The 144,179-nt window shown below is 35.9% G+C and overlaps 2 protein-coding genes and 7 pseudogenes across 2 annotated transcripts; 5 read left to right on the forward strand and 4 right to left on the reverse strand.

The window, feature by feature from the left end:
• Positions 1-17,921: 17,921 nt before the first annotated feature.
• LOC147794781 (uncharacterized) lies at positions 17,922-27,375 on the forward strand. Its single transcript, XM_087123652.1, has 4 exons — positions 17,922-19,769; positions 20,538-20,699; positions 20,835-20,922; positions 26,912-27,375. Exons 1-4 carry the CDS (start codon positions 17,922-17,924, stop codon positions 27,373-27,375), a joined length of 2,562 nt encoding a protein of 853 aa, XP_086979778.1.
• Positions 27,376-29,051: 1,676 nt separating this feature from the next.
• LOC147794782 (uncharacterized) lies at positions 29,052-33,168 on the forward strand (annotated as a pseudogene).
• A 13,346-nt stretch (positions 33,169-46,514) lies between these two features.
• Positions 46,515-47,515, forward strand: LOC111805524 (uncharacterized; annotated as a pseudogene).
• A 17,801-nt stretch (positions 47,516-65,316) lies between these two features.
• Positions 65,317-65,757, reverse strand: LOC147794783 (uncharacterized). The gene has a single exon (XM_087123761.1). It carries the CDS (start codon positions 65,755-65,757, stop codon positions 65,317-65,319), a length of 441 nt encoding a protein of 146 aa, XP_086979887.1.
• Positions 65,758-83,743: 17,986 nt separating this feature from the next.
• LOC147794784 (uncharacterized) lies at positions 83,744-84,803 on the reverse strand (annotated as a pseudogene).
• An 84-nt stretch (positions 84,804-84,887) lies between these two features.
• Positions 84,888-86,427, reverse strand: LOC147794785 (uncharacterized; annotated as a pseudogene).
• Positions 86,428-89,517: 3,090 nt separating this feature from the next.
• LOC147794786 (uncharacterized) lies at positions 89,518-91,144 on the reverse strand (annotated as a pseudogene).
• Positions 91,145-95,410: 4,266 nt separating this feature from the next.
• Positions 95,411-97,645, forward strand: LOC147794787 (uncharacterized; annotated as a pseudogene).
• Positions 97,646-110,331: 12,686 nt separating this feature from the next.
• LOC111784335 (ubiquitin domain-containing protein 7SL RNA1-like) lies at positions 110,332-114,538 on the forward strand (annotated as a pseudogene).
• Positions 114,539-144,179: the final 29,641 nt, after the last annotated feature.

Raw genomic sequence — 144,179 nt, forward strand, 5'->3', positions numbered from 1 at the left:
AATACATATGACACGTGCAGAACTATAGGGCACGTGTCAACATCAAATATAACTATGCCGATAGTAAGGTCACTTACCTGGCTAGCTTAAGTCGTTGTCACAAATATATCTTTAATGAAAGTTTGATTCTGTCCTTTGAAATCCGAGTCAACCTATATGAGCCCATGACATCAGTTTCAGGTTTGAACTCTACCACATTATTTCTCTAATTTACATTGGTCAATTGTTAAAAGTCTTGAAATGTTATATATCTATAATTATATTTTTATTAAAAATCTTATTTTTCATGGTTATTGTTGTATAACAAAGTAGGCATAGATATTTCAAATTATTCTGGCCTTTATTACTCTCTATATTTACTCTCTGTATTTATTTTTTCCTCTATATTTAGTTTGAGGTTTTAAATTCCTTGATCTTCCTTTTTTTTTTTTTTTTTTGCCTTTTAATTTTGTTCTCATGTATTCCAAATTTCTAGTGGATCTATGTAACGACCCAAATTTTTTTACTTAATTTAAGATCGCTACTGTATACGTACCATAAACATTGAATGCGGAAGACTTCATTTAAATTCTATAAAACATAAACTTTAACTTAAAACACAGCCATGGACTTACGTGTTTCGAAAACATCTTTAAAACGACACAACAAAAGACCCGAAATAAAATAAATAAGCGTTTAAGTTTAAAACATCATATTTTATCCTAAGTCTAAGAAAATAAATACCAATATCCTATGCATGTGTCATGATCTCGAGTTGCGATGCCGTCGGTAGCCGTACAGGAATGCCTTGCCTTAACCTGAAAAATGTAGTAGCACATGGCTTGAGTATTTAAAGAAATACTTAGTAAGTGACCCCACTATTGGGTTAAATGCAACAATCACATGCAATGAAATGATGGGACCTATCTTTCGTTTCGTTTCGTTTCGTTTCGTTTTCCCTACGGTGCTGTCCTAACGGATAATCGTGGACGTGTACCATATACTCTACACCCGGCCCATACGTGCGAGTATGGGCTCACCAGCTAGTTCGCACACCGCTGGGCCACTTTCCTTATCTGGTGGGCATACTCTGGGAGCCCCTTATGCCGGGACCCGTTAGAACTAGTAACCGTCACGACAGCGCTATGCAAAGCATAACGATCGTTGTCCTGTCATTGGATGTACGCGTCCGTACCCTCATGATGGGATAGGGGTATCCCCCTGGATGCATTAACACACATAATGCATGAGGTCCCCACTACTTCTACAATTTCATTATCCTTTAATACAACCCCGCTAGCATTAAGTACATATCATATCATTTTTCATATCGTTTCAGATATCGTTCATCATTCATATCATATCGTTTCTCATTCTTCCGTTCTTAAATCATACATAATTCTAACGGGGTTATATTTCATGTCATATATCGTAATTTCATGTCATTCATATCATGTTGTATACACACAATTTAAGAGACCTAACATAACGTTCTATGCTTTTAACATAACATTTCATCATATACACATCATACCATGACATATTGCATCACAATGTATCATATCATAAACAAGTAACAACATAAACACTTCATAGTCATATCATTCTCTAACTTATCATAGTCTTAACGTTCTTATACCTATCACAGACATATCATTACTTGAACGTACCTTAGTCATATCATCACAAGAACTTAACCTAACACTATAGTTCTATCAATCTATCACAAACCTATCCCTTTCTACCCGTAACCTAACCGTATTCTTCCATCAATCTCTCTTATCCATATCACTCCGGTATGTAACCTAACCTTAACGTTTCGTGAACGTATTTTACTCCTATCGTTATATTTCGTTTTGTGCATTCTTTTTGTATCATATCTCAAACATATCCTTGAACACATCGTACAGTAACTATTATCATACAATTCACATATTATAACATATATATAACATATAGGAAACATATCGATCCACAGACAATTCACACATATCAATATATATGACACATGCAGAACCACAGGGCACGTGTCAACATCAAAATATAACCATATCGATAGTGTAAGGATTCGAATTTTTGTTTTATTTATTTTACATTTTATGCTAAGATTTTATTTTTGCTGCCAAAAAACGAAAAGATATTATGCTGCATTTATTGTCGCTGGAAAAGGTATGATTTCTAGCAAGGAAATTACTACCTTAATGGAAAAGTCATAAAGATCTTTTATATTCCCATATACAACTATCCTCCTTCATTGAAAACAACTTTTTCTCTCCAAACGTTTAGGGTTTTCGAGGGTGTCTGAGAGTACGGAAAAATCGAGAGGGTTAGCCAGGAAAAACGTGTGAGGTGGTTCGCTGGATTTTCTTCGGTGAGTGGCCGGAGGGAGAAGCGACCGAGGCTATCGGTGTTGAATATCGTTGCGCGTCGGTCGGAATAGGCGAAGGGTGTCGTCGCGTCGTTGGAATCGGGGTTGTGACGACTTCGTTGGCAGCGCAGCGATGATTAGGGTTTTTGCGAGATTTCGGGTAAGGAAGACGAAGGAAAATGGGTTGGGTTCACGTTTGGCCTCTGGACCAGCCCACGGAACGAACGCGGGCCCTGTGCGTTTCGGCCCAACGCGGACGCGCGCTGCAGCCTTGGTCTCGGCTCCACACGCGTGCTCTCGGCTCAGCTTGACGTGTACGGCGGCTCGGCTCCGTCAAAACCCGCAGCTCAGCTCCGTCAAATCCCGTAGCTCAGCTTGGCGGCTTAATTGGTCGGCTCGGCAGCTCGGCTTGGTGAATCGGTATCACTATAATATATCGATTCCAAGGTTTTTGGCCCTTCCGAAGTCGTTTCTGCCCATAGTTTTACCATCCGAGGTCAGTATGGCTCCTAAACGTTAAAGACAGATTAGGTCGAGGGTTTATTTTGATAAATAGCATGAGGTTTAGCTAGGGTACCTTATGAAAGGTTCTAAATTTTTATGTGGTTATCATAGGACATATTTAACTACGGGGATTAGCTCGTTGTGAGTGACTTCAACCAAGACCATCGAGGTAAGTGACCTTACTGTTGGAGTTAGCTTACTACGTGTTGTATGATGGTGCGTGCCCTGTGGCCCCTGCATGCACCATATTTTATGTGATATGATTATGTGATGTATAGATTGTGTTGACCGTAGATTGTGTATGTTATGTGATGTATGAACTTGTGTTGACTGTTGACTGTTTATGTTATGTCATGAATGAGATGTTAGTATTGTATGCCATGAATATGTTGGTTGATGCCATAGATACACGTAGAATATCGAGTCATGTCATGAGATGTTTATGCAACTGGAATGTTTATGTAATATGCCATGTAATGTAAGTCATGTGAGATGCCATGTGATGTAAGAAACGTAAATGCGATGTTAGCACTGCTTATGTAATGTCATGTTAAATATGTTAAGGGACCTCATGCATATATGTATGTCACGTGCATCGGGATTCTTCCCCTTTATGATACGAAAGAATGAAATACGATATTTATGTTCGCCGTGATATCAGCGGGCCCTTTTCTGTTCTGTGGTGTCCGGCTACGTGTAACACGTTGTGCCCGACCAAGTCATGCCTAGGGGGTACGTATAAGAGCTCGCCTGGTGGGTTCATGTACACGTACATGGGCCATGTGTGAAGGAGTACCACACATCCAACCCTACCCGGAATAGAAAAGCGCCCAAGGCTAAGAAAATTTTATGAAAAGTTAGGTCCCGCTCATATGTTGCATGTGTTTGCATTCCTAACCCCAACAGTGGGGTGACTTACTGAGTATTTCATAAAATACTCAAGCCACGTGCTACCTACATTTTTCAGGTAAAGGCAAGGCGCCAATGTACGGTTGACGGCGGAGCTAAGGCCACCATGGAAGTTGGAGACGGGATATTTTTAGGAGTTTACTTTTATTAGACTGTTTTAAGTTATAGGATTGAGTATCGTTTTATTTGGATTTATTTTGAATTCAGTATTGAAGGTTTATTTTCGGAGTTTAGGTTTTGTTTTGGATTCATGAATTTTTATGAAAGACTATTTCAAGGTTATTTATGATGAGCTTCCGCCTAATGAGATAAGTATGCATGGGTGACGTCACTAATTAGGTTAAAGAAAATTAGGGGCGTTACAGTTGGTATCAGAGCCCTAGGTTATAGATCTTGTAGACGGGCTTACAATGTAGGCCTAACGTACTTCCATGGTCCTCCAGCAAACGCGTCTCACCGTCAGGTACGCCTTTTTTTTTTTTTTTTTAAATAAAGCTTCTTAATTAATGATGTATGTAGTAGTGAATGTGTGTTTTGTGGTGAATGATATGATATACATGTTTCATATGTTGGCATGAGTTATGATATGTCATGTACTATCGGATGGTTATGATAATGCTATAGTTGTATGTATGCGTGACTTGCATGACTACGAATGTTAGAATAGAATGTATTAGATAAGTGTGCGACGTAGTGGTTACATGCACTGTTTAGATGCCACCTAGAACTCGAGGAGGAGGTCTTAGGGGACGACCCCCACTTAGGGGTAGAGGAAGAGGAAGGGGACGTAATAGGCGACGAGAGGATTCTGTAGAGCAGCCTATCCCGCACCAGCGGCACCTCAGGCCGCACCAGATCCTACAGCTGCCCTAGTAAATGCATTACAAACTGTGATTCAAAATCTGACTGCCAACCAGCAAGCGAATGCTTCTACATCAACTATGGAGGCTAGGTACTTGCAGGATTTCAAGAGGGGTGACCCTCGAACTTTTAAGGGGGCATCTGAAGATCCAACGGTGGCACAAATGTGGCTGAGGTCCATTGAGTCAGTATTTGTGTTGACCAACTACCCTGAGGCCCATAGGGTAGAGTGTGCTACGTTTATGCTGCGTGATGATGCAGAATTGTGGTGGCAGGCCACCCGCGATCTTATTAGTCCTAAGGGTGGTGCAATCTCGTGGGTGGAGTTCAAGGATGCCTTCTCTGAAGAATATTACCCAGAGGATGTCCAGTTGCGAAAGCAGTAGGAGTTTACCCAATTGAGTCAGAGGGGGCGTACTGTTACTACCTATGCCAGGGAATTTTCTAAGCTAAAGCGTTTTGCCCCAAAATTAGTGAACACAGACTACAAGACAGCCCGACGATTTGTGCTGGGGTTAGATATGAAGATTCGTAAAACTGTTGAGGCGATTGCACTTGCCACTTACGCTGTCGCCTTGAGAGCAGCTAAGTCTTTGGAAGGACTTGATAGTTCGCATGAAACCCCTTCATCGTCAGTGGGACAAAAAACGTCGTCACGAACATGAAAACGAATTAGATGGCAAGCCTAAGTGTAATAAGTGTGGGAAAAATCACTAGGGTAAATGTTTAGGTCACATTAGAGCCTGTTTTCGGTGTGGAAAGGAGGACCACGTGGCCAAGGATTGCTCGGGAGGCGGCACAAAGGATTCTAAAAGCTAGTAGGGGAAGTTACGTAATGGGAACAAGTGGATGAGATTAGAGAAAAGTATCCAGAGTTATTTCTTGCTAGGGAGACTTTCGAGGACGAAAGTTCTTTTTAGGAGGGGATAATGTAAGGATTCGAATTTTTGTTTTATTTATTTTACATTTTATGCTAAGATTTTATTTTTGCTGCCAAAAAACGAAAAGATATTATGCTGCATTTATTGTCGCTGGAAAAGGTATGATTTCTAGTAAGGAAATTACTACCTTAATGGAAAAGTAATAAAGATCTTTTATATTCCCATATACAACTATCCTCTTTCATTGAAAACAAGTTTTGCTCTCCAAACGTTTAGGGTTTTTGAGGGTGTCTGAGAGTACGGAAAAATCGAGAGGGTTAGCCAGGAAAAACGTGTGAGGTGGTTCGCTGGATTTTCTTCGGTGAGTGTCCGGAGGGAGAAGCGACCGAGGCTAACGGTGTTGAATATCGTTGCGCGTCGGTCGGAATAGGCGAAGGGTGTCGTCGCGTCGTCGGAATCAGGGTTGTGACGACGTCGTTGGCGGCGCAACGACGATTAGGGTTTTTGCGAGATTTCGGGTAAGGAAGACGAAGGAAAACGGGTTGGGTTCACGTTTGGCCTCTGGACCAGCCCACGGAACGAACGCGGGCCCTGTGCGTTTCGGCCCAACGCGGATGCGCGCTGCAGCCTTGGTCTCGGCTCCACACGCGTGCTCTCGGCTCAGCTTGACGTGTACGGCGGCTCGGCTCCGTCAAAACCCGCAGCTCGGCTCCGTCAAATCCCGTAGCTCAGCTTGGCGGCTTAATTGGTCGGCTCGGCAGCTCGGCTTGGTGAATCGGTATCACTATAATATATCGATTCCAAGGTTTTTGGCCCTTCCGAAGCCGTTTCTGCCCTTAGTTTTACCATCCGAGGTCAGTATGGCTCCTAAACGTTAAAGACAGATTAGGTCGAGGGTTTATTTTGATAAATAGCATGAGGTTTAGCTAGGGTACCTTATGAAAGGTTCTAAATTTTTATGTGGTTATCATAGGACATATTTAACTGCGGGGATTAGCTCGTTGTGAGTGACTTCAACCAAGACCATCGAGGTAAGTGACCTTACTGTTGGAGTTAGCTTACTACGTGTTGTATGATGGTGCGTGCCCTGTGGCCCCTGCATGCACCATATTTTATGTGATATGATTATGTGATGTATAGATTGTGTTGACCGTAGATTGTGTATGTTATGTGATGTATGAACTTGTGTTGACTGTTGACTGTTTATGTTATGTCATGAATGAGATGTTAGTATTGTATGCCATGAATATGTTGGTTGATGTCATAGATACACGTAGAATTATCGAGTCATGTCATGAGATGTTTATGCAACTTGAATGTTTATGTAATATGCCATGTAATGTAAGTAATGTGAGATGCCATGTGATGTAAGAAACGTAAATGCGATGTTAGCACTGCTTATGTAATGTCATGTTAAATATGTTAAGGGACCTCATGCATATATGTATGTCACGTGCATCGGGATTCTTCCTCTTTATGATACGAAAGAATGAAATACGATATTTATGTTCGCCGTGATATCATGCGGGCCCTTTTCTGTTCTGTGGTGTCCGGCTACGTGTAACACGTTGTGCCCGACCAAGTCATGCCCAGGGGGTACGTATAAGAGCTCGCCTGGTGGGTTCATGTACACGTACATGGGCCATGTGTGAAGGAGTACCACACATCCAACCCTACCCAGAATAGAAAAGCGCCCAAGGCTAAGAAAATTTTATGAAAAGTTAGGTCCCGCTCATATGTTGCATGTGTTTGCATTCCTAACCCCAACAGTGGGGTGACTTACTGAGTATTTCATAAAATACTCAAGCCACGTGCTACCTACATTTTTCAGGTAAAGGCAAGGCGCCAATGTACGGTTGACGGCGGAGCTAAGGCCACCATGGAAGTTGGAGACGGGATATTTTTAGGAGTTTACTTTTATTAGACTGTTTTAAGTTATAGGATTGAGTATCGTTTTATTTGGATTTATTTTGAATTCAGTATTGAAGGTTTATTTTCGGAGTTTAGGTTTTGTTTTGAATTCATGAATTTTTATGAAAGACTATTTCAAGGTTATTTATGATGAGCTTCCGCCTAATGAGATAAGTATGCATGGGTGACTCACTAATTAGGTTAAAGAAAATTAGGGGCGTTACAGATAGTAAGGTCACTTACTGTAACGCCCCTAATTTTCTTTAACCTAATTAGTGACGTCACCCATGCATACTTATCTCATTAAGCAGAAGCTCATCATAAATAACCTTGAAATAGTCTTTCATACAAATTCATGAATCCAAAACAAAACCTTAACTCTGAAAATAAACCTTCAATACTGAATTCAAAATAAATCCAAATAAAACGATACTCAATCCTATAACTTAAAACAGTCTAATAAAAGTAAACTCCTAAAAATATCCCGTCTCCAACTTCCATGGTGGCCTCAGCTCCGCCGTCAACCGTACATTGGAGCCTTGCCTTTACCTGAAAAATGTAGGTAGCACGTGGCTTGAGTATTTTATGAAATACTCAGTAAGTCACCCCACTGTTGAGGTTAGGAATGCAAACACATGCAACATATGAGTGGGACCTAACTTTTCATAAACTTTTCATAGCCTTGGGCGCTTTTCTATTTCGAGTAGGGTTGGATGTGTGGTACTCCTTCACACATGGCCCATGTACGTGTACATGAACCCACCAGGCGGGCTCTTATACGTACCCCCTGGGCCTGACTTGGTCGGGCACAAAGTGTTACACGTAGCCGGACACCACAGAACAGAAAAGGGCCCGCATGATATCATGGCGAACATAAATATCGTATTTCATTCTTTCGTATCATAAAGGGGAAGAATCCCGATGCACGTGACATACATATATGCATGAGGTCCCTTAACATATTTAACATGACATTACATAAGCAGTGCTAACATCGCATTTACGTTTCTTACATCACATGGCATCTCACATGACTTACATTACATGTCATATTACATAAACATTCCAGTTGCATAAACATCTCATGACATGACTCGATAATTCTACGTGTATCTGTGGCATCAATCAACATATTCATGACATACAATACTAACATCTCATTCATGACATAACATAAACAGTCAACAGTCAACACGAGTTCATACGTCACATAACATACACAATCTACGGTCAACAATCTATACATCACATAATCATATCACATAAAATATGGTGCATGCAGGGGCCACAGGGCACGCACCATCATACAACACGTAGAAAGCTAACTCCAACAGTAAGGTCACTTACCTCGATGGTCTTCGTTGAAGTCACTCACAACGAGCTAATCCCAGTGGTTAAATATGTCCTATGATAACCACATAAAAATTTAGAACCTTTCATAAGGTACCCTAGCTAAACCTCATGCTATTTATCAAAATAAACCCTCGACCTAATCTGTCTTTAACGTTTAGGAGCCATACTGACCTCGGATGGTAAAACTAAGGGCAGAAACGGCTTCGGAAGGGCCAAAAACCTTGGAATCGATATATTATAGTGATACCGATTAACCAAGCTGAGCTGCCGAGCCGACCAATTAAGCCGCCGAGCTGAGCTACGGGATTTGACGGAGCCGAGCCGCGGGTTTTGACGGAGCCGAGCCGCCGTACACGTCAAGCCGAGCCGAGAGCACGCGTGCGGAGCCAAGACCAAGGCTGCAACGCGCGTCCGCGTTTGGCCGAAACGCACAGGGCCCACGTTCGTTCCGTGGGCTGGTCTAGAGGCCAAACGTGAACCCGACCCGTCTTGCAGTTGCATACTATGGGATTTTTTTTTCTTATAACATGTGTTAAACTTGTTTGAAAATGACTCTTTTTTTATACTTTATTGGATATGTAAAAAGTTTGGAAGTATTGTATTCCTTGATATCTCTTGTTTATAATGTAAATGAAATGGGTGGTTGAAGTGGTCTTTTATTAATATGAGCACTAAACAAACCACTGACTTTGTTGAGATGATTTTTTTATCATGTCTGTTGACTTATAAGATGTGTGAAGCAATTATGGACAATTGACATTTTTTAAATGTAAGAATTGCATTATGTATTTGATATACTTTCTTGGTAGGAGCGCATTGAACAAGCCGAGGTTGAGACAAAAACTTCATCAAATAGTATTGTTGATGATGTCTTGAGTAAAGTTCTTAGACCAGATTGTGGGCATGTAAGAGGACTTAAATTTGGAGTGACTCGTTCTAAATTGTCTCTCTTGTCTCAACAAGAAAATAGATACATGATTCTTGCGAAAGAATATTTGAAGATGAGGGAAGAAATGATGGAAATGAAACTAATGTTCTCAAGTTTTATGAAGAAACAGGTACATTTTTTTAAAATTAAGTTATACAAACTTCACATTCATTCTATTGTGAGTTTATTTATTCCATATATATTTTTATTAAAATTTTCATAGATTGACCTAATCGAGGAAGCCTCCAATGGTATTGGAAGTATACCAAAATCAACAAACATCCATTCAAATTTGACAATACCTTCTTCTACCTTAAGTTGATTTTCTAATTTAACGAATAAAATTATTGATTTCATTATTACTAGCAAATTCTCAATGTTTTTATTTTTCTTCTGGTAGAGTATCAATAATAATACTCAAATTAAGTGCAAGTTACTAGATTGGCATGACTCAGGAGAGATTGTTGTAGAAGGACGATGGTCTTCTAATGATCCAGTTGCTCTTGTTCATCACATCCCTATTGGACCGCATGCTATTAGAGTATGAGTTGATATACCAAAGAAATGCAATACCTATTTGTGGCGGCCTACGTCAGAAATGACATGTATTGAAGTAGCTGTGGGTAGTACAGTTGCTTGGTCATCCGACAAAGTGATTATCGGTATGTAATTTTTGAAGTTTATTTATTTAAATTAATGAAATAATTTTTTCATTAGTTAATTAAAGTGTTCACATAATCATATATTCATATATATTTTGTATATTTATATAGGTGAATAAAGTGATGCATGCCTTATTCATGCCAATGTTGAATTTGAAGATGATACCTTATCTACATGATAAACTTGAAGCCAAACTTGGTGAATTTGTATTTTGTGAACTACTTTATGTTTTTTGTACTTGGGCAAAAACTTTATCTTGTGTAACGGATCGAAGAAAAAAAAAACGGAGTCACGGCAGGTCCGAAAACTCTGGCGAACGTTGGAGTTTTCGCTCCCACACGACCCACAAAGGGCAGCCAAAGTCTGGGTCACCAAGGAAACTCGATCCCGACCTTCAGCCAACCCAAGACACCTGCAAAGAAGCAAAAAAGATAAGGGAAAATAAAGAGGACAGTGAAAATCCGACGAAACTCCGGTGAGGCCAAACCCTACGAAATCGACGTCTAAACCTCCATAACAAAAGTAATCCCAGAGCCTTTTGCACACATCAGGGGTAGATTTAGACGAGTCCTACACGTTGTACACCGTCGGCAAGGGAGACGAAACGTCGGATTTTCGAACCCTTCATGATCCGGGAGTGTGAGACCTTTATGAACCAAACCAATACCAAAAACGGAATTAGGGGGAGAAAGAGACTCGGGAACGGAGGAAAAAACGTCGAAACGACGTTAACGAGGAGAGAGAGAGGTCATCGGAAAGAACCGCAGGCAACCGAGTGAAGGAGACGAAGTTTGACCCAAGGGCCGGATCTCGCGACCCGAACCGAGTCCAACAACCGTAAGTCAGCCCAACACCCGACGACTCCCGTGGCCCAGTCGCCTCAGCCCAAACCTGTAAGCCCAAGTACGGCCTAACCCACCAGCCACAACCTGAGAACAAAAACCCAACCGACCCGAGACCCACAAGCACAGTCCAACGCCCAACACGCACAGCCCAGCGCACCTACACGTCCTTCAGCCAGGCCAGCCCATAACCTGCGAGCGACCCGTCAACCCGCACCTCGATCCGAGACCGCTGCACACACGTCGCCCTCTGGTTGTGCCATGTGGCACGTTTGCAGCGCGACACCCCTCGGCTCCGACGGCTTGATCGACTCGGCGGCGGCTTCTCGGCTCCGGCGGCTTATTTGGCTCAAAAAACCTATTTTCGGCCCATTTGTCATCGTTCCGACCCTCCCAGACTTAGTTTCGGCCCCGTTGAAGGTAAAATAGATCATTTTAAGGTCGTATTTCACAAATTCAAGTTTGAAATTAATTATGTTTGTGAAATACTAACGAATGTGTCGAATGATACAATAGGAACCAACCACCAACGGGAGCGTAGAACGTTTACGAGGAGCTAGGAGCTTACGTTTATATTTTAGGGAGTACTTCGGCTAAGGCCTACCAAGTAAGTGGCTCACCCGTCGTAGGTTACGCGTTATTTGCTGTTTGTTTGCACATGCCCGTGGATTCGCACGTGTCATTAAATCGTATGATAGGTTGTGCTTAAGAATGTAATCATGTGAACGTGAATGTATGCTATGTATGCTGTTTAGTTTGATGTGTTATGTAATGCATGTGACGTTATGTTGTTCTTGAATGATTCCACATGATTGTATGGAATATTTGAATGTAAACAACATGAATTGTATGACATGAAATACGGTAAACTGCCTGGAAACATAACCCCGATAGAAATATGTATGATACGTAAATTGAAAATGAGAATGACATATAAGCATGGAACGTGACAAGGGGGGTTATGTTCATTAATGTTAAATGTAGAAGTAATGGGGACCTCATGCATTATGTGTGTTCATGCATTTGGGGGATACCCCTATCCCATCACGAGGGTACGGACGCATACATCCAATGGCAGGACAACGACCGTTATGCTTTGCATAACGCTGCCATGACGGTTACTAGTTCTAACGAGTTCTGGCATAAGGGGCTCCCAGAGTATGCCCACTGGATAAGGAAAGTGGCCCAGCGGTGTGCGAACTAGTTGGTGAGCCCATACTCGCACGTATGGGCTGTGTGTAGAGTATATGGTACACGTCCAAAGTTTACCCGTTAGGACAGCACCAAAAACGAAACGAAAAGATAGGTCCCATCATATCATTGCATGTGTTTGTTGCATAACCCCGATAGGGGGCCACTTACTGAGTATTCTAGTAATACTCAAGCCTCGTGCTACTTTACTTTTCAGATAAGGGCAAGGCACCCATGTGACATCGACGGCGGCATCATACACCCCGGGACCGTGGCACATGCATAGGGTAGTTGTTTTTCCATTTCGTAGTCTAGATTGAATTCGGTTTGCATCATTAGTATAGGTTAGCATAGGTTGAATTGTATTTGCATAACAAATCTTAGGGTAGAGTAAGACATTCATTTCAGTTTTGTTCTTTTTCCCTTATTTCAATAATGTTTTTTTTTTCTTTCTCTTGTAATCGTTTTCTATTTCACAAGGTAATAAAAGGCGAGTGTAAGTCGCATTTATGATCAGGGCCCATTTAATGTAAATTCTGCATGTCAAAGTATAGTAATGACCTTAGATTAAATAGGTAAAATTTATGGTCGTTACAGTTGGTATCAGAGCTCTAGGTTATAGATCTTGTAGACTAGCCTACAAAGTAGGCTTGACATGTTCCACGGTCCAATTACCGATGCCCCGTTGTTGTTAGGTACACCTTACGTAGTATGAGGGATGTATAATTTTTTTGATATATTTAATGTGGTTGGCTTTAAATGTTGAATGACATGATACTGTATGATTTTGTGTTGTGATGTGATCTGGTGTCAATGCATGTCTTTACGTCACGATATTTATGTTTTCTTTTATCTGAATTATATGGTAGAATGTAGGGAATGTTATAAATAAATCATAAACTTAGTTAGAACCCTTAATGCACGTATTGTCGGTTGATACCCCAGCAGGGGTAGACCTAGTTACGAAAATTAGAGTAAAAGACGGACAAGTGGTAATAGCTGGACAAACCATCCACGTAGACTTAAAAGTAGTGGATATGACGGATTTTGACGTCATACTAGGAATGGACTGGCTAGACGAAAACTTTGCTAGCATAGATTGCCATAAGAAAGAGGTGATATTCACACCTCCAAACGGACTTACCTTTAAGTTTAAAGGAACCTTCACAGGTACCACCCCAAAAATAATATCGATGATGAAAGCGAGACGCCTGGTACAACAAGGGGGGGTGGGCGTTTCCAGCATGTACAGTAAACACAAAAGGAAAGGAAAAACCAATAGATACAGTACCCATAGTAAACGAATTTATAGACGTCTTCCCGGAGGACCTCCCGGGAATCCCTCCATCGTGAGAGGTAGACTTTGGAATAGAACTGGAACCAGGAACGTGACCCATCTCTAAGGCCCCATACCACATGGCACCAGCAGAACTTAAATCACAACTGCAAGACCTATTAGATAAAGGCTTCATTCGACCTAGCAAATCCCCTTGGGGAGCGCCAGTGTTGTTTGTCAAAAAGAAAGACAGCTCTATGCGTCTATGCATTGATTATAGAGAACTAAACAAGAGGACGGTAAAGAAAAAAATACCCATTACCCCGCATCGAGGACCTATTTGACTAACTTCAAGAGGCGACAGTGTTTTCCAAAATAGATCTTCGATCAGGATACCATCAAATTAAGATTAAAAATGAAGAGATACCGAAAACAGCCTTTCGAACCAGATATGGCCACTATGAGTTTGTGGTAATGTCTTTTGGTCTCACTAATGCCCCAGCGGTATTCATGGAATTAATGAACCGAGTATTTAAGGAGTGCTTAGACTTGTTTGTGATCGTGTTCATAGACGACATCCTCATATACTCGAAAACGGACCTAGAACACCAAAAGCACATTCGCAAAGCCCTAACTATCTTAAGGGAGAACAAGTTGTATGCCAAATTCTCCAAGTGTGAATTTTGGCTACGACAGGTTTCGTTTTTGGGGCACGTAGTGTCTAAAGACGGAATTTTAGTAGATTCCAACAAGATAGAAGTTGTCACGAAATTTAAACGCCCAACTACGGTTACCGAGATACGAAGTTTCTTTGAATTGGCGGGTTACTATCGAAGGTTTGTTCAAGACTTTGCTAGAATAGCCACGCCTCTCACCCAATTGACAAAGAAAGGTGTACCCTTCGTTTGGAACGAGACTTGTGAGGCCAGCTTTCAAGAACTAAAAAAAAGACTAGTGTCTGCCCCAGTGCTCACGGTTCCAGAAAGTTCTGTAGGATACGTGATTTACAGTGATGCAACAGTGCAAGGTGGTTGCGTATGCATCACGCCAACTAAAGGATTGTGAGAAAAACTATCCTACACATGATTTGGAGATGGCGACAGTGGTGTTCGCGTTAAAAATTTGGCGACACTACCTGTATGCCGAAAAGACCCAAATTTATACGAACCATAAAAGCCTAAAATACTTGTTCACACAAAAAGAATTGAACATGAGACAACGTAGATGACTAGAGCTGGTAAAAGATTACGACATAGATATCCAGTACCACCATGGAAAAGCAAACGTAGTCGCTGATGCACTAAGTCGAAAAGCAGTACACTCGTCGGCCCTCATCACAAGGGAGCCACTAGTGTGAACTGATTTCGAATGAGCTGACATAGCGGTAGTAACCAAAGAGGTGGTAGCTCAAATAGCCTAACTGACAGTGCTTCCCACGCTCAGACAAAGGATCATAAACTCACAACCTGACGACCCAAGCCTAGGCAAAATCCTAAACTAATTGAAAGCAGGCCTAGTGGACGGTTTTTTTAAGTCAATAAATGATGAACTATTATGTCAAGGGCGTTTATGTGTCCCACCGGTCAGGGAAATAGAGAACGAAATCCTAACCGAGGCACACAACTCACCCTTCTTGATACATCCAGGTGGAACAAAGATGTATCAAGACTTGAAACAACACTTCTGGTAGCGAAGTATGAAAAAGGATATCGCGGAATACGTGAGTAAATGTCTGGTGTGCCAACAAGTAAAAGCTTCTAGGTAGAAAACTGCCAGGCTATTACAACCTCTAAGCATACCATAATGGAAATGGAAAACATTGCTATGGATTTCACCTGTTTTCAGCCCGGTTTCCACTGTTTCGACCCTCCCGGATCTGTTTTCGGCCCCGATTAAGGTATCCGAGGCCGTTTTAGAGCCGTATTTCACATTTATTAAATTATAGGTAAATTAATTGTGAAATACTAACGGAAAGTGGTGAACGGCGTGATAGGAAACAAACCCAGCGAAGTAGGAAGCAGCTCTCACGGAACGGGAGCTTACGTTTAGCTATTTAGGGAGTACTTCGGCCGAGGCCAACCAAGTAAGTGGCCTTACTATAGGATAGGCTAAATAAATTGTATGATGCTTGATGATATGTGCCAGTTTATACATATTTGGTTGAGTGACGCTTAATATGTTTGACGCACGTTGTGGCATTATGATGTGCATGATGATTGCATGATTTTACCTTAATATGATGATGTTTTCCATATTGAGCATGCTAGATGATGATGAGTGCCATATTGCGTCATGTCGTTAGATCGACGTAGGACACAACCCTAAGAGCATGAAAATGATATTAATATAAATATCCACGATATGCGTTACCTAGAGTAACAAAGAGATGAGACTAGAGGGTTGTGTCAAAAGAGACATTACGATGGATTTAGAGGGACCTCATGCATTTTGTATGTTCATAAGCATAGGGCTACTTCCCCTAGAGACGATGAGTGCGGACGCGCACCTTATGATGAGCGCGAATGTGCACAGGTGCGAAAGCACACAGATGAGGGTGTTCATGAGGCGCATGACACTATGGGGTTCCGCTGACCTCCGGACGTCGCTACAGATTAGCTTGACCAGAGGGTCCAGGGGGTGTGCGAGCGCCCTGGGGACTCACACTCGCACGTGTGAGTCGTGTGTAGGGAAGAACTACACATCCAATTTGTCCGAGACTGGAGGCCACCCCTAAGATGATTAGAGATAGGTCCCTATTCATGATTGCATGTGTTTGCATTAGCATGGCCCCTATAGTGGGGTCACTTACTGAGTATTTCTTTGAAATACTCAGGCCGTGTGCCATATTGTTTTTCAGGTAAAGGCAAGGCTCCCATGTACGGTTGACGGTGGCATCGTGATCAGAGACTGTGGCGCGTGCATAGGATAGTTGCATATTTAATTCCTAGTCTTGGTTAGGATAGGGCGTTTGCATTTCATTCATTTATATTAAATAATTTGTAATCATTTTATTTTATCGTTTTAAACTCCAGCACGATGTTTGAAACACGTAAGTCCGACAGTGTTTTCCAATGTTTTAATGTATTCTGAACTTTTAAATTTTTCCGCTAATAAAGATGAGCATGCTTAGATTTTTATTCTGCATTAGAGATGAGCATGAGACGTTAGTGGCGACTCTAGATATGTGGAAATTTAGGGTCGTTACAGTTGGTATCAGAGCTCTAGGTTTTAGATTCTGTAGACTAGCCTACGATGTAGGCTTGGCACGCTCCACGGTCCCAACGTCGACGCCCCGTCACCATCAGGTACGCCTTGCATAAGATAAGAAAAGAGAAATGTTTTAAAACTCGCATGCATTTTTTTTTTATGTTGACATTACTGAAATGGTTGTGATATTTCACGTATTTATTTAAGAGTATGATGTCATGTGTTGCATGCTGAGTAATTTTGTTAGTAGCATGATATGATGCTTAGTATGATGAATGTTTACTTCTTTGGCGTTACGATGTATTGTATAGTGTGCGTATTGTTATATATATATATGCATAGTATTAAGGCCTTAGACTTAAGCAACCTTATATTGGTTTATAGAACCATGCCCGGAGGACGAGGAAGAGGAAGAGGAAAACGAGGAAGGGGGCGACCCCGTCATAGAGAAGTAGGACGAGGTGTGGCGGTAGAGGGCCCACCTCAAGAAAGATCAGAGACTGGGCCGGTAACAGTTACGCCGCCCCCAATCTTACCTCCAGTTGAGCTACCTCCTCTAGCTCCACTACAAGCTGAGCCTCCACCACCAGTACAGCCTCCACCACAAGTAGAACCTCCACCCCAGCCTACCCTACCACTCCAAGTCGCACCTGAAGCTGCACCCTCAGTGGGTGGAGTAGATGCTAATACTAGGTTAATGTGTGACTCCATCCAAGCCCTAATTCAAACCTTGGTAACCAATCACCAAGCCAGTCTACAACAGGCCCAGGAATAAGCCCAAGCACAGGCCCAGGCACAGGCGTTGGCACTGGCACAGGTACAGGCACAGGAACAGGTATAGGCACAGGCACAGGCACAGGCACAGGCACAGGCACAGGCACAGGCCACTGCTCAGGCCAATGCCCCAGTAAACCCTCCACAACCTGTTAGATGTTCAAACTGGATAAGGGATTTCAAGAGATACGACCCTCGACCATTCACTGGTTCCCTAGTAGACCCCATAGAAGCCCAAATGTGGATTGCAGCGGTGGAAACCACCTTTGAGACTATGGAGTGCCCAGAGAACCAAAAGGTCGCCTGTGCAACCTTCGTCCTACAAAAGGACGCAGAGATATGGTGGAGAGATAACAAAACCCTCCTTAACCCAGAAGGGGGACCAATGAACTGGGAACGATTTAAGGAGGCCTTCCTTAAAGAATATGATCCTAAGTCAGAGCGACTTAAAAGGCAGCAGGAGTTCGCCCACCTGGTACAGGGAGGACTCACAGTAGAGAAGTACAACCGAGAGTTTAATAAACTCAAGAGATTTGCACCGTCCATGGTGGACACTGAGGAAAAGATGACAGAAAAATTTATATTGGGTTTGGAACCAAGAATCCGTCACATGTTGGAGGCGTTCAACCCAAAGACCTATGAGGAAGCCTTGAGAACTGCCAAGGCTTTAGAGAAACCAAAGGATGAGAAACGACGTGAAGAGCCAGTTATAATTGGGCAGAAGCGTCCTCATGAATCAGGAGGCTCTGACCGTCCACCACTAGCACGTAGGCACCGTTCCAATAACAGACCCGCTCCTAGATGGGATGAGCGACGCCCTCCCCGACATACTGATTGGAACCCCAGGAATCAAGATGGGGCCAGAGGGAGGAGAGAGGAAGGGTGCACTATCTGTGGAAGACTACACGGTGGGAGGTGCATGGCTGGCAGCCGAGCGTGTTCTAGATGTGGTCAAGAGGGGCACATCGCCGTGAACTGCACGGCCGGAAATGCTGCAGCACAAGCAAACCCGCCCAGAGTAGAGCGAATGGATCAACCAGCACCACCGCGAGCTCAAGCTAGGGCATACGCGTCAACCAGCAAGGACACTGGGAGGTCCGATGCCGTGGTGACAGGTACACTATCCATTTTAGGTCATTTCGCTTTTACCTTATTTGATTCTGGTTCCACGCATTCCTTTATTTCCATGCCTTTTGTTGTACAAGCAGGGTTCGAATTAGAACCCTTATTGCATGAAATGTTTGTAAGCACCCCTGCGGGGGTAGACTTAGTGTCTAGGGATAGAGTAAAGGATGGCCAAGTAATCATAGGGAACCAAACTTTAAGCGTTGACCTGATAGTGGTAAACATGACAGATTTCGACGTCATACTAGGCATGGATTGGTTAGCTGAAAATCAAGCTAGTATAGACTGTCGCAAAAAGGAAGTAAAATTTTCACCACCGACAGGACCTACCTTTAAATTTAAAGGCACAAATACCGGGATTACCCCCAAGGTAGTCTCGATGATGAAAGCAAAGAGGTTAGTCCAACAAGGTGGATGGGCTATATTAGCATGTGCTGTAGACGTGAGAGGAAAGGAAGAGACCCTAGTAAACGTGCCAATAGTAAACGAGTTCCCGGATGTATTTCTGGATGACCTGCCTGGTATACCCCCTTCCCGAGCGGTCGACTTCGTCATCGAACTCGAGTCGGGAACTGGGCCTATTTCCAAAGCACCCTATCGCATGGCGCCAGCAGAGTTGAAAGAACTCAAGGCGCAACTGCAAGACTTACTAGATAAAGGATTCATTCGACCTAGCGTGTCCCCCTGGGGTGCGCCAGTGTTGTTTGTTAAGAAGAAAGATGGATCGATGCGTCTGTGCATCGATTACAGAGAGCTAAACAAGAGAACCATAAAAAACAAATATCCTCTGCCTAGAATAGAAGACTTGTTTGATCAACTCAGAGAAGCAACAGTATTCTCTAAGATAGATCTTCGGTCCGGTTACCACCAAATTAGGATTAATGAAAAAGACGTACCAAAAACAGCGTTTAGGACAAGCTACGGTCACTACGAGTTTGTAGTGATGTCATTTGGCCTCACCAATGCCCCAGCTGTATTTATGGAGTTAATGAACCGGGTATTCAAAGAATGCCTAGACATGTTTGTGATTGTGTTCATTGACGACATCCTCATATACTCGAGAACCGACCTAGAGCACGAGGAACACCTCCGAAAAGTCCTAACCACCCTAAGAGAGCACAAGTTGTACGCCAAGTTCTCCAAATGCGAATTTTGGTTACGACAAGTCTCCTTCCTAGGACACGTGGTGTCAAAGGACGGAATATCTGTAGATCCCACCAAGGTTGAAGCAATCACAAAGTGGGAACGCCCAACTACGGTAACGGAAGTAAGGAGTTTCCTAGGATTGGCAGGATATTATCGAAGGTTCGTGCAGGACTTCGCTAAAATATCCTCGCCTTTAACAAAGTTAACAAAAAAAGGGGTGCCATTTAGATGGGATGATGCTTGTGAGGCAAGCTTCCAGAACCTAAAAGAGAGATTGGTAACCGCCGCAGTACTCATAGTACCCGAGAGCTCAGAAGGATATGTGATCTATAGTGATGCCTCCATGAAAGGACTGGGATGTGTGTTAATGCAACACGGCAAGGTTGTCGCATACGCATCTCGTCAACTTAAAGAATATGAAAAGAACTACCCTACCCATGACCTAGAGTTGGCCGCTGTAGTGTTCGCGCTGAAAATCTGGCGACATTACCTGTATGGCGAGAAAACCCAAATTTTTACCGACCACAAAAGTTTGAAATACTTCTTCACCCAGAAAGAGTTAAACATGAGGCAGAGAAGGTGGTTAGAATTGGTGAAGGATTATGACGTAGATATCCAGTACCACCCTGGGAAAGCAAATGTGGTTGCAGATGCCTTGAGTAGGAAGACGGTCCACTCGTCGGCCCTCATTACGAGGGAAGTAAGGGTACAAAGAGAGTTCGAGCGAGCCAACATAGCTGTAGCGACCGAGGGAGTCATAGCACAGCTGGCCCGACTCACGGTACAACCTACGCTTAGGCAGAGAATTATTGCCTCCCAACGAGAGGATCCTAACCTATAGAAAGTCCTAGGACAGCTAGACGAAAGTCCAGTAGATGGATTCTCCAAGTCATCAGATGAAGGACTATTGTATCAGGGACGCTTATGTGTTCCAGCAATAGAAGATTTAAGGAAGGAAATACTGATGGAAGCTCACAACTCACCATTTGCGATGCATCCAGGAGGTACTAAGATGTACCAAGATTTAAAACAACACTTTTGGTGGAAGAGCATGAAGAGGGATGTGGCCGGGTTTGTGAGCAAGTGCTTAGTTTGTCAACAAGTGAAAGCTCCAAGACAAAAGACGGCGGGATTGTTGCAGCCCCTAAGCATACCGGAGTGGAAGTGGGAAAACATAGCGATGGACTTCATAGTAGGTTTACCCAAAACGCCCAAGGGCTATACAGTGATTTGGGTAGTTGTCGATAGGTTGACCAAGTCGGCACACTTTCTACCTGGGAAGGTTACATATACAGTTGACAATTGGGCACAACTGTACGTGAAAGAAATAGTAAGACTACATGGACTCCCAGTGTCTATAGTGTCGGATCGGGATCCACGCTTTACGTCAGCGTTTTGGCGCGGACTTCAAAAAGCACTGGGTACCCGCCTCGACTTTAGTACCGCTTTTCACCCCCAAACAGATGGACAAACGGAGCGTTTAAACCAAATTCTAGAGGACATGCTACGCGCTTGCGTACTAGATTTTAAGGAAAGTTGGGATTCCAAACTACACCTAATGGAATTCTCGTATAACAACAGTTTCCAAGCAACTATTGGAATGGCACCGTTTGAGGCCCTGTACGGGAAACGGTGTAGGTCCCCACTGTGTTGGGACGAGGTAGGAGAGAAAGAATTAGTAGGACCCGAGTTGGTTCGACTCACCAATGAGGCTATCCAGAAAATTCGAGCGAGGATGCGTACCGCTCAAAGTAGACAGAAAAGCTACGCCAATGTAAGGCGTAAAAGCCTGGAGTTTGAGGTGGGGGACCCAGTATTCCTCAAGGTGGCACCTATGAAAGGTGTGTTAAGATTCGGACATAAGGGCAAGTTAAGTCCTAAATTCATTGGACCATTCGAGATCCTAGAGCGAGTTGGTCCGGTAGCGTATAAGTTAGCCTTATCTCCAGCCCTCTCAGGAGTACATGATGTATTTCATGTGTCGATGCTGAGGAAGTACATTACGGATCCTATCCACATAATAGACTACGAACCACTCCAACTTAATGAAGATCTGAGCTACGAGGAAAAACCAGTAAGAATCTTAGCTAGAGAGGTAAAAACCTTACGCAACAGGAGTATTGCGTTTGTTAAGGTACTGTGGCAGAATCACCACAGTGAGGAAGCCACGTGGGAGCGTGAGGACGAGATAAGAGAGAAATACCCCGAGTTGGTACAAGAGTTTGAGACTTTCGAGGACGAAAGTTCTTTTTAGGGGTAGATAATGTAACGACCCGGGAAAGAAAGAAAAAAAAAAATATATATATTAATAATAAATAAATAAATAAATGAAAACGAAAAAAAAAAAAAAAAGAAACTCAAGTCGCCGGAAAACCCGCGAGTTTTCCGGCGACCGCCGAGTTTCGCGGAACCCACGCGAAACAACGGCCACAGCACGCCCAACCTCAGCCCAGCATCTTCAGAACGCCTGCAAAGGGAGAAAAGAGAGAAAATTTCGAGAGAGAGAGAGAGAGTTCGGACAAACGTCGGCGAGTGTCCAGTTTCTCCGACGAGCCCTCAAACCACCCTTAAACCGACACCAAACGACCTGTTACTACCGTAAGAGAGATCCCTAACGAAAGCACAATAACTCAGGGTGCGTTTTCTGTTATTTCGTAAGCGTCGTCGTCAGTAACCGAGGTCGGAAAGTTAGGTTTCTTAATCGATTCTTAGATCTATGGCTTTTAGGAGCTTTTAGGCCGCAAAACTCCCAAAAAGGAAAGAAGAACGACGAACAAAGAGGAAAAGGGAAGGAAGAGGACCGAAATCGGCAACGGAAACGCCGCGGGAAGGAGAGAGAAAGCTCGCCGGAAAATCAGCCAAAGTCGGGTAAGGAAGACGAGATCCACGGATCCGGGTCAACCCGAACCAAGAACCCAGGAGAGCCAGCCCGTTCCTCCCTTGGCCTCTACCTTTGGCCCAACCCAACTACAGCGGCCCAAACCTCAAACCGGCCCAGAAGCTACGGTTCAGTTGAACCAACCCAGACTAGACCCACGGTCCAATTGAGCCGGCCTGCAAACCAAACACTTGCGGCCCAGCCCAGTAAGCCAAGGCCCAACGTTTAGCCTTGGCCCAGTAGCCTTCCACAGCCCGCGACCCGAACCATGACCTGAACCGGACTCCGACCCGCGCTTCGACCCGACACTACCGTCCGACGTGGCTTTCTCTGCTGCTGCCACGTGTCACACAGCGGCGCGGCAGTCCTCAGCTCGGCTCGGCGCAAACGGCTCGGGCTCCCTCCGGTGACGCTCCGGCGGCTCCAGCGGCTGTTCGGCTCGGCTCACCTGTTTTCAGCCCGGTTTCCACTGTTTCGACCCTCTCGGATCTGTTTTCGGCCCCGATTAAGGTATCCGAGGCCGTTTTAGAGCTGTATTTCACATTTATTAAATTATAGGTAAATTAATTGTGAAATACTAACGGAAAGTGGTGAACGGCGTGATAGGAAACAAACCCAGCGAAGTAGGAAGCAGCTCTCACGGAACGGGAGCTTACGTTTAGTATTTAGGGAGTACTTCGGCCGAGGCCAACCAAGTAAGTGGCCTTACTATAGGATAGGCTAAATAAATTGTATGATGCTTGATGATATGTGCCAGTTTATACATATTTGGTTGAGTGACGCTTAATATGTTTGACGCACGTTGTGGCATTATGATGTGCATGATGATTGCATGATTTTACCTTAATATGATGATGTTTTCCATATTGAGCATGCTAGATGATGATGAGTGCCATATTGCGTCATGTCGTTAGATCGACGTAGGACACAACCCTAAGAGCATGAAAATGATATTAATATAAATATCCACGATATGCGTTACCTAGAGTAACAAAGAGATGAGACTAGAGGGTTGTGTCAGAAGAGACATTACGATGGATTTAGAGGGACCTCATGCATTTTGTATGTTCATAAGCATAGGGCTACTTCCCCTAGAGACGATGAGTGCGGACGCGCACCTTATGATGAGCGCAAATGCGCACAGGTGCGAAAGCACACAGATGAGGGTGTTCATGAGTCGCATGACACTATGGGGTTCCGCTGACCTCCGGACGTTGCTACAGATTAGCTTGACCAGAGGGTCCAGGGGGTGTGCGAGCGCCCTGGGGACTCACACTCACACGTGTGAGTCGTGTGTAGGGAAGAACTACACATCCAATTTGTCCGAGACTGGAGGCCACCCCTAAGATGATTAGAGATAGGTCCCTATTCATGATTGCATGTGTTTGCATTAGCATGGCCCCTATAGTGGGGTCACTTACTGAGTATTTCTTTGAAATACTCAGGCCGTGTGCCATATTGTTTTTCAGGTAAAGGCAAGGCTCCCATGTACGGTTGACGGTGGCATCGTGATCAGAGACTGTGGCGCGTGCATAGGATAGTTGCATATTTAATTCCTAGTCTTGGTTAGGATAGGGCGTTTGCATTTCATTCATTTATATTAATTAATTTGTAATCATTTTATTTTATCGTTTTAAACTCCAGCACGATGTTTGAAACACGTAAGTCCGGCAGTGTTTTCCAATGTTTTAATGTATTCTGAACTTTTAAATTTTTCCGCTAATAAAGATGAGCATGCTTAGATTTTTATTCTGCATTAGAGATGAGCACGAGACGTTAGTGGCGACTCTAGATATGTGGAAATTTAGGGTCGTTACAATTATTTTAACTATTTTTTTATTTGTTTATTTGTTTATTTATTTTTGGCTATTACATAATGCTTCTTCTATTTTTTTCATCCAACCATGTTTTATTCCTTCCATGTGGATGCAACTTTGACAAGAACCTCTCCATTTTTATTCATAATAGGAAGTTCCTACGACATGGTAGATCGGTGACCTTTGAAAGAGGGGAAGAAGTCGTTTCTCTATTTATTTGATTTAATAATTATGTCAAAAATCAAATAAATAGAGAAAAGCCGGCTATCGGAATCGAGCCGATGACCATCGAATGCGATGCTCTAACCTCTGAGCTAAGCGGGCTCACATAACGGAAATGTTACATGCATAGTAATTTACTAAATTATTGGGATCTTAGCGGGAATATGAATATAGAATCTAATTCAATTTCAAATAAATATTGAATATTGGAATTGTTCTTATGACCCATATATGAATACTTTTTTCAATTCTTCAACCAAAGAGACGGAGTATTATCTCCACAAATTGGACATGCTATTTACCTTTTGTGGTGCATCCAACAAGATTTCCATATGCAAGAAAATCATTTATAGTCCATATGAGAATTGCTCTTAAATTGAAATATGTTTTACTTACAATATCATAAGCTTGTATTCCTTTTCATAGATGCTGTAAATCTTCCACAAGAGGTTGTAAGTAGACATAAATATCGTTTCCTGGTTGTCTAGGGCCAGAAATCAACAATGTTAACATTATATTTTCCTTTTTCATACATAACCAAGGACGCAAGTTATACGTAACAAGCATGACTGGCCAACAACTATATCGACTGCTCATGTTGAAGAATGGATTAAAACCATCTGTAGCAAGGCCTAACCTAAGATTACGAGAGTACATAGCAAACTCAGGCCACTTTTTATCAATCAACTCCCATGCAACAGAATCAACTGGATGTCGAATCTTTCCATCAATACTTTTATGTTGAGAATGCCATTGTAAACTTTCACCCACTTCATATATTTTAAACATTCGTTTAAGTCGCGGAATGATAGGAAAGTATCTTAATACTTTAGCAGGTATACCTTGCTTGATTGCATTCGTTTGTCTATCAACCTTCCACCTTGAAGTATTACATTGAGGACAACTTTCTAACTTTTCTTTTTCATTTCTAAATACACAACAATCGTTACATATGCATGGATTTTTTTGGTAGCCTAAGTCAAATTCCTTGAACAATTTTCGAACTTCATAAATAGATCTTGGAATGACATTATCAATTGGAAGCATGTGATACAAAAGTTCCAGAAGGCTTGTGAAACTAGCATCTACCAACCATTATATGTCTTAAGTTTATACAATGCCACAACTGCTGATATCTTTGTATATTTTGTACATCCAGTGTACAATGGAGTGTTTGCCTCTTGGATATTGTGAGAAATATTTTTGTCTTCCTCGATGTAAAAGAATCATTCTTGTCCTCCTCTTCAATATATGTGCTCTTATATAAGATGGTTGCTTCCAACATAAGAGCATCATCGACTTCTTTTTCAACATCATCCTCCTCACACACTTCTCCGTGATAATACCAAACATTATATGTAGGGTCCATTCCCTTAATGATTAGGTGTTCATATATGGTTTGGATATCATAATGTCTCATATTCCTACACTCTTTACATGGACATAGAAACTTTTTGGCATCCAGCTTCCTTTTCTTGTAGAAATTTCCATGCTCCTTCCATGTACTCATCGGTAGCACTATTAGACAAAGTCAATTTTGGTAAGTATGTGTCTTAAAAATAAAGTGTATTGAAACTTATATTCTCATACTGATTCAAATACAACCATCTTTGTTGAACATTTTGAAAGCTCGTATGCTTAATAGGATGATCAATTGGACCGTCGATAGCTTGGTTCACAATCACTATTTAAGAAAAGAAGATATCGATAACTCTGATATATTTGTGTTATCTTTAAAGTTGGAGCATAATATATATATATATATATATATATATCTAAACTTGAGTAAAGAGTAGTTGGGGGTTTTATAGAATTTGAAAGTGGGAACTCCTTTATTTGATGTAACTACTTGAGCCGGATGAAAAGAAACTTTCACGTCCGATTTTGAAAGGGGAGATCCTATAGTATCCTATCCAAATTTTTCTTTTGCTAGGCCCATAGCTAAAAAACCTACTTTCTTACGATTATGGGGTTCATTCGAATATGAAATCCAATCCTGGAAATACAGCATCCCACTTTTTTTTACTACCCAAGGCTTCGATACATTTTGAAATCGAGAAATTTCTACTGGAGCAGGTGCTATACGAGAACAATTAGCCGATCTGGATTTGCGACTTATTATAGATTATTCGTTGGTAGAATGGAAAGAATTAGGCGAAGAGGGACCTGCGGGTAATGAATGGGAAGATCGAAAAGTTGGAAGAAGAAAGAATTTTTTGGTTAGACGTATGGAATTAGCTAAGCATTTTATTCGAACAAATATAGAACCCGAATGGATGGTTTTATGTCTATTACCTGTTCTTCCTCCCGAGTTGAGACCGATCATTCAGATAGATGGGGGTAAACTAATGAGCTCGGATATTAATGAACTCTATAGAAGAGTTATCTATCGGAACAATACTCTTATTGATCTATTAACAACAAGTAGATCTACGCCAGGAGAATTAGTAATGTGTCAGGAGAAATTGGTACAAGAAGCCGTGGATACACTTCTTGATAATGGAATCTGCGGACAACCATATAAGACGAGAATAAGGTAACTTACATTATCTGTTCAACACCTTTAAACATTATCTATTCAACACCTTTAATTTCAATTAGTTCGCTAAACCTTAAACCACCCTTTGTTGGCACTTTGTCTAATGCATAAGAATGGACTAATCAAGAAAAAAAAAAAAATCCATAAGCAAGGCAAAATTAAAAGAACGAAAACAAATTAAGGTGCTCAAATTGAATTATTTTTCTAATTTCCATAATTATCTTGCAAGATTCATCTCATAATTATTTTATCCAAATTTTAATTCAAGTTTTATAATATATGATTCTCCTATAAAAATCACATATACTCTTAAAAGGTTGCTTATTCGAGTAACAATTTCACTCATATTTCACTAGAAAGCTACAAATATTTTCCTTACCAGAGCATATATATATATATATATATATATATATTTATTTTGTAGCAAAATAATATTTGTTCAGTAGGGTCATTGAAATGTTGATCATTGATGGAGTAATGTGTGTTTATGTGTTGCAAATATATATTAGTATTAGTATGTGTTTTTCCTTAAAATGTCGCTTACTCTCGTGATGTGGAGTGAAAAGTCATTGCAGTAACAAAAAATTTAAACAGCAAAAAAATTTCGATATGGAGTATGTGTTTATATACATGGAGTAGGGTCATTGCATTAGCAAAAAAATTCACTAATACACTCATACATCACTAGATTGAGAGGAAAAATTACTATAACACATTGCAGCAGCAAAAAAATCCACTCATACACTTATACATCACTACATTGAGAGGAAAAATTATAACACCTCAATCCCAATCCAAACCTCATAATACTAAACAAAATCTAAAAAAGAAGCAAGGTAGAGAGAGGGAGGGGGATGACAACTAAGATGGTATAAGATTTTAAACATCACTAGATTGAGAGGAAAAATTACTATAACACCTCAATCCCAATCCAAACATCATAATACTAAACAAAATCTAAAAAAGAAGCAAGGTAGAGAAGGAGGGGGATGACAACTAAGATGGCATAAGATTTTAAACTAACCTACCTGAGAACCAGTTCACTAATTGTCGAGATAGTGGGAGAGAGTGATTTTTGCAAGATTGTCGATGGGAGAGAGTTGCAATTCTCTTATTGATAGCAGATTTTATGGCTTCAATGGGCTGGCTTTTCCAATTTCTTTTCTTTCCCTCCTTTTTCTCTTTCCTACTTTATTTAAGTTTGAATTAGCTTTCAGTTTTCTCAGCTTTTCCCATTTTTTTCCTTTGGTTCTTTATAATTGCACTAAATAGAAAATGTTATCTTTAAACCCTATCAAAAGCCTTCATTCTACTGAGTATTATAAATAAGTCGACAAAATTGAATACTTTTACTGTACTTAAATATCTAAAATATCCTTTAGATTTAGATCATTTTGCAACTGTTTTTGGATGATATATATACAAAATAATGAACACCAGTTTAGCGTAATATATATCCCGAACAATGAACACAAATTTACACTAATCTAACTCAAAAAAGGACTAACCTAAAAAATAGAGTTCCTTACCAAAAAAAGGACTAACCTAAAAAATAGAGTTCCTGAGGGAAGTAAACACAATAGAGAATTGTCTCCGGAGGAAGCAAATTGTTCGAGGGAATGAATACTGAAATAAGATAAATGAATTGTTTGTACGATTCTGTTAAAGAATTGAGACATGAGTCATACTCGAGGTGGGATGGGATGTGACTCAGTTTGAAATAGAGAGGATAAAATGTAGAGCAAAACTATGGAATGCAAAAACCAATGATTAATAAAACTATCTAATTAATTTATATTAATAACTACATCTTCTAACAAAAAATGGATTGTTGTACGATTATTATAAAGAATTGAGACGTGGGTTAGACTCGAGATGGGGCGTGGCTCAGTTTGAAATGGAGGGGAATAAGATAGCAGAACAAAAGTTTGTAATGCAAAAACCAAAGATTAATAATACTATGTAATTAATTTATATTAATAATTACGTCTTCTGACCAGAAATAGATTGTTTGTACGATTTTGATAAAGAAATTAGACGTGGATCAAACTTGAGGTAGGGCGTGACTCAATTTGAAATGGAGGGAATTGAAGAGCAAAACTATAGAATACAAAAACTCAAAGATTAATAAAACTATGTAATTAATTTATAATAATAATTATATCTTTTGACAAGAAATGGATTGTTTTTACGATTTTGATAAGAATTGAGCCATGGGTCAGACTCGAGGTGGGGCGTGGCTCAGTTTGAAATGGAGGGGATTAAGATTGCATAACAAAAACAAATGATTAATAAAACTATGTAATTAATTTATATTAATAATTACATCTTTCTGATGAGAAATGAATTGTTTGTATGATTTTGATAAAGAACTAAGACGTGAGTGAGACTCAAGTGTGGCGTGACTCAGTTTAAAATGGGTGAAAATTGCATAACAAAACTCTGGAATGCAAAAATTCAATGACTATTAGACCTATCTAATTAATTTAGATTAATAATTACATCTTCTAACTAGAAATGGATTGTTTGTACAATTTTGATAAAGAATTGAGACGTAGGTCAGATTCGAGGTGGGGCGTGACTCAGTTTGAAATGGAGGGGATTAAGACGCCAGAACAAAAGTTGTGTAATGCAAAAACCAAATGATTAATAAAACTAGGTAATTAATTTATATTAATAATTATATCTTACGACAAGAAATGAATTGTTTGTATGATTCTGATAAAGACTCGAGATAGGGCATGACTTAATTTGAAATGGAGGGGATGAAGTCTTCGGATCAAAGCCATGCAAAAACCTAATAATTTATATAGTACATCTTCTAATGAGAAATAGATTGTTTGTACGATTCTGATAAAGCATAAAGATGTGGGCCAGACTCGAGGCGGGGCGTGACTCGGATTGAATTGGAGGGAATGAAGATAGTAGATCAAAACTCAACCATGCAAAAACTCAATGATTAATAAAATTATACAATTAATTTATATTAATAATTAGATCTTTTGACGAGAAATTGATTATTTATATGATTCTAATAAATAATTGAGACGTGGGTCAGAGTCGAGGTAGGGCATAACTCAGACTAAAATGGAGGGATGGAACTGCAGAGTAAAAGTCAGTAATGCAAAAACTCAATGATTAATAAAATTATATAATTAATTTATATTAATAATTACATTTTTTTACGAGAGATTGATTGTTTGTACAATTCTCATAAAGAATCGAGATGTGGGTCAGACTCGAGGTGGGTCGCAACTCAGATTGAAATGGAGGGATGAAGACTGCAGAGTAGAATTCTACCATGCAAAAATGATTAATAAAACTATATAATTAATTTATATTAATAATTAGATCTTCTGACAAGAAATTGATCATGAGTACGATTCTAATAAAGAATTTAGCGTGGGCCAGACTCGAAATAGGGCGTGACTCAGTTTGAATTGAAAGGAATGAATACTGCAAAGTCAGTCTCCAATGCGAAAACCCAATGATTAAAAAAAAATTATATAATTAACTTATATTAATAGAGAAATTGATTATTTGTACGATTTTCATAAAGAATTGAAACGTGGGTCAAACTTGAGGTAGAACGTAACTCAAATTAAAATGGAGGGGATGGAACTGAAGAGTAAAAGTCAGTAATGCAAAAACCCAATAATTAATAAAATTATATAATTAATTTATATTATTAATTACATCTTCTTACGAGAAATTGATGGTTTGTACAATTCTCATAAAGAATCAAGATGTGGGTCAAACTCGAGGTGGGTCGTAACTCAGATTGAAATGGAGGGGATGAAGACTGCAGAGCAAAACTCTACGATGTAAAAATGATTAATAAAACTATATAATTAATTTATATTAATAATTAGATCTTCTTGACAAGAAATTGATAATGTGTACTATTCTAATAAAGAACTTAAGGTGGGTCAGACTTGAGATAGGGCGTGACTCAATTTGAAATGAAAGGAATGAATACTGCATAGGAAAAGTCAGCAATGCAAAAACCCAATTATTAAAAAAAATTATATAATTAACTTATATTATTAATTACATCTTCGAAGAGAAATTGATTATTTGTAGGATTCTCATAAAGAATTAAGACGTGGGTCAAACTCGAGGTAGGGCTGGATCAAATGGCTAGCATAACCAAAATAGTTGAGCGGCTCACCTAAATTTATTTGTTTCATTGGTTGCGGCTTTCGAGTGCATTAGATTTGTTAAATTTTCTTTCTGAAATAATAATAAATTATTCCATTTGCAGAAATGAAACAAAAGATGACGAGAATCTTGAAGCTAGCGAACAACAGAGATCCAGGGAAAAAGCAAAGGAATGCCAAGGGACTTGAAGAAGGAAACGAAAGTTGTTGGTCTCGTTGGAGATCTATACAAAAATTACCAGAAGAATATGGTCATCTTCGAGATGAAATTGAGAGAATCATTAAATCTAGAATGGAAAAAAAAAAGAAAGACAATGAGAAGATGTCTCTTCTTCATCTTCAAGCTCCAGCTCCGACTCTGAGTTAGAATACTTTTCGTAAGAGGAAATGAGCAATGGTAGTTTCTATTATTTACATAATGAACAGTCGAGCAGCTTGGGTGCTCAAATTCAAGCTGATTAACTAGAAAAAAAAATTGAATAAAAGAATGAAGTCTTGGCTAAAGTTGATCCACTACATTGGAAACTAGAAAATGTAAGAAACCAAACTGGAAAACAGAAAAAACTAAGAGATATCCGAGAAAATGATTTTAATAGGAAATTTGAAAGAAGAATGGATGGAAAAGATTGAATTGCACAAAAGGTACTACATGAGAAAGAGAGAGTTCTTACCATGGATAAAGACTTGGAGACAAAAGTAGACACTCTACATTACAGTAGAAGGGAAATAGAAAAATAGAACATTCGGATGAGATCAAAAAATCAGTGGCTCAACAACACTAGAAATTTCGAGTTGGAGCTGACATTGACGTGTAAGGAGACATAAGCTTCTTCTTAGATAATCGTCTTAGTAGGGTAAGTCAAGAGTTTGAAACAAAAAATTGATGCATCGCAGGCTTGAGAGAACAAAATTAGGGCAAGATATGGAGCAATGTAAACAAAAATTTTTTCAGATGGAAAATTAAATTTATCTATTGAGAAAGAACCCTAAAGGAAAAGGACTAAATCATTATTGGAAGAAAGTAAGCAAGCGAAGAGCGGCTTATCAGACGTGGCTTTGAGCCTGATAAGCATAGAGAGGAAGATGGAAGATTAAGCAAAAGAGCTCCAACAGCTTGAAAGATAAAATTCGTCTATTGTCGCAAAGCAACTACACAACGAAAGCAGAAAAAAGTTTAGGGCGAAGAACAAAAGATACGAGCAAGAGGAGACAATTCAAATAAAAAAATCGAAATCATGAAGGTGAGCGGATGAAACTCAACAACATGAATGAATTTGGAATGGATAGAATAAACAGAAAAATTGTAGAAGATAGCACCAAGCTTCTAAACAGATATTAAGTATCACAAATAAGCTCACTCTCGCAAAATATTGAGTTAGAATGAGAAACAACGAGCTAAAACAACTAAAAACAAATTTAACTCGATTCATTGCACAAATGGAGGAAAAAGAAGAACAAAAGTTCATGCTTAGAGAAAAGGTATGAAATCTAGAAGCGAAAATAAGCAAAAAGGGAGGAGAGAACTCAACTTGATTCAAAGCCTAGGCCAATTGAAAAAGAAAATGATGAAAACGGAGAATAGTGAAGGAGAAGAAGAAGAACGTCCAAATTTGAAGAAGACAACCGAAAAGTGATTAGGGAAAAATGTCATAAACACAAAAACAATTTGATTCTCCCTCAATCAAAAAAAAAATATATATATATTTTTCTTTATTTCACTACATTAAATCACCCTTTTTAGAGTTATAGCATTTTCTAAAACCTGCTAGAAAAAAAATGAGAAAAAGATCGAACACAAAATAAAATAAAATAAAAAAGCTGATACAAAACAAAATAAAAAAAAAAGGAGAGCTATATATATATTTTTAAATGGTAAGCTTCTTAATTTACTCTCTTTTTTCTTCCCTTAGTTGTGCCCTTAAGGGGTGGAGGCTAGATTTATTTTTTCCTCTTAATTTCCTCTCTTCCCCTTGTGGTCCATTTTGCCATAATCTATGGAGCTATAACCCATGTATTTCATCTTTTTCTTCCTTTTGTAATATATTTTTGTCCGGCATCAGATGACAACTTCGTCTTTGCTCTATTCTCATGGTAATGTTGTTGATCTGATTTGGGCCAAAGGTAAAAGCTCATAATCAAAGTTTGCATTCACATGCGTGATTAATATATTGAGCAGAGTTCAATATTTGTGCCCTAAAGGAGGAATACACAATACCCTACATTTTAAAATGAGAATGAGTAGAATGGATTTGCATTGAAGTTTCTCATTTCTTAAACATTTCCATTGATACTTCTTCCTTTTTGTTCTAGGGTTTAGGTTTTTGTATGTTTTGAGGTTTGATTCTCTCTCTTTAGGCCCCTTCATTTTTTCAATTAATTTGGATATTCACAAAGGATGCTTTTGATTTCTAGCATTTTGATTAATTTAAGAGATTTAGTTAGATCACCGGTGTAATTCTCATAGAATTGTTGTTTATTTTCCTGGTAGAATTTGTTTCACTCATTGGCACTAACTTGGGAGCTAAGGCTCTGTTTTAACTTTGTGAGTAATACTTTAGTAGATCTTCCAATTTTGTGGGCATCTTTTTTTTCATGTTTGTTTCAATATATCAGCATATCATCCTTACAAATTGAAGCTCTAAAGCTATACTTTTGACAAATTTAAACACTTTGTTTCTTTAATTGGTCAAATTTGTCATCTTTCTTCCCTTCGTTTTCTGCTACTCGAGTGATACTGTAATATTATGGAAGAACAAGAGGATGAACTCAAACTATTGAATGTACTACTTCCTCCAATGAGGGGACCAAATTAAATTTGTACCAAATTAAATTTGTATTATTTCTTAATGAACCATTTCATTTTAAAATACTACTTCTAAATTTCAAGCATTTGGGGGAAAATTTGTTTGTATGATTAGATTGATTAATTGGAGTTTAAATATGCTTAACCTAGACAAACACATTGAACTAAACTCAGAATGCATGCATGATTAAAGCGATAACACTGAGGAGTGGAAGTACATGGTGCCCCCTAGAAAGCGTGTTGTTGGTGATTAGTATCAGAATGAAACTATACCTATTCATGAGGCTACAAAGCCTTCTATTTCCTTTCTTCCTTTTCTCCTTCTCATATTTGTTACCCTCATTGTTCGAGTAAGAAAAATCTGACATGTTCAATTTTTTGAGTTTATAGAGATGTTTAATAATTTTCATGTGACTATTCCTTTTGCAAATGCCTTCGTCTAGATACCAAGTCATTTTAAGTTCATGTAGAACATTCTTACAAACAAAAGAAAGTTTAGAGCTTATGAGATCGTGCACAATAAAGATTTTACTGTTTTCTATACTATTGTAATTTATTTTTCCATAGGGCTTTGTGTGACGAAATCTGATTAACTTAATGCCCTATTTTGTATATGATAAATTAGGGCTCAGGAAAGTAAAACTCGTTGGTATATCTCTACAGCTTGTAATCCGTTTGTATAGAGGCAACTCCGAGTTTAACTTGTGCCTACAAATGTGTTTTCAGCTAGAGGCATCGCCCAAATCTAGTAGGAAGGAGTTGGCAAGGAAGATGGATGATCCATTGGATGTTGTGAATCTTGCAAACAATTCACACAAAAATGATGAACCAAATAAAAGATATGGGAGGTTAGTGCTCCGGTGGTACTGTAATGACTTGAGTAATATTTTAGGAAGATTGATTATTCTTGGATAGACTTAATTGTTCCCGTGATTTGATGATGGTAGAATCTGAATTTTTGGTAAATCATCAATATTATGTGGATATTAGTTTTAAGCTTAACTTATGACTACTTCAAGGTATTTTTTTTAAGGGTGCCCAGCTCATAACAAATTTTGTTGGTTGGTCTATGAGGGAAGATGTGGCTTTTTACTCTTCATTATGAGATATGAATGTTAGCTTTGACATGCTTTTTTTAGTTCCATAAAACATCTAGGTAATGAAGAAGAAGAGAGTTTATCAAGATTTGAAGAAATGGGGAGAGGATTTAGAACCAGGGATAGAAATGCCTTTTAGTTTGTAATGTATGTTGCAAGTTTGTTTGCAACCCTATTTTTACTGGGATAGAAAAGTAATGAGGTTTACTTACCATCAATACTTCTACCCAATCTATTATAGGGGTGTGGTTAATTTTCATTCTTTTATTTTTTATTTTTTTATAGTCCATTACAGTGGAGAAATATCATTTTAAGAAACGATTATAATATCTACGTCAACTCCTATTTGTATTATATGAAAATGAATACTCAAGTAGGTGATCATGACAAAATGTGAAAATGTTTTCTTTAATAAGATTGTGGTTGAAGCTCTTTAAAATTTTCATTCTTTATTTTTTTTTCTCTTCCAATACTTGAACAACAACATTTGTTGCCTCATCAAAGGGATACTAGTAACTCTATAGTTGATTGTGAATGGTTTTTGGTAATCAACGTGATTCATTTATGTATTAGTATTATTTTGATTTTTATGTCTTGCTTTTGAAGGGTTGTTTATCCTCTTTCTTTAAAATGTGCAGTTTTGAAGGGGAAGAAAGGACCAAGACTTTGACTATAGTCTCATAAAGAAGAAGGAAAAATAAAGAAAGGAAAAGTTGTAAATGGTGTAAATTTTGTATTTTGTGAATTAATTTATTTTTTTTTATAATTACATTCTGCAAATGAATACTTTATCTTGGATCGTGTATCATTTAAATAATTTCTTGTATTTTATAATAATCCTACAACAAAAAAAAGTCTTTTTATAGCATTTGAATATTGCATTTTTTAAAATATGCCAAAAATATCTTTTATAGCATTTGATATTGCATGTATAGCGAATGAGATTTTTTTAAAAAGCTACATGTTCCTATTTATCTCTTATTTGAATTTTTTTATTCTATTGATTTTTTCTCTTTTTGTTTTCTTTTCTACCTTCGTGCATACTTTCCTTTTTATTTCCCCCTTTCTTCCCTTCATTTTTCTCGGATTCCTTCTTTTCTCTTTTCCATCTCTTTGATTTCTTCTTTTTCTTTTTCCTTTTATTTCTGATTCGTTCTTTTTTCCTCTACTCTCGACAGAAAGTTTAGACAAGATTGTAAATGATGAAACCTTAATCTATGACTTTCTCTTCTCTACTCTCCGACAGAAAGTTCAGACAAGATTGTAAATGATGATGACAGAAAGTTTCGAGTTCATGGTGGTTCAAAAAATTGAAGCCTTAAACCCTTTGCAGAAACCATTGGAAGAAGATGGCCCATTGTTATTGAAGGAACCATGGTAATTTATTCTCTCTTCAATAACAAGGGGCCATCTTCTTCATACAGTCTTATGACATGATTTTAAAGTTTTAATTTTTCGATAACACGTTCTGGCCTTTCTTATCAAATGTTCTATTTTCGCTGAACTCCTTTCTTTTGCCTAATATCTAGTTTTCATTCATTTCTTACTCCAACATTTCTCCCTTTTTTAATTTAATTTTTAGTTTATATTCCAACTCAAGCATTTGGAGAGGTTGATTTGGAGTGTGTGGTTTCTCTTTGATTATTTTTATTTGGTTGTTTGAGGTTTTGATTCTATTATTGATTACCTTAAAATTATGGTAAATGGTTCTACCAATTATTTGTGTTGGGTTGTTTTGGGTTTTAATTCTATTATTGTTGCCATTGAAATTATGGCAAACTGTAAAAACACCCGTAAAGAATTATATTTATTTCAAATTCAAAATTTGTTAGTGTCTCCTTGTTCTATTTTTTATCACTTCTTTTTTCATGCTCGAGATAAAAGCAAGAACACCTAATTTCCACTTGGCTATATATATGATGACATGATGACATGATGTCTAATTATTTTTATGCAATTAGTTAAATATTGAAATGTTCAAGTTATTAATATTTGGTAATCTTATTTTGTTTTCTTGCAGAAAATTTACAGTTAATAGAGTGGTTAATTATCGAGATAAAAAGATAATGTACTAAGCTTTCTTTATGTGTTGTATCTAGGTTGATGTTTTATGTTTTTCTCTTCTAGTTAGTAACAAATTGTTCCAATGTTTAGTTAACTTGCATACGAGTGTAGTTTAGGTAGGATGACAAAAGATTGTGATATATTAAGAGACTGAATTTTTTTATGACTTCATAAAATATTCTTTTCAATTTCATATACTCATTACATTTTTCTATGTAAAATCAATTTGGTTAACTAAGCTGGAATATCTTGTATGGCTAAGTGGTGGATGTGGAACTTTCATGCAGCAATCAAGAGAAAAATGTGTTGTGAATGTTTTTTTGACCAGGTGGATAATAAGTTTTAAAAATTGCATGAAACATGGATAATTTTAGTTTATATTTAGGGGCAAGAATTTGTACTAATTGAGATTTGGTTTTGATAATATAGCTTTTTCTTTTGAATTGACTTTTTCTTTTTTGGTAGTCTTCCCCATTATAACTCAATTTTTCCATCTTATTGAACTTTGCAAGTACCTATTGAACCATCTTTTTAAGTTGGAGAAGATATCAAGAGAGTAAGTTAAAATTTTGTACTTAATATTTTTTTCTAAATACCTTTACTTCTCAAAGTGTTGATCAACTATGTTAATTATTTTGAATGCTTTATTTGGTTTTTGGCATTTTTTGAGTTTTTGCTATCTGTATCAGCTCATTTTGTTTGCTTTTATTAATAGTGTAAAAACATTTTAGTTGGTGCTGATAAATGGTCGGACTTTTTTCCTTACTAGGTGAATAGGAACTAAGTAAAGGGGAAGAAAAATGTGGAATAACAAAGTTGTGACATGGCTTAACCCACTCAAAGATTGGTGACTTGCGAAAAAAGAGGTAGAGATGGCTTAACCGTTTACACTCAAAGATTAGTGACTTTACACTTAAAATGGCTCTCCCTTCTTTCGCTTCCTCAAACAACATGATCAAAATTCTCTAATCTCATCTAGCATACTAGTGCAAGGTATTGAAAAACATCTAATGTACCTTTAGTCATATCAACAACAAGAAGATGATCAAAGTCTAAAAGTTATTTTCTTGGTTGTAATGTTCTTGTAGAAATTCATGTTAAAAGATTGTATCTTTTTTTTTCCTTTTGATTGATTTCTTCTCATTTGAACTTGCTTAATTGGTGCATTTGGAATTGTATTTTACACCATTTAGTATTCTACCTTATTTAATTAACTCAATAACTGATGCCTTGTATGTTTGCTACATTGTTGGAGATGTTATATTCTTCCCTATGTTGGCTACCAATGAATTTAAAATCTCTTGTGCTTTGTTTTCAATTGTCCGTGCTTGTGGCTACTTTCGCTACTTGTGGTATAGTGAGCCCATTAAGTAAGGCTTGGTAATACTCAAAGGTATGATTAGTCTCTTTAAACATAAATATTGTCGATAGAAAGGCCATTGGAAGAAAGATTGTCCGATCTTAAAAGAGAGGGGTCGAAGTCCAATGTGGTTAGAGATGACGACACTGATACAGATGATGCCTTGACAATCTCCTTATCAGTCAGCCAAACCAGTGAATGGATTCTTGATTCTGAGTGCTCCTATCATATGTGTCCCAACAGAGAGATTTTTGGACTTCAAAGAGTTCATTGGTGGAGTTGTCTATATGGGCAATGATAGTACTTGCAAGATGATGGGAATCGACTCAGTACAAATCAAGATGTTTGACGGGGTTATACGAAAACTCAATGATGTGAGGTATGTCCTTGACTTGAAGAAAAATTTGATTTCCCTTGGCATTTTGGATGCGAATGGTTATCGTATCATTTTGAAAGGAGGGAATTTGAAAGTAGCTCGTGGAGCATATACTACCTCAACGGAACCACAATAATTGGGCATGCTGCTGTGGCAAGTTCGAAAGAACAAGACATATCGAAATTATGGCACATGAGACTTGGGCATGCTAGTGAGAAGGCGCTTTAGACATTGATGAAAGAAGGAGTCCTTAAGGGTGCCACAACTGGTAAAATTGATTTCCTGTGAACATTGTATATTTGGTAAACAAAAAATGTGAAAGTTTTGTACAACTATACATCAAACAAGGGGCATTTTGGATTATGTTCACACTGATGTATGGGGCCCCACGAAGAATGTCTCATGGGGAGGAAAGAGGTGGTTTGTCACCTTTATTGATAACTACTCGAGGAGAGTTTGGATGTATCCCATGAGGCACAGAAACGAGGTTCTCCAAATCTTCCTAGAGTGGAAGAAAATGGTAGAGAAGTAGACAGACAGGAAAATCAAAAAGTTGAGATCAGACAACTGTGGAGAATATACTTATGATCCATTTCTTAAAGTATGCCGAGATGAATGGATTGTTCGACACTTCACTGTTCCTGGTAAGCCACAACAAAATGGAGTTGCTGAGAGAATGAACCAAACATTAATAGGGAAGGTTCGATGCATTTTGTCTTAAGCAGGATTTAGTAAGGCATTTTGGGCTTAGGCTCTCAGTTATGTAGTTCACTTGGTGAATCGTTTACCTGTTTCTGGAAATGGTGGGAAAACTCCGCTTGAGGTATGGTCAGGTACTCCTGTTAGTGATTATGATAAATTGCATGTGTTTGGGTGTACTGCTTATTATCATGTGACAGACTCAAAGCTGGATCCTAGAGCAAAAAAAACCAAGTTTATGGGCTTTAGCAAAGGCGTGAAGAACTATAGGTTATGGTGTCCAAAAACAAGTAAGATTGTTAATAGTCGAGATGTGACATTCGATGAGTCTGGAATGTTTTTGTAGGAAATTGAAAATAATGACGAGGCATTGAAACAAGTGGAGAAGGTGGTATTCTCTCCTGATATGGTTGCTCCTACTGAAGAACCTATTATCAGGTAAATAATAACTCTGATATCTTAGAACAGGAGGAGCAAAGCCTTGTAAATGAAAGAATGGAGAAACCTAAGTCCATCGTCAGGAATAGACCACGAAGAGAAATTAAAAAACGTGCAAGGTTTGATGATATGATAGCATATGCTTTCCCTTTGATTGATGGAGTTCCCAATAACTACAAAGATGCTATCCAGAGCCCGGATAGATTGCACTGGCAAAAGGCTATGAATCAGGAGATAGCATCATTGTAGATAAATCAAACTTGGGATTTGGTACAACTTCCAAACGGTAAGAAGGAAATTGGTTATAAATGGGTTTTTGCAAAAGAAGAAGATTCTTCTGGTATACGTTATAAGGCTCAATTTGTGGCTAAAGGCTATGTACAAAAAGAAGATATTGATTACAATGAAATTTTCTCACCTGTGGTAAAACATTCTTCCATTCGAACTTTGTTGGCTTTGGTTGCTCAATTTGATCTTGAGCTTATACAACTCGATGTAAAAATTGCCTTTTTGCATGGGGATTTGGAAGAAGAAATATATATGGTGCAATCGGTTGGTTTTCGAGTAGTTGAACAGCAACATTTGGTATGCAAATTGAAGAAATCTTTGTATGGGCTGAAGCAATCTCCTTGCCAATGGTATAAAAAGTTTGATCATTTCATGGTAGAGCATATGTATAGTCATAGTCAATTTGATCATTGTGTGTATTATCGGTGTCTTGATGATGGATTCTTTATCTATGTTGATGATATGTTAATTGTTCCAAAGAGACAAGTGGAGATTGATAAGCTCAAAGATCAGCTTTCTAAAACATTTGAAATGAAAGACTTTGGCAATGCAAAGAAAATACTTGGAATTGAGATAGAGCGAGATCGAAAAAAAGGTACAGTCTGGTTGACTCAGTCTCAATATCTACGCAAGGTATTGACAAGATTTTGTAACGACCCGAAATTTTCTACTTAATTTAAGGTCGCTACTGTATACATACCATAAACATTGAATGCGGAAGACTTCATTTAAATTCCATAAAACATAACCTTTAACTTAAAAACACAGCTATGGACTTACGTGTTTCAAAAACATCTTTAAAACGACACAACCAAAGACCCGAAATAAAATAAATAAGCGTTTAAGTTTAAAACATCCTATTCTATCCTAAGTCTAAGAAAATAAATACCACTATCCTATGCATGTGCCATGATCTCGAGTTGCGATGCCGTCGTCAGCCGTATAGGAATGCCTTGCCTTAACCTGAAAAATGTAGTAGCACATGACCTGAGTATTTAAAGAAATACTCAGTAAGTGATCCCACTATTGGGGTTAAATGCAACAATCACATGCAATGAAATGATGGGACCTATCTTTCGTTTCGTTTCGTTTCATTTCGTTTCGTTTCGTTTCGTTTTCCCTACGGTGTAATCCTAACCGGTAATCGTGGACGTGTACCATATACTCTACACGCAGCCCATACGTGCGAGTATGGGCTCACCAGCTAGTTCGCACACCGCTGGGCCACTGTCCCTAGCCGGTGGGCATGCTCTGGGGGCCCACCGGGACCCGTTAAAACTAAAATCATACGGCAGCGCTATGCAGGGCATAACGATCGTTGTCCTGCCATTTGGATGTACGCGTCCGTACCCTCGTGATGGGATAGGGGTATCCCCCCAAATGCATGATCACACAATATGCATGAGGTCCCACTAGTCCTACAGTCATCATTTAATGAACATAACCACGTGTCACATTTTCATGCTTACATGTCATTCTCATTCTCATTTCGTTACATATCATACATATTCCTAGCGGGGTTATGTATCATGCAATTTACCGTATTTCATGTCATACAATTCATTCAGTTACATTTCAATACCCATACAGCAAGCCATAATCGTACAAGGGCCACACATCGTCACATGCATTCATATCACATCAACTAAGCAGCATAAATAACATACATTCACGTTCACATGATTCCGTACTTAAGCACATTAATCTAGCATACAATGTATCATGTCATAACCAAGTCATAACGTAAACACTTCTTAGTCATATCGTTCTCTAACTTACCATAGCCTTAACGTTCTTATACCTATCACAGACATATTATTACGTGACGTACCTTAGTATATCATCACCAGAACGTATCCTAACGCCATCGTTCTATCAATCTATCACAAACCTATCCCTTTCTACCCATAACCTAACCGTATTCTTTCATCAATCTCTCCTATCCATAGCACTTCGGTATGTAACCTAACCTTAATTTTCATGAACGTATCTTACTCCTATCGTTACATTTTGTTTTGTGCATCCTTCTCGTATCCTATCTCAAACATCTCCTAGAGCACATCGTACCATAATTATTATCATACAATCCACATATTATATAACATAACATAACATATAGGAAGCATATCGACTCACAGACAATTCACACATCAATATATATGACACGTACAGAACCACAGGGCACGTGTCAACATAAAAAATAATCAGGCCGATAGTAAGGTCACTTACCTGGCTAGCTTAAGTCGTTGTCACAAATATATCTTTAATGAAAGTTTGATTCCGTCCTTTGAAATCCGAGTCAACCTATTTGAGTTCATGACATCAGTTTCAAGTTTGAACTCTATAAAATTATTTCTCTAATTTAGATTGGCCATCGTAAAATTCTGATATTTCCGGTTAGACAAAATTTAAAGGAGCTCACTGCACTCTGATATTTCCTGTTTTACTGTTAAATCCTGTTCAACAAATCTTTCCTCAATCTTTCCTATTCTTCTGTAATTATTTTTAAGAAGGTATTATTCAATTTCGTTAATCTATTCTTACTTCCAAATCTTCCCTTTTTATTTTTATTATTATTTTTCTTTTTCAGTTAACAGTGTTCTGTATTTCTATCTCTATCTCATTTTTTTCTTATTTCCTTATATTCTTTTCCTATATTCATATAAAATTACAACCTAAATCATTGCAACAATTCAGTAGATCTAAAATATAATTGGTTTTGATTTCCTAAACTCATAGAGAATTCTTTTCATTTAATCTCTAATATAAAACTAAATAATTGTAACCAAATTAATATTATTTAATAAAATAAAAGGAAGATTTAATATAGTGACCTCTTCAAATGACATATCTCCTCCGGCGTAGCTAGTCTGCTTAAATCTTTTGTTTTCTTTTTCTATTTGTTTTTGTAGGATGGAAGAATTCCGGGTAAATCTGCATTGTTTTTACAGAAAAGAGATTCGTGATTTGTTGCCAGATTTATTTTTAGGGAAGGAGTGGTGAGAGATCGAAGGAAGGAGGAGGGATCCGTTACCAAATGTTTTTCTTCTTTTAATTTTTATTTATTTATTTATTATTTTATTATTTTAACTATTTTTTTTAATTATTTTTATTTGTTTATTTATTTAGTTTTGGGCTATTACAGATTTAGTTTGAATAATTCAACCAAACCCATTCGTACTCCACTTGCTCCTCATTTCAAGCTTAGTGCTTCATGTGTCCAAGTTCTGACGATGACAAGACGTATATGAAGAATATTCCTTATACAAATGCTATTGGTGCTTTGATGTATGCTATAGTATGTACTCGACTTGATCTTTCACACGCAGTAAGCATGGTGAGTTGTTATATGCATAATCCTAGTAAAAAGCATTGGCAGGCTGTCAAATGGATTCTTAGGTACATTCTTGGTACTACTGATGTTGGCTGTCAAATGGATTCTTAGGTACATTCTTGGTACTATTGATGTTGGCTGTCAAATGGATTCTTAGGTAAATTCTTGGTACGATTGATGTTGGTATTAAGTTTCAAAAACAAGAAATGTTTAATCTTGACAACCTTGTAGTTGGTTATGAGGATTTTGATTATGCTAGTGATTTGGATAAGCGACGATCTACTACGAGTTATTTATTTACTATGTCTGATGGACCTGTTTGTTGGCATTCAATATTGCAGTCTACTGTTGCACTGTCTACCACCGAAGCAGAGTATATGGCAGTAACGGAAGCTTTTAAAGAAGCTATTTGGATGCATGGTTTGATCAATGACTTGGGTATTTTGCTGGAACATATAGATGTGTTTTGTGATAGGCAGAGTGCTATTTGTTTGTCAAAAAATCAAGTCCATCATGCTCGTACTAAACATATTGATGTCTGTTTCACTTTATTCGAGAAATTATTAGTGAAGGGGACATTCGTTTATTAGAAATTGGAACTGCTGATATGTTGACAAAGGTGATCGCTCGTGAAGAGTTCTGGCATTGTTTGGATTTCATCAACGTTGAAAGAAAGGAGTAGTGCGTTGATGTGGTAGCAACCAACTCATTTATTAACTTGGAGATCTTATGACAAAGTGGAGATTGTTGTAAATTGTCATAAGATTTTGATTTGATTTGGTTATTTGGATTAGATTTGATTGGTTATTTGGATTAGATTTGATTTGGTTATTTGGATTAGATTTGATTTGGTTATTTGAATTAGATTTAGTCATACCAAATTTAGTTATATACCGAGATTTGGGAGAGTTTTGTGTGTCACATTGTATTTGTTAAGTGACATATTGGGGAGAGTCTTTGTAGTTTGATAGTGAGGTATTCACTTGTAAAACTTTGTTTATTAGTGATTGGTTGCTACCCGTGGTTGTAGGAGAACTTCTTCTCTCCGAACCACGTAAATATTTTGGTGTCTCTTTGTGTAATTTTGTTCATTGATTGTAGTCCTTGTTATGCGCCGAAAGCGGAACAAATGTACTCACAACACAAATGAACAGAATTACACAAAGAGACACCAAGATATTTACATGGTTCGGAGAGAAGAAGTTACCCTACATCCACGGGTAGCAACCAATCACTAATAAAACCAAGCCTTCCAAGTGAATACCTCACTGTCACACTATATAGACTCTCACCAATATGTCACTCAAGAAATACAATATGACATACAAAACATTCCCAAATCCCGATATCAAATTTCGAGATGACTAAATCTGGTATGACTAAATCTAATTCAAATAACTAAATCAAATCTAATCTAAATAACCAAATCAAATTTGATCCAAATAACCAAATCAAATCTAATCCAAATAACCAAATCAAATCGGATCCAAATAACCAAATCAAATCAAAACTTATGACAATTTACAACAATCTCCACCTTGTCATAAGATCTCCAAGTTGAACTGAGTTGGTTGCTACCACGTCAACACACTACTCCTTTCTTCCAACGTTGATGAAATCCAAACAATGCCAGAACTTTTCACGAGCGATCACCTTTGTCAACATATCAATAGGGTTATCAGCAGTTCCAATTTTAATAAACGAATGTCCCCTTCACTAATAATTTATCGAATAAAGTGAAAACGGACATCAATATGTTTAGTACGAACATGATGGACTTGATTTTTTGACAAATAAATAGCACTCTGGCTATCACAAAACACATCTATATGTTTCTGCAAAATACCCAAGTCATTGATCAAACCATGCATCCAAATAGCTTCTTTTGGAAGTTGTACCAAATCCCAAGTTTGATTTATCTCCAATGATGCAATCTCCTGATTCATACCCTCTTGCCAGTGCAATCTATCCGGGCTCTGGATAGAATCTTTGTAGTTGTTGGAAACTCCATCAATCAAAGGGAAAGCATATGCTATCGTATCATCAAATCTTGCAGGTTTTCGAATTTTTCTTCGTGGTCTATTCCTGGTGATGGACTTAGGTTCCTCCACTCTTTCATTTACAAGGCTTTGCTCCTCCTGTTCTAAGACATCAAAGTTATTATCTACCTGATCAATATGTTTTTCAGTAGGAGAACAATAGGAGCAACCATATCAGGAGAGAACACCACCTTCTCCACTTGTTTCTGGACACCATAACCTATAGCCCTTCATGCCTTTGTTTAGCCCATAAACTTGGCTTTTTTTGCTCCCTTCACCCCTTTGCTAAAGCCCATAAACTTGGCTTTTTTTGCTCTAGGATCCAACTTTGAGTCTCAAGCGGAGTTTTCCCACCATTTCTAGAAACAGGCAAACGATTCACCAAGTGAACAGTTGTGACACCCTTAAGGACTCCTCGGTTCACCAATGTCTGAAGCGCCTTCTCACCAGCATGCCCAAGTCTCATGTGTCATAATTTCGTTATGTCTTGTTCTTTTGAACTTCCCACAGCAGCATGCCCAATTATTGTGGTTCCGTTGAGGTAGTATATGCTACCTCTTCTAGTTCCTTTAATTGCCACCAAAGCTCCACGAGCTACTTTCAAATCCCTCCTTCCAAAATGATACGATAACCACTCGCATCCAAAGCGCCAAGGAAAATCAAAATTTTCTTCAAGTCAAGGACATACCTCACATCATTGAGTTTTTGTATAACCCCGTCAAACATCTTGATTTGTACTGAGCCGATTCTAATCATCTTGCAAGTACTATCATTGCCCATATAGACAGCTCAACCATATCCCAATCCCCAAACAAACCCTAATCTTCAATGGCCACGTCCTCTAAGACGACCGCGACGTCGAATTCTACGAAATCCTCCAGCACTCTCGCATTCAACTCCTCGTAGCTTTCGAATCCCAAAACAATTCCCAATCCCAATCGCAACCCCAAATCGACCCGAACCATTCAATCGGGCACCTCAAACAGAGGATCCACGAAATCAACTCTGTGGGCCCCATCAACGGGATCATGCTCCAACCCAACGCCTCCCCTACCGACTTACAGGATCAACGTTCCTTGCGTGACAGCGAGATGTCGGAGAATTCTGAGGTTGAGGTTTGTTTGCGGTCGTCGCCTACAGTTTTGACCACTGCGCCGGGATGACAACGCCGCCGTCGACGACGACGGCGGCTGTGATGGTGGCAACAAGTGGGTCGTCGAAGAACAAGTTGAAAGTAATGGTGCAACCGAAATTTGGGAACTCAAAGATACCAATGGAAGTGAGCCCAACGGATAACGTGAGAAAATTGAAGAAAGAGCTGCAAAAGCTACAGTAGAGACTGCATTTTCATCTTCCACCAGAGGGTTTCTTTTTCATTTATGACTGCGAGGTTATGGACGAAGACCGCTCCTTCCATTGGCATGGTGTGGCCCACGGCGATACCATTGAGATCTTCAATGGCAGCGTTTCTGGCGGATCTTAATTATCTCTGATACCACTTGTTGTGTGCCGAAAGCAGAACAAATGTACTCAGAATACCAATGAACGGAATTACACAAAGAGACACCAAGATATTTGCATGGTTCGAAGAGAAGAAGTTCCTACATCCACGGGTAGCAACCAATCACTACTAAAACCAAGCCTTCCAAGTGAATACCTCACTATCACACTATATAGACTCTCACCAATATGTCACTCAAGAAATATAGAAATACAATGTGACACATAAAATCTTCCCAAATCCCGATATCAAATTCCGATATGACTAAATCTAATCCAAATAACCAAATCAAATCTAATCCAAATAACCAAATCAAATCTGATCCAAATAACTAAATCAAATATGATCCAAATAACCAAATCAAATCAAAACTTATGACAATTTACAACAAAATAAGGTACTTCAAATTCATTTTCGTTTGGGTCCTTAACCAATCACCAATGAAAGCCTGACGCCGTCCTCAAGAATTGAGAATAACGTAATAAAGTTACGTATAAGCTTATCCTTGTAGCTATTACTTGTGCATTATTTAATACTGTGAAATGAACAACATGTTTTGTCTTTCAATTGCTTTATGTTGATACTCAATTCATTTTAATCTTGGTTTAATTTTCTTGCGTGGTAGATATGCTTTAATGCTTTTGATCTTAATGCTTTTGATCAAGCTATAGGCCTCGATGTTTTGGATCATCCTGTTCTAAATTTTATATACTACCTTGTAAATTCAGTTTTACCTATGATATTTCGCTTGTGGTTGTTTGTTTTACTGGAATCTTTTAGTCAATTGGGGTATTCTAATCAATATGATGAGTTTCCTGCAACTGAGTATTAGTGTTCTATGATGATGAATTCATTCAGTTTGCGTATTGGTGTTCTATGATGATGATGAATTTAGTTCAGTCTCATTTCATGTTTATGCTGATCGGGCCTTTAAATTATAATCTTCCCCTAGATGGATGATGTGAGTTATTCTTTGAATGGAATATGTTGTTCCTTAGTATTTTCTACTTCTTTTTGCTCGGAAAAATGTGGAATGTCATTTTCTTTCAAAGGTACGAGTTCTTACTTGTGCTTCCATGTCTACAGTTGGTTGAGATTTTACCTTCTTCTGTAGTCCTCTTCATTCTGAGAAAGCTGCCTCCCAAACGAGAATTACGCAGTACCATCCTATCCGCTGAAAGGGTCGAGAAAGAAAAAGAAATTATGGTCAAGGTTTCAACTAGTTGCATGCAAAAGGAAGTGAAGAAAGTGGAATGAAAAGGTACATGCTTTCTTTCTTATTACTTGGTATACTTTGGGGTACTTTAAATAATTATGCTGGATCAGCTTTGTGTAGATCGAACACGAGTTGTTGTTGTTGTTTATTTATCTTTCAGCAATATACTTAAAACTTGGTTTCTTATGTGCTCTCACATTTAACTCATAGTGACTTATCGATACAAAATTTTGTACTTCAATTATGTTTTTGTTTAGCATTTTAGGTGAAATGGCTTAACAAGCTATCAACAAAATGTGGTCATTTGTTGCCATTGTAAGTTTTTATGTCATGTTTGCTATGTTAAACTCTATGTAACAACCGGGAAAAATAAAATAAAATAATAATAATAATAATAAATAAATAAATAAATAACTAATAAAAATATTTAAAAAAAAAAAAAAAAAAACAAACAAACAGCATTTCCCCACCTCTCTCCACTAACCTCTTCATCCCTTCCCACAATTATCTCTCCTCAACCCATTCTTAGAAAAAAAAAAAAAAAAAAAAAAAAAAAAAAAATGGTCAGATTTGCTTGAGGGGAGATTTACTTGAAGATAGATCTGATCTAAGGTATATATTAAATCTTTATTTTCTTTTATCCAATTTTTCTTAGAAATCACAAGCAATTAGAGTAAGATCTTCATTGAATTATTACAATGGTCTACTTTGAGTTAGAAACTAAATGTCCATCATTTATACGATTCTAGTAAATCACTTCAGATTAGTAATATTAGATTAATTTTTTATCAGTAGCCAAATGAATAGGTTAAAGATAGAATGGCCAAGAAAACTTCTGAATAGTAAACACTAAGATAAGGAAAGATTTGGAAATAGAGATCCACTAGAAATTTGAAATAGATGAGAACACAATTAAAAGGCAAAGGATAAATATAGGGTAGTAAAGCCCATAATAACTTAAATAGCCTATCTACTCTCTTATAAACGTAACCATGAAAAATAAGATTTTTAATAAAAATATAATTATAGATATATAACATTTCAAGACTTTTAACAATGGACCAATGTAAATTAGAGAAATAATGTTGTAAAGTTCAAACCTGAAACTAATGTCATGGGCTCATATAGGTTGACTCAGTTTTCAAAGGACGGAATCAAACTTTCATTAAAGATATATTCGTGACGACTTAAGCTAGCCAGGTAAGTGACCTTACTATCGGCATGGTTATATTTGATGTTGACACGTGCTCTGTGGTTCTGCACGTGTCATATATATTGATATGTGTGAATTGTCTGTGGATCGATATGCTTCCTATATGTTATGTATATGTTATAATATGTGAATTGTATGATAATAATTATGGTACGATGTGTTCAAGGATATGTTTGAGATAGGATACAAGAATGATGCACAAAACGAAATGTAACGATAGGAATAAAATACGTTCATGAAACGTTAAGGTTAGGTTACATACCGGAGTGATATGGATAAGAGACATTGATGGAAGAATACGGTTAGGTTAATGGTAGAAAGGGATAGGTTTGTGATAGATTGATAGAACGATAGCGTTAGGATTGATAGAACGATAGCGTTAGGTTAAGTTCTTGTGATGATATGAGTAAGGTACGTTCACGTCATGATATGTCTGTGATAGGTATAAGAACGTTAAGGCTATGATAAGTTAGAGAGCGATATGACTACGAAGTGTTTACGTTATGACTTGTTTATGATAAGATACATTGTAATGCAATATGTCATGGTATGATGTGTATATCATGAAATGTTATGTTAAAAGCATAGAACGTTATGTTAGATCTCTTAAATTGTGTGTATACAGCATGATATGAATGACATGAAATTACGATAAATGGCATGAAATATAACCCCGTTAGAATTATGTATGCTTTGAGAACTGAAGAATGAGAAACAATATGATATGAATGATGAACGATATCTGAAACGATATGAAAAATGATATGATATGTTCATAATGCTAGCGGGGTTGTATTAAAGGATAATGAAAATGGAAAAGTTTTGGGACCTCATGCATTATGTGTGCTCATGCATTTGGGGGGATACTTCTATCCCATCACGAGGGTACGGACGCGTACATCTAATGGCAAGACAACAATCGTTATGCTTTGCATAGCGCTGCCGTGACAGTTACTAGTTATAGCGGGTGTCCGACCTAAGGGGCTCCCAGAGTATGCCCACCAGATAAGGAAAGTGGCCCAGCGGTGTGCGAACTAGCTAGTGAGTCCATACTTGCACGTATGAGCTGTGTGTAGAGTATATGGTACACGTCCAAAATTACCCGTTAGGACAGCACCGTAGGGAAAATGGAATGAAAGATAGGTCTCATCATCTCATTGCATGTGATTGTTGCATTTAACCCCAATAGTGGGGTCACTTACTGAGTATTTCTTTAAATACTCAAGCTCTGTGCTATTACATTTTTCAGGTTAAGGCAAGGCATTTCTGTACGGCTAACGACGGCATCGCAACTCGAGACCATGGCAGATGCATAGGATAGTGGTATTTATTTTCTTAGACTTAGGGTAGAATAGAATGTTTTTAACTTAAACTCTTATTCATTTTATTTTATCCTTTGTTGTGTCGTTTTAAAGATGTTTTCGAAACATGTTAGTCCATGGCTGTGTATTAAGATAAAGGTTATGTTTTATGGAATTTTAATGAAGTCTTCCGCATTCAATGTTTATGCTATGTATACAGTAGCGACCTTAAATTAACTAGAAAATTTCGAGTTATTACAGATCGTTATGCTTTACATAGCGCTGCCATGACGGTTACCAGTTCTAGTGGGTGTCCAACCTAAGGGGCTCCCAGAGTATGCCCACCGGATAAGAAAGGTGGCCCAGCGGTGTGCGAACTAGCTGGTGAGCCCATACTCGCACGTATGGGCTGTGTGTAGAGTATATGGTACACGTCCAAAATTACCCGTTAGGACAGAACCGTAGGAAAACGAACTGAAAGATAGGTTCTATCATCTCATTGCATGTGATTGTTGCATTTAACCCCAACAATGAATACTCAAGTCATGTGCTACTACATTTTTCAGGTTAAGGCAAGACATTCTTGTACGGCGGACGAGGGCATCGCAACTCGAGACCATGACACATGCATAGGATAGTGGTATTTATTTTCTTAGACCTAGGGGAGAATAGAATGTTTTTAACTTAAACTCTTATTCATTTTATTTAGTCTTTTGTAGTGTCGTTTTAAAGATGTTTTCGAAACACGCAAGTCCATGGCTGTGTTTTAAGATGTTATGTTTTATGGAATTTTAATGAAGTCTTCCGCATTCAATGTTTATGCTACGTATACAGTAGCGACCTTAAATTAAGTAGAAAATTTGGGGTCGTTACACTCTATTTACAAATATTCTCCTTGTGAAATCTCTTCTTAAATCATGGTATTAGCAACTTGACACATTTTTGTGTGGATGTGGCTTGTAAAATTCGTTTGTGAGTTTATCACACAACTTTCTGAATTTCCAATATCTGTAAATTGAATAATTTTAGTTGTTTTAGTACTTGAGAATATGGTAGTACGTTTAATTACTTTTTAACTGTTGATCATGATGCATTTTGACGACTCCTTGTGCTCTTTTGAGTTTACCGTCTGCCAATTATGTGTAATGATCATGTGAATATATCTTGGATTTATATCGTTATCTAATTATCTTTTGTATTATTGATTTTTTACTTAGTTATTCAACTAATAATGTACATTCAATTTAGGTGTGTCTAAAGATGAGGCCATGATAGCGGTCCCCAGACGTTGAAAATCATTGCAAGTAGCAGAGAATATTTTATCTTGTATCGTTTGAATAACTTTATAATGGAAATAGATTATGAAATCTCAATTATAAATGGAAGGCATGATATTTAATGTGTTATGAATATTTCACGTGTTAATTTAATTAAAAAAAATGAGAATTTGAATTAAATTTTATTAAATTAAATGCTATCCGATAACTATAATAATTATAAATGAATAAATAATTTTATTATAGCATAAATTTAAAGTTATAAATACTATAGTATAGCATTTAAAAAATGTTATTATAATTTAATGATAGTATAATATTTTAGCTTATTAAATATATTAATATAGCTTAAATAAAACGCTATAACAATGTATATAAGCTATAATTTCATACTCTATTATATCATTTATTATAGCTATAAAAAAAACGCTATAAAAAGTCTCAGACTTTTAATAACATTGATTGTCACGACGTACGAAAACGCTATAAAAAGTCTACGATAGCCGTTTTCGTAAGTTATGTATCTATTATTTGTTCTAGTAAGTAAATAAGTGGTGAAATTTCAATTATTAACGAAAACTTTTTTATTTTTAATATGTATAAATTTCAAATTTAGTTGAAAGTAATTTATATTAAAGATATATGGAGAAAAGAGATACCGAGCGATAATCAAGAGGTTTAACAAAATTTATATAAAATTATAAATGAGTAAATAATTTTATTATAGCATAATATTAAATCTATAAATACTAAATTATAGTATTTCAAATATACTATTAAGACTTAATGACAACATATTAGTTTAACTATATTAACATTTTAATGAAAAACGCTATTAAATATTTTCATAGCATCATATATGAGCTATATATTTATACTCTATTATAGCATTAATTATAGCTATACAAAAACGCTATTAAAAGTATGAGACTTTTAATAACATGAACTGCACGACATACAAAAAACGCTATAAAAAGTCTACGATAGCTTTTTTCGTAAGCTATCGTATCCATTATTTCTTGTAGTGTCTCCTCCAAATAATATTTGAGATTATTATAAATTATGTGTTTTAGACCATTATCATTTATTTCTCCTGACCGCCTTAAATGAATGCTACGTTTTGGAATTTATTGGAAAATAACTACAAAGAAGATTAAAAAATAAAAATAAAACCTAGAACCATCACATTGTTTTATAATTAGGATTAGCAATGATATTATTTTATAATTGGTATTAGCAATGATAATTCTTCAAACTTTTACAAGTAGTTAAAATCGTTTACCAATCTCTTCAAACAAAAATTTAGAAAAAAAAAATAATCGTTACTCACCTCACTTTAAAAAATAAGTCGGAACAATTATTAACATTTATTAGTTTTCTATATATTTTAATTTAGTTTCCCATATACTTTAATTTATTGATGCAATTTTATTTAATGTTTGATTTTATTTAGACAATTTTGGAAGGGGCTAATTAACCTGTATTCTCCATCCTTTTTAAAGGAAAACAAATAAAAAAAAATTAACTTCAGCTCACCCAAACTTACCTTTTTGTTTTTCTTGCATGAAATGAATTATCTACCTGTTTTTTTTTTTATTGATTATAAAAATATAAATATTTTTAACTATATAAATCTTAACCGTTTATTTATTTATTTATTTATTTATATTTATAATTCTCATAGTAGAAAACAGTTTTGGAAAGGTTTGTATAAGATGGAACATATGAATTTCGACCTAAATTTTATCAGGATGGTCACCATAATATCACTAAGAAGAAAGAGATGAAATATTTTCATGTTGTTGAAGAATCTGATGTAATCGTTTTAACTCGCTCGCTATATCCATTTTGTGTTCTTTTCTCTTCTCTTTGATGTATTTGTGCTTATATATATCTATAGCTCGATATTTTATGTATGTCCTAGATTTAACAAATAATCATTATAACAACTCTTGTGAATTTGCTCAAAAATCTTTTTTATTATTTAACATATAACCTTTTTTCATTGTATGGATAACAACATTTTTTTTACTTCCTACTAAAACTAAACTAAGAAAGTAAAAAAAAAAAAAAACTTTTTTTTTCTAATCTTGTATGTGGATACTGTAATCTTTGTAATATATATATACATGACCATGATTTGTATTACTTACCTTTCCATATCCTCCATCTCCCCCGTCCTTTCATTCTTAATAATCTAATATTTTTCTTTAATCATTATCATTTCTGAGTCAAAACAGTATATCAACTAAATTTAGTTTTAATATCGACATCCACCTATTCAATACCATAATATATTTCCTATCATGTTATTTCTTAAATTTAATGTTTAACCATAATATTTTATTTATTAATAAAGTTTTACCGTAATTACATTTGTAAAATTTTTTAGCTCATTAGTCATTCTTATACCACGTTTTTTTAGTTTAGAATTTCAATATCTATTTATTTTGAGTTTAGGTTTTTAATATTACTTTTATGTGTGTTGAACTCTCCCATTAATAAAATACATAAGTTATATTATATGAAAAAAAATGATGTATATGTTAAATTAAAAAATTTTGAGTGGATGAGTTTTAAGAGAAAAATATATGATTTTTTCCAATTTCCCTAGGATAACTAAATCTACAAGAGATTAAGGTACAGTTTGAAGTATACTTTTGTATTTATCCTTATAAACGATTTTGTAGAGCGATTCAAATAGAGCTGCTGTGATCTAGTTTAATTTAAAGAAAAAAAATATATAATTTTTTTATTAAAATGTAAAATAAATCTTAATATAAATATAAAAATACATGTATAATAAAAAAATAACTAATATTTACTACATATTCCTTGATTTCGAACTGGAGTAAAAATGTTATGTTGACGCCGATCAAAAATACATAAAATAATATTCTACTACGATTATTTTGTTTATGTATTATTTAGGTCTATATTTATTTAAGGCCTAACCTGATCTTACTAACAAAAAAAATATTTATAAACTGTCAATATTTAAATTTGAGCAAGTAAGTCATCTATCAAAATTTTAGGAAAAATATTATATATCCATTTCTATCCTAAAAGTTTAAATTATTTGTAATTTCTTCCAAAACTTTTAAAAAAAATTATAATATGTACACTATATTAAAAATTTTTAATTAAAAACTAATTGATATAAAGTCTACCTTTAATTTATATGACTTTAAATGAGAGAACGAATTTTTAAATATTATTAAATTACTATTCCACGAGTATATAACAAAATTTAGTTTTAATATCTGCATTCATCAATTCAATACCATAATATATTTCATATAAAAAAAAACATAGAAAAAGAACCTTACTCCTTAAATTTATTAAAATAATAATGTTTAACTATAATATTTTATTTATTAATAGAGTTTTGCTATACATACATTTTCATTAGTCATTTTTATACCACCTCCTTGTTATTGGTATTTGAGTTTATTTCAATATATACTTTCATATTTGCTAATTAAACTCTACCATTAATAAAATATATAAGTTATATTATATGAAAAAATGAATGAGTTATATGTTAAATTAAAAACATTTGAGTGAATGAGTTTTAAGAGAGATGTAACTCCCTAACATTTACCTATTTAAGCTAAGGTCATTACTATACCTTGGAATGCCGAATTACATTAAATGGACCCTGATTATAAATGCGACTTACACTCGCTTTTTATTACCTTGTGAAAGAGAAAACGAATACAAGGGAAAGAAAGGGAAAAAAAAACAATATTGAAAAAAAAAATATATTTTATTTATTAATAGAGTTTTTTTCCTTAGTCATTTTTATACCACCTCCTTGTTCTTGGTATTTGAGTTTATTTCAATATATACTGATTAAACTCTATCATTAATAAAAATATATAAGTTATATTATATGAAAAAATGAATGAGGTATATGTTAAATTAAAAAAATTTGAGTGAATGAGTTTTAAGAGAGATGTAACGCCCCTAATATTTACCTATTTAAGCTAAGGTCATTACTATACCTTGGAATGCCGAATTACATTAAATGGACCCTGATTATAAATGCGACTTACACTCGCTTTTTATTACCTTGTGAAAGAGAAAACGAATACAAGGGAAAGAAAGGAAAAAAAAAAAAAAAACAATATTGAAAAAAAAAGGAAAAGGAACACAACTAAATGAATGTCTTATACTACCCTATGGGTTATTATGCAAAAACAATTCAACCTATACTAACCTATACTAATGATGCAAACCGAATTCAACGTAGACTATGAAATGAAAAAACAACTACCCTATGCATGTTCCAAGGTCCCGGGGTGTACAATGCCATCGTCGAGCTCACATGGGTGCCTTGCCCTTATCCGAAAAAGTAAAGCAGCACGAGGATTGAATATTTCTAGAATACTCAATAAGTGACCCCCTATTGGGGTTATGCAACAATCACATGCAATGAAATGATGGGACCTATCTTTCGTTTCGTTTCGTTTCGCTTTCCATACGGTGCTGTCCTAACGGGTAATTTTGGACGTGTACCATATACTCTACACACAGCCCATACGTGCGAGTATGCGCTCACCAGCTAGTTCGCACATTGTTGGGCCACTTTCTTTATCTGGTGGGCATACTCTGGGAGCTCCTTATGTCGGGACCCGTTAGAACTAGTAACTATCATGGTAGCGCTACGCAAAGCATAACGATCGTGTCCTGCCATTGGATGTATGCGTTCGTACCCTCGTGATGGGATAGGGGTATCCCCCAGATGCATGAACACACATAATGCATGAGATCCCCACTACTTCTACATTTATCATTAATGAACATAACCCCCTATCACTTTCCATGCTTCATGTCATTCTCATTTTCAATTTACGTTTCATACATATTCCTATCGGGGTTATGATTCCAGGCAGTTTACCATATTTCATGTCATACAATGAATGTTGTTTACATCCAAACATCTCATACAATCATGACATAACCATTCAAGAACAACATATCGTTGCATGTATTACAATCACATCAGACTAAACAGCATACATCGCATACATTCACGTTCACATGATTATGTACTTAAGCACAATAATCTAGCATACAATTTAATGACACATGCAAATCCACGGGCACGTGCCAACATACAATAAATAACGCGTAACCTACGACGGGTGAACCACTTACTTGGTAGGTCTTAGCCGAAGTACTCCCTAAAATATAAACGTAAGCTCCTGGCTCCTCGTAAACATTCTACGCTTCCATTGGTGGTTGGTTCCTATTGGATCATTTGACACCTTCGTTAGTATTTCACAAACATAATTAATTTCCAACTTGAATTTGTGAAATACGACCTTAAAATGATCTATTTTACCTTAAACAGGGCCGAAATTAGGTTCGGGAGGGTCAAAACGGTGCCAAACAGGTTTCCCGAGCCGAATAAGCTGCTGGAGCCGAGAAGCCGCCGCCGAGCCGATTAAGCCGCCGGAGTCGAGGGGAGTCACGCTGCAAACGTGCCACGTGGCACAACCAGAGAGCGACGTGTGTTGCAGCGGTCTCGGGTTGTCGGATCGCTCGCAGTGACGGGCTGACCCGAGTTGAAGGAAAAGTGTAGGTGGGCTGGGTTGTGTGTATCGGCGTTGGACTAGGCTTGTGGGTGTAATAGCCCAAAAATAAATAAACAAATAAAAGAAATTATTAAAAAAAAAGTTAAAATAATAATAATAAAAAATAAATTAATTAATTAAAATTAAAATTATAAAAAAATTATAAAAAATTATAAAAAAAAAAAAAAAAAAAAAAAAAATCTTTCCCCACTCCTCTCTACTCTCTTGTCCCTTCCCACAATTATGTCTCCTCAACCCATTTTAAGTCAGAAAGTAACTATTGCTGAAAAAAGAAAAAGAAAACCAATAATTGTCAAATTTACTTGAGAAAAAATTTTTTTGAATGGCTTCTACCCAGTTGAGATTCACCATGTGAAATAGATCTGATCAACAACATATATATTAAATCTTCATTTTATTTTATCCTATCTTTTTTAGAAATCACAACCAATTAGAGTAGATCTTCATTGAATTATTACAATGATTTAGCTTTGAGTTAGAAACTAAATGTCAATCAAATCGATCAGTAATATTAGATTAAATTTTTATCAGTAGCCAAATGAATAGAAACTAAATGTCAATCATTTATACGATTCTAGTAAATCGATCAGTAATATTAGATTAAATTTTTATTAGTAGCCAAATGAATAGATTAAAGATTGAGTTAGAAACTAAATGTCATTCATTTATACGATTCTAGTAAATCGATCAGTAATATTAGATTAAATTTTTATCAGTAGCCAAATGAATAGATTAAAGATAGAATGACCCAGAAAACTTCTGAATAGAAAACACTGAGATAAGGAAAGATTTGGAAGAAGAGATCCACTAGAAATTTGGAATGCATGAGAACTTAATTAAAAAGCAATAGATAAAAAAAAGAAGATTAGGGAATTAAAAACCACACACTAAATATAGAGGCCAAGGTAAACACATAGGTAAATACAGAGAGTAGCAGAGCCCAGAATAACTTGAAAGAGCTTATGTACTTTCTTATAGAACAGTAACCATGAAAAATAAGATTTTTAATCAAAATATAATTATAGACAAACATTTCAAACTTTTAACAATGGACCAATGTAAATCAGAGAAATAATGTCGTAGAGTTCAAACCTGAAACTAATGTCATGGGCTCATATAGGTTGACTCGGATTTCAAAGGACCGAATCGAACTTTCATTAAAGATATACTCGTGACAACGACTTAAGCTAGTCAGATAAGTGACCTTACTATCGGCATGGTTATATTTGATGTTGACACGTACCATGTGGTTCTACATGTGTTATATATATTGATATGTGTGAATTGTCCGTGGATCGATATGCTTCCTATATGTTATGTATATGTTATAATATGTGAATTGTATGATAATAATTACGGTACGATGTGTTCAAGGATATGTTTGAGATAGGATACAAGAAGGATGCATAAAACGAAATGTAACAATAGGAGTAAAATACGTTCATGAAACGTTAAGGTTAAGTTACATACTGGAGTGATATGGAAAAGAGAGATTGATAGAAAGGGATAGGTTTGTGATAGATTGATAGAACGATAACGTTAGGATTGATAGAACGATTGCGTTAGGATTGATAGAACGATAGCGTTAGGTTAAGTTCTTGTGACGATATGTCTAAGGTACGTTCACGTAATGATATGTCTGTGATAGGTATAAGAACATTAAGGCTATGATAAGTTAGAGAGCGATATGACTACGAAGTGTTTACGTTATTACTTGTTTATGATATGATACTTTGTGATGCAATATGTCATGGTATGATGTGTATATCATGAAATGTTATGTTAAAAGCATAGAACGTTATGTTAGGTTTCTTAAATTGTGTGTATACAGCATGATATGAATGACATGAAATTACGATAAATGGCATGAAATATAACCCCGTTAGAATTATGAATGATTCGAGAACTTAAGAATGAGAAATAATATGATATAAATGATGAATGATATCTGAAACGATATGAAAAATGATATGATATGTACATAATGCTAGCGGGGTTGTATTAAAGGATAATGAAAAAGAAAAAGTTTTGGGACCTCATGCATTATGTGTGCTCATGCATTTGGGGGGATACCCCTAACCCATCACGAGGGTACGGATGCGTACATCCAATGGCAGGACAATGATCTTATGCTTTGCATAGCGCTGTCGTGACGGTTACTAGTTCTAACGGGTTCCGGCATAAAGGGCTCCTAAAGTATGCCCACTGGATAAGGAAAGTGACCCAACGGTGTGCGAACTAGTGGTGAGCCCATACTCGCACGTATGGGCTGTGTGTAGAGTATATGGTACACGTCCAAAATTACCCGTTAGGACAGAACCGTAGGGAAAACGAAATGAAAGATAGGTCTCATCATCTCATTGCATGTGATTGTTGCATTTAACCCCAATAGTGGGGTCACTTACTGAGTATTTCTTTACATACTCGAGTCATGTGCTACTACATTTTTCAGGTTAAGGCAAGGCATTCCTGTACGGCTGACGACAGCATCGCAACTCGAGACCATGACACATGCATACGATAGTGGTATTTATTTTCTTAGACTTAGGCTAGAATATGATGTTTTTAACTTAAACTCTTATTCATGTTATTTAGTCTTTGGTTGTGTCGTTTTAAAGATGTTTTCGAAACATGTAAGTCCATGGTTGTGTTTTAAGATAAAGGTTATGTTTTCTGAAATTTTAATGAAGTCTTCCGCATTCAATGTTTTTTGTACGTATATAGTATCGACCTTAAATTAAGTAGAAAATTTCGGATCGTTACAGTGGGTCTTGGGTCGTGGCTGACGGATTAGGTCGTAACTGGGCTTACAGGTTTTGGGCTGAAGCGACTGGGCCGCGGGAGTTGTCGGGTGTTGGGCTTACCTACGGTTGGTGGGTTCGGTTCGAGTCGCGGGATCCGGCCCTCGGGTCGGACTTCGTCTTCTTCATCGGTTGCCTACGTGTTTTTTCGGCAACCTTTCTATCTCCTCTTTAACGTTGTTCCGACGTCCTTCTTCCCTCCTTTTTCCTCCGTTCCCGAGTCTCTTCCTCCCCCTAACTCCATTTTTGGTATTAGTTTTGTTCGTAAAACTCCCGGATCTGGAAGGGTTCGAAAATGTGACGTTCCATCTCCCTTGCCAACGATGTTCAACGTATAGGACTCGTCTAAACATACCCCTGATATGTGTAAAAGGCTTTGGGATTACTTTTGTTGCGTAAAATGGAGGTTTTGGCGTCAATTTTGTATGGTTTGGCCTCGCTGGAGTTTCGTCGGATTTTCTCTGTCCTCTTCGTTTTCTTTATTTTTTTTTCCTTCTTTGCAGGTGTTCTGGGGTGGCTGAAGGTCGGGATCGAGTTTCCATGGCATCCCCGCCTTCGGCCGCCCTTTGTGGGTCGTGTGCGACTGAAAACTCCGGTGTTCGCCGGAGTTTTTGGTTCTGCCAACGACTCCGTTTTTTTTTTTTTATCCGTTACATTACCTACCCCTAAAAAGAACTTTCGTCCTCCAAAGTCTCGAACTTCTGGATCAACTCGGGATATTTTTCCTTTATTTCCTCCTCTCGTTCCCACGTACCTTCCTCGATTTGGTGATTACGCCACAATACCTTAACGACACCTATGTTTCTATTACGTAAGGCTTTCACTTCTCGGGATAGGATTTTAATCGATTTCTCCTGATAACTTAAATCTTCCTCGATTTTGAGAGGTTTGTAGCCTATTACGTGCGTAGGGTTTGAAATATATTTCCTTAACATGGACACATGAAATACATCGTGTACGCTTGAGAGTGAAGGTGGTTAAACTAGTTTGTAAGCTACCGAACCTACTCTTTCTAAAATTTCGAACGGTCTGATAAATCGGGGGCTTAGCTTCCCCTTTCGTCCAAATCTTAGAATGCCTTTCATAGGAGCTACTGTTAGGAACACTGGGTCTCCCTCTTCGAACTCTAAATTCCTACGCCTAACGTCAGCGTAGCTCTTTTGCCTACTCTGTGCGGTGCGCATCCTTACTCTAATTTCTATACTGCCTCGTTGGTGATTCAGACCAGCTTGGGTCCTACTAGTTCTCGTTCTCCTACTTCGTCCCAGCACAATGGGGATCTACACCGTTTTCAATACAACGCTTCAAAGGGTGCCATCCCGATGGTTGCTTGGAAACTATTGTTGTATGAGAATTCCATTAAGTGTAGTTTAGCGTCCCAACTCCCTGTGAAATCTATAACACATGCCAGAGGCATGTCTTCCAGGATTTGGTTTAATCATTCCGTTTGGCCATCAGTTTGTGGGTGAAAGGAGGTGCTAAAGTCGAGGCGGGTACCCAACGCTTTTTGGAGTCCGCGCCAAAAGGCCGACGTGAAACGCGGGTCCCGATCCGACACAATAGACACCGAAACTCCATGCAACCTCACAATTTCTTTAACATACAATTGAGCCCAGTTGTCAAATGTATATGTTGCCTTACTTGGCAGGAAATGAGCCGACTTTGTCAAACGATCGACAACCACCCAAACTACAGTGTAGCCCTTTGGTGTTTTGGGTAGGCCTACTATGAAATCCATAGCAATGTTTTCCCATTTCTATTCTGGTATGCTTAGAGGATGTAGTAACCCGGCGGTTGCCTAGGGGCTTTTACTTGTTGGCATACTAGACACTTACTCACGTACTCCGCGATATTCTTTTTCATACTTCGCCACCAGAAATGTTATTTCAAGTCTTGATACATCTTTGTTCCACCTGGATGTATCGAGAAGGGTGAGTTGTGTGCCTCAGTTAGGATTTCGTTCTTTATTTCACTGACCGGTGGGACACATAAATGCCCTTGACATAATAGTCCGTCATCTGTTGACTTAGAAAACCCGTCCACTGGGCCTGTTTTCAACTGGTTTAGGATTTTGTTTAGGCTTGGGTCCTCACGTTGTGAGTGAGTCTATGATCCTTTGTCTGAGCGTGGGACGCACTGTCAGTCGGGCTATTTGAGCTGCCACCTCTTTCGTTACTACCGCTATGTCAGCTCGTTCGAAATCAGTTCGCACTCGTTGATCCCTCGTGATGAGGCCGACGAGTGTACTGCTTTTCGACTTAGTGCATCAGCGACTACGTTTGGGTAGGATAGTTTTTCTCATAATTCTTTAGTTGGCGTGACGCATACGCGACCACCTTGCCCTGTTGCATCAGTACACAACCCAACCCCTTTTTGGATGCATCACTGTAAATCACGTATCCCACCGAACTTTCTAGAACCGTGAGCACTGGGGCGGACACCAGTCTTTGTTTTAGTTCTTGAAAGCTGGCCTCACAAGAATCGTCTCAAACGAAGGGTACACCTTTTTTTTTGTCAATTGGGTGAGAGGTGTGACTATTCTAGCAAAGTCTTTAACAAACCTTCAATAGTAACCCGCCAATCCCAAGAAACTTCGTATTTCAATGTCCGTAGTTGGGTGTTTCCATTTCGTGACAGCTTCTATTTTGTTGGGATCAACTAAGATTCCGTCTTTGGACACTACGTGCCCCAAAAATGAAAACTGTCGTAGCCAAAATTCGCACTTGGAGAATTTGGCATACAACTTGTTCTCCCTTAAGATAGTTACGGCTTTGCGAAGGTGCTCTTGGTGTTCTAGGTCTGTTTTTTAGTATATTAGGATGTCGTCTATGAACACGATCACAAACGAGTCTAAGCATTCCTTAAATACTCGGTTCATTAATTCCATGAATACCGCTGGGGCATTAGTGAGACCAAAAGACATTACCACAAACTTATAGTGGCCATATCTGGTTCGAAAGGCTGTTTTCGGTATATCTTCATTTTTAATCTTAATTTGATGCGGGGTAATGGGTATTTGTTCTTTAGCATCCTCTTGTTTAATTCCCTATAATCAATGCATAGACGCATAGAGCCGTCTTTCTTTTTGACAAACAACACTGGCGCTCCCCAAAGGGATACGCTAGGTCGAATGAACCCTTTATCTAATAGGTCTTGCAGTTGTGATTTAAGTTCTTTTAGTTCTGCTGGTGCCATGCGATACGGGGCCTTAGAGATGGGTCTCGTTCCTGGCTCCAGTTCTATTCCAAAGTCTACCTCTAACAGTGGAGGGATTCCCGGGAGGTCCTCTAGGAAGACATCTATAAATTTGTTTACAATGGGTACTGTGTCTATTGGTTTTTCCTTTCCTTTTGTGTTTACTGCACAGGCTAAAAACGCTCACCCCCCTTGTTGTACCAGGCGTCTCGCTTTCATCATCGATATTATTTTTGGGGTGGTACCTGTGAAGGTTCCTTTAAACTTAAAGGTAAGTCCGTTTGGAGGTGTGAATATCACCTCTTTCTTATGGCAGTCTATGCTAGCAAAGTTTTCGGCTAGCCAGTCCATTCCTAGTATGACGTCAAAATCCATCATATCCACTACTTTTGAAGTCTACGTGGATGGTTTATCCAACTATTACCACTTGTCCGTCTTTTACCCTATTTTTCGTCACTAGGTCTACCCTTGCTAGGGTACCGACCGACAATATATGCATTAAGAGTTCTACTATGAACCCTGCTTGTTTAACAAATGGTAAAGAAACAAACGAATGGGTAGAACCAGAATCAAACAATGTCAATGCAAAGTGTCCTAGTATAGAAAGTGTACCTGTCACCACGGTGCTAGACGTTCCTGCCTCTTTACTGGTGGTTGTATATGCGCTGGTCTATGGGTGGGTTTGTATGGTGGGTTCTCGAATGACCGGTCCTCTAAGGGGTTCCCTTGAATTTCCTGCGCTCCTTGTAGGGCAAGTTCTGGCCGAGTGACCTACATGACCGCAGATATAACACATACCTGAGCCTGTCAAACATCTCCCAACATGTTGTTTTCCACAGTCGTGGCACAAGGGCTTCTCCGGTGTTAGGTATTGGGCTATTGGCGGTGAGCAGGTGGCCTATTCTGATATCGAGGTCTCTAGAGCAGTGGTTGGAATTCTGTGGTTCCGACCTCGACAGGGCGTTTCTTCCCTGTGACAATCGTCGGCTCCGGTTTTTTTCTCCTCCGGAGGTTCCTCTAGGGACTTGAGCATCCATAGGGCCTCTTCATAAGTTGTTGGGTTAAAAGCCTCCAACATGCGGCGGGTCTTCGGGTTCAACCCCACCACAAATTTCTCCATCTATTTCTCTTCTGTGTCAGCTAATGACGGTGCAAACCTTCTTAATCTCATGGACTCCTAATCAAACTGATCCACCGTGCGATCTCCTTGGGTTAAGTGATTAAACTCTTGTTGTTTCTTTATACGGGTTTCCTTTGGATAATAATACTTCAGAAAGGCTTCCTTAAATGTTTCCAACGTTGTAATCCCCTCACTCGGGTTGATACTCTGTTTATTGTCCGACCACCACACTTCTGCATCTTTTTGTAATACATACGCCGCACACGCCACCTTATGTTCATCAGGGCATATCATTGATTCAAAGGTCGTTTCCATGTTTGCAATCCACATATGAGCCGCTGTGGGATCTTCCTTTGAACCGACAAATGGATGGGGGTTATAGCGTCTGAAATCCTTTAACCAACTCGCACCCCTGTCCGGTTGCGGGTTGTTGGCCGGTTGTATAGCTATCGCATCCACTGGTAGCATGTCCGCCGCATTGGCTGGTTGCGTGGCCATTGCCGCGACTTGTTGTGTAGCTAACAACGTGGCCTGTTGTGTGGTTAGCATTGTTTGCATTGTCGTTTGGAGTGATTCCAATATTAACCTTGTGGCGGGGTCTAACTCGGGCTGTGGTGCAGCTTGAAGAGGTGGTGCGTATTCAGGAGGGGGTACAGCTTGTGGGGGAGGTGCATATTCAGGAGGTGGTACGGTTTGTGGGGGAGTTGCATGTTCAGGAGGTGGTACAAACGCATAGCGTCGAGTAGTCGACCCTTCTTGGGAAGAGTTTCTTTCGGCTTCTCTTCTTCTCCCTCTTCTAATGGGAGGTCGTCCTCTCCCGAACCTCTTCTACGTCCTCGGTGCGGCATGGTTCTAGAAACCAAGAAAATGATTCTAACTAAGTTTATGATTTACTTATAACATTCCCTACATTCCACCGTATAATTCAGATAAAAGAAAACATAAATATCATAACGTAAAGACATGCATTAACACCAGATCACATCACAACACAAAATCATACAGTATCTATACACATACTCTAGGACGGAAGGGTTTGTTTAAAAGGGAAGCTTTAGTCGGATATGATAAGAATATATAATATACACATACTAGGACGGAAGGGTTTGTTTAAAAGGGAAGCTTTAGTTGGATATGATATGGAATATTTTTCTAAGGTTGTTTAAAAGGGCAAGCTTTAGTCGGATATGATATGGAATATTTTTCTGTATATCTTAGAATATACTATGGAATATTTTTCTATATATCTTAGAATATACTATTCTATATATAATAGAGATACCCTAGGATAGAAGGATTCGACCCTCTGAATAGCGGGACCAAAACTTGTTGCCTTACCACTTGGCCACGCTCCATTTATATTCACCACTAATAAACACTAATATTCGTAGTGGTTGGTCATCAATTCCAGTACAAAGATTTATTGAAATAATCATATTGTTGCTCGGATTTTGATACGTTTATAGATTCAATTAAACTCAATTTATTGATCATTACATATAATTCTCTAAAACCTCGAGTTCATATTGGTCATGGGTTGAGAACGGGAATTAAATTTTCTGAAACCTAATTTAGTGTTGTTCCTCAGCTCAGTGGTAGATGGGTCATAGGTTCGAATCATACTTGGGGAGATTTGATTCATAAGGCAATTTATAAGATTTTAAGGTACAGCTTGAAGTATATTTTGTATTCATCATGAAAAATAATTTTAATTTTAAAAATGTAAAATAATACTTTTTTATTCAAAAGGTAAAATAACTAACACTTTCTGATTCATAGGCAATTTATAACTAATACTTTTTTATTCATAGGGCAATTTATAAGATTGTAAGGTATAACTAATACTTTCTGATTCATAGGGCAATTTATAACTAATACTCTTTTATTCATAGGGCAATTTACAAGATTGTAAGGTACAGCTTGAAGCTTGAATTATATTGTGTATTGATCATAAAAAATAAAAAATTTTAATTTTAATTTTTAAAACATAAAATAAATCTTAATATAAGTATGAAAATTTATAAGATTGTAAGGTATAGCTTGATACTTGTATTGATCATAAAAAATAAAAAATTTTAATTTTAATTTTTAAAACATAAAATAAATCTTAATATAAATATGAAAATACATGTATAATAAAAGAATAACTAATACTTACTATATTTTTTTTAAAACGTAAAATAAATCTTAATATAAATATGTAATTTTAATTTTAAAAATGTAATTTTTAAAACATAAAATAAATCTTAATATAAATATGAAAATTTATAAGATTGTAAGGTATAGCTTGATACTTGTATTGATCATAAAAAATAAAAAATTTTAATTTTAATTTTTAAAACATAAAATAAATCTTAATATAAATATGAAAATACATGTATAATAAAAGAATAACTAATACTTACTATATTTTTTTTAAAACGTAAAATAAATCTTAATATAAATATGTAATTTTAATTTTAAAAATGTAATTTTTAAAACATAAAATAAATCTTAATATAAATATGAAAATTTATAAGATTGTAAGTTATAGCTTGATACTTGTATTGATCATAAAAAATAAAAAATTTTAATTTTAATTTTTAAAACATAAAATAAATCTTAATATAAATATGAAAATACATGTATAATAAAAGAATAACTAATACTTACTATATTTTTTTTAAAACGTAAAATAAATCTTAATATAAATATGTAATTTTAATTTTAAAAATGTAAATTTTAAAAATGTAAAATAACTAATACTTTTTTATTCATAGGCAATTTATAACTAATACTTTTTTTCATAGGGCAATTTATAAGATTGTAAGGTACAGCTTGAAGTATTGTGTATTGATCATAAAAAATAAAAAATTTTAATTTTAATTTTTAAAACATAAAATAAATCTTAATATAAATATGAAAATACATGTATAATAAAAGAATAACTTATACTTACTATATCTTTTTTAAAACGTAAAATAAATCTTAATATAAATATGAAAATACATGTATAATAGAAAAATAACTAATACTTATTAATAAAAAAATGTTATATTGAAGCTCATAAAAATTACCTAAAATAATATTAATTATTTTTGTTTAAGTCTTTTATCTAAAACCAGAAATGTAAAATAAATCTTAATATAAATATGAACTACATCTTTTTTTATTTCGAATTTCGAACTAGAATAAAAATGTTACGTTGAACCAGATAAAAAATACCTTAAATAATTAGTAAAATAAATCTTAATATAAATATGAAAATAAATGTATAATAAAAGAATAACTAATCCTTAATCTATCCTTTTTTGTTTCGAACTAAATAAAAAATATTATGTTCGAACCTGATAAAAAACACCTAAAATAATTAGTAAAATAAATCTTAATATAAATATGAAAATACATGTATAATAAAAGAATAACTAATGCTTACTACATCTCTTTGGATTTCGAATTAAATAAAAAATATTATGTTCGAACCTGATAAAAAACACCTAAAACTACATCTCTTTTTATTTCGAACTCGAATAAAAATGTTATACTGAAGTCCATAAAAAATACCTAAAATAATATTAATTTTGTTTAAGTATGATTTTGGTCTATATAGAAGGCCTAACCGGGTCTTACTAACAAAAAAAATATATATTTATAAACTAGTCCATATTTAACGACATTTATTAAAATTGCTTACTAATCTTTTTTATTTCGAAGTAGAATAAAAATGTTAGGTTGAAGCTAATAAAAAATACCTAAAATAATATTAATTATTTTGTTTAAGTATTATTTCGGTCTACCTTTTATCTAATACCGGTAAAATAAATCTTAATATAAATATGAAAATACATGTATAATAAAAGAATAACTAATACTTACTCCATCTTTTTTGATTTCGAATTAAATAAAAAATATTATGTTCGAACCTGATAAAAAACACCTAAAACTACATCTCTTTTTATTTCGAACTCGAATAAAAATGTTATACTGAAGTCCATAAAAAATACCTAAAATAATATTAATTTTGTTTAAGTATGATTTTGGTCTATATAGAAGGCCTAACCGGGTCTTACTAACAAAAAAAATATATATTTATAAACTAGTCCATATTGAACGACATTTATTAAAATTGCTTACTAATCTTTTTTATTTCGAAGTAGAATAAAAATGTTAGGTGAAAGCTAATAAAAAATACCTAAAATAATATTAATTATTTTGTTTAAATATTATTTTGATCTACCTTTTATCTAAGACCGGTAAAATAAATCTTAATATAAATATGAAAATACATGAGCTATTCACCCATCAATTGGGTGATGCTTTCATCCGCTGGCAATACCACTTGCTGTGGAACGGCCCACAGTGGGTTGTGGCTTACTTGCTGTGAAAATACATGTATAATAAAACAATAACTAATACTTACTCCATCTTTTTTTTATATTGAACTAAATAAAAAATATTATGTTTGAGCCTCATAAAAAATACTTAAAATAATTAGTAAAATAAATCTGAATATAAATATGAAAATATATGTATAATAAAAGAATAACTAATACTTACTACATCTTTTTTTATTTCGAACTAGAATAAAAATGTTATGCTAAGGCTGATAAAAAATACCTAAACTAATATTCATTATTTTGTTTAAATATAATTTTGATCTACCTTTTATCAGTAAAATAAATCTTAATATAAATATGAAAATACATGTATAATAAAAGAATAACTAATACTTATGATTTCGAAAAATATTATGTTGAAGCTGATAAAAAAATATCTAAAATAATATTAATTTTTTTTTGTTTAAGTATTATTTTGGTTTACCTTTTAATTTTATTTGAGGTAAATCTCACCATTATTGTTTTTCTTTTTTTTATGCAGTAACTTACTCCGTAGGATGTGTTGAAGAGAGATATTGTTGGAAGGAATTGAAAGTTAGTGGAGAGAAGTGGGGAAATGTTTTTTTTTTATTTAATTAATTAATTAATTTTTTATTATTATTATTTTAACTATTTTTTTATAATTTTTTTGAGCTATTATATCTATTGGATATGGATCATGTTTAGAAAATATAAATATAAATATTTTTAACTATATAAATCTTAATTTATATATATATATATTTATTTATTTATTTATGATTGCGGGAGCAGAAAACAGTTTTGGAAAGTTTGTCCTTACTAAGAGTAAAATGGAACACATGAATTTCGATGATGAATTTTATCAGGACGTTCACTATAATATCACTAAGAAGAAAGACATGAAATATTTTCGTGTCATTGAAGAATATGATGTGATTGTTTTAACTCGCTCGCTATATCCATTTTGTGTTCTTTCCTCCTCTCCTTAATATATTTGTGCTTATATATATTTATAGCTCGATATTTTATGTACTTTTTAGATTTAACAAATAATGATGATAACAATTTACTCAAAATCTTTTTTACTATTTAACAGTCTTTCTTTGATTGGTTTGATAACAACATTTTTTTACTTTCTATTAGAATTAAACAAAAAAAAAAAAAAACTTTTTTTCTAATTTTTTATTGTTGGATACCATAATATTTGTATATGACAATCATTTATATTAATATATTTTTACTTACCTTCCCATGTCTTCCATCTCCCCGTCCTTTTCCCTCACCCTCACAGATTCTTAATAATCTAATATTTTTCTTTAATCATTATCATCTTTTTCATAAGTTAATTAAAACGGTATATCAACTAAATTTAGTTTTAATATCGGCATCCACCTATTCAATACCATAATATATTTCCTACTATGGTAAATCTCATGTTTAACCATAATATTTTATTTATTAATAGAGTTTTATGGTAATTACATTTGTAAACTTTTTTTTAGCTGATTAGTCATTCTTATACCAATCTATTGGTTGTTCCTTAATGTTTGAGTTTAGGATTTCAATATCTATTTATTTTGAGTTTAGGATTTTAATATCTACCTTTAAGTGTGCGGATAAAACTCTGCCATTAAAAAAATACATAAGTTATATTATATGAAGAAAAAAAAAAATGATGTATATGTTGAATTGAAAATTTTTTAGTGTATGAGTTTTAAAAGAAAAATATATGATTTCCTTGCAATTCCCTCTAGGATAAGAAAACCTATAAGAGTTTGAAGTATATTTTTGTATTTACTCTTATAAACGATGTTATAAAATAATTCAATAGAGCTATTATGACCCACTTTGATTTAAAGAAAAAAATATATAATTTATTTATTAAAATGTAAAATAAATCTTAATACAAATATAAAAATAGATGTGTAATAAAAGAATAACTAATTTGTACTACATATTAATTGATTTCGAACTAAAGTAAAAATATTATGTTGACGCCGATAAAAAATACATAAAATAATATTGTACAATGATTATTTATCTAAGGCCTAATCTGGTCGTACTAACAAAAAAAATATATATATATCTATAAACAGTCAATATTTAAATAATTAAGCTAGCAATTCATTTATCAAAATTTTAGAAAAAAATATTATTTATCCATTTTTATCCTAAAAGTTTAACTTATTGTAATTTCTTCCCAACTTTAAAAAAAAAAAATTATAATATGTACCTTATATTAAAAGAAAATTTAATTAAAAAATAATTTATATAGAGTCTACCTTTAATTTATATGACTTTAAATAAGAGAACGAATCTTTTAAATATTATTAAATTATATCAACAAAATTTAGTTCTAATTTCAAAAAAAAAAAAAAAATAGAGTATAATACTTACTACATCTTTTAAATATTATTAAATTACTAATTCATGAGTATATCAACGAAATTTAGTTTTAACATATGCATCCACCAATTCAATACCATAATGTTACTTCTTAAATCTATTAAAATAATAATATTTAACTATAATATTTTATTTATAAATAGAGTTGTACTGACCTTTTGTAAAAAAAATTAGCTCCTTAGTATTCTTATACACCTCTTATTGATTGTTAGTTAATGTTTAAGTTTAGGATTTCACTATCTCATCTTAAGTTTAGGTTTTTAATATCTACCTTTATATGTGCTGATCAAACTCTACCGTTAATAAAAATACATTAGTTATATTATATGAAAAAAATAAAATAGGTATATATTAAATTAAAAAAAGTTATAAAAAAAATAGGGAGGTATATGTTAAATTAAAAAATTTTGAGTTGAGGTGTTTGAAAGGAAATCATTTCTTTGCAATCCTCTCTATCAAGATTGTAATCCTTTTCTTGTTAATTATTTATTAGATAAGATCCGCTTTTAGCATTCTTTTGGAGCTATAATTGTCGGATTAGGATCAACAATTTATAAGATGTTAAGTTTGAAGTATATTTTTGTATTAACTCTTATAAACGTTGTAAAGTGATTCAATAACATCAATGGCTGCTATGAACAAAAAAAAAAATTAATTAAAACAAAAAAACATAATTTATTTATTATAATGTAAAAATAAATTTTAATATAAATATGAAAATACATGTATAATAAAAGAATAACTAATATTTACTGCATTTCTTTGATTTCGAACTAAAGTAAAAATGTTAGTTGATACCCCTAACAAATAACTAAAATAATATTAATTATTTTGTTTAAGTTTATTTGGTCTAACGTCTTACTAACAAAAATATATTTATAAACCAGTCAATATTCAAGTAAAAATGTTAGGTTGACATCCCTAAAAAATAACTAAAATAATATTAATTATTTTGTTTAACTATTATTTTGGTCTACCCTTTTACTAACAAAAATATATTTATAAACCAGTCAATATTCAAGCATGAATAGTGAGACATTTATCAAAATTTGAGAAAAAATATTATATATCAATTTTTATCCTAAAAGTTTAAATTATTAATAATTTCACCCGTCAATATTAAGTAAAAATGTTACGCTGACACCCATAAAAAATAACTAAAATAATATTAATTATTTTGTTTAACTATTATTTTGGTCTACTATCTTATTAACAAAAATATATTTATAAACTAGTCCATATTCCAGCCTAAATAGTGAGACATTTATAAAAAAAATATTATATATCAATTTTTATCCCAAAAGTTTAAATTATTAATAATTTCTTCTGAAGTTAAATTAAAAAGAAAATTATAATATGTAGTTTGTAAATAAGAAAATTTAATTAAAAATAACATAATTTATTTATTAAAATGTAAAAATAAATTTTAATATAAATATGAAAATATATGTATAATAAAAGAATAACTAATACTTACTCCATTTTCATTTGAAACTAAAAGTAAAAATGTTATTATAAAAAAAACAACTAAAATAATATTAATTATTTTGTTTAAGTATTATTTTGGTCTACCTCCTCTAAGGTCTAACTGATTTTACTAACAAAAATATATTTATAAACAAGCCAATATTCAAGCATAGTAAGATATTTATTAATTTTTATCGTAAAAATTTAAATTATTAGTAATTTTCTTGAAGTTAAATTTTTTTTTAAAAAAATATAATAAGTACTTTATAATTAAGAAAATTTAATTAAAAAATAATTTATATGAAGTCAACGTCTAATTAATACGACTTTAGATGAGAGAATGAATTCTTTAAATATTATTAAATTACTATTTCACGAGTATAACAACGAAATTTAGTTGTGATATCTCCGCCAATTCAATACCATAATATATTTCCTAAGAAAGAGAAGGGAGAACGTTCTTTTAAATCTACTGAAATAATAATATTTAACCATAATATTTTATTTATTAATAAAGTTTTAGTGTACTTATGTTTGTAAACTTTTTTTTAGCTCATTAGTCATTCTTATACCACCTGTTATTGGTTGTTCGTTGATGTTTGAGTTTAGGATTTCAATATCGGCTCATATTGAATTTATGTTTTCAATATCTACTTTATGTGTGCTAATCAAACTAACGAAATTTAGTTGTAATATCTGCATCCACCAATTCAATACCATAATATATTTCCTAAAAAAAAAAAAGGAAAGTTACTTGTTAAATCTACTAAAATAATAATGTTTAACAATCATATTTTATTTATTAATAAAGTTTTACCATACTTACATTTGTAAACTTGTTTTTTTTTTTTTTTTTTTTTTTTTTGCTTATTACTCATTCTTATACCACCTGTTAATGTTTGAGTTTAGGATTTCAATATCCGCTTATCTTGAGTTTAGGTTTTTAATATCTACTTTGATGTGTGCTGATCAAACTCTACAATTAATAAAATACATTAGTTATATTAAATGAAAAAACAAAGGTCGTATATGTTAAATTAATTTTTGTTAAATTGGGAATACATGAGAACAGAGTTAAAATGCAACTGATAAAAAAAAAAGAAAAAAGATTTGGGAATTAAAAGCCACAAATTAAATACAGAGTGAAAGGTAAATACAGAGGATAAATATAGAGAGTAGTAAAGGCCATAATAACTTGAAATAGTTGTATCTACTTTTTTATACAACAGTCACCAAGAAAAATAAGATTGTTAATAAAAATATAATTATAGATATATAACATTTCAAGACTTTTAACAATGGACCAATGTAAATTAGAGAAACAACGTTGTAGAGTTCAAACCCGGAACTAATGTCATGGGCTCATATAAGTTGACCCAGATTTCAAAGGACGGAATCAAACTTTCATTAAAGATATATTCGTGACAACGACTTAAGCTAGCCAAGTAAGTGGCTCACCCGTCGTAGGTTACGTGTTATTTGTTGTATGTTGGCACGTGCCCGTGGATTTGCACGTGTCATTAAATTGTATGCTAGATTATTGTGCTTAAGTACGTAGTCATGTGAACATGAATGTATGCTATGTATGCTGTTTAGTCTGATGTGATGTGTAATGCATGTGACGATATGTTGTTCTTGATTGGTTATGGTATGATTGTATGGAATGTTTGAATGTAGACAGCATGAATTGTATGACAGACATGGTAAACTGTCTGGAATCATAACCCCGATAGGGATATGTATGAAATGTGAATTGAAAAATGAGAATGACATGAAGCATGGAACGTGACAGGGGGGGTTATGTTCATTAATGATAAATGTAGAAGTAGGGGGGATCTCATGCATTATGTGTGTTCATGCATCTGGGGGGATACCCCTATCCCATCACGAGGGTACGGACGCGTACATCCAATGGTAGGACAACGATCGTTATGCTTTGCATAGTGCTGCCGTGATGGTTACTAGTTTTAACAGGTCCCGACATAAGGGGCTCCCAGAGTATGCCCACCGGATAAGGAAAGTGGTCCACCGGTGTGCGAATTAGCTGGTGAGCCCATACTCGCATGTATGGGCTGTGTGTAGAGTATATGGTACATGTCCACGATTACCCGTTAGGACAGCACCGTAAGGAAAACGAAACGAAACGAAATATAGGTTCTATCATTTCATTGCATGTGATTGTTGCATAACCCTGATAGGGGGTCACTTACTGAGTATTCTAGAAATACTCAAGCCATGTGCTACTACATTTTTCAGGTTAAGGCAAGACATTCCTGTACGGCTGACGACGGTATCGCAACTCGTGACCATGGCACATGCATAGGGTAGTGGTATTTGTTTTCTTAGACTTAGGCTAGACTAGGATGTTTTTAACTTATAACTCTTATTCATTTTATTTAGTCTTTTGTTGTGTTGTTTTAAAGATGTTTTCGAAACACGTAAGTCCATGGCTGTGTTTTAAGATAAATGTTATGTTTTATGAAATTTTAATGAAGTCTTCCGCATTCAATGTTTATGGTACGTATACAGTAGCGACCTTAAATTAAGTAGAAAATTTCGGGTCGTTACACTCAAGTCCTTATTCTTGACTTGGGGTTCTTATCTTGATCTATCGTGAGGACCTCTGTCCTTGGATTCTAAAACCTTTGTTTTCCTTTGGACTTTAGTACCATGGTTCTACGTTCTTGTCCTTAGAACTAGAATCTTTATCCATGTTCTAGACCTTGATCTTTCTCTTGTTCTTGGTTTTTATTTTGTTCTTGATTCGTTCTCCAAGACACTCCCTAGGTGATAAGCGCCAACAATGCTAGATTTTGTAAAGTTAGAGGTGTTTCTAGAATCCTTGCAAACTTTCACAAAGAAAACTAACTTAACGAATTGATTCCAACCAAGAACTGGTTAGGAGATTAATAACTCTTAGATCAAACTTGAAATCTATGATGGTTACTCTTAGATTCCAAGACGACTCAATCCAGAATTAACTTGATCGGAACTAATCTAATGAATCATTTAAACATCAAACCTAAATCAAGGTTTGAAAAAACAAAAAAACACCAAAAAGGTATGAAGAAAAAGTTTTGTTTGTATTTCATAATTGATTCTCAATATCAATATTACATGCCTTTAAATAGGCCAAAAAGTAACCTAAACAAACTTCAACTACCAATAAAAGCTGGTAAATACAAACCGAAGAAAATAAGGCAGGACATAAATTGTCTTAATGGGTAGTTCAACTACCAAAGACAAAAGTCTTCTAATCACTTTCCAATGTCAAGTGAAGTTTGTTGCCACTCCATTATTTTTTGATTTGATAGGCTAATGCTATAAAGATTTTTTCTCTCAAAAGTCTTTGTTTCAACTTGTACATTAGCTAGCCTTTGAAGATGCAATGTATAGGCCTCTTGAATCTTCTTAACCTTACTTCTTGTAATCGGTCCTTTCGGTACCTGTAAAGGGTCAGTAGTTGAATTCAGATCATCCCCTTTTTTTAAAGAATTTGTCCTCAAATCAAGTTCATTCCCTACATCAAATGGAGTCAAATCAGCCACGTTAAAAGTAGAACGTACATTGTACTCACATGTGAGATCTAGCTTGTATGCATTGTCATTGATCTGCCCTAGTACTTGAAAATGACCATCTCCTCTTGGTTGAAGTTTAGATTTTCTCTTATTTGGAAACTTTTCCTTTTGTAGATGAACCCAAACCCCGTCACCTTATTTAAAAATCAATTTCTTTCTTCCTTAGTTCTTGGGAGTAACTAGTTATTTTATTTTATTTTTGTTTCAACTCTTTCTTTTATGTCTTTGTGATATTTTTTTTTTAAGTATTCGGCTCTTGAAGAAGCTGCAAACATATTAGGTAGCAAAGGTGATAAATCCAGAGGAGTTAAAGGATTACTTTTGTTGCGTAAAATGGAGGTTTAGACGTCGATTTCATAGGGTTTGGCATCGCTGGAGTTTCGTCGGATTTCCACTGTCTTCTTCGTTTTCCCTTATCGTTTTTTCTTCTTTGTAGGTGTCTTGGGGTGGCTGAATGTCGGGATCAAGTTTCCTTGGCGACCCAGACTTCGGCCGCCCTTTGTGGGAACGAAAACTCCGGCGAACGCCGGAGTTTTCGGACTTGCTGACGACTCCATTTTTTTTCTCGATCTGTTACATTACCTACCCCTAAAAAGAATTTTCGTCCTCGAAAGTCTCGAACTCCTGGATCAACTCGGGATATTTTTCCTTTATTTCCTCCTCTCGTTCCCACTTAGTTTCCTTGATTTGGTAGTTACGCCACAATACCTTAACGAAACCTATGTTTCTATTACGTAAGGCTTTCACTTCTCGGGCTAGGATTTTTGTCGGTTTCTCCTGATAACTTAAATTTTCCTCGATTTCGAGGGGTTTGTAGTCTATTACGTGCGTAGGGTCTACAATATATTTCCATAACATGGACACATGAAATACATCGTGTACACTTGAGAGTGAAGGTGGTAAAGCTAGTTTGTGGCCTACTGAACCTACTCTTTCTAAAATTTCGAACGGTCCGATACATCGGGGGCTTAGTTTCCCCTTTCGTCTGAATCTTAGAATGCCTTTCATAGGAGCTACTTTTAGGAACACTAGGTCTCCCTCGTCGAACTCTAAATTCCTGCGCCTAACGTCGGCGTAACTCTTTTGCCTACTCTGTACGATGCGCATCCTTACTCTAATTTTCTGTATTGCCTCGTTGGTGATGTGGACCAGCTCAGGGGTCCTACTAGTTCTCGTTCTCCTACTTCATCCCAGCATAATGGGGATCTACACCGTTTTCCATACAACGCTTCAAAGGGTGTCATCCCAATGGTTGCTTGGAAACTGTTGTTGTAAGAGAATTCCATTAAGTGTAGTTTAGTGTCCCAACTACCTGTGAAATCCATAACACATGCCCGAAGCATGTCTTCCATGATTTGGTTTAATTGTTTCGTTTGGCCATCATTTTGTGGGTGAAAGGTGGTGCTAAAGTCGAGGTGGGTACCCAACGCTTTTTGGAGTCTGTGCCAAAAGGCCGACGTGAACCACAGGTCCCAATCCGACACAATAGACACCGAAACTCCATGTAACCTCACAATTTCTTTAACATACAATTGAGCCCAGTTGTCTACCGTATATGTTGCCTTACCTAGGAGGAAATGAGCCGACTTTGTCAGACGATCTACAACCCCCCAAATTACTGTGTAGCCCTTTAGTGTTTTGGGTAGGCCTACCAATGAAATCCATACCAATGTTTTCCATTTCCATTATGGTATGCTTAGAGGTTGTAATAGCCTGGCAGTTTTCTACCTAGAAGCTTTTACTTGTTGGCACACCAGACATTTACTCACGTATTTCGCGATATCCTTTTTCATACTTCGCTACCAGAAGTGTTGTTTCAAGTCTTGATACATCTTTGTTCCACCTGGATGTATCAAGAAGGGTGAGTTGTGTGCCTCGGTTAGGATTTCGTTCTCTATTTCCTTGACCGGTGGGACACATAAACGCCCTTGACATAATAGTTCGTCATCTATTGACTTAAAAAAACCGTCCACTAGGCTTGCTTTCAATTAGTTTAGGATTTTGTCTAGGCTTGGGTCCTCAGGTTGTGAGTTTATGATCCTTTGTCTGAGCGTGGGAAGCACTGTCAGTTGGGCTATTTGAGCTACCACCTCTTTGGTTACTACCGCTATGTCAGCTCATTCGAAATCAGTTCACACTCGTGGCTCCCTTGTGATGAGGGCCGACGAGTGTACTGCTTTTTGACTTAGTGCATCAGTGACTACGTTTGCTTTTCCAGGGTGGTATTGGATATCTTGTCGTAATCTTTTACCAGCTCTAGTCATCTACGTTGTCTCATGTTCAATTCTTTTTGTGTGAACAAGTATTTTAAGCTTTTATGGTTCGTATAAATTTGGGTCTTTTCGGCATACAGGTAGTGTCGCCAAATTTTTAACGCGAACACCACTGTCGCCATCTCCAAATCATGAGTAGGATAGTTTTTCTCACAATCCTTAAGTTGGCGTGATGCATACGCAACCACCTTGCACTGTTGCATCACTGTAAATCACGTATCCTACAGAACTTTCTAGAACCGTGAGCACTGGGGCAGACACTAGTCTTTTTTTTAGTTCTTGAAAGCTGGCCTCACAAGTCTCGTTCCAAACGAAGGGTACACCTTTCTTTGTCAATTGGGTGAGAGGCGTGGCTATTTTAGCAAAGTCTTGAACAAACCTTTGATAGTAACCCACCAATTCAAAGAAACTTCGTATCTCGGTGACCATAGTTGGGCGTTTTCATTTCGTGACAACTTCTATCTTGTTGGAATCTACTAAAATTCCGTCTTTAGACACTACGTGCCCCAAAAACGAAACCTGTCGTAGCCAAAATTCGCACTTGGAGAATTTGGCATACAACTTGTTCTCCCTTAAGATAGTTAGGGCTTTGCGAATGTGCTTTTGGTGTTCTAGGTCCGTTTTCGAGTATATGAGGATGTCGTCTATGAACACGATCACAAACAAGTCTAAGCACTCCTTAAATACTTGGTTCATTAATTCCATGAATACTGCTGGGGCATTAGTGAGACCAAAAGACATTACCACAAACTCATAGTGGCCATATCTGGTTCGAAAGGTTGTTTTCGGTATCTCTTCATTTTTAATCTTAATTTGATGGTATCCTGATCGAAGATCTATTTTGGAAAACACTGTCGCCTCTTGAAGTTGGTCAAATAGGTCCTCGATGCGGGGTAATGGGTATTTTTTTCTTTACCGTTCTCTTGTTTAATTCTCTATAATCAATGCATAGACGCATAGAGCTGTCTTTCTTTTTGACAAACAACACTGGCGCTCCCCAAGGGGATATGCTAGGTCGAATGAAGCCTTTATCTAATAGGTCTTGCAGTTGTGATTTAAGTTCTGCTGGTGCCATGCGGTATGGGGCCTTAGAGATGGGTCACATTCCTGGTTCCAATTCTATTCCAAAGTCTACCTCTCACGATGGAGGGATTCCCGGGAGGTCCTCCGGGAAGACGTCTATAAATTCGTTTACTATGGGTACTCTATCTATTGATTTTTCCTTTCCTTTTGTGTTTACTGTACATGCTGGAAACGCCCACCCCCCTTGTTGTACCAGGCGTCTCGCTTTCATCATCGATATTATTTTTGGGGTGGTACCTGTGAAGGTTCCTTTAAACTTAAAGGTAAGTCCGTTTAGAGGTGTGAATATCACCTCTTTCTTATGGCAATCTATGCTAGCAAAGTTTTCGTCTAGCCAGTCCATTCCTAGTATGACGTCAAAATCCGTCATATCCACTACTTTTAAGTCTATGTGGATGGTTTGTCCAGCTATTACCACTTGTCCGTCTTTTACTCTAATTTTCGTAACTAGGTCTACCCCTGCTGGGGTATCAACCGATAATACGTGCATTAAGGGTTCTAACTAAGTTTATGATTTATTTATAACATTCCCTACATTCTATCATATAATTCAGATAAAAGAAAACATAAATATCGTGACGTAAAGACATGCATTGACACCAAATCACATCACAACACAAAATCATACAGTATCATGTCATTCAACATTTAAAGCCAACCACATTAAATATATCAAAAAAATTATACATCTCTCATACTACGTAAGGTGTACCTAACAACAACGGGGCATCGTAATTGGACCGTGGAACATGCCAAGCCTACTTTGTAGGCTAGTCTACAAGATCTATAACCTAGAGCTCTGATACCAACTGTAACGACCATAAATTTTACCTATTTAATCTAAGGTCATTACTATACTTTGACATGCAGAATTTACATTAAATAGGCCCTGATCATAAATGCGACTTACACTTGCCTTTTATTACCTTGTGAAATAGAAAACGATTACAAGAGAAAGAAAAGAAAAAAAACATTATTGAAATAAGGGAAAAAGAACAAAACTGAAATGAATGTCTTACTCTACCCTAAGATTTGTTATGCAAATACAATTCAACCTATGCTAACCTATACTAATGATGCAAACCGAATTCAATCTAGACTACGAAATGGAAAAACAACTATCCTATGCATGTGCCACGGTCCCGGGGTGTATGATGCCGCCGTCGATGTCACATGGGTGCCTTGCCCTTATCTGAAAAGTAAAGTAGCACGAGGCTTGAGTATTACTAGAATACTCAGTAAGTGGCCCCCTATTGGGGTTATGCAGCAAACACATGCAATGATATGATGGGACCTATCTTTTCGTTTCGTTTTTGGTGCTGTCCTAACGGGTAAACTTTGGACGTGTACCATATACTCTACACACAGCCCATACGTGCGAGTATGGGCTCACCAACTAGTTCGCACACCGCTGGGCCACTTTCCTTATCCGGTGGGCATACTCTGGGAGCCCCTTATGCCAGAACCCGTTAGAACTAGTAACCGTCATGGCAGCGCTATGCAAAGCATAACGGTCGTTGTCCTGCCATTGGATGTATGCGTCCGTACCCTCGTGATGGGATAGGGGTATCCCTCAGATGCATGAACACACATAATGCATGAGGTCCCCATTACTTCTACATTTAACATTAATGAACATAACCCCCCTTGTCACGTTCCATGCTTACATGTCATTCTCATTTTCAATTTACGTATCATACATATTTCTATCGGAGTTATGTTTCCAGGCAGTTTACCGTATTTCATGTCATACAATTCATGTTGTTTACATTCAAATATTCCATACAATCATGCCATAATCATTCAAGAACAACATAACGTCACATGCATTACATAACACATCAGACTAAACAGCATACATAGCATACATTCGCGTTCACATGATTACATTCTTAAGCACAACCTATCATACGATTTAATGACACGTGCGAATCCACGGGCATGTGCCAACAAACAACAAATAACGCGTAACCTACGACGGGTGAGCCACTTACTTGGTAGGCCTTAACCGAAGTACTCCCTAAAATATAAACGTAAGCTCCTAGCTCCTCGTAAACGTTCTACGCTCCCGTTGGTGGTTGGTTCCTATTGTATCATTCGACACATTCGTTAGTATTTCACAAACATAATTAATTTCAAACTTGAATTTGTGAAATACAACCTTAAAATGATCTATTTTACCTTAAACGGGGCCGAAACTAAGTTCGGGAGGGTCGGAACGGTGACAAATGGGCTGAAAACAGGTTTTTTGAGCCAAATAAGCCGCCGGAGCCGAGAAGCCGCCGTCGAGTCGATCAACCCGTCGGAGCCGAGGGGTGTCGCGCTGCAAACGTACCACATGGCACAACCAGAGGGCGACGTGTGTGCAGCGGTCTCGGATCGAGGTGCGGGTTGACGGGTCGCTCGCGGGTTATGGGCCGGCCTGGCTGAAGGACGTGCAGGTGCGCTGGGCTGTGCGTGTTGGGCGTTGGACTGTTCTTGCGGGTCTCGGGTCGGTTGGGTTTTTGTTCTCGGGTTGTGGCTGGTGGGTTAGGCCGTACTTGGGCTTACAGGTTTGGGCTGAGGCGACTGGGCCACGGGAGTCGTTGGGTGTTGGGCTGACTTACGGTTGTTGGACTCGGTTCGGGTCGCGAGATCCGGCCCTTGGGTCAAACTTCGTCTCCTTCACTCGGTTGCCTGCGGTTCTTTCCGACGACCTCTCTCTCTCCTCGTTAACGTCGTTTCGACGTTTTTTTCCTCCTGTTTTTCCTCCATTCCTGAGTCTCTTTCTCCCCCTAATTCCGTTTTTGGTATTGGTTTGGTTCATAAAGGTCTCACACTCCCAGATCTGGAAGGGTTCGAAAATCCGACGTTTCGTCTCCCTTGCCGACGGTGTACAACGTGTAGGACTCGTCTAAATCTACCCCTGATGTGTGCAAAAGGCTCTGAGATTACTTTTGTTATGGAGGTTTAGACGTCGATTTCGTAGGGTTTGGCCTCGCAGGAGTTTCGTCGGATTTTCACTGTCCTCTTTATTTTCCCTTCTCTTTTTTGCTTCTTTGCAGGTGTCTTGGGTTGGCTGAAGGTCGGGATCGAGTTTCCTTGGTGACCCAGACTTCGGCTGCCCTTTGTGGGTCGTGTGGGAGCGAAAACTCCGGCGTTCGCCAGAGTTTTCGGACCTGCCGACGACTCCGTTTTTTTTTTCTTCGATCCGTTACACAAGATAAAGTTTTTGCCCAAGTACAAAAAACATAAAGTAGTTCACAAAATACAAAATTCACCAAGTTTGGCTTCAAGTTTATCATGTAGATAAGGTATCATCTTCAAATTCATCATTGGCATGAATAAGGCATGCATCACTTTATTCACCTGTATAAATATACAAAATATATATGATTATGTGAACACTTTAATTAACTAATGAAAAAATTATTTCATTAATTTAAATAAATAAACTTCAAAAATTACATACCGATAATCACTTTGTCGGATGACCAAGCAACTGTACTACCCACAGCTCCTTCAATACATGTCATTTCTGACGTAGGCCGCCACAAATAGGTATTGCATTTCTTTGGTATATCAACTCATACTCTAATAGCATGCGGTCCAATAGGGATGTGATGAACAAGAGCAGTTGGATCATTAGAAGACCATCGTCCTTCTACAACAATCTCTCCTGAGTCATGCCAATCTAGTAACTTGCACTTAATTTGAGTATTATTATTGATACTCTACCAGAAGAAAAATAAAAACATTGAGAATTTGCTAGTAATAATGAAATCAATAATTTTATTCGTTAAATTAGAAAATCAACTTAAGGTAGGAGAAGGTATTGTCAAATTTGAATGGATGTTTGTTGATTTTGGTATACTTCCAATACCATTGGAGGCTTCCTCGATTAGGTCAATCTATGAAAATTTTAATAAAAATATATATGGAAAAATAAACTCACAATAGAATGAATGTGAAGTTTGTATAACGTAATTTAAAAAAAATGTAGTTGTTTCTTGAGAACATTAGTTTCATTTCCATCATTTCTTCCCTCATCTTCAAATATTCTTTCGCAAGAATCATGTATCTATTTTCTTGTTGAGACAAGAGAGACAATTTAGAACGAGTCACTCCAAATCTAAGTCCTCTTATATGCCCACAATCCGGTCCAAGAACTTTACTCAAGACATCATCAACAATACTATTTGATGAAGTTTTTGTCTCAACCTCGGCTTGTTCAATGCGCTCCTACCAAGAAAGTATATCAAATACATAATGCAATTCTTACATTTAAAAAATGTCAATTATCCATAATTGTTTCACACATCTTATAAGTCAACAGACATGATAAAAAAATCATCTCAACAAAGTCAGTTGTTTGTTTAGTGCTCATATTAATAAAAGACCACTTCAACCACCCATTTCATTTACATTATAAACAAGAGATATCAACGAACACAATACTTCCAAACTTTTCACATATCCAATAAAGTATAAAAAAAGAGTCATTTTCAAACAAGTTTAACACATGTTATAAGAAAAAAAATCCCATAGTATGCAACTACGTCCATAACTTGCGATTTATCCTTTGCACTAGATCTACACAATGTAGCTGCATCTACAGAAACACCACTATTTTGGGTTGATTTTTCCACTCTTATCTAAAATCGTTGTCCATTAATGTTGATTTTTCCAGTCTTTATCTAAAATCGTTGAACATTAATGATGTACCCCGTGTAAGACATTGCACATTTTCTTGGTCCATTTGCAAGCCATTTTAAGAAGTCAGAGTAAACTACATTAGATGAATCTATTTAAATCTTGTAAGAATAAAAATAACGACTTGTTAGGTAGACTGTGTTATAGTTTTGTACCTTTAATGGTTCATGGAATAGTATGCTACATTACCTTAGATTTTAATCCTGATGGAAATTGTTTTGCATGAATCTTCGAAAGTAGACTAGAATCTTTTACTAGTCTATGATCTAAGATCATGAGTTCATCCATATGGTGACCAGATGAATTACAATTTAATATTGATTTATGTTAAACAAATAATAAATGGTACACAACTTGACTCATTGGATAAACGGTTCCACCACTACTGTGTTGAACAAGACATATCGATGTGCATTTTCTAGTACATCATCGGGTAATGTAATTGAAGTCCCAGCTGATATAGGACGACATTCTAGAATGACACCATTTTCATATTATTGATTACGATGTTCATTATGTGCAACTTCAATCGAGTGTTTAAAATACATTTTTGAAAAGTCTACACATTCATCCGCTACATAGCACGCTGCAATGCACCCTTCTGGTCGTGCTTTGTTCCGTACATAACTTTTCAATACCTTCATATATCTAAACGAGATATAAAGATTATGAAGATGACCACAATTACTACCAACATGATATTAAGAAGCAAATAATTCACCTTTCGAATGGGTACATCCAGCGATATTGAACAGGACCACATATATGAGCTTCACGTCCCAAATGGATAACCAAGTGTATCATTATATCAAAGAATGAAGGTGGAAAGTACCTTTCAAGAAGGCATAAAATGTCCACTACCTCTTTTTCAAGGTGTAACATAATTTCTCTCAATGACACGTTGGCATAGTCTATTAAAGTATGAACATAGCTTATATATTGCATGTCTTGGACCTTTTGGGAGCAAGCGTCTAAGCACCCCAGATAAAAGTTGTTGCATCAATACATGACAATCAGGAGACTTCAATCCATCACTTTGCAATCTTGTAATGATACACACTTTGAAATGTTGGAACTGTATCCATCAGGCAACTTTAGATTATACAACCTTGAACAAAATAATTTCTTCTCAAACTTCGACAATGTATGTGGAGCAGGAGGTAGGTAAGTTCGACCACCTCGCTCTTGAGGATATAGGTCTGGCCGAATTTTCAAAAGTTGTAAATCTTTTCTTGCATTAATTCCATCTTTTGACTTTCCATTTATTTCTAATAATGTACCTACAATACTCTCACATACATTCTTTTCTACGTGCATGACATCCAAGTTGTGGTGTATTGGTAATTCCTAGCCAATAAATTATATGTAAAATTTTTAGTGGCCAAAGTTTGAAACTTAATAACTTGAAGCTCAATAAAATACACCATAAATTTAGAGTTTGTCAACCTTCCAATATGGTAGATCGAAGAAAATGGATCGCTTCTTCCACCTTTGCCTTGTGCATTGTTTCTTACTCTTTCTTTTTAAGCTTTCACATTTTCCCCAACAATTTTCAAAGTCTCGAAGTTTGGTATAAATTGCACTACTTGTTGCAATTTTGAGAGGTAATTTGTAACGACCCGAAATTTTCTACTTAATTCAAGGTCGCTACTATATACGTACCATAAACATTGAATGTGGAAGACTTCATTTAAATTTCATAAAACATAACCTTTATCTTAAAACACAGCCATGGACTTACGTGTTTCGAAAACACCTTTAAAACGACACAACAAAAGACCCGAAATAAAAGAAATAAGAGTTTAAGTTAAAAACATCCTATTCTAGCCTAAGTCTAAGAAAATAAATACCATTATCCTATGAGATCTATCTTTCATTTCATTTTTCATACGGTGCTGTCCTAACGGGTAATTTTGGATGTGTACCATATACTCTACACACAACCCATACGTGTGAGTGTGGGCTCACCAGCTAGTTCGCACACTGCTGGGCCACTTTCCTTATCCGGTGGGCATACTCTGGGAGCCCCTTAGGCGAGACACCCACTAGAACTAGTAACCGTCACAACAGTGCTATGCAAAGCATAACGATTGTTGTTCTGCCATTGGATGTACGCGTCCGTACCCTCGTGATGGGATAGGGGTGTCCCCCCAAATGCATGAGCACACATAATGCATGAGGTCCCAAAACTTTTCCATTTTCGTTATCCTTTAATACAACCCCGCTAGCATTATGTACATATCATATCATTTTTCATATCCTTTCAGATATCGTTCATCATTCATATCATATCGTTTCTCATTCTTCAGTTCTCAAATCATACATAATTCTAACGGGGTTATATTTCATGCCATTTTCCGTAATTTCATGTCATTCATATCATGCTATATACACACAATTTAAGAGACCTAACATAACGTTCTATGCATTTAACATAACATTTCATCATATACACATCATACCATGACATATTGCATCACAATGTATCATATCATAAACAAGTCATAATGTAAACACTTCGTAGTCATGTCGTTTTCTAACTTATCATAGCCTTAACGTTCTTATACCTATCACAGACATATCATTACGTGAACGTACCTTAGTTATATCATCACAAAAACGTAACCTAACCTTGTCGTTCTATCAATCCTAACGCTATCGTTCTATCAATCTATCACAGACCAATCCCTTTCTACCCGTAACCTAACCATATTCTTCCATCAATCTCTCTTATCCATATCACTTCGGTATGTAACCTAACCTTAACGTTTCATGAAGGTATTTTACTTCTATCGTTACATTTTGTTTTATGCATTCTTCTCGTATCCTATCTCAAACATATCCTTGAACACATTGTACTACAACTATTATCATACAATTCACATAATTATAACATATACATAACATATAAGAAACAAATCGATCTACAGACGATTCACACATATCAATATATATGACACGTGCAGAACCACGAAGCACGTGTCAACATCAAATATAACCATGCCGATAGTAAGGTCACTTACCTGGCTAGCTTAAGTCGTTGTCATGAATATATCTTTAATGAAAGTTCGATTATGTTCTTTGAAATTCGAGTCAACCTATATGAGCCCATGACATTAGTTTCAGGTTTGAACTCTACCACATTATTTCTCTAATTTACATTGTTCCATTGTTAAAAGTCTTGAAATGTCTATAATTATATTTTTATTAAAAATCTTATTTTTGATGATTACTGTTCTATAAAAAAAAAAATAGATACATTTATTTCAAGTTATTCTGGCCTTTACTACTCTCTCTATTTATCTTTCCCTCTATATTTAGTTTGTGGTTTTTAATTCTCTAATTTTTTTTATCTGTTGCCTTTTAATTCTGTTGTCATGTATTCCAAATTTAAGTGGATGTCTGTTTCCAAATCTTTCCTTATCTTAGTGTTTTCTATTCAGAAGTTTTCTGGGCTATCCTATCTCCATTTGGATCTAATATTACTAATTTGACTTGATGTAGTATAAATGATTGACATTTAGTTTCTAACTCAATGCTAGATCATTGTACTAATTCAATGAAAATCTAACATAATTTGTTGTGATTTCTGAAAAAATAGTATAAAAAAAATGAAGATTTAATATATACCTTATTGATCTGATCTATTAAATCTTTGAATCTCAACTGGGTAAAGGTCATTCTTTTTTTTTTTCACACAATTATTGTTTTTCTTTTTCTCACACAATTGTTGTTTTTCTTTTTCTTGTTGCAGTGTTATTTTTTTTTGTCGTAAGGATGGGTTGATAAGAGATAATTGTGGGAAGGGATGAGAGGTTAGTGGAGAGAAGTGAGGAAAATGTTTTTTTTTTTTCTTTTTTTAAATTTTAATTTGAATTATTTAATTAATTAATTAATTATTATTATTATTTTTAACTATTTTTATAATTTTTTTATTTGTTTATTTCTTTATTTATTTTTGGTCTATTACATAATTCTTCTTCTATTTTTTCCATCCAACCATGTTTTATTCATGTGGATGCAACTTTGACACGTGAGGGGAAATGTTGCTTTTATTTTTATTTTTTAATTTTAATTTTAATTAATTAATTAATTAATTAATTAATTATTATTATTTTAACTATTTTTTTATAATTTTTTTTTTTTTGTTTTCTTCCTTTGATGTGGATGTAACTTTGACGAGGTTAGTGAAGAGGAGTGGGGAAAGGTTGTTTTTATTTTTATTTTTTTATTTTTATTTTAATTATTTAATTAATTACTTAATTATTATTATTATTTTAACTATTTTTTTATAATTTTTTTAATTTTAATTATAATTAATTATTATTATTATTTTAACTATTTATTTATTTGTTTATTTATTTTTGGCTATTACATAATGCTTCTTCTATTTTTTCATCCAACCATGTTTTATTCCTTCCATGTGGATGCAACTTTGACAAGAACCTCTCCATTTTTATTCATAATAGGAAGTTCCTACGACATGGTAGATCGGTGACCTTTGAAAAAGGGGAAGAAGTCGTTTCTCTATTTATTTGATTTAATAATTATGTCAAAAATCAAATAAATAGAGAAAAGCCGGCTATCGGAATCGAGCCGATGACCATCGAATGCGATGCTCTAACCTCTGAGCTAAGCGGGCTCACATAACGGAAATGTTACATGCATAGTAATTTACTAAATTATTGGGATCTTAGCGGGAATATGAATATAGAATCTAATTCAATTTCAAATAAATATTGAATATTGGAATTGTTCTTATGACCCATATATGAATACTTTTTTCCATTCTTCAACCAAAGAGACGGAGTATTATCTCCACAAATTGGACATGCTATTTACCTTTTGTGGTGCATCCAACAAGATTTCCATATGCAAGAAAATCATTTATAGTCCATATGAGAATTGCTCTTAAATTGAAATATGTTTTACTTACAATATCATAAGCTTGTACTCCTTTTCATAGATGCTGTAAATCTTCCACAAGAGGTTGTAAGTAGACATCAATATCGTTTCCTGGTTGTCTAGGGCCAGAAATCAACAATGTTAACATTATATTTTCCTTTTTCATACATAATCAAGGACGCAAGTTATACGTAACAAGCATGACTGGCCAACAACTATATCGACTGCTCATGTTGAAGAATGGATTAAAACCATCTGTAGCAAGGCCTAACCTAAGATTACGAGAGTCCATAGCAAACTCGGGTCACTTTTTATCAATCAACTCCCATGCAACAGAATCAACTGGATGTCGAATCTTTCCATCAATACTTTTATGTTGAGAATGCCATTGTAAACTTTCACCCATTTCATATATTTTAAACATTCGTTTAAGTCGCGGAATGATAGGAAAGTATCTTAATACTTTAGCAGGTATACCTTGCTTGATTGCATTCGTTTGTCTATCAACCTTCCACCTTGAAGTATTACATTGAGGACAACTTTCTAACTTTTCTTTTTCATTTCTAAATACACAACAATCGTTACATATGCATGGATTTTTTGGTAGCCTAAGTCAAATTCCTTGAACAATTTTCGAACTTCATAAATAGATCTTGGAGTGACATTATCAATTGGAAGCATGTCATACAAAAGTTCCAGAAGGCTTGTGAAACTAGCATCTACCAACCATTATATGTCTTAAGTTTATACAATGCCACAACTGCTGATATCTTTGTATATTTTGTACATCCGGTGTACAATGGAGTGTTTGCCTCTTGGATATTGTGAGAAATATTTTTGTCTTCCTCGATGTAAAAGAACCATTCTTGTCCTCCTCTTCAATATATGTGCTCTTATATAAGATGGTTGCTTCCAACATAAGAGCATCATCGACTTCTTTTTCAACATCATCCTCCTCACATATTTCTCTGTGATGATACCAAACATTATATGTAGGGTCCATTCCCTTAATGATTAGGTGTTCATATATGGTTTGGATATCATAATGTCTCATATTCCTACACTCTTTACATGGACATAGAAACTTTTTGGCATCCAGCTTCCTTTTCTTCATTTCTTGTAGAAATTTCCATGCTCCTTCCATGTACTCATCGGTAGCACTATTAGACAAAGTCAATTTTGGTAAGTATGTGTCTTAAAAATAAAGTGTATTGAAACTTATATTCTCATACTCATTCAAATACAACCAATCTTTGTTGAACATTTTGAAAGCTCTGGTATGCTTAATAGGATGATCAATTGGACCGTCGATAACTTGGTTCACAATCACTATTTAAGAAAAGAAGATATCAATAACTCTGATATATTTGTGTTATCTTTAAAGTTGGAGCATAATATACATATATATACATATATATATATATATATATATATATATATATATATATATATATATATATATATATATATATGTATATATATATATGATAATAAAGAGCCACGAAAGGTAAAAACTTAGTGTAACAAGTACATTCAAATCTTTCTAAAATATAAGACGAGAATAAGGTAACTTACATTATCTGTTCAACACCTTTAAACATTATCTATTCAACACCTTTAATTTCAATTAGTTCGCTAAACCTTAAACCACCCTTTGTTGGCACTTTGTCTAATGCATAAGAATGGACTAATCAAGAAAAAAAAAAAAAAATCCATATGCAAGGCAAAATTAAAAGAACGAAAACAAATTAAAGTGCTCAAATTGAATTATTTTTCTAATTTCCATAATTATCTTGCAAGATTCATCTCATAATTATTTTATCCAAATTTTAATTCAAGTTTTATAATATATAATTCTCCTAAAAAAATTACATATACTCTTAAAAGGTTGCTTATTCGAGTAGAAATTTCACTCATATTTCACTAGAAAGCTACAAATATTTTCCTTACCAGAGCATATATATATATATATATATATTTTTTTTTTTTGTAGCAGAATAATATTTGTTCAGTAGGGTCATTGAAATGTTGATCATTGATGGAGTAGTGTGTGTTTATCTGTTGCAAATATATATTAGTATCAATATGTGTTTTTCCTTAAAATGTCGCTTACTCTCGTGATGTGGAGTGAAAAGTCATTGCAGTAACAAAAAATTTAAACAGCAAAAAAATTTCGATATGGAGTATGTGTTTATATACATGGAGTAGGGTCATTGCATTAGCAAAAAAATTTCGATATGGAGTATGTGTTTATATACATGGAGTAGGGTCATTGCATTAGCAAAAAAATTCACTCATACACTCATACATCACTAGATTGAGAGGAAAAATTACTATAACACATTGCAGCAGCAAAAAAATCTACTCATACACTTATACATCACTAGATTGAGAGGAAAAATTATAACACCTCAATCCCAATCCAAACCTCATAATACTAAACAAAATCTAAAAAAGAAGCAAGGTAGAGAGAGGGAGGGAGGGGGATGACAACTAAGATGGCATAAGATTTTAAACATCACTAGATTGAGAGGAAAAATTATAACACCTCAATCCCAATCCAAACCTCATAATACTAAACAAAATCTAAAAAAGAAGCAAGGTAGAGAGAGGGAGGGGATGACAACTAAGATGGCATAAGATTTTAAACATCACTAGATTGAGAGGAAAAATTACTATCACCTCAATCCCAATCCAAACATCATAATACTAAACAAAATCTAAAAAAGAAGCAAGGTAGAGAAGGAGGGGGATGACAACTAAGATGGCATAAGATTTTAAACTAACCTACCTGAGAACCAGTTCACTAATTGCCGAGATAGTGGGAGAGAGTGATTTTTGCAAGATTGTCGATGGGAGAGAGTTGCAATTCTCTTATTGATAGCAGATTTTAGGGCTTCAATGGGCTGGCTTTTCCAATTTCTTTTCTTTCCCTCCTTTTTCTCTTTCCTACTTTATTTAAGTTTGAATTAGCTTTCAGTTTTCTCCTTTTTCCCATTTTTTTCCTTTGGTTCTTTATAATTGCACTAAATAGAAAATGTTATCTTTAAACCCATCAAAAGCCTTCATTCTACTGAGTATTATAAATAAGTCGACAAAATTGAATACTTTTACTGTACTTAAATATCTAAAATATCCTTTAGATTTAGATCATTTTGCAACTATTCTTGGATGATATATATACAAAATAATGAACACCAGTTTAGCGTAATATATATCCGGAACAATGAACACAAATTTACACTAATCTAACTCAAAAAAGGACTAACCTAAAAAATAGAGTTCCTTACCAAAAAAAAAGGACTAACCTAAAAAATAGAGTTCCTCAGGGAAGTAAACACAATAGAGAATTGTCTCCGGAGGAAGCAAATTGTTCGAGGGAATGAATACTGAAATAAGATAAATGAATTGTTTGTACGATTCTGTTAAAGAATTGAGACATGAGTCATACTCGAGGTGGGATGTGACTCATTTTGAAATAGAGAGGATAAAATGTAGAGCAAAACTATGGAATGCAAAAACCAATGATTAATAAAACTATCTAATTAATTTATATTAATAACTACATCTTCTAACAAAAAATGGATTGTTGTACGATTATTATAAAGAATTGAGACGTGGGTTAGACTCGAGATGGGGCGTGGCTCAGCTTGAAATGGAGGGGATTAAGATAGCACAACAAAAGTTTGTAATGCAAAAACCAAAGATTAATAATACTATGTAATTAATTTATATTAATAATTACGTCTTCTGACCAGAAATAGATTGTTTGTACTATTTTGATAAAGAAATTAGACGTGGATCAAACTTGGGGTAGGGCGTGACTCAATTTGAAATGGAGGGAATTGAAGAGCAAAACTCTAGAATACAAAAACTCAAAGATTAATAAAACTATGTAATTAATTTATATTAATAATTATATCTTTTGACAAGAAATGGATTGTTTTTACGATTTTGATAAGAATTGAGCCGTGGGTCAGATTCGAGGTGCGGCGTGGCTCAGTTTGAAATGGAGGGGAGTAAGATTGCATAACAAAAACAAATGATTAATAAAACTATGTAATTAATTTATATTAATAGTTACATCTTTCTGATGAGAAATGAATTGTTTGTATGATTCTGATAAAGAACTAAGATGTGAGTGAGACTCAAGTGTGGCGTGAGTCAGTTTAAAATGGGTGAAAATTGCATAACAAAACTCTGGAATGAAAAAATTCAATGACTAATAGACCTATTTAATTAATTTAGATTAATAATTACATCTTCTAACTAGAAATGGATTGTTTGTACAATTTTGATAAAGAATTGAGACGTAGGTCAGACTCGAGGTGGGGCGTGACTCAGTTTGAAATGGAGGGGATTAAGACTCCAGAACAAAAGTTGTGTAATGCAAAAACCAAATGATTAATAAAACTAGGTAATTAATTTATATTAATAATTATATCTTACGACAAGAAATGAATTGTTTGTATGATTCTGATAAAGAATTGAGACGTGGGTTAGACTCGAGATAGGGCATGACTTAATTTGAAATGGAGGGGATGAAGTCTTCAGATCAAAAGTCTGCCATGCAAAAACCTAATAATTTATATAGTACATCTTCTGATGAGAAATAGATTGTTTGTACGATTCTGATAAAGCATAAAGATGTGGGCCAGACTCGAGGCGAGGAGTGACTCGGATTGAATTGGAGGGAATGAAGATAGTAGATCAAAACTCAACAATGAAAAAACTCAATGATTAATAAAATTATACAATTAATTTATATTAATAATTAGATCTTTTGACGAGAAATTGATTATTTATACGATTCTAATAAATAATTGAGACGTGGGTCAGAGTCGAGATAGGGCATAACTCAGACTAAAATGGAGGGAGACTAAAATGGAGGGATGGAACTGTAGAGTAAAAGTCAGTAATGCAAAAACTCAATGATTAATAAAATTATATAATTAATTTATATTAATAATTACATCTTTTTACGAGAGATTGATTGTTTGTACAATTCTCATAAAGAATCGAGATGTGGGTCAGACTCGAGGTGGGTCGCAACTCAGATTGAAATGGAGGGGATGAAGACTGCATAGTAGAACTCTACCATGCAAAAATGATTAATAAAACTATATAATTAATTTATATTAATAATTAGATCTTATGACAAGAAATTGATAATGAGTACGATTCTAATAAAGAATTTAGCGTGGGCCAGACTCGAAATAGGGCGTGACTCAGTTTGAATTGAAACGAATGAATACTGTAAACCAAAAGTCAGTCTGCAATGCAAAAACCCAATGGTTAAAAAAAAATTATATAATTAACTTATATTAATAGAGAAATTGATTATTTGTACGATTTTCATAAAGAATTGAAACGTGGGTCAAACTTGAGGTAGAGCGTAACTCAAATTAAAATGGAGGAGATAGAACTGAAGAGTAAAAGTCAGTAATGCAAAAACCCAATGATTAATAAAATTATATAATTAATTTATATTATTAATTACATCTTCTTACGAGAAATTGATGGTTGTACAACTCTCATAAAGAATCAAGATGTGGGTCAGACTCGAGGTGGGTCGTAACTCAGATTGAAATGGAGGGGATGAAGACTGCATAGCAAAACTCTATGATGCAAAAATGATTAATAAAACTATATAATTAATTTATATTAATAATTAAATCTTCTTGACAAGAAATTGATAATGTGTACTATTCTAATAAAGAATTTAACGTGGGCCAGACTTGAGATAGGGCGTGACTCAATTTGAAATGAAAGGAATGAATACTGCATAGGAAAAGTCCGCAATGCAAAAACCCAATTATTAAAAAAAATTATATAATTAACTTATATTATTAATTACATCTTCGGAGAGAAATTGATTATTTGTAGGATTCTCATAAAGAATTAAGACGTGGGTCAAACTCGAGGTAGGGCTGGATCAAATGGCTAGCATAACCAAAATAGTTGAGCAGCTCACCTAAATTTGTTTGTTTCATTGGTTGCTGCTTTCGAGTGCATTAGATTTGTTAAATTTTCTTTCTGAAATAATAATAAATTATTCCATTTGCAGAAATGAAACAAAAGATGACGAGAATCTTGAAGCTAGCGAACAATAGAGATCCAGGGAAAAAGCAAAGGAATGCCAAGGGACTTGAAGAAGGAAACGAAAGTTGTTGGTCTCGTTGGAGATCTATACAAAAATTACCAGAAGAATATGGTCATTTTCGAGATGAAATTGAGAGAATCATTAAATCTAGAATGGAAAAAAAAAAAAAAAAGAAAGACAATGAGAAGATGTCTCTTCTTCATCTTCAAGCTCCAGCTCTGAGTTAGAATACTTTTCGTTAGAGGAAATGAGCAATGGTAGTTTCTATTATTTACATAATGAACAGTCAAGCAGCTTGGGTGCTCAAATTCAAGCCGATTAACTAGAAAAAAAATTAAATAAAAGAATGAAGTCTTGGCTAAAGTTGATTCACTACATTGGAAACTAGAAAACGTAAGAAACCAAACTGGAAAACAGAAAAAACTAAGATATCCGAGAAAATGATTTTAATAGGAAATTTGAAAGAAGAATGGATGGAAAAGATTAAATTGCACAAAAGGTACTACATGACAAAGAGAGAGTTCTTACCATGGATTAAGGACTTGGAGACAAAAGTAGACACTTTACATTACAGTAGAAGGGAAATAGAAGAACAGAACATTCGGATGAGATCAAAAAATCAGTGGCTCAACAACACTAGGAATTTCGAGTTGGAGCTGACATTGACGTGTAAGGAGACATAAGCTTCTTCTTAGATAATCGCCTTAGTAGGGTAAGTCAAGAGTTTGAAACAAAAAATTGATGCATCGCAGGCTTGAGAGAACAAAATTAGGGCAAGATATGGAGCAATGTAAACAAAAATTTTCTCAGATTGAAAATTAAAATTATCTATTGAGAAAGAACCCTAAAGGAAAAGGACTAAATCATTATTGGAAGAAAGCAAGCAAGCGAAGAGCGGCTTATCAGACGTGGCTTTGAGCCTGATAAGCATAGAGAGGAAGATGGAAGATTAAGCAAAAGAGCTCCAACAGCTTGAAAGATAAAATTCGTCTATTGTCGCAAAGCAACTACACAACGAAAGCAGAAAAAAGTTTAGGGCGAAGAACAAAAGATACGAGCAAGAGGAGACAATTCAAATAAAAAAATCGAAATCATGAAGGTGAGCGGATGAAACTCAACAACATGAATGAATTTGGAATGGATAGAATAAATAGAAAAATTGTAGAAGATAGCACCAAGCTTCTAAACAGATATTAAGTATCACAAATAAGCTCACTATCGCAAAATATTGAGTTAGAATGAGAAACAACGAGCTAAAACAACTAAAAACAAATTTAACTCGATTCATTGCACCAATGGAGGAAAAAGAAGAACAAAAGTTCATGCTTAGAGAAAAGGTATGAAATCTAGAAGCAAAAATAAGCATAAAGGGAGGAGAGAACTCAACCTGATTCGAAGCCTAGGCCAATTGAAAAAGAAAATGATGAAAACGGAGAATAGTGAAGGAGAAGAAGAAGAACGTCCAAACTTGAAGAAGACAACCGAAAAGTGATTAGGGAAAAATGTCATAAACACAAAAACAATTTGATTCTCCCTCAATAAATAAATAAATAAATAAAATCTTTATTTCACTACATTAAATCACCCTTTTTAGATTATAGCATTTTCTAAAACCTGCTATAAAAAAAATGAGAAAAAGATCCAACACAAAATAAAATAAAATACAAAAGCTGATACAAAACAAAATAAAAAAAGGAGAGCTATATATATATATATTTTTAAATGGTAAACTTTGTGCCCTAATTTAGGGGTGGAGGCTAGATTTATTTTTTCCTCTTAATTTCCTCTCTTAATTTCCTCTCTTCCCCTTGTGGTCCATTTTGCCATAATCTATGGAGCTATAACCCATGTATTTCATCTTTTTCTTCCTTTTGTAATATATTTTTGTCCAGCATCAGATGACAACTTCGTCTTTGCTCTATTATAGGGGTATAGTTAATTTTCATTCTTTTATTTTTTTGTTTTTTTTTATAGTCCATTAACGTGGAGAGATATCATTCTAAGAAATGCTTATAATGTAACGACCCGAAATTTTCTACTTAATTTAAGGTCGCTACTGCATACCTACCATAAACATTGAATGCGGAAGACTTCATTTAAATTCCATAAAACATAACCTTTAACTTAAAAACACAGTCATGGACTTACGTGTTTCAAAAACATCTTTAAAATACACAACAAAAAACCCGAAATAAAATAAATAAGCATTTAAGTTTAAAACATCCTATTCTATCCTAAGTCTAAGAAAATGAATACCACTATCCTATGCATGTGCCATGATCTCGAGTTGCGATGCCGTCGTCAGCCATACAGGAATGCCTTGCCTTAACCTGAAAAATGTAGTAGCACATGGCCTGAGTATTTAAAGAAATACTCAGTAAGTGACCCCACTATTGGGGTTAAATGCAACAATCACATGCAATAAAATGATGGGACCTATCTTTCGTTTCGTTTCATTTCGTTTCGTTTTTGTTTCTTTTTTGTTTCGTTTCGTTTCATTTTCCCTACGGTGTAATCCTAACAGGTAATCGTGGACATGTACCATATACTCTACACGCAGCCCATACGTGCGAGTATGGGCTCACCAGCTAGTTCGCACACCGCTGGGCCACTGTCCCTAGCCGGTGGGCATGCTCTGGGGGCCCACCGGGACCCGTTAAAACTAGAACCGTCACGGCAGCGCTATGCAAAGCATAACGATCGTTGTCCTGCCATTGGATGTACGCGTCCGTACCCTCGTGATGGGATATGGGTATCCCCCCAAATGCATGAGCACACAATATGCATGAGGTCCCAACTAGTCCTACAGTTATCATTAATGAACATAACCCCCTGTCACGTTTTCATGCTTACATGTCATTCTCATTCTCATTTCTTTACATATCATACATATTCCTAACAGGGTTATGTTTCATGCAATTTACCGTATTTCATGTCATACAATTCATGCAGTTACATTCAAATATTCATACAAACAAGCCATAATCGTTCAAGGACCACACATCGTTACATGCATTACACATCACATCAGACTAAAAGCATACATTCACGTTCACATAACTACGTACTTAAGCACCATAATCTAGCATACAATGCATCATATCATAAACAAGTCATAACGTAAACACTTCATAGTCATATCGTTCTCTAACTTACCGTAGCCTTAATATTCTTATACCTATCACAGACATATCATTACGTGACGTACCTTAGTCATATCGTCACAAGAACGTACCCTAATGCTATCGTTCTATCAATCTATCACAAACCTAACCCTTTCTACCAATAACCTAATCGTATTCTTTCACCATTCTCTCCTATCCATAGCACTTCGGTGTGTAACCTAACTCTAACGTATCTTACTCCTATCGTTACATTTCGTTTTGTGCATCCTTCTCGTATCCTATCTCAAACATCTCCTAGAGCACATCGTACGATAATTATTATCATACAATCCACATATTATATAACATAACATATAGGAAGCATATCGATCCACAGACAATTCACACATATCAATATATATGACACATGCAGAACCACAGGGCACGTGTCAACATAAAAAAATAACCATGGCGATAGTAAGGTCACTTACCTGGCTAGCTTAAGTCGTTGTCACAAATATATCTTTAATGAAAGTTCGATTCCGTCCTTTGAAATCCGAGTCAACCTATATGAGTTCATGACATCAGTTTCAAGTTTGAACTCTATAAAATTATTTCTCTAATTTAGATCGGCCATCGTAAAATTCTGATATTTCCGATTAGACAAAATTTAAAGGAGCTCACTGCACTCTGATATTTCCTGTTTTACTGTTAAATCCTGTTCAACAAATCTTTCCTCTTCTTCTGTAATTATTTTTAAGAAGGTATTATTCAATTTCGTTAATCTATTCTTACTTCCAAATCTTCCATTTTTATTTTTGTTATTATTTTTCTTTTCAGTTAACAGTGTTCTGTATTTCTATCTCTATCTCATTTTTTTTCTTATTTCCTTATATTCTTTTCCTATAATTCATATAAAAGTACAACCTAAATCATTGCAACAATTAAGTAGATCTAAATCATTGCAACAAAGTAGATCTAAAATATAATTGGTTTTGATTTCCTAAATTCATATAGAATTCTTTTCATTTAATCTCTAATGTAAAACTAAATAATTGTAACCAAATTAATATTATTTAATAAAATAAAAGAAAGATTTAATATACTGACCTCTTCAAATGACATATCTGGTCCGGCGTAGCTAGTCTGCTTAAACCTTTTGTTTTCTTTTTCTATTTGTTTTTGTAGGAAGGAAGAATTCTGGGTAAATCTGCATTGTTTTTACAGAAAAGAGATTCGTGATTTGTTGCCAGATTTATTTTTAAGGGAAGGAGTGGTGAGAGATTGAAGGAAGGAGGAGGGATCGGTTACCAAATGTTTTTCTTCTTTTAATTTTTATTTATTTATTTATTTATTTATTATTTTATTATTTTAACTATATATTTTTTTAATTATTTTTACTTGTTTATTTATTTATTTATTTTTGGGCTATTACATTATATCCCTCTAAAATAAACTTTCGTCCTCGAAAGTGTTTTAATCTTGGTATAACTCGGGTCCTTATTCTAAGAGTTTTTTTGTTAAGTCTTCTAGTACAACTAAGTAAAAATTCTTAACAAGTATACCCTAATCCGTATGAGTCATAGCATTTATTTGCATGCATAAACCTTTCATAAGTCTATCACTTTGTGTTCATAAAATCTTTGATTCCTTATAAGGTGTCTTGTCATTTTTAAATCTTAATTCATACTCCAAAAGGGTCTTTTGGTCATTTACCTCCAAATCTTGGTTTAATTCTTCAACATATTCCAATGGTCTTGTAACTTTGTGTAATCCCTATACACCATGATATAAGGCTCCTCATCAAATTTCATGTCATTTAGAGGTCACTTTGGTCATAAACTAGTGGTACGTAATTATAGGGGCACTTTAGTCATTTTACACCTACACTTGGTTTAGCCCGTTATCATAACCTAATAGTCACCAAATTTCGTACATAACCTTATCATGTCATATTGAGTCTTCTTCTAAAATTTCATGGACAACATAATTGATCTAAGGTTTGTGGCTCTTCATTGAAATAAATGTTATGTGTACAATCAGGTTGGAAAACTTACATAGTTTCTCACTCCTTTTTTTTTTTTTTTTACTATGATTCCATCTACTAGATCAATAGTTTTACTAGTTTCAGCTTTACATTGTTCTCCAAATCCAATTTTCTACACTTAGCTAAAGGTTCACTAATTGACCTGTTTGTCCATGAGTTCTCAAAATCTCATTTTTAAATATCCAAAATGGCATTTTCTTTTGATCCAAATTTTTTTTTCTCTCTCCCTATCATTAAACTAAGAAAAATTATGGGTTAGAAACATTCTCGAGAATTTCTCTTAAGATTTGAACCCGTAGCTGATGGTAGAACTAGGATAGATATTTTCTGTTTCCTACTCACACGCGCTCATATCTTTGCTTCTCGATCTATCTCTAATTTTAATCTTCCTCACCAATAAGATATTACGGTGCTAGTGTAGACCGAAATTTTGTTACAGTCCAATACTGACCGGTAATGGATACCGGGGCTTTGCAATATTTAACTGATCACAATTTTGTATAATCCATTTACTATAGGAGTTCCCTAGGAATTCATTAGAGGAATGTTTCCAATTAAAATTGTTCGTTCTCTATATTTTTAATAATTAAAAAGAAAGAAAGAATTGTTTTCCTTTCCTCATTATTGTTGGTGTCCACTTGATTTGGTTCATCATTAATGTCTCATCTTTGTAGATGAATTCCATATACAAATTTGCCTATTTTCCCATACAAAATCAAGAAATTGGTAATACTTCTTCTCTCTTGGCTACCTACCCCAATTCTAGTAAATTTTTGGAGTCAAAATCATGACATGAAACTAGTTAAGAACTCCACCCTGTTCCAATGCAAATAGAATGCACTAGTAAATCACATGGATCTAGGAACGACTTCCTGTATTTGATTTGTGGTCAAGCTAGAGTTTGAGGATTTGGTAACTTCCGTAGGAAACATTGTCAAATAGGCTTTTCTCTTGGTATACTTTATCTACTACAGTCCAAAACTAATGTTCCTATAACCATAATGGAAAGACATCACAACCCTTTCAATGCCTTTGTAATACCAAGAATGGACTTAACAAAATTCTCTTATAAAAATTGGTATTGTATAAGCATGGTGGATATCCTCAGATGCCATAAAACTTGAGATACTTGAAAATCAAACTTAAAATGATAGTCTTGAAACTTTAACTATAGTAATACCTTTTAACTAGGTTGGCATTGCTAGGAAAAATTGTTCGGTAATTTCCTACAACAATTTGTTTATGTTGAGCTTCCTGAGTGCATTCGTGTACCCTAAGAAGAATTACCACAAAACTTCTAGTTGATTTAGAGACAATGTCCCACTCTAATCCTCGTGTATCCCCCACCCAAGTTCATTTTAAATCATGGTTTCTTAAATTTAAGGTACCTTTGACAATCTCATACCGTATTCCCTCTCCATACACCTCTAAAATTTTGACTATGATCGTAATGCCTCGTCCAGACTGTGGCTCGATACTTTTAAATCAGCTCACAACTTCTCTAATTGGTTGTATTATTAAGGCAGGAAAGTTTTCTATATCTCAATACTTCCAAAGCTCAGCTTCCATTAAAGGCACTTATGTCATTCACCAATCAATTTAAGTATACATGTTTTAAACTTTTATGGTCTTAACTCAAATTTTTTTTTTTTTAATTTTTACTGATACTTTTAATTTCATTTTTACATACTTCAAAGTTATAAAAAAAAAAATTTCACGCACTACCACTTTTAGTATCTATAGTGTACTATAAGATATTGACGTCTATCAAGCTTTTCTTAGGTCATTTTATTTCATCTGACACTGCTTACTCTTCAGTATACATTGGTACATTCCTCCCATCTCTATGGTCATAAGACTGTGTAGTTTATCTATGTTCAAGACGTCTAACTAAAACATATGATCTTGCTTAGCAAAATCATTTTCACGCATGCACTAACATTTAGTAGCTTACTAAAATTAAAGCTAGCAACAATCTTAGTAAATCTAAACATCATCAATACAACAATTTACATTCACATTCCATGCAAGGTAAAACATAAAGTATTCTAAATTAAAATAAATATAGAATTAATCTAACATGAATGGAGTAAATTATAATACAATCAATAAAGTAAAAGTCCAATTATGAGTTATATTTTATAATGACCAAACAATAACAACATACACAATCAACGACATTTCATTTTTTATCTTAAGCAAGACATACCTGACGTAGACGGGGCATCAACGGTGGGACCATGGAACATGCCAAGCCTACATCGTAGGCTAGTCTACAAGATCTATAACCTAGAGCTCCGATACCAACTGTAACGACCCAGATCCACCGCTAGCAGATATTGTCCTCTTTGGGCTTTCCCTTTCGGGCTTCCCCTCAAGGCTTTAAAACGCGTCTGCTAGGGGAAGGTTTCCACACCCTTATAAAGGGTGATTTGTTCTCCTCCCCAACCAATGTGGGACATCACAATAATGGTATCAGAGGCAGTCACCGGACGATGTGCCGGCCTTCTCGCTGTTCCCCGAAGGGGGGTAGACACGAGGCGGTGTGCCAATAAAGACGCTGGGCCCCAAAGGGGGGGTGAATTTGGGGGCAGTCCCACATCGATTGGATAAAGGAACGAGTGCCAGCGTGGACGCTGGGCCCCGAAGGGGGGTGGATTGTGATGTCCCACATTGGTTGGGGAGGAGACCAAATCACCCTTTATAAGGGTGTGGAAACCTTCCCCTAGCAGACGCGTTTTAAAGCCTTGAGGGGAAGCCCGAAAGGGAAAGCCCAAAGAGGACAATATCTGCTAGCGGTGGATCTGGGTCGTTACATATAATATCTATGTCAACTCCTATTTGTACTATATGAAAATGAATACTCAATACTCAAGTAGGTAATCGTGACAAGAATGTGGAAATGTTTTATTTAATAAGATTCAGTTGAAGCTCTTTAAAATTTTCATTCTTTGTTTTTTTCTCTCTTCCAATCTTTGAACAACAATTGTTACCTCATCAAAGAGATACTAGTAACTCTATAGTTGATTGTGTCCAGGAGTTTGAAGGAACAAAATGAAAAGGGAAAAGTAAAAGAAAGGAAAGGTTGTAATGGTGTGGTATTTTGTATTTTGTGAATTAATTTATTTTTTTTATAATTACATTCTGCAAAGAAATACTTTATCTTGGATCCGTGTATCATTTAAATAATTTCTTGTATTTTATAATAACCCTACCACAAAAATGTCTTTTTATAGCATTTGAATATTGCATTTTTTAAAATATGCTAAAAAAATGTCTTTTATAGTGTTTGATATTGCATCTATAGCTAATGAGATTTTTTTAAAAAGCTCCATTTTCTTATTTATTTTTTATTTGAATTTTTTTATTCTATTGATTTTTTCTCTTTTTGTTTTCTTTTCTACCTTGGTGCATACTTTCCTTTTTATTTCCCCCTTTCTTCCCTTCATTTTTTCTCCGATTCGTTCTTTTCTCTTTTCCATCTCTTTCATTTCTTCTTTTTCTTTTTCCTTTTATTTATGATTCGTTCCTTTCTCCTCTACTCTCGACAGAAAGTTTAGACAAGATTGTAAATGATGAAACCTTAATCTATTCGCTAAAGATGACTTTCTCTTCTCTACTCTCCGATAGAAAGTTTAGACAAGATTGTAATGATGAAACCCTAATCTATTTGCTGAAGATGATGACAGAAAGTTTCGAGTTCATGGTGGTTCAAAAATTGAAGCCCTAAACCCTTTGCAGAAACCATTTGAAGAAGATAGCCCCTTGTTATTGAAGGAACCATGGTAATTTATTCTCTCTTCAACAACAAGGGGCCATCTTCTTCATACGGTCTTATGACATGATTTTAAAGTTTTGATTTTTTGATAACACATTGGGCCTTTTTTATCAAATGTTCTATTTTCGCTGAACTCCTTTCTTTTGCCTAATATCTAGTTTTCATTCATTTCTTACTCCAACATTTCTCCGTTTTTTTAATTTAATTTTTAGTTTATATTCCAACTCAAGCCTTTGGAGAGGTTGACTTGGAGTGTGTGGTTTCTCTTTGATTATTTTTTGGAGAGGTTGACTTGGAGTGTGTGGTTTCTCTTTGATTATTTTTATTTGGTTGTTTGAGGTTTTGATTCTATTATTGATTACCTTAAAATCATGGTAAATGGTTCTACCAATTATTTGTGCTGGGTTGTTTTGGGTTTTAATTCTATTATTGTTGCCATTGAAATTATGGCAAACTGTAAAAACACCCGTAAAGAATTATATGTATTTCAAATTCAAAATTTGTTAGTGTCTCCTTGTTCTATTTTTTATCACTTCTTTTTTCATGCTCGTGATAAAAGCAAGACCACCTAATTTCCACTTTGCTATATATATATATGATGACATGATGTCTAATTATTTTTATGCAATCAGTTAAATATTGAAATGTTCAAGTTATTAATATTTGGTAATCTTATTTTGTTTTCTTGCAGAAAATTTACAGTGAATAGAGTGGTTAATTATCAAGATAAAAAGATAATGTACTAAGCTTTCTTTATGTGTTGTATCTAGGTTGATGTTCTATGTTTTCTCTTCTAGTCAGTAACAAATTGTTCCAATGTTTAGCTAACTTGCATACGAGTGTAGTTTAGGTAGGATGCCAAAAGATTATGATATATTAAGAGACTGAAATTTTTTATGACTTCGTAAAAGATTCTTTTCAATTTCATATACTCATTATATTTTTCTATGTAAAATCAATTTGGTTAACTAAGCTGGAATATCTTGTATGGCTAAGTGGTGGATGTGGAACACATTTTCATGCAACAATCAAGAGAAAAATGTCTTATGAATGTTTTTTTGACCGGGTGGGTAATAAGTTTTAAAAATTGCATCAAACATGGATAATTTTAATTTATTTTTAGGGGCAAGGATTTGTACTAATTGAGATTTGGTTTTGATAATATAGATTTTCTTTTCTCTTTGTTTGGAATTGACTTTTTCCTTTTTGGTAGTCTTTCACATTATAACTCAATTCTTCCAATTGAACTTTGCAAGTACCTATTGTGAACCATCTAAGTGTTAGAAGATATACAAGAGAGTAAGTTAAAATTTTGTACTTAAGATTTTTTCTAAATACCTTTACTTCTCAAAGTCTTGATCAACTATGTTAATTATTTTAGATGCTTTCTTTGGTTTTTGGCATTTTTTGAGTTTTTGCTGTCGTCTGTATCAGCTTATTTTGTTTGCTTTTATTAATAGTGTAAAAACATTTTAGGGTGCTCATTTTGTTTGCTTTTATTAATAGTGTAAAAACATTTTAGTTGGTGCTGATAAATGGTCTGACTTTTTTCCTTACTAGGTAAATAGGAACTAAGTTGGGAAGAAAAAATGTGGAATAACAAAGTTGCATAACATTGGTGACATGGCTTAACCCTTTACACTCAAAGATTGGTGACTTGCGAAAAAAGAGGTAGAGATAGTTTAACCCTTTACACTCAAAGATTGGTGACTTTACACTTAAAATGGCTCTCCCTTCTTTTGGTTCCTCAAACAACATGATCAAAATTCTCTAATCTCATCTAGCATACTAGTGCAAGGTATTGAAAAACATCTAATGTACCTTTAGTCATATCAACAACAAGAAGATGATCAAAGTCTAAAAGTTATTTTCTTGGTTGTAATGTTCTTGTAGAAATTCATGTTAAAAAATTGTATCTTTTTTTTCCTTTTGATTGATTTCTTCTCATTTGAACTTGCTTAATTGGTGCACTTGGAATTGTATTTTACACCATTTAGTATTCTACCTTATTTAATTAACTCAATAACTGATGCCTTGTATGTTTGCTACATGGTTGGAGATGTTATATTATTCTCTATGTTGGCTACCAATGAATTTAAAATCTCTTGTGCTTTGTTTTCGATTGTCAAGATTGTCCGTGCTTGTGGCTACTTTGGCTACTTGTGGTATAGTGAGCCCATTAAGTAAGGCTTGGTAATACTCAAAGGTATGATTAGTCTCTTTGAACATAAATATTAATTTGAAAGTTGGGTATTTAAATTGGTCTCTTTCTTGGTTAACAGTGACTGGGTCGGGCCTAAGTCTTATAATGTGATAGGATCACCCAGAATCAAAAATCCATTCACTGGTTTGGCTGACTGATAGGGAGATTGTCAAGGCATCATCTGCATCAGTGTCGTCATCTCTAACCACATTGGACGACCCCTTCTCTTTTAAGATCGGACAATCTTTCTTCCAATAGCCTTTCTGTTGACAATATGCACACTCATTTTTATCAAGTTTTTTGGATCTTCTTCTCTCCAAACCACGTAAATATCTTAGTGTTTCTTTGTGTAATTTCGTTCATTGGTGTTGTGAGTACATTTGTTCCGCTTTCGGCGCACAACAAGTGGTATCAAAGCCTGATTGTGGCATTTGGGGTATTGTGAAAGTTTTGGCCTCATCGACCACTAGATGTGCTCACAATCGTGCTTATTTTCTTGAAAATGGCAGAATCATCTGGAATTAAATCACGGCGTGGATCGAGATTTTTGAGTTCTAATCTCGAAGTAGAGAAATTTGATGGAACCAATAATTTTGGTGTTTGGCGAGGCGAAGTTAGCGATTTGATGATCATGCAAGATCTTGATGCTTCTCTCCAAGAGGTGATGCTTGAAGACATGACAGAAGCAGAATGGACGAAATTAAATTGGAAAGCTTGTGGAATTATTCGATCATGTCTTGGTAAGGATCAGAAATATTCATTTATGAAGGTAACCACGGCGAAAGAACTATGGGACAAGCTTGAGGCGAAATATATGAAAAAGAGTGTGGAAAATAAACTCTATGTGAAGAAGAAACTCTTCCGTTTTGACTACAAGAAAGGTATCTCAATGGCTGAGCATTTGGATGATTTTAACAAAATTATCACTGATTTACTCAATCTTGATGTTAAGATTGATGACGAAGACAAGGTGTTGTTGTTATTAAATTCTTTGCCGGAATCCTACGAGTTCTTAGTAACTACCCTACTATATGGAATCATTAATATTGATTTTGAAGATGTCTCAAATGCCTTAATAAATAATGAGATGCGAAAGCAGGAAAAGGAGACATATCAAGATAAATAATGAGATGTGAAAGAAGGAAAAGGAGACATATCAAGACTCTAGCTCAAATGTTCTCACTACTCGTGGAAGGACTTCTACTTGGCAAAGGAACGAATGTGGAGAGTCCCGATCAAAGTCGAGAGGTAGATCAGATAATTGGAGAAAACTTGATAAAAACGAGTGTGCATATTGTCGATAGAAAGGCCATTGGAAGAAAGATTGTCCGATCTTAAAAGAGAAGGGGTCGAAGTCCAATGTGGTTAGAGATGACGACACTGATACAGATGATGCCTTGACAATCTCCTTATCAGTCAGCCAAACCAGTGAATGGATTCTTGATTCTGAGTGCTCCTATCATATGTGTCCCAACAGAGAGATTTTTGGACTTAAAAGAGTTCATTGGTGGAGTTGTCTATATGGGCAATGATAGTACTTGCAAGATGATGGGAATCGACTCAGTACAAATCAAGATGTTTGACGGGATTATACGAAAACTCAATGATGTGAGGTATGTCCTTGACTTGAAGAAAAATTTGATTTCCCTTGGCGTTTTGGATGCGAGTGGTTATCGTATCATTTTGAAAGGAGGGAATTTGAAAGTAGCTCGTGGAGCATATACTACCTCAACGGAACCACAATAATTGGGCATGCTGCTGTGGCAAGTTCGAAAGAACAAGACATATCGAAATTATGGCACATGAGACTTGGGCATGCTGGTGAGAAGGCGCTTTAGACATTGATGAACCAAGGAGTCCTTAAGGGTACCTCAACTGGTAAAATTGATTTCTATGAACATTGTATATTTGGTAAACAAAAAATGTGAAAGTTTTGTACAACTATACATCAAACAAAGGGCATTTTGGATTATGTTTGCACTGATGTATGGCGCCCCACGAAGAATGTCTCATTGGGAGGAAAGAGGTGGTTTGTCACCTTTATTGATAACTACTCGATGAGAGTTCGGATGTATCCCATGAGGCATAGAAACCAGGTTCTCCAAATCTTCCTAGAGTGGAAGAAAATGGTAGAGAGTCAGACAGACAGGAAAATCAAAAAGTTGAGATCAGACAACTGTGGAGAATATACTTATGATCCATTTCTTAAAGTATGCCGAGATGAAGGGATCGTTCGACACTTCACTGTTCCTGGTAAGCCACAACAAAATGGAGTTGCTGAGAGAATGAACCAGACATTAATAGAGAAGGTTCGATGCATTTTGTCTTAAGCAGGATTGAGTAAGGCATTTTGGGCTTAGGCTCTCAGTTATGCAGTTCACTTGGTGAATCGTTTACCTGTTTCTGGAAATGGTGGGAAAACTCCGCTTGAGGTATGGTCAGGTACTCCTGTTAGTGATTATGATAAATTGCATGCGTTTGGGTGTCCTGCTTATTATCATGTGACAGACTCAAAGCTGGATCCTAGAGCAAGAAAAGTCAAGTTTATGGGTTTTAGCAAAGGCGTGAAGGACTATAGGTTATGGTGTCCAGAAACAAGTAAGATTGTTAATAGTCGAGATGTGACATTCGATGAGTCTGGAATGTTTTTGCAGGAAATTGAAAATAATGACGAGGCATTGAAGCAAGTGGAGAAGGTGGTGTTCTCTCCTGATATGGTTGCTCCTACTGAAGAACCTATTATCAGGTAGATAATAACTCTGATATCTTAGAACAGGAGGAGCAATGCCTTGTAAATGAAAGAATGGAGGAACCTGAGTCCATCGTCAGGAATAGACCACGAAGAGAAATTCAAAACGTGCAAGGTTTGATGATATGATAGCATATGCTTTCCCTTTGATTGATGGAGTTCCCAATAACTACAAAGATGCTATCCAGAGCCCGGATAGATTGCACTAACAAAAGGCTATGAATCAGGAGATAGCATCATTGTAGATAAATCAAACTTGGGATTTGGTACAACTTCCAAACGGTAAGAAGGAAATTGGTTATAAATGGGTTTTTGCAAAACAAGAAGATTCTTCTGGTATACGTTATATGGCTCAACTTGTGGCTAAAGGCTATGCACAAAAAGAAGATATTGATTACAATAAAATTTTCTCACCTGTGGTAAAACATTCTTCCATTCGAATTTTGTTGGCTTTGGTTGCTCAATTTGATCTTGAGCTTGTACAACTCGATGTAAAAACCGCCTTTTTGCATGAGGATTTGGAAGAAGAAATATATATGGCGCAACCGATTGGTTTTCGAGTAGTTGGACAACAACATTTGGTATGCAGATTGAAGAAATCTTTGTATGGGCTGAAGCAATCTCCTCGCCAAGGGTATAAAAAGTTTGATCATTTCATGGTAGAGCATATGTATACTCATAGTCAATTTGATCATTGTGTGTATTATCGGTGTCTTGATGATGGATCCTTTATCTATGTTGATGATATGTTAATTGCTTCAAAAAGACAAGTGGAGATTGATAAGCTCAAAGATCAGCTTTCTAAAACATTTGAAATGAAAGACTTTGGCAATGTAAAGAAAATACTTGGAATTGAGATAGAGCGAGATCGAAAAAAAGGTACAGTCTGGTTGACTCAGTCTCAATATCTACGCAAGGTATTGACAAGATTTAGTTTGAATAATTCAATCAAACCCATTGGTACTCCACTTGCTCCTCATTTCAAGCTTAGTGCTTCATGCGTCCAAGTTCTGACGATGACAAAAGGTATATGGAGAATATTCTTTATACAAATGCTATTGGTGCTTTGATGTATGCTATAGTATGTACTCGACCTGATCTTTCACACGCAGTAAGCATGGTGAGTCGTTATATGCATAATCCTGGTAAAGAGCATTGACAGGCTGTCAAATGGATTCTTAGGTACATTCTTGGTACTACTGATGTTGGCTGTCAAATGGATTCTTAGGTAAATTCTTGGTACGATTGATGTTGGTATTAAGTTTCAAAAACAAGAAATGTTTAATCTTGACAACCTTGTAGTTGGTTATGTGGATTTTGATTATGCTGGTGATTTGGATAAGCGACGATCTACTACGAGTTATTTATTTACTATGGCTGATGGACCTATTTGTTGGCATTCAACATTGCAGTCTACTGTTGCACTGTCTACCACCGAAGCAGAGTATATGGCAGTAACGGAAGCTTTTAAAGAAGCTATTTGGATGCATGGTTTGATCAATGACTTGGGTATTTTGCTGGAACATATAGATGTGTTTTGTGATAGCCAGAGTGCTATTTGTTTGTCAAAAAATCAAGTCCATCATGCTCGTACTAAACATATTGATGTCCGTTTTCACTTTATTCGAGAAATTATTAGTGAAGGGGACATTCGTTTATTAGAAATTGGAACTGCTGATATGTTGACAAAGGTGATCGCTCGTGAAGAATTCTGGCATTGTTTGGATTTCATCAACGTTGAAAGAAAGGAGTAGTGCGTTGATGTGGTAGCAACCAACTCATTTATTAACTTGGAGATCTTATGACAAAGTGGAGATTGTTGTAAATTGTCATAAGATTTTGATTTGATTTGGTTATTTGGATTAGATTTGATTGGTTATTTGGATTAGATTTGATTTGTTTATTTGAATTAGATTTAGTCATACCAGATTTAGTTATATATCGAGATTTGGGAGAGTTTTGTGTGTCACATTGTATTTGTTAAGTGACATATTGGTGAGAGTCTTTGTAGTGTGATAGTGAGGTATTCACTTGTAACACTTTGTTTATTAGTGATTGGTTGCTACCCGTGGTTGTAGGAGAACTTCTTCTCTCTGAACCACGTAAATATTTTGGTGTCTCTTTGTGTAGTTTTGTTCATTGATTGTAGTCCTTGTTGTGCGCCGAAAACGGAACAAATGTACTCACAACACCAATGAACGGAATTACACAAAGAGACACCAAGATATTTACATGGTTCGGAGAGAAGAAGTTCCCCTACATCCACGGGTAGCAACCAATCACTAATAAAACCAAGCCTTCCAAGTGAATACCTCACTGTCACACTAGACTCTCACCAATATGTCACTCAAGAAATACAATATGACACACAAAACATTCCCAAATCCTGATATCAAATTTCGAGATGACTAAATCTGGTATGACTAAATCTAATTCAAATAACTAAATCAGATCTAATCTAAATAACCAAATCAAATTTGATCCAAATAACCAAATCAAATCTAATCCAAATAACCAAATCAAATCGGATCCAAATAACCAAATCAAATCAAAACTTATGACAATTTACAACAATCTCCACATTGTCATAAGATCTCCAAGTTGATAACTGAGTTGGTTGCTACCACGTCAACACACTACTCCTTTCTTCCAACGTTGATGAAATCCAAACAATGCCAGAACTTTTCACGAGCGATCACCTTTGTCAACATATCAGCAGGGTTATCAGCAGTTCCAATTTTAATAAACGAATGTCCCCTTCACTAATAATTTCTCGAATAAAGTGAAAACGGACATCAATATGTTTAGTATGAGCATGATGGACTTGATTTTTTTACAAACAAATATCACTCTGGCTATCACAAAACACATCTATATGTTCCTGCAAAATACCCAAGTCATTGATCAAACCATGCATCCAAATAGCTTCTTTTGAAAGTTGTACCAAATCCCAAGTTTGATTTATCTCCAATGATGCAATCTCTTGATTCATACCCTCTTGCCAGTGCAATCTATCCGGGCTCTGGATAGCATCTTTGTAGTTGTTGGGAACTCCATCAATCAAAGGGAAAGCATATGCTATCGTATCATCAAATCTTGCAGGTTTTCGAATTTTCCTTCGTGGTCTATTCCTGGCGATGGACTTAGGTTCCTCCACTCTTTCATTTACAAGGCTTTGCTCCTCCTGTTCTAAGACATCAAAGTTATTATCTACCTGATCAATATGTTTTTCAGTAGGAGCACAATATGAGCAACCATATCAGGAGAAAACACCACATTCTCCCCTTGTTTCTGGACACCATAACCTATAGCCCTTCATGCCTTTGTTTAGCCCATAAACTTGGCTATTTTTGCTCCCTTCACGCCTTTACTAAAGCCCATAAACTTGGCTTTTTTTGCTCTAGGATCCAGCTTTGAGTCTCAAGCGGAGTTTTCCCACCATTTCCAGAAACAGGCAAACGATTCACCAAGTGAACAGTTGTGACACCCTTAAGGACTCCTCGGTTCACCAATGTCTGAAGCGCCTCTCACCAGCATGCCCAAGTCTCATGTGTCATAATTTCGATATGTCTTGTTCTTTCGAACTTCCCACAGCAGCATGCCCAATTATTGTGGTTCCGTTGAGGTAGTATATGCTACCTCTTCTAGTTCCTTTAATTGCCACCAAAGCTCCACGAGGTACTTCCTTCCAAAATTATACGATAACCACTCGCATCCAAAGCGCCAAGGTTCAATTTTTTCTTCAAGTCAAGGACATACCTCACATCATTGAGTTTTTGTATAACCCCGTCAAACATCTTGATTTGTATTGAGCCGATTCTAATCATCTTGCAAGTACTATCATTGCCCATATAGACAACTCCACCATATCCCAATCCCCAAACAAACCCTAATCTTCAATGGCCACGTCCTCTAAGACGACCGCGACGTCAAATTCTACGAAATCCTCCAGCACTCTCGCATTCAACTCCTCGTAGCTTCCGAATCCCAAAACAATTCCCAATCCCAATCGCAACCCCAAATCGACCCGAACCATTCAATCGGGCGCCTCAAACAGAGGATCCACGAAATCAACTCTGTGGGCCCCATCAACGGGATCATGCTCCAACCCAACGCCTCCCCTGCCGACTTACAGGATCAACGTTCCTTGCGTGACAATGAGATGTCGGAGAATTCTGAGGTTGAGGTTTGTTTGCTGTCGTTGCCTACAGTTTTGACCACTGCGCCGGGATGACAACGCCGCCGTCGACGACGACGGCGGCTGTGATGGTGGCAACAAGTGGGTCGTCGAAGAACAAGTTGAAAGTAATGGTGCAACCGAAATTTGGGAACTCAAAGATACCAATGGAAGTGAGCCCAACAGATAACGTGAGAAAATTGAAGAAAGAGCTGCAAAAGCTACAGCAGAGATTGCATTTTCATCTGCCATCAGAGGGTTTCTTTTTCATTTATGACCGCGACGTTATGGACGAAGACCGCTCCTTCCGTTGGCATGGTGTGGCCCACGGCGATACCATTGAGATCTTCAATGGCAACATTTCTGGCGGATCTTAATTATCTCTAATACCACTTGTTGTGTGCCAAAAGCGGAACAAATGTACTCACAACACCAATGAACGGAATTACACAAAGAGACACCAAGATATTTGCATGGTTCGGAGAGAAGAAGTTCCTACATCCACGGGTAACAACCAATCACTCCTAAAACCAAGCCTTCCAAGTGAATACCTCACTATCACACTATATAGACTCTCACCAATATGTCACTCAAGAAATACAGAAATACAATGTGACACACAAAACATTCCTAGATCCCGATATCAAATTCCGATATGACTAAATCTAATCCAAATAACCAAATCAAATCATAACTTATGACAATTTACGATAACAAGGTACTTCAAATTCATTTTCGTTTGGGTCCTTAACCAATCCCCAATGAAAGCCTGACGCCGTCCTCAAGAATTGAGAATAGCGTAATAAAGTTACATATAGGCTTATCCTTGTAGCTATTACTTGTGCATTATTTAATACGGTGAAATGAACAACATGTTTTGTCTTTCAATTGCTTTATGTTGATACTCAATTCATTTTAATCTTGGTTTAATTTTCTTGCGTGGTAGATATGCTTTAATGCTTTTGATCTTAATGCTTTTGATCAAGCTATAGACCTCGATGTTTTGGATCATCCTGTTCTAAATTTTATATACTACCTTGTAAATTCAGTTTTACCTATGATATTTCGCTTGTGGTTGTTTGTTTTACTGGAATCTTTTAGTCAATTGGGGTATTCTAATCAATATGATGAGTTTCCTGCAACTGAGTATTAGTGTTCTATGATGATGAATTCATTCAGTTTGCGTATTGGTGTTCTATGATGATGATGAATTTAGTTCAGTCTCATTGTCATGTTTATGCTGATCGGGCCTTTAAAATTATAATCTTCCCCTAGATGGATGATGTGAGTTATTCTTCGAATGGAATATATTTTCCTTAGTATTTTCTACTTCTTTTTGCTCGAAAAAATGTGGAATGTCATTTTCTTTCAAAGGTACGAGTTCTTACTTGTGCTTCCATGTCTACAGTTGGTTGAGATTTTACCTTCTTCTCTAGTCCTCTTCATTCTGAGAAAGCTGCCTCCCAAACGAGAATTACGCAGTACCATCCTATCCGCTTAAAGGGTCGAGAAAGAAAAAGAAATTCTGGTCAAGGTTTCAACTAGTTGCATGCAAAAGGAAGTGAAGAATTGGGAATGTAAAGGTACATGCTTTCTTTCTTATTACTTGGTATACTTTGGGGTACTTTAAATAATTGTGCAGGATCAGCTTTGTGTAGATCGAACACGAGTTGTTTTTGTTGTTTATTTATCTTTGAGCAATATACTTAAAACTTGGTTTCTTATGTGCTCTCATATTTAACTCATAGTGACTTATCGATACAAAATTTTGTACTTCAATTATGTTTTTGTTTAGCATTTTAGGTGAAATGGCTTAACAAGCTATCAACAAAATGTGGTCATTTGTTGCAGTTGTAAGTTTCTATGCCATGTTTGCTATGTTAAACCCTATGTAACAATCCGGAAAAATAAAATAAACTAATAATAATAATAATAATAAAATATATAACTAATAAAAATATTTATTAAAAAAAAAAAAAAAAAAAAAAAAAAAAAAACATTTCCCCACCTCTCTCCACTAACCTCTCATCCCTTCCCACAATTATCTCTCCTCAACCCATTCTTACAACAAAAAAAAAAAACAATAATGGTCAGATTTGCTTGAGGCGAGATTTACTTGAAGATAGATCTGATGTATATATTAAATCTTTATTTTCTTTATCCTATTTTTCTTAGAAATCACAACCAATTAGAGTAAGATCTTCATTCAATTATTACAATGGTCTACCTTTGAGTTAGAAACTAAATGTCCATCATTTATAGGATTCTAGTAAATCATTTCAGAGTAGTAATATTATATTAATTTTTTTATCAGTAGCCAAATGAATAGGTTAAAGATAGAATGGTCAAGAAAACTTATGGATAGGAAACACTAAGATAAGGAAAGATTTGGAAATAGAGATCCACTAGAAATTTGAATTTGAAATAGATGAGAACAGAATTAAAAGGCAAAGGATAAATATAGAGTAGTAAAACCCTAAACCCAGAATAACTTGAAATAGCTGTATCTACTCTCTTATACAAAGTAACCATGAAAAATAAGATTTTTAATAAAAATATAATTATAGATATATAACATTTCAAGACTTTTAACAATGGACCAATGTAAATTAGAGAAATAATGTTGTAGAGTTCAAACCTAAAACTAATGTCATGGGCTCATATAGGTTGACTCAGTTTTCAAAGGACAGAATCAAACTTTCATTAAAAATATATTCGTGACAACGACTTAAGCTAGCCAGGTAAGTGACCTTACTATCGGCATGGTTATATTTGATGTTGACACGTGGCCTGTGGTTCTGCACGTGTCATATATATTGATATGTGTGAATTGTCTATGGATCGATATGCTTCCTATATGTTATGTATATGTTATAATATGTGAATTGTATGATAATAATTACGGTACGATGTGTTCAAGGATATGTTTGAGATAGGATACAAGAATGATGCACAAAACGAAATGTAACGATAGGAATAAAATACGTTCATGAAACGTTAAGGTTAGGTTACATACCGGAGTGATATGGATAAGAGACATTGATGGAAGAATACGGTTAGGTTACTGGTAGAAAGGGATAGGTTTGTGATAGATTGATAGAACGATAGCGTTAGGATTGATAGAACGATAGCATTAGGTTAAGTTCTTGTGATGATATGAGTAAAGTACGTTCACGTCATGATATGTCTGTGATAGGTATAAGAACGTTAAGGCTATGATAAGTTAGAGAACGATATGATTACGAAGTGTTTACGTTATGACTTGTTTATGATAAGATACATTGTGATGCAATATGTCATGGTATGATGTGTATATGATGAAATGTTATGTTAAAAGCATAGAACGTTATGTTAGATCTCTTAAATTGTGTGTATACAGCATGATATGAATGACATGAAATTACGGAAAATGGCATGAAATATAACCCCGTTAGAATTATGTATGATTTGAGAACTGAAGAATGAGAAACAATATGATATAAATGATGAATGATATCTGAAACGATATGAAAAATGATATGATATGTACATAATGCTAGCGGGGTTGTATTAAAGGATAATGAAAAAGGAAAAGTTTTGGGACCTCATGCATTATGTGTGCTCATGCATTTGGGGGGATACCCCTAACCCATCACGAGGGTACGGATGCGTACATCCAATGGCAGGACAATGATCTTATGCTTTGCATAGCGCTGGCGTGACGGTTACTAGTTCTAACGGGTTCCGGCATAAAGGGCTCCTAAAGTATGCCCACTGGATAAGGAAAGTGACCCAACGGTGTGCGAACTAGCTGGTGAGCCCATACTCGCACGTATGGGCTGTGTGTAGAGTATATGGTACACGTCCAAAATTACCCGTTAGGACAGAACCGTAGGGAAAACGAAATGAAAGATAGGTCTCATCATCTCATTGCATGTGATGGTTGCATTTAACCTCAATAGTGGGGTCACTTACTAAGTATTTCTTTAAATACTCAAGTCATGTGCTACTACATTTTTCAGGTTAAGGCAAGGCATTCCTATACGGCTGACGACAGCATCGCAACTCGAGACCATGACACATGCATACGATAGCGGTATTTATTTTCTTAGACTTAGGCTAGAATATGAACTTAAACTCTTATTCATGTTATTTAGTCTTTTGTTGTGTCGTTTTAAAGATGTTTTCGAAACACGTAAGTCCATGACTGTGTTTTAAGATAAAGGTTATGTTTTCTGGAATTTTAATGAAGTCTTCCGCATTCAATGTTTTTGGTACGTATACAGTACGACCTTAAATTAAGTAGAAAATTTCGGATCGTTACAGTGGGTCTTGGGTCGTGGCTGACGGATTAGGTCGTAATTGGGCTTACAGGTTTTTGGCTGAAGCGACTGGGCCGCGGGAGTCATCGGGTGTTGGGCTTACCTACAGTGGTTGGGTTCGGTTCGAGTCGCGGGATCCGGCCCTCGGGTCGGACTTCATTTTCTTCATCTGGTTGCCTACATGTTTTTCCAGCAACCTTTCTCTCTCCTCTTTAACGTTGTTCCGACGTCCTTCTTCCCTCCTTTTTCCTCCGTTCCCGAGTCTCTTCCTCCCCCTAACTCCATTTTTGGTATTAGTTTGGTTCGTAAAGGTCTCACACTCCCGGATCTGGAAGGGTTCGAAAATGTGACGTTCCATCTCCCTTGCCAACGATGTTCAACGTATAGGACTCGTCTAAATCTACCCCTGATGTGTGTAAAAGGCTTTGGGATTACTTTTGTTGCGTAAAATGGAGGTTTTGGCGTCAATTTTGTAGGGTTTGGCCTCGCCGGAGTTTCGTCGGATTTTCTCTGTCCTCTTCGTTTTCTTTAATTTTTTTTTTCCTTCTTTGCAGGTGTTCTGGGGTGGCTGAAGGTTGGGATCGAGTTTCCGTGGCATCCCCGCCTTCGGCCGCCCTTTCTGGGTCGTGTGCGACTGAAAACTCCGGTGTTCGCCGGAGTTTTTGGTTCTGCCAACGACTCCATTTTTTTTTATTCGTTACATTACCTACCCCTAAAAAGAACTTTCGTCCTCCAAAGTCTCGAACTTCTGGATCAACTCGGGATATTTTTCCTTTATTTCCTCCTCTCGTTCCCACGTACCTTCCTTGATTTGGTGATTACGCCACAATACCTTAACGACACCTATGTTTCTATTACGTAAGGCTTTCACTTCTCGGGATAGGATTTTAATCGATTTCTCCTGATAACTTAAATCTTCCTCGATTTCGAGAGGTTTGTAGCCTATTACGTGCGTAGGGTTTGAAATATATTTCCTTAACATGGACCCATGAAATACATCGTGTACGCTTGAGAGTGAAGGTGGTAAAGCTAGTTTGTAAGCTACCGAACCTACTCTTTCTAAAATTTCGAACGGTCTGATAAATCGGGGGCTTAGCTTCCCCTTTCGTCCAAATCTTAGAATGCCTTTCATAGGAGCTACTGTTAGGAACACTGGGTCTCCCTCTTCGAACTCTAAATTCCTACACCTAACGTCAGCGTAGCTCTTTTGCCTACTCTGTGCGGTGCGCATCCTTACTCTAATTTTCTATATTGCCTCGTTGGTGATTCGGACCAGCTCAGGTCCTACTAGTTCTCGTTCTCCTACTTCGTCCCAGCACAATGGGAATCTACATCGTTTTCCATACAACGCTTCAAAGGGTGCCATCCCGATGGTTGCTTAGAAACTATTGTTGTATGAGAATTCCATTAAGTGTAGTTTAGCGTCCCAACTCCCTGTGAAATCTATAACAAATGCCAGAGGCATGTCTTCCAGGATTTGGTTTAATCATTCCGTTTGGCCATCAGTTTGTGGGTGAAAGGTGGTGCTAAAATCGAGGCGGGTACCCAACGCTTTTTGGAGTACGCGCCAAAAGGCCGACGTGAAACGCAGGTCCCGATCCGACACAATAGACACCGAAACTCCATGCAACCTCACAATTTCTTTAACATACAATTGAGCCCAGTTGTCTACTGTATATGTTGCCTTACTTGGCAGGAAATGAGCCGACTTTGTCAAACGATCGACAACCACCCAAACTACCGTGTAGCCCTTTGGTGTTTTGGGTAGGCCTACTATGAAATCCATAGCAATGTTTTCCCATTTCTCTTCTGGTATGCTTAGAGGATGTAGTAACCCGATGGTTTTCTGCCTAGGGGCTTTTACTTGTTGGCACACTAGACACTTACTCACGTACTCCGCGATATTCTTTTTCATACTTCACCACCAGAAATGTTATTTCAAGTCTTGATACATCTTTGTTCCACCTGGATGTATCGAGAAGGGTGAGTTGTGTGCCTCAGTTAGGATTTCGTTCTTTATTTCACTGACCGGTGGGACACATAAATGCCCTTGACATAATAGTCCGTCATCTATTGACTTAGAAAAACCATCCACTGGGCCTGTTTTCAACTGGTTTAGGATTTTGTTTAGGCTTGGGTCCTCACGTTGTGAGTGAGTCTATGATCCTTTGTCTGAGCGTGGGACGCACTGTCAGTCGGGCTATTTGAGCTGCCACCTCTTTCGTTACTACCGCTATGTCAGCTCGTTCAAAATTAGTTCACACTCGTTGCTCCCTCGTGATGAGGCCGACGAGTGTACTGCTTTTCGACTTAGTGCATCAGCGACTACGTTTGCTTTTCCAGGATGGTACTGAATATCTATGTCATAATCTTTTACCAGCTCTAGCCATCTACGTTGTCTCATGTTCAATTCTTTTTGTGTGAACAAGTATTTTAGGCTTTTATGGTCCGTATAAATTTGTGTCTTTTCGCCATACAGGTAGTGTCGCCAAATTTTTAGCATGAACACCACTGCCGCCAACTCCAAATCATGGGTAGGATAGTTTTTCTCATAATCCTTTAGTTGGCGTGACGTATACGCGACCACCTTGCCCTGTTGCATCAGTACACAACCCAACCCCTTTTTGGATGCATCACTGTAAATCATGTATCCCACCGAACTTTCTGGAACCGTGAGCACTGGGGCGGACACTAGTCTTTGTTTTAGTTCTTGAAAGCTGGCCTCACAAGAATTGTCTCAAACGAAGGGTACACCTTTTTTTTGTCAATTGGGTGAGAGGTGTGACTATTCTAGCAAAGTCTTTAACAAACCTTCAATAGTAACCCGCCAATCCCAAGAAACTTCGTATTTCAATGTCCGTAGTTGGGTGTTTCCATTTTGTGACAACTTCTATTTTGTTGGGATCAACTAAGATTCCGTCTTTAGACACTACGTGCCCCAAAAATGAAAACTGTCGTAGCCAAAATTCACACTTGGAGAATTTGACATACAACTTGTTCTCCCTTAAGATAGTTAGGGCTTTGCGAAGGTGCTCTTGGTGTTCTAGGTCTATTTTTTAGTATATGAGGATGTCGTCTAAGAACACGATCACAAACGAGTCTAAGCATTCCTTAAATACTCGGTTCATTAATTCCATGAATACCGCTGGGGCATTAGTGAGACCAAAAGACATTACCACAAACTTATAGTGGCCATATCTGGTTCGAAAGGCTGTTTTCGGTATATCTTCATTTTTAATCTTAATTTGATGCGGGGTAATGGGTATTTGTTCTTTACCATCCTCTTGTTTAATTCCCTATAATCAATGCATAGACGCATAGAGCCGTCTTTCTTTTTGACAAACAACACTGGCGCTCCCCAAAGGGATACACTAGGTCAAATGAACCCTTTATCTAATAGGTCTTGCAGTTGTGATTTAAGTTCTTTTAGTTCTACTGGTGCCATGCGATACGGGGCCTTAGAGATGGGTCCCGTTCCTGGCTCCAGTTCTATTCCAAAGTCTACCTCTCGCAGTGGAGGGATTCCCGGGAGGTCCTCCAGGAAGACATCTATAAATTTGTTTACTATGGGTACTGTGTCTATTGGTTTTTCCTTTCCTTTTGTGTTTACTGCATAGGCTAAAAACGCTCACCCCCTTGTTGTACCAGGCGTCTCGCTTTCATCATCGATATTATTTTTGGGGTGGTACCTGTGAAGGTTCCTTTAAACTTAAAGGTAAGTCCGTTTGGAGGTGTGAATATCACCTCTTTCTTATGGCAGTCTATGCTAGCAAAGTTTTCGGCTAGCCAGTCCATTCCTAGTATGACGTCAAAATCCATCATATCCACTACTTTTGAAGTCTACGTGGATGGTTTATCCAACTATTACCACTTGTCCGTCTTTTACCCTATTTTTCGTCACTAGGTCTACCCTTGCTAGAGTACCGACCGACAATACATGCATTAAGAGTTCTACTATGAACCCTGCTTGTTTAACAAATGGTAAAGAAACAAATGAATGGGTAGAACCAGAATCAAACAATGTCAATGCAAAGTGTCCTAGTATAGAAAGTGTACCTGTCACCATGGTGCTAGACGTTCCTGCCTCTTTACTGGTGGTTGTATATGCCCTGGTCTATGAGTGGGTTTGTATGGTGGGTTCTCGAATGACCGGTCCTCTAAGGGGTTCCCTTAAATTTCCTGCGCTCCTTGTAGGGCAAGTTCTGGCCGAGTGACCTGCATGACCGCAGATATAACACATACCTGAGCCTGTCAAACATCTCCCAACATGTTGTTTTCCACAGTCGTGGCACAGGGGCTTCTCCGGTGTTAGGTATTGTGCTATTGGCGGTGAGCAGGTGGCCTATTTTGATATCGAGGTCTCTGGAGCAGTGGTTGGAATTCTATGGTTCCGACCTCGACAGGGCGTTTCTTCCCTGTGACAATCGTCAGCTCCGATTTTTTTCTCCTCCGGAGGTTCCTCTAGGGACTTGAGCATCCATAGGGCCTCTTCATAAGTTGTTGGGTTAAAAGCCTCCAACATGCGGCGGGTCTTCGGGTTCAACCCCAACACAAATTTCTCCATCTATTTCTCTTCCGTGTCAGCTAATGACGGTGCAAACCTTCTTAATCTCATGGACTCCTGATCATATTGATCCACCGTGCGATCTCCTTGGGTTAAGTGATTAAACTCTTGTTGTTTCTTTATACGGGTTTCCTTTGGATAATAATACTTCAGAAAGGCTTCTTTAAATGTTTCCAACGTTGTAATCCCCTCACCCGGGTTGATACTCTGTTTATTGTCCGACCACCACACTTCTGCATCTTTTTGTAATACATACGCCGCACACGCCACCTTATATTCATCAGGGCATCTCATTGATTCAAAGGTCGTTTCCATGTTTGCAATCCACATATGAGCCGCTGTGGGATCTTCCTTTGAACCGACAAATGGATGGGGGTTATACCGTCTGAAATCCTTTAACCAACTCGCACCCCTGTCCGGTTGCGGGTTGTTGGCCGGTTGTATAGCTATCGCATCCACTGGTAGCATGTCCGCCGCGTTGGCTGGTTGCGTGGCCATTGCCGCGACTTGTTGTGTAGCTAACAACGTGGCCTGTTGTGTGGCTAGCATTGTTTGCATTGTCGTTTGAAGTGATTCCAATATTAACCTTGTGGCGGGGTCTAACTCGGGCTGTGGTGCAGCTTGAAGAGGTGGTGCGTATTCAGGAGGGGGTACAGCTTGTGGGGGAGGTGCATATTCAGGAGGTGGTACGGTTTGTGGGGGAGTTGCATGTTCAGGAGGTGGTACAAACGCATAGCGTCGAGTAGTCGACCCTTCTTGGGAAGAGTTTCTTTCGGCTTCTCTTCTTCCCCCTCTTCTAATGGGAGGTCGTCCTCTCCCGAACCTCTTCTACGTCCTCGGTGCGGCATGGTTCTAGAAACCAAGAAAATGATTCTAACTAAGTTTATGATTTACTTATAACATTCCCTACATTCCACCATATAATTCAGATAAAAGAAAACATAAATATCATAACGTAAAGACATGCATTAACACCAGATCACATCACAACACAAAATCATACAGTATCTATAATTAAACTTTATTCTTCTCATTCCTTGATTAGGATCTATATCTATTACTAGATTCTTAAGCATAATGTTTTTTAGAAGGATTCTTTGATTCGGATCTATATCTCTTACTAGATTCTTAAGCATAATGTTGTTTAGAAGGATTCTTTGATTAGAATCTATATCTCTTACTAGATTCTTAAGCATAATGTTGTTTAGAAGGATTCTTTGATTAGGATCTATATCTATTACTAGATTCTTAAGCATAAGGTTGTTTAAAAGGGCAAGCTTTAGTCGGATATGATATGGAATATACTATTCTATATATAATATACACATACTCTAGGACGGAAGGGTTTGTTTAAAAGGGAAGTTTGTTTAAAAGGGAAGCTTTAGTCGGATATGATAAGAATATATAATATACACATGCTCTAGGACGGGAGGGTTTGTTTAAAAGGGAAGCTAGTTGGATATGATATGGAATATTTTTCTAAGGTTGTTTAAAAGGGCAAGCTTTAGTCGGATATGATATGGAATATTTTTCTATATATCTTAGAATATATTATTTTATATATAATACACATACTCTAGGATAGAAGGATTCAACCCTCTGAATAGCGGGACCAAAACCCGTTGCCTTACCACTTGGCCACGCTCCATTTATATTCACCACCAATAAACACTAATATTCGTAGTGGTTGGTCGTCAATTCCAGTACAAAGATTTATTGAAATAATCATATTGTTGCTCGAATTTTGATACGTTTATAGATTCAATTAAACTCAATTTATTGATCATTACATATAATTCTCTAAAACCTCGAGCTCATATTGGTCATGGGTTGAGAACGGGACTTGAATTTTATGAAACCTAATTTAGTGTTGTTCCTCAGCTCAGTGGTAGATGGGTCATAGGTTCGAATCTTACCTGGGGAGATTTGATTCATAAGGCAATTTATAAGATTTTAAGGTAGAAGTATATTTTGTATTGATCCTGAAAAATAATTTTAATTATAAAAATGTAAAATAAATCTTAATATAAATATAAAAATACATGTATAATAAGGGAATAACTAATACTTTTTTATTCATATGGCAATTTAATATAAAAATACATGTATAATAAGAGAATAACTAATACTTTTTTATTCCTAGGGCAATTTATAACTAATACTTTTTTATTCATAGGGCAATTTATATTGTGTATTGATCATAAAAAAAAAAATTAATTTTAATTTTTAAAACGTAAAATAAATCTTAATATAAATATGAAAATACATGTATAATAAAAGAATAATTAATACTTACTATATCTTTTTTTAAAACGTAAAATAAATCTTAATATAAATATGAAAATACATGTATAATAGAAAAATAACTAATACTTGTTACTCTTTTTTTTTATTTTGAACTAGAATAAAAATGTTATGTTGAAGCTCATAAAAATTACTTAAAATAATATTAATTATTTTGTTTAAGTCTTTTATCTAAAACCTGTAAAATAAATCTTAATATAAATATGAAAATAAATAGATAATAAAAGAATAACTAATATTTACTACCTCTTTTTTTATTTCGAATTTCGAATTAGAATAAAAATGTTATGTTGAACCTGAAAAAAAATATCTTAAATAATTAGTAAAATAAATCTTAATATAAATATGAAAGTAAATGTATAATAAAAGAATAACTAACCCTTACTCTATCTCTTTTTATTTCGAACTAAATAAAAAATATTATGTTCGAACTTGATAAAAAACACCAAAATAATTAGTAAAATAAATCTTAATATAAATATGAAAATACATGTATAATAAAAGAATAACTAATGCTTACTACATCTCTTTTGATTTCGAACTAAATAAAAAATATTATGTTCGAACCTGATAAAAAACACCTAAAATAATTAGTAAAATAAATCTTAATATAAATATGAAAATACATATATAATAAAAGAATAACTAATGCTTACTACATCTCTTTTGATTTCGAACTAGAATAAAAATGTTATATTGAAGTCGATAAAAAATACCTAAAATAATATTAATTTTGTTTAAATATGATTTTGGTCTATATAGAAGGCCTAACATGGTCTTACTAACAAAAAAAATATATATATATATATTTATAAACTAGTCTATATTTAACGACATTTATTAAAATTGCTTACTAATCTTTTTTATTTCGAACTAGAATAAAAATGTTAAGTTGAAGCTAATAAAAAATACTTAAAATAATATTAATTATTTTGTTTAAGTATTATTTTGGTCTACCTTTTATCTGAGACCTGTAAATACAAGTATAATAAAAGAATAACTAATACTTACTCAATCATACTCAATCTTTTTTTTATTTCAAACTAAATAAAAAAATATTATGTTCGAACCTCATAAAAAATACCTAAAATAATTAGTAAAATAAATCTTAATATAAATATGAAAATACATGTATAATAAAAGAATAACTAATACGAATTACATCTCTTTTGATTTCAAACTAGAATAAAAATGTTATATTGAAGTCGATAAAAAATACCTAAAATAATATTAATTATTTTGTTTAAGTATGATTTTGGTCTATAGAAGGCCTAACCTAGCCTTACTAACAAAAAAAAAAATATATTTATAAACTAGTCCATATTAAACGTAGTAAGACATTTTCGAACTACAATAAAAATGTTAGGTCCAAGCTAATAAAAAATACCTAAAATAATATTAATTATTTTGTTTAAGTATTATTTTGGTTTACCTTTCATCTAAGACCGGTAAAATAAATCTTAACAAAAATAACTAATACTTACTCCATTTTTTTTTATTTCGAACTAAATAAAAAAATATTATGTTGATAAAAAATACCTAAAATAATTAGTAAAATAAATCTTAATATAAATATAAAAATACATGGATAATAAAAGAATAACTAATACATCTCCTTTCATTTCGAACTAGAATAAAAATGTTATATTGAAGTCGATAAAAAATACCTAAAATAATATTAATTATTTTGTTTAAGTATTATTTTGGTTTACCTTTTATCTAAGATCTGTAAAATAAATCTTAACATAAATATGAAAATACATGTATAAAAAAAAAAAAACTAATACTTACTCCATCTTTTTTTTATTTCGAACTAAATAAAAAATATTATGTTCGAACCTGATAAAAAATACCTAAAATAATTAGTAAAATAAATCTTAATATAAATATAAAAATACATAGATAATAAAAGAATAACTAATGCTTACTACATCTTCTTTGATTTCGAACTAGAATAAAAAGTTATATTGAAGTCGATAAAAAATACCTAAAATAATATTAATTATTTTGTTTAAGTATGATTTTGGTTTATATAGAAGGCCTAACATGGCCTTACTAATAAAAAAAAATTTATAAACTAGTCCATATTTAACCTAGTAAGGGCATTTATTAAATTTGCTTATAATCTTTTTTTATTTCGAACTAGAATAAAAATGTTAGGTTGAAGCTAATAAAAAATACCTAAAATAATATTAATTATTTTGTTTAAGTATAAAACAATAACTAAGACTAGTAAAATAAATCTTAATATAAATATGAAAATACATGTATTATAAAGCAATAACTAATACTTACTCCATCTTTGTTTATATTGAACTAAATAAAAAATATTATGTTTGAGTCTCATAAAAAATACCTAAAATAATTAGTAAAATAAATCTGAATATAAATATGAAAATATATGTATAACAAAAAATAACTAATACTTACTACATCTCTTTTCAATTATTAGTAATTTTCTCTCTAAAAAAAAATAATTGTAACAGCCATAAAAAAAATAAAAATTATTATAAAAAACAAAAAAAAATTATTATTATGTAAAAATATATATATATATATATAATAATAAATAAGTAAATAAAAATAATTATTCCCTCATCTGTCCTAGTCACTTTCCCCAACAATCTCTCCTCAACTCACTTCATAGTTCCTGCAAAAATGAAAAGAAATGAAAAATGTCAGGTTTGAGAAAACAGAAATACCTGCGTCAAATTTATAGGAGATGAGTTTGCAGAGATGATAAGATTTACATGGGAGAGAGATTTAAGATTTCTCTGTAAATTATATCTCATATCTCCTCTCTTTTTTATCTAATTATTTAGTTTTATTTAGCAATTTACGTGGTTAGAAAGATAGTAAGAATGAGAAAAAATAGAATCGATTAAATTGGCCAAAATAATTGCTAAACAGGACCTCATCGATGCAAACAGGACCAAGAGTTGTCTCAAGAGGAAGCAAATCGTTGGAGGGAATGAAGACGGAAATGTGAGAAATGGATTGTTTGTACGATTTTGTTAAAGAATTGAGACGTGGGTCAGACTCGAGGAAGGGCATGACTTAGTTTGAAATGGAGGGATGAAGACTATACATCAAAACTCTCAAATACAAAAACACAATGAATAATAAAACTATATAATTAATTTATATTATAAATACATCTTCTAACGAGAAATGGATTGTTTGTACGATTCTGATAAAGAATTGAGACGTGGGTCAGACTCGAGGCGGGCGTGACTTAGTTTGAAATGGAGGAAATGAAGATTCCAGACCAAAACAATACAAAAACCCAATGATTAATAAATGTAATAGCCCAAAAATAAATAAAGAAATAAAGAAATAAAAATAGTTAAAAAATAGTTAAAACAATAATAATAAATAAATTAATTAATTATTAAAAAAAAAAAAAAAAAAAAAAAACCTTTCCTCACTTCTCCCCACTAACCTCTTATCACTCCCCATAATTATCTCTCCTCAACCCAAGTAACACAAAAAGAAAAAGAAAAACAATAATTGTCAGATTTACTTGAGAAAAAAAAAATGAGAATGACTTTTACCCAATTGAGATTCACGGGAGATTTACGTGAATAGATATGATCAATAAGGTATATATTAAATCTTCATTTTCTTTTATCCTATTTTTGTAGAAATCACAACCAATTATAGTTAGATTTTCATTGAATTATTAGCATGATCTAGCCTTGAATCAGAAATTAAATGTCAATCATTGATACAGAAATTAAATGTCAATCATTGATACGATTCTAGTAAATCCGTCAAATTAGTAATATTAGATTAAATTTTTATCGGTAGCCAAATGAATAGATTAAAGATAGAATGACCAAGAAAACCTCTGGGAAACACTGAGATAAGGAAAGATTTGGAAACTACATTTGGAATACATGAGAACACAATTAAGAGGCAAGGTCAATACAAAGAGTAGTAAAGCACAACATAACTTGAAATAGCTGTATCTACTTTCTTATACAACATTAACCATGAAAAATAAGATAGTTGATAAAAATATAATCATAGATATATAACATTTCAATACTTTTAACAATGGACCAATGTAAATTAGAGAAATAATGTTGTAGAGTTCAAACCCGAAACTAATGTCATGGGCTCATATAGGTTGACCCGGATTTCAAAGGATGGAATCGAACTTTCATTAAAATATATTCATGACAACGACTTAAGCTAGCCAGACAAGTGGCTCACCCGTCGTAGGTTACGCGTTATTTGCTGTATGTTGGCGCGTGCCCGTGGATTTGCACGTGTCATTAAATTGTATGCTAGTTTAATGTGCTTGAGTACGAACTCATGTGAAAGTGAATGTATGCAATGTATGCTGCTTAGTTTGATGTGATACATTATGCATGTGACGTATGTGGTTCCTGAATGATTATGGCATTGATTGTATGGAATATGTGAATGTAAACCGCATGAATTGTATGACATGAAACACGATAAATTGTCTGGAATCATAACCCCGATAGAAATATGTATGAAATGTGAATTGAAAATGAGAATGACATGAAGCATGGAACGTGACAGGGGGGGTTATGATCATTAATGATAAATATAGAAGTAGGGGAACCTCATGCATTCTGTGTGTTCATGCATCTGTGGGGATACCCCTATCCCATCATGAGGGTACGGACGCGTACATCCAATAGTACGACAACGATCGTTATGCTTTGCATAGTGCTGCCGTGATAGTTCTAGCTTTAACGAGTCCCGGCATAAGGGGCTCCCAGAGTATGCCCGCCGAATAAGAAAAGTGGCCCAGCGGTGTGTGAACTAGCTGGTAAGCCCATACTCGCACGTATGGGCTATGTGGAATGTATATGGTACACGTCCACGATTACCCGTTAGGACAGCATCGTAGGGAAAACGAAACGAAACGAAACGAAAGATACGTCCCATCATTTCATTGCATGTGATTGTTGCATAACCCCGATAGGGGGTCCTTAGTATTCTAGAAATACTCATGCCTCGTGCTACTACATTTTTCAGGTTAAGGCAAGGCATTCCTGTACGGCTGACGACGACATCGCAACTCGAGACCATGACACATGCATAGGGTAGTGGTATTTATTTTCTTAGACTTAGGCTAGACTAGGATGTTTTAAACTTAAACTCTTATTCATTTTGTTTAGTCTTTTGTTGTGTCGTTTTAAAGATGTTTTCGAAACACGTAAGTCCATGGCTGTGTTTTAAGTTTAAGGTTATGTTTTATGGAATTTAAATGAAGTCTTTCGCAATCAATGTTTATGGTACGTATACAGTAGCGACCTTAAATTAAGTAGAAAATTTAGGGTCGTTACAATAAAACTACGTAATTAGTTTATATTAATAACTATGACTAGAAATGGATTGTTGGTACGATTTTGATAAAAAATTAAGACATGGGTTGGACTCGGGGTGGGGCATGACTCAGTTTGAAATGGAAGGGATATGTAAGGACTGGACTAACTCGATGACTCTAAAAGACAGGGTAATTTTTTTGCAAAATAAAAAAATTTAAATTTAAAAAATAATTTACATTATACCAAAATAGTCTGCGTAAATTAGTAATTTAAAGTACAACATAATGGTTGAAACACAAAATGAGGAACCGACCCAAAACATTTTAAGATAAAAGGGTTGAGGATGACAGGTGAGGTTAGTCTGTGACACCTTCTCTAGAGTCCACTCCCGACCTCGACGAACTCTTTATCACCAGAAAAAAAAAATGAAGAATAAGGAAGGTGATATGAACCAAGAGACATCAATCATACAATATACTTCAATGAAGATGTGAAGAAAAGGTTGTCAAAATTATCAAAAGATGTTTCAACTTATGCTACATTGAAGAAGAATGAAGTTTGATTGTTGTAAATTTTGGGTGGGTTACAATTTAGAGTAATTTAGAGTTATTGTATTTGAAGATTTTTTAGGTTACATTTACATAATGGCTCATTATGGCCATTAAGTATGAATGTTACAACTCTTAGGAATGCCTTTATTAGTTTCATTTTGAGGCTATATAAAGCCATGTATGTTGTATTTGTAAGAAGACTTGAAAAATATAGAAAGAAGCATTTGTGCTTTTCTTTAGCCAATGACTAAGTTTCTTTGCAATTCTATGTAGTTTAGATTGCATGTAGAATCATTCAAGCTCAACATGATCAATCTTGCTTGTGGAGTGATTCGAATCTCAAACAAGTGTTTGAGATATTTGATCAACAAGAGTCATTCAAGCTAGACATGATCGATTTTGCTTGTGGAGTGATTCGAATCTCAATCAAGTGTTCTTGCCTTGAGATATTCGATCAACAAGGTAATCCGAATCTTATTCCCCTTGTAGTTGATTCCTTATCTTATCAGAAGAAGTAGAAAGACTCAATAAGTAGCCTACTTATAGGCTCTTAATCGTGTCCTTGATATGTTAAGGTACCACATTCTTTGTTCTTGTTCTTGTTATCGTTATTGTTATGAGTACTTAGGCCCTCGATGTAATAGCCCAAAAATAAATAAAGAAATAAAAATAAATATAAAGAGTAGTTAAAATAATAATAATAAATAAATAAACAAAAAAAACAACATTTCCCCACTTCTCTCCATTAACCTCTCATCCCTTCCCGCAATTATCTCTCCTCAACCCATACTTATGCAGTGCAAAAGGAAACAGAAAATTTACTTGAGGAAAAAAAAAATGAGAATGACCTTTATCCAGTTGAGATTCCCTCAAAATTTAGTGAAGATAGATTTGATCAATAAGGTATATATTAAATCTTCATTTTCTTTTATTTTATTTTTATCCTATTTTTTAGAAATCACAACTTAGATCTTCATTGAATTATTACAATGGTTTAGCTTTGAGTTAGAAACTAAATGTCAATCATTTATACGATTCTAGTCAATCACGCCACATTAGTAATATTAGATTAAATTTTTATCAGTAACCAAATGAATAGATTAAAAATAGAATGACCAAGAAAACTTCTTTATAGGAAACATAGAGAGAAGGAAATAGGGAACACAGAGATAAGGAAACACTGAGATAAGGAAATATTTGGAAATAGAGATCTACCCTAAATTGGGAATGCATGAGAACAAAGTTAAAATGCAACTGATAAAAAAAAATAGAGATCCACCTTAAATTGGGAATACATGAGAACAGAGTTAAAATGCAACTGATAAAAAAAAAAAAAAAAAAAAGATTTGGGAATTAAAAGCCACAAATTAAATACAGAGGATAAATATAGAGGGTAGTAAAGCCCATAATAACTCTTCTTATACAACAGTAACCAAGAAAAATAAGATTGTTAATAAAAATATAATTATAGATATATAACATTTCAAGACTTTTAACAATGGACCAATGTAAATTAGAGAAACAACGTTGTAGAGTTCAAACCCGGAACTAATGTCATGGGCTCATATAAGTTGACCCAGATTTCAAAGGACGAAATCGAACTTTCATTAAAGATATATTCGTGACAACGACTTAAGCTAGCCAAGTAAGTGGCTCACCCGTCGTAGGTTATGCGTTATTTGTTGTATGTTGGCACGTGCCCGTAGATTTGCACGTGTCATTAAATTGTATGCTAGATTATTACGCTTAAGTACGTAGTCATGTGAACATGAATGTATGCTATGTATGCTGTTTAGTCTGATGTGATGTTTAATGCATGTGACGATATGTTGTTCTTGATTGGTTATGGCATGATTGTATGGAATGTTTGAATGTAGACAGCATGAATTGTATGACAGACACGGTAAACTGTCTGGAATCATAACCCCGATAGGGATATGTATGAAATGTGAATGGAAAAATGAGAATGACATGAAGCATGGAACGTGATAGGGGGGTTATGTTCATTAATGATAAATGTGTGTTCATGCATCTGGGGGGATACCCCTATCCCATCACGAGGGTACGGACGCGTACATCCAATGGTAGGACAACGATCGTTATGCTTTGCATAGCGCTGCCGTGATGGTTACTAGTTTTAACAGGTCCCGACATAAGGGGCTCCCAGAGTATGCCCACCGGATAAGGAAAGTGGACCACCGGTGTGTGAATTAGCTAGTGAGCCCATACTCGCATATATGGGCTGTGTGTAGAGTATATGGTACATGTCTACGATTACCCGTTAGGACAACACCGTAAGAAAAACGAAATGAAACGAAATATAGGTCCCATCATTTCATTGCATGTGATTGTTGCATAACCCTGATAGGGGGTCACTTACTGAGTATTCTAGAAATACTCAAGCCATGTGCTACTACATTTTTCAGGTTAAGGCAAGACATTCCTGTACGGCTGACGACGGTATCGCAACTCGTGACCATGGCACATGCATAGGGTAGTGGTATTTGTTTTCTTAGACTTAGGCTAGACTAGGATGTTTTTAACTTATAACTCTTATTCATTTTATTTAGTCTTTTGTTGTGTTGTTTTAAAGATGTTTTCAAAACACGTAAGTCCATGGCTGTGTTTTAAGATGAATGTTATGTTTTATGAAATTTTAATGAAGTCTTCCGCATTCAATGTTTATGGTACGTATACAGTAGCAACCTTAAATTAAGTAGAAAATTTCTGGTCGTTACACTCAAGTCTTTATTCTTGACTTGGGGTTCTTATCTTGATCTATCGTGAGGACCTTTGTCCTTGGATTCTAAAACCTTTGTTTTCCTTTGGACTTTAGTACCATGGTTCTACGTTCTTGTCCTTAGAACTAGAATCTTTATCCATGTTCTAGACCTTGATCTCTCTCTTGTTCTTGGTTTTTATTTTGTTCTTGATTCGTTCTCCAAGACACTCCCTAGGTGATAAGCGCCAACAATGCTAGATTTTGTAAAGTCAGAGGTCTTTCTAGAATCCTTGCAAACTTTCACAAAGAAAACTAACTTAACGAATTGATTCCAACCAAGAACTGGTTAGGAGATTAATAACTCTTAGATCGAACTTGAAATCTATGATGGTTACTCTTAGATTCCAAGACGACTCAATCCAGAATTAACTTGATCGGAACTAATCTAATGAATCATTTAAACATCAATCCTAAATCAAGGTTTGAAAAAACAAAAAAACACCAAAAAGGTATGAATAAAAAGTTTTGTTTGTATTTCATAATTGATTCTCAACATCAATATTACATGCCTTTAAATAGGCCAAAAAGTAACCTAAACAAACTTCAACTACCAATAAAAGCCGAAGAAAATAAGGCAGGACATAAATTGTGTTAATGGGTAGTTCAACTACCAAAGACAAAAGTCTTCTAATCACTTTCCAATGTCAAGTGAAGTTTATTGCCACCCCATTATTTTTTGATTTGATAGGCTAATGCTATAAAGATTTTTTCTCTCAAAAGTCTTTGTTTCAACTTGTACATTAGCTAGCCTTTGAAGATGCAATGTATAGGCCTCTTGAATCTTCTTAACCTTACTTCTTGTAATCGGTCCTTTGGGTACCTGTAAAGGGTCAGTAGTTGAATTCATATCATCCCCTTTTTTTAAAGAATTTGTCCTCAAATCAAGTTCATTCCCTACATCAAATGGAGTCAAATCAGCCACGTTAAAAGTAGAATGTACATTGTACTCACATGTGAGATCTAGGCTTGTATGCATTGTCATTTATCTGCCCTAGTACTTGAAAATGACCATCTCCTCTTGGTTGAAGTTTAGATTTTCTCTTATTTGGAAACTTTTCCTTTTGTAGATGAACCCAAACCCCGTCACCTTATTAAAAATCAATTTCTTTCTTCCTTAGTTCTTGGGAGTAACTAGTTATTTTATTTTATTTTTGTTTTCAACTCTTTCTTTTATGTCTTTGTGATATTTTTTTTTTAAGTATTCGACTCTTGAAGAAGCTGCATCATTACCAAACATATTAGGTAGCAAAGGTGATAAATCCAGAGGAGTTAAAGGATTACTTTTGTTGCGTAAAATGGAGGTTTAGACGTCGATTTCGTAGGGATTGGCATCGCTGGAGTTTCGTCGGATTTTCACTGTCTTCTTCGTTTTCCCTTATCAATTTTTCTTCTTTGCAGGTGTCTTGGGGTGGCTGAATGTCGGGATCAAATTTCCTTGGCGACCCAGACTTCGGCCGCCCTTTGTGGGTCATGTGGGAACGAAAACTCCGGCGAACGCCGGAGTTTTCAGACTTGCTGACGACTCCATTTTTTTCCCGATCCGTTACATTACCTACCCCTAAAAAGAATTTTCGTCCTCGAAAGTCTCGAACTCCTGGATCAACTCGGGATATTTTTTCTTTATTTCCTCCTCTCGTTCCCACGTAGTTTCCTCGATTTGGTAGTTACGCCACAATACCTTAACGAAACCTATGTTTCTATTACGTAAGGCTTTCACTTCTCGGGCTAGGATTTTTGTCGGTTTCTCCTGATAACCTGATAACTTAAATTTTCCTCGATTTCGAGGGGTTTGTAGTCTATTACGTGCGTAGGGTCTACAATATATTTCCTTAACATGGACACATGAAATACATCGTGTACACTTGAGAGTGAAGGTGGTAAAGCTAGTTTGTGGCCTACTGAACCTACTCTTTCTAAAATTTTGAACGGTCCGATACATCGGGGGCTTAGTTTCCCCTTTCGTCTAAATCTTAGAATGCCTTTCATAGGAGCTACTTTTAGGAACACTAGGTCTCCCTCGTCGAACTCTAAATTCCTGCGCCTAACGTCGGCGTAACTCTTTTGCCTACTTTGTACGGTGCGCATCCTTACTCTAATTTTCTGTATTGCCTCGTTGGTGATGTGGACCAGCTCAGGGGTCCTACTAGTTCTCGTTCTCCTACTTCATCCCAGCACAATGGGGATCTACACCGTTTTCCATACAACGCTTCAAAGGGTGTCATCCCAATGGTTGCTTGGAAACTGTTGTTGTAAGAGAATTCCATTAAGTGTAGTTTAGTGCCCCAACTACTTGTGAAATCCATAACACATGCCCGAAGCATGTCTTCCATGATTTGGTTTAATTGTTTCGTTTGGCCATCATTTTGTGGGTGAAAGGCGGTGCTAAAGTCGAGGCGGGTACCCAACGCTTTTTGGAGTCTGCGCCAAAAGGCCGACATGAACCGCAGGTCCGAATCCGACACAATAGACACCAAAACTCCATGTAACCTCACAATTTCTTTAACATACAATTGAGCCCAGTTGTCTACCGTATATGTTGCCTTACTCAGGAGAAAATGAGCCGACTTTGTCAGACGATCTACAACCCCCCAAATTACTGTGTAGCCCTTTAGTGTTTTGGGTAGGCCTACCAATGAAATCCATAGCAATGTTTTCCATTTCCATTATGGTATGCTTAGAGGTTGTAATAGCCTGGCAGTTTTCTACCTAGAAGCTTTTACTTGTTGGCACACCAGACATTTACTCACGTATTCCGCGATATCCTTTTTCATACTTCGCTACCAGAAGTGTTGTTTCAAGTCTTGATACATCTTTGTTCCACCTGGATGTATCAAGAAGGGTGAGTTGTGTGCCTCGGTTAGGATTTCGTTCTCTATTTCCCTGACCTGTGGGACACATAAACGCCCTTGACATAATAGTTCGTCATCTATTGACTTAAAAAAACCGTCCACTAGGCCTGCTTTCAATTAGTTTAGGATTTTGTCTAGGCTTGGGTCCCTCAGGTTGTGAGTTTATGATCCTTTGTCTGAGCATGGGAAGCACTGTCAGTTTGGCTATTTGAGCTACCACCTCTTTGGTTACTACCGCTATGTCAGTTCATTCAAAATCAGTTCACACTCGTGGCTCCCTTGTGATGAGGGCCGACGAGTGTACTGCTTTTTGACTTAGTGCATCAGCGACTACGTTTGCTTTTCCATGGTGGTACTGGATATCTATGTCGTAATCTTTTACCAGCTCTAGTCATCTACGTTGTCTCATGTTCAATTCTTTTTGTGTGAACAAGTATTTTAGGCTTTTATGGTTCGTATAAATTTGGGTCTTTTCGGCATACAGGTAGTGTCGCCAAATTTTTAACGCGAACACCACTGTCGCCATCTCCAAATCATGTGTAGGATAGTTTTTCTCACAATCCTTTAGTTGGCGTGATGCATACGCAACCACCTTGCACTGTTGCATCACTGTAAATCACGTATCCTACAGAACTTTCTGGAACAGTGAGCACTGGGGCAGACACTAGTCTTTTTTTTAGTTCTTGAAAGCTGGCCTCACAAATCTCGTTCCAAACGAAGGGTACACCTTTCTTTGTCAATTGGGTGAGAGGCGTGGCTATTCTAGCAAAGTCTTGAACAAACCTTCGATAGTAACCCGCTAATTCAAAGAAACTTCGTATCTCGGTGACCGTAGTTGAGCGTTTTCATTTCGTGACAACTTCTATCTTGTTGGAATCTACTAAAATTCCGTCTTTAGACACTACGTGCCCCAAAAACGAAACCTGTTGTAGCCAAAATTCGCACTTGGAGAATTTGGCATACAACTTGTTCTCCCTTAAGATAGTTAGGGCTTTGCGAATGTGCTTTTGGTGTTCTAGGTCCGTTTTCGAGTATATGAGGATGTCGTCTATGAACACGATCACAAACAAGTCTAAGCACTCCTTAAATACTCGGTTCATTAATTCCATGAATACCGCTGGGGCATTAGTGAGACCAAAAGACATTACCACAAACTCATAGTGGCCATATCTGGTTCGAAAGGCTATTTTCGGTATCTCTTCATTTTTAATCTTAATTTGATGGTATCCTGGTCGAAGATCTATTTTGGAAAACACTGTCGCCTCTTGAAGTTAGTCAAATAGGTCCTCGATGCGGGGTAATGGGTATTTTTTTCTTTACCGTCCACTTGTTTAATTCTCTATAATCAATGCATAGACGCATAGAGCTGTCTTTCTTTTTGACAAACAACACTGGCGCTCCCCAAGGGGATATGCTAGGTCGAATGAAGCCTTTATCTAATAGGTCTTGCCGTTGTGATTTAAGTTATGCTGGTGCCATGCGGTATGGGGCCTTAGAGATGGGTCACGTTCCTGGTTCCAGTTCTATTCCAAAGTCTACCTCTCACGATGGAGGGATTCCCGGGAGGTCCTCCGGGAAGACGTCTATAAATTCGTTTACTATGGGTACTGTATCTATTGGTTTTTCCTTTCCTTTTGTGTTTACTGTACATGCTGGAAACGCCCACCCCCCCTTGTTGTACCAGGCGTCTCGCTTTCATCATCGATATTATTTTTGGGGTGGTACCTGTGAAGGTTCCTTTAACTTAAAGGTAAGTCCGTTTGGAGGTGTGAATATCACCTCTTTCTTATGGCAATCTATGCTAGCAAAGTTTTCGTCTAGCCAGTCCATTTCTAGTATGACGTCAAAATCCGTCATATCCACTACTTTTAAGTCTACGTGGATGGTTTGTCCAGCTATTACCACTTGTCCGTCTTTTACTCTAATTTTCGTAACTAGGTCTACCCCTGCTGGGGTATCAACCGACAATACGTGCATTAAGGGTTCTAACTAAGTTTATGATTTATTTATAACATTCCCTACATTCTACCATATAATTCAGATAAAAGAAAACATAAATATCGTGACGTAAAGACATGCATTGACACCAGATCACATCACAACACAAAATCATACAGTATCATGTCATTCAACATTTAAAGCCAACCACATTAAATATATCAAAAAAATTATACATCCCTCATACTACGTAAGGTGTACCTAACAACAACGGGGCATCGGTAATTGGACCGTGGAACATGCCAAGCCTACTTTGTAGGCTAGTCTACAAGATCTATAACCTAGAGCTCTGATACCAACTGTAACGACCATAAATTTTACCTATTTAATCTAAGGTCATTACTATACTTTGACATGCAGAATTTACATTAAATGGGCCCTGATCATAAATGCGACTTACACTCGCCTTTTATTACCTTGTGAAATAGAAAACGATTACAAGAGAAAGAAAAGAAAAAAAACATTATTGAAATAAGGGAAAAAGAACAAAACTGAAATGAATGTCTTACTCTACCCTAAGATTTGTTATGCAAATACAATTCAACCTATGCTAACCTATACTAATGATGCAAACCGAATTCAATCTAGACTACGAAATGGAAAAACAACTACCCTATGCATGTGCCACGGTCCCGGGGTGTATGATGCCGCCGTCGATGTCACATGGGTGCCTTGCCCTTATCTGAAAAGTAAAGTAGCACGAGGCTTGAGTATTACTAGAATACTCAGTAAGTGGCCCCCTATCGGGGTTATGCAACAAACACATGCAATGATATGATAAAACCTATCTTTTTGTTTCGTTTTTGGTGCTGTCCTAACGGGTAAACTTTAGACGTGTACCATATACTCTACACACAGCCCATACGTGCGAGTATGGGCTCACCAACTAGTTCGCACACCGCTGGGCCACTTTCCTTATCCGGTGGGCATACTCTGGGAGCCCCTTATGCCAGAACTCGTTAGAACTAGTAACCGTCATGGCAGCGCTATGCAAAGCATAACGGTCGTTGTCCTGCCATTGGATGTATGCGTCCGTACCCTCGTGATGGGATAGGGGTATCCCCCAGATGCATGAACACACATAATGCATGAGGTCCCCATTACTTCTACATTTAACATTAATGAACATAACCCCCCTTGTCACGTTCCATGCTTATATGTCATTCTCATTTTCAATTTACGTATCATACATATTTCTATCGGGGTTATGTTTCCAGGCAGTTTACCGTATTTCATGTCATACAATTCATGTTGTTTACATTCAAATATTCCATACAATCATGCCATAATCATTCAAGAACAACATAACGTCACATGCATTACATAACACATCAGACTAAACAGCATACATAGCATACATTCACGTTCACATGATTACATTCTTAAGCACAACCTATCATACGATTTAATGACACATGCGAATCCACGGGCATGTGCCAACAAACAGCAAATAACGCGTAACCTACGACGGGTGAGCCACTTACTTGGTAGGCCTTAGCCGAAGTACTCCCTAAAATATAAACGTAAGCTCCTAGCTCCTCGTAAACGTTCTACGCTCCCGTTGGTGGTTGGTTCCTATTGTATCATTCGACACATTTGTTAGTATTTCACAAACATAATTAATTTCAAACTTGAATTTGTGAAATACGACCTTAAAATGATCTATTTTACCTTAAACGGGGCCAAAACTAAGTCCGGGAGGGTCGGAACGGTGACAAATGGGCCGAAAACAGGTTTTTTGAGCCAAATAAGCCGCCGGAGCCGAGAAGCCGCCGCCGAGTCGATCAAGCCGTCGGAGCGGAGGGGTGTCGCACTGCAAATGTGCCACATGGCACAACCAGAGGGCGACGTGTGTGCAGCGGTCTCGGATCGAGGTGCGGGTTGACGGGTCGCTCGCGGGTTATGGGCCGGCTTGGCTGAAGGACGTGTAGGTGCGCTAGGCTGTGCGTGTTGTGCGTTGGACTGTGCTTGTGGGTCTCGGGTCGGTTGGGTTTTTGTTCTCGGGTTGTGGCTGGTGGGTTAGGCCGTACTTGGGCTTATAGGTTTGTGCTGAGGCGACTGGGCCACGGGAGTCGTCGGGTGTTGGGCTGACTTACGGTTGTTGGACTCGGTTTGGGTCGCGAGATCCGGCCCTTGGGTCAAACTTCGTCTCCTTCACTCAGTTGCCTGCGGTTCTTTCCGACGACCTCTCTCTCTCCTCGTTAACGTCATTTCGACGTTTTTTTCCTCCTTTTTTTCCTCCGTTCCTGAGTCTCTTTCTCCCCCTAATTCCGATTTTGGTATTGGTTTGGTTCATAAAGATCTCACACTCCCGGATCTGGAAGGGTTCGAAAATTCGATGTTTCGTCTCCCTTGCCGACGGTGTACAACGTGTAGGACTCGTCTAAATCTACCCCTGATGTGTGCAAAAGGCTCTGGGATTACTTTTGTTATGGAGGTTTAGACGTCGATTTCGTAGGGTTTGGCCTCACCGGAGTTTCGTCGGATTTTCACTGTCATCTTTATTTTCCCTTATCTTTTTTGCTTCTTTGCAGATGTCTTGGGTTGGCTGAAGGTCGGGATCGAGTTTCCTTGGTGACCCAGACTTCGGCTGCCCTTTGTGGGTCGTGTGGGAGCGAAAACTCCGGCGTTCGCCAGAGTTTTCGGACCTGCCGACGACTCCGTTTTTTTTTCTTTGATCCGTTACACAAGATAAAGTTTTTGCCCAAGTACAAAAAAACATAAAGTAGTTCACAAAATACAAAATTCACCAAGTTTGGCTTCAAGTTTATCATGTAGATAAGGTATCATCTTCAAATTCATCATCGGCATGAATAAGGCATGCATCACTTTATTCACCTATATAAATATACAAAATATATATGAATATATGATTATGTGAACACTTTAATTAACTAATGAAAAAATTATTTCATTAATTTAAATAAATAAACTTCAAAAATTACATACCGATAATCACTTTGTCGGATGACCAAGCAACTGTACTACCCACAGCTCCTTCAATACATGTCATTTCTGACGTAGGCCACCACAAATAGGTATTGCATTTCTTTGGTATATCAACTCATACTCTAATAGCATGCGGTCCAATAGGGATGTGATGAACAAGAGCAGCTGGATCATTAGAAGACCATCGTCCTTCTACAACAATCTCTCCCGAGTCATGCCAATCTAGTAACTTGCACTTAATTTGAGTATTATTATTGATACTCTACCAGAAGAAAAATAAAAACATTGAGAATTTGCTAGTAATGATGAAATCAATAATTTTATTCGTTAAATTAGAAAATCAACTTAAGGTAGGAGAAGGTATTGTCAAATTTGAATGGATGTTTGTTGATTTTGGTATACTTCCAATTCCAATACCATTGGAGGCTTCATCGATTAGGTCAATCTATGAAAATTTTAATAAAAATATATATGGAATAAATAAACTCACAATAGAATGAATGTGAAGTTTGTATAACTTAATTTTAAAAAAATGTACCTGTTTCTTCATAAAACTTGAGAACATTAGTTTGATTTCCATCATTTCTTCCCTCATCTTCAAATATTCTTACGCAAGAATCATGTATCTATTTTCTTGTTGAGACAAGAGAGACAATTTAGAACGAGTCACTCCAAATCTAAGTCCTCTTACATGCCCACAATCCGGTCCAAGAACTTTACTCAAGACATCATCAACAATACTATTTGTTAAATTTTTTGTCTCAACCTCGGCTTGTTCAATGCGCTCCTACCAAGAAAGTATATCAAATACATAATGCAATTCTTACATTTAAAAAATATCAATTGTCCATAATTGCTTCACACATCTTATAAGTCAACAGACATGATAAAAAAATCATCTCAACAAAGTCAGTGGTTTGTTTAGTGCTCATATTAATAAAAGACCACTTCAACCACCCATTTCATTTACATTATAAACAAGAGATATCAAGGAATACAATACTTCCAAACTTTTTACATATCCAATAAAGTATAAAAAAAGAGTCATTTTCAAACAAGTTTAACACATGTTATAAGAAAAAAAATCCCATAATATGCAACTACGTCCATAACTTGCGATTTATCCTTTGCACTAGATCTACACAATGTAGCTGCATCTACAGAAACACCACTATTTTGGGTTGATTTTTCCACTCTTATCTAAAATCGTTGTCCATTAATGTTGATTTTTCCACTCTTTATCTAAAATCGTTGAACATTAATGATGTACCCCGTGTAAGACATTGCACATTTTCTTGGTCCATTTGCAAGCCATTTTAACAAGTCAGAGTAAACTACATTAGATGAATCTATTTGAATCTGCTAAGAATAAAAATAACTACTTGTTAGGTAGACTGTGTTGTAGTTTTGTACCTTTAATGGTTCATGGAATAGTATGCTACATTACCTTAGATTTTAATCCTGATGGAAATTGTTTTGCATGAATCTTCGAAAGTAGACTAGAATCTTTTACTAGTCTATGATCTAAGATCATGAGTTCATCCATATGCTGACCAGATGAATTACAATTTAATATTGATTTATGTTAAACAAATAATTAATGGTACACAACTTAACTCATTGGATAAACGGTTCCACCACTACTATGTTGAACAAGACATATCGATGTGCATTTTCTAGTACATCATCGGGTAATGTAATTGAAGTCCTAGCTGATATAGGACGACATTCTAGAATGACACCATTTTCATATTATTGATTACGATGTTCATTATGTGCAACTTCAATCGAGTGTTTAAAATACATTTTTGAAAAGTCTACACATTCATCCGCTACATAGCACGCTGCAATGCACCCTTCTGGTCGTGCTTTGTTCCGTACATAACTTTTCAATACCTTCATATATCTAAACGAGACATAAAGATTATGAAGATGACCACAATTACTACCAACGTGATATTAAGAAGCAAATAATTCACCTTTCGAATGGGTACATCCAGCGATATTGAACAGGACCACATATATGAGCTTCACGTCCCAAATGGATAACCAAGTGTGTCATTATATCAAAGAATGAAGGTGGAAAGTACCTTTCAAGAAGGCATAAAATGTCCACTACCTCTTTTTCAAGGTGTAACATAATTTCTCTCAATGACACGTTGGCATAGTCTATTAAAGTATGAACATAGCTTATATATTGCATGTCTTCGACCTTTTGGGAGCAAGCCTCTAAGCACCACAGATAAAAGTTGTTGCATCAATACATGACAATCATGAGACTTCAATCCATCACTTTGCAATCTTGTAATGATACACACTTTGAAATGTTGGAACTGTATCCATCAGGCAACTTTAGATTATACAACCTTGAACAAAATAATTTCTTCTCAAACTTCGACAATGTATGTGGA

Source organism: Cucurbita pepo, chromosome 1 (genome assembly GCF_057944985.1).
Source record: "Cucurbita pepo subsp. pepo isolate OVF chromosome 1, ASM5794498v1, whole genome shotgun sequence".
NCBI lineage: Eukaryota > Viridiplantae > Streptophyta > Magnoliopsida > Cucurbitales > Cucurbitaceae > Cucurbita > Cucurbita pepo.

What these genes read in the sequence shown, in the direction of transcription:
- LOC147794781 (XM_087123652.1), top strand. Translation starts at nt 17,922, where the DNA reads ATGGAGTGCCCAGAGAACCAAAAGGTCGCCTGTGCAACCTTCGTCCTA. An exon ending in TTATGGAGTTAATGAACCGG is followed by an intron (nt 19,770 to 20,537) that starts GTATTCAAAGAA and finishes GTAGATATCCAG; the next exon opens with TACCACCCTGGGAAAGCAAA. An exon ending in ATTTGCGATGCATCCAGGAG is followed by an intron (nt 20,923 to 26,911) that starts GTACTAAGATGT and finishes CTACTGGAGCAG; the next exon opens with GTGCTATACGAGAACAATTA.
- LOC147794783 (XM_087123761.1), bottom strand. Translation starts at nt 65,757, where the DNA reads ATGGCCACGCAACCAGCCAATGCGGCGGACATGCTACCAGTGGATGCG.